The sequence below is a fragment of the Rhipicephalus microplus genome, chromosome 2 (genome assembly GCF_043290135.1).
Source record: "Rhipicephalus microplus isolate Deutch F79 chromosome 2, USDA_Rmic, whole genome shotgun sequence".
NCBI lineage: Eukaryota > Metazoa > Arthropoda > Arachnida > Ixodida > Ixodidae > Rhipicephalus > Rhipicephalus microplus.
The window spans coordinates 259,270,932-259,415,110 of NC_134701.1; the positions used below are offsets into that span (position 1 = coordinate 259,270,932).

Sequence of the window (144,179 nt, forward strand, 5' to 3'; positions counted from 1 at the left end):
AGTATATAGTTCAATTGTCTTTTTTTTTCTTAGCTCGATTTATATGTGGGGTTTAACGTCCCAAAACCACCGTATGATTATGAGAGACGCTGTAGTGGAGGGCTCCGGAAATTTCGACCACCTGGGGTTCTTTAACGTGCACCCAAATCTGAGCACAGGGGCCTACATTTCCACCTCCATCAGAAATGCAGCCGCAGCAGCTGGGATTCGAACCCGCGACCTGCGGGTCAGCAGCCGAGTACCTTAGCCACTAGACCACCGCGACAGGGCTTTTTTTTTTTTAAGCTAGACATGCAGGCTAATGTAGTAAAATGTGAAAATGAACAGGATCGCGTATATCTCATACCGATCATCTGCTGCTTATTTGACAACAGTTATATGGGACTGCACGCTTACTTCGAAAGTGTGGCGCTCAGCTTTTCTGGTTTGATTTGATTTCTTCCATAAATACTTCAGTATTTTAAATTGTAGCTCATTTCACAGCACATTTTGATTATTTGCTTGGGATGTAAAAACAGTGCAAAAAGTATAGACAAGGACAGAGGAAGAGACGACACTGCGCTGACAGGAAAAGACGACAGCGCGGTGTCGTCTTTTCCTCTGTCCTTGCCTATATTTTTTGCGCTGTTTTTACATCACAAGCATGAACCATCAACTAGCCCAACTTTCACTATTATTGTTTACCTGCCTTTGTTTTCTACATGAAATTTACATTGATTGTTGCCTGTTAAATATATTTTATAAGAAATATAATATTTACGAGATGTTTCAACAATTTTCTGACCGCCAAATAATGTACGGCAAATTTAATATCTGCTCCTAAGACAGCATTAGCTGCTCTAAACTAGCATTTTTCTGCTCCGAAAACACTTGTGGCTGCTCCGAAGCAGCGCTTTTAGGGCGGCAAAGTATGTTCCAAAAAGTAAAAAGGCCGTTCCATCACGGAATTCATGAAGTCTATTTGCGATTCAGGACTGAATATCTTTCCAAAGCTGTATGTAACGAGTCGACTCCACTTTGAACAAGTGTAGATTGTGCAAGAGAGAGTGGTGCTTCTGATGTTTGCAGATCGGTAGTTATACACTCAAACCTCATTATAGCAAAGTTGCATCTTGCTTGAAAATAAGTTATATTTTTCCAAAAACTTGCTACAAAAGTTTATTTCTAACTTTATATCTATTGCTAGACTATTTCTCATTAACTTTGTTATAACCGTTATTTCATTATATTCGGATTCTTTATATCGAGGTTTGAGTGTAGTACTGCTAGCACACGACGAGCCAAAAGCTACAAGCATGTGCTATAGGCTGCAGCTTCTTATTAACAGTAAGTTGGGCCTGTTCCTTTCTGTAAGAAGTTGAACTGATAAATGTCTAATGCATTCTGAAGACTTGTATAGCTCTGGTGTGTAAATTGCTGTAAAGTTCTATCTCTTGCTCCATGCTTTTTTTTGTGTGTGTGTGCCCAGTAAAATTTTAGTTGAAAGTGTGTTTGTGTGTTGTCATCCTTTAGCCTTTTGGCACTGTAGCATTTTTTTCAACAAATACATTCTCAATATATAAAACTTTTCTTCTGGAAGTTTTCCTTCTCTTCACAGTTTTTGGAATTTTATGTGCAACCAGGAATTATCTCAATTGCTCCAGAATTTCTCGACATACAATAAAATCTTGATATGATGAAGTCATAAAATTAACAATTTGCATTTCTATTACAAAATGTATGTATTGAAATGCATGCATTTTAATTTAACCTTTTATAGAATTTATATAATGAGGTGGGTACGTGTTTGCAGGAAAGGGCTGCAAGAAATGTCTGAGAAAATGTAAGGGGATAACGCGGGGAAGAGAACAAAAATACTGTTCACAAAGGTGGTGCAGCACATGGGGGGCTGTAAGTGCAGGTCCCATGCACTGTGGTAATTGGTATAAGCAAAGCTGCCCTGCCAGTTTCGCCATGTTAACTTGCCAGCAAGACGAAGGTGTTGCAAGAGCGACACTGTACTGAATGCTACGTTCACTAAGCTGAATTGTTGCTGTTCACATTTTTCTGGTGAATGTGCAGTGTCTAAAGATCACCACAAGATACTGAGCTTTTCTTTCAGATGGCATAAAAGTGAGGCAACAGCCTAGATGACCATATTCTCCAATTTAGTGACTTTGCACATGTGAACTATGTTCGGAAAAATGAGCAAGATGGGCTCTTGCACTGGAGTTTTCAATTGCCGCCTTGCATTTGCTCTCATCATCAGTCTCACTACACCCACTGCAGAGTAAAGGCCTTTCCCATGTTACGCGACTCAACGTGGTCCTGTGCTTGCTGTAGCCATGTTATCTCTGCAAACTACTAAACCCTTTGTATCACACAGCCAGTCCATTTGCGAATGTCAATTTTTTTCGTGTGTATATGATAATACATGTGAAAGTGGGAATGAACCGAAAACCACGACAATTTAGCTCCACATGTGTTTCCAGCATCCAAATGTCAATGCTGAGAACACCAGTTACACTAGGTCCATCATCATCGCTGCTTACCATGATCAATGCCTTCATCATTAGTTCAACATGTTCATCATTGATATAATGAGTATAAACGTTCATGCGACCGCTTAATATTGGCTCTGATGCAACATTTTCATCATCATAATTGTTCATTATTGCCATCATCGTGTTAATACATGTTAAACATTTTCATCATCACCATATCACCATTCAAGGCCCATTTGCTTGCCAAGGGATCTATTTCAAGTGTTCATCATCTTCATCATCATTGATTATCACTATCAAATTACCAATACATTCGTGGTTACGTTCAGCAGTAGCATCATCAGCAGTAGCATTGTTCAAGAGGCCTTTGCTTGTTGATCGCTCTGCTTAACGTAATTATTGGTGTCCCCAAATCAGAACATTTGCTTCTGCTAGTTAGCTTGAAAATTATGCCATGTATGTCTTCATCACTTAATCCATGTCTCAAATGAAGCAAATGAATTCAAGACATAGCTTCTAAAAGGGCTATCTAGCTGTATGTTTTGTGCCTAGTCGCACAGCAATGGAGAATGTCCTACTGCTATTCTTCTCGCACAAACTCTGTATGTTTTGTACCCACACACACACAAAAAAAAATTCACAGTTCAACAGAATTTGCACAAAAACAAGATAAACCTTTTCTTTTGTTAAATAATGTGGAATATTTTATAAACTACTCTTTATCTGATGATAAATGACAATAAATTATAAAAAAGTTAAGGCAGTTTCGCACTAGGGGTGCCAAGCCTGTAGTGCAGAGCTGGACAGCCTTTCTCTTTTTTTTTCTTTTCTCAATTTCTTCTTTTCTGGTATTTATTTCTTTCTCTTACTCTATTTCTTTCTTGCTGCTCCAATTTTTTTATTTTTTTTCTTCTTTCGATTTCTCACTTCCCTTTTTTCCTGTTTGTTGTGATTTTTCGCTTAGGTTCCTGTTTTTTTCCTGTTTCTGGCTAGTGCCAAGCGCGCTAGTTCTTTTTTGCTCATGATGATAAACAATCATAATCGAGGCACTTGAGAACAAGAGGAAGACTTCTCCTTGGCTTTAGCAAGTTTTGAATATTCTACGCATGGAGCGTTACGCCAAGCAATGACACTATACGACAGCTCTGACTGTTAAGGTGCTGCACACTTAGAAAATGTAATGATGCATGAGCAATCTACAGGTTACTTGAGAAAACCTTCATTGTTTTGTGTGCATGTGCTGCTGCTTGCAGAAGTGGACACGTATAGCTCTCCATATAGCTTTGTGTGGACAGATGTAATTGTTTTTATGAAATGCTGAAACTAAATGCCAACATTTCAAATAAATTTTTAAGGCAATGAGTTAACTAGAATGATCCCACTGCACTATGTTAGTCCACATGTGTGGATGCTGGGAGAGATAAGGCTAATCTCATCTGCCCACCTAACCTTACGCCTCTCGCTCTCACTCTTGCCTTTTCTTGTAATCCAGTTGGTTAGTTCTAAATGACCAGCAGTTACCGTGCCTTCGTGCTATGGGCCCCACCCATGTTCGTTTCTTCCTTATTTCAACTCCGATGTCCTTAACACCAGTTTGTTCCCTGACCCACTCTGCTCTCGTCTTGACCCATCATTTTTTTTTTTCCTCTGGCTTGCTGCGTTGTCCACATTGCAAGCTGAGCCCTCTTTGTAAACCTCCAGGTTTCTGCTCCGTAGGAAAGTAACAGTAAGATGCAACCTTTATGTGCCTTTGTCTTGAAAGATAGTTCTAAAATAACCATCTGTAACTATAAAATGCCTGCGAAATGCATATCACCCTATTTTTATTCCATTATAGGTATGTTAGTGTCATGGTTCGGCTCTGCACTCACCACCTGTCCTAACTAGACATATTCCTTTACTGCGTGAGGGGCCTTACTGCCCACCAGAAAGTGTTGTCCTCTGAAACTGTTGAACATTAGCTTCCCACATGTTCCTTTTCAGACCTACCGTGCCAATTTCCTTAACCAATCCAGTAATCATCATTTGCAATTTGTCCCCCCCCCCCTGTTAGATACCAGATAGTCGCTAGATACCAGATACCCACATCATGGTTTTATGGAGTTGTAGTGGTAGCATTGGTAGCCACATAAATTGATCAGCCTCATACACCCATATCCTGTTGCAGAAGCAGTGCCTCACTGAAAGTCTTCATGTAGAAGAGTGTTCATTAGTCTGGGAATTTACTGGCATTGCTTCAACGAGTCCAGGAGAGCTGCTTTCGATTTCAAAAACATGAATAGCTCGTCATGAATTAATAAACTTTAAGAGCTTTTTGATACCTTGAAATAATATTTCGGATGCCTTTTCTTTACTCATGTGAACAAATAAATGCACAATTTGAGACAATTCATTCAACAATAAGTTGCCTCTGCACCTTTATTGCATAATTCTATGGGCAGTTCAGTCATGAATTTACTTTTTATGGCACAAATTTGGCAACGGGTCAACTAGGTTACCTGCTGTAGCATTTGGAGTGGTATGTCCAACATTGGCAAACTGCCACTCGCACTGCGTCACCAGGCTTACGAGAGATTCTTGAAATTGCACTTGTAACGAAGCAAGCATGCCAGGTGGGGTTAGCTGGGATCGAGGAATCGGCACACTGATGTAATGTTCGTGCCTGCGTGGATGTCGGCGAATGGCCGGCGGCCGCAGTACTGGAAGTCGGCGGCTGGGGCTTCGTCGAACACGTTGAACTGGAACCACTGCTGCGTGACGACCTGCAAAGAGCACCAGGATTAGAAATTGGGGTTATATTGCGATGATCTGATATTTCTGTTCGCTCAGACTGGAGCATAAAGCACTGCGCTTGACTTTTTGTCGCCTAATCTACAGGTGTCATTCTGGCTCCTTCAGGGGCACCCATGCCTCCACCTCCTCCAGCCTCACTTTTTTTCTGCATGCTTGCTCCAGCATTCCACAAATGAAACACATTGTATTTGTTTGACCACAGGTGGCTTAAATTATCCTAGAGCCTCCTTTTTGTTATTAAATAAGCACAAAAAAAAAGTGCCATGCAATAAGGTAAACTGGTACTGCCCCTGTTTGACATCATCATCCTCGCTTACAACACTGTGATGGTTTATGCAACTCACACGAGTTCGAGAATACCAATACGCAACACCAATGTAAAGTAGGGAAAATGCTCTTAGACACATTGTAGAAAACCCGGCGCACATATTAAATGGACACTGTAGAGAAACCATCATGACTTGGTTTAGATTGACAAACTGCACTCTAACAACCCTCATGTCATGTGTTTTGCTGTCATAAGTTCATTATCAGCGGAGGAAATAAAGGTTGGAGTTTTATTTTTTTATTTTCGCACCAGAATCTCTACACGTGATGCCACAAATTTCAAAATGTATGTTTTGTAATTTTTCCGAAGTTTCGTATGCTAGGTATATGGCACTCCCAAATGACTATATACGTCATATTTATATATTAGAAGCTACGTAGAAACGCGTAGACTCTTCTCAAATCTCTGACATCGGCGTTTGGTGCAGGATTAACAAGGTAGAAACTCCATCCGCATTTCCTTTTTTCGCGCGTTGTCTCGCTTACTAAGCGTCGTGTCGTGACAAGATTAATGTTTCGGGATTGTTAAATTGTTCATTACTAATATGCATAAGCGTCCCTTTGAACAAGCACTCGTGTCTCTGAAATTCCCGCTGCATTATAATGTGACGTCATGTATTTTTGCTCCTGTTGTTAAATGCTATCACATAATGTAAGCTTCAGCTAAATTTTTTTAACCACAAAAAAGAAAAAAAATTTGGGCTTTTTTTATTTTTCTTTACTCTTCCATAAATACAGCAAAGTTTGTAGCGTCATTTCACTTTGTTTGGCACCGTGACTTCCGCGCCAAATTCGAAATGAGAGTTTTGAATAGTTTCCCTCGTTACAGTGGGTTTTCGCAAACTAAACGCAAATGTAAAATTGGGAGTAATATTATAGGCATGCACAAAAAGATATTCAGTTAAGTGGCGAATCAAAAAGGGTTTTTGTGTCAGTAGCCTTGCTCATAAGCGTACACAGGATTCTTTTTCAGGAGGGGGGGTGGGGGGTGAAAGGCAACGTTACGGTAAAGTCGAAGCCCCCCCCCCCTCCCTATTATGTTAATATATGGGACTGTTTTCACCCCCACCCCTCCCCGGGTGCACACTGGCCTTGGTAGCTCATTTCTTTTTGCACATGTAAAATGTGAATCCTTCGTTCGCGCTGTAATGCGAGTTTGCCGGTTCTTTAAAGGGTTAAAGGGACACTAAAGAGAAAAATTTCAAATTGATAAACTGCAATCAGAGAACTCTGTCATAAATTTCATTGTCAAAAGTTTATTATTAGCGGAGAAATCAAGGTTGAAGTTTAATTTTTAGATTTAGCGCCAAAATCTCCGAAGTGGCATAAGTAATTCCACAATGTATTTTTCGTATTTTCGTGACATTGGCCAGACGAAACTTTCTGAAACTTCGTATGCTAAGTCTATGGCACCCACTGAGGACAATGTAGTTCTCTTTTATCGATTAGAATTTATGTAGGACCCAATAGACGCCTTAAAAATTTATGAGGTCACAGTGTCTGGTGCGGGAATTTCAAGGTGGTGTCTGCGCTCGCTATTTTTTTTTTTTTTTATGGCGCGTGTCCTCGCTTACCAAGTAAAAGTGGTGTTTTCGGGATTGTGAATGTGTACTTATACGCAAAAAGCTTCTTGGTCTTTAATGTCCCTTTAAAAGGGGAGGATGGCGTATTAGGACAAGTTCTTTCAGCTGTTCTTTCGTATGTCTACCAAGTGCGTGCTCACATGTGTTCTACAGGCTCGGAACAAGCATACTGGAAAGGCAGATGCCTACCTTTTTGTGGTCATGCAGCAAGTAAGAGACAACACACACTGAACAGTCAGGTATGCCGTGTCTGCGTCCCTTCACCTCTCCCCTCTTGTATCTATTTTTTCTTGTGTTCCAATTAGCAGAATTAATTACGATATACGTGAGCACACAGTTGAAGTTGCCGAGTATAATTAACGAGTGACACGTGTGATATGCCGGCCCGTACGTCGCACGCACATCATGAAGGGGAAGGGGCAAGTACATCCGACACATCCCCCTTGAAACCGCGGACGCACTCACGTTGGTAACCAGGTGGGAGTTGATGCTGCAGACCCCATGGTAGCCTAGTGACTTAGCGTCGTGCAGCGTGTTCGCCATCAGCAGCAGCACGAGCGCGATGTTGTCGGCGTGTCGGTCGGTGCTGGTGCCCACCATGAACCAGAGCAGCAAGCGTCGACCCAGCGCTGCGACAGCCGCGCGCAGGGGTCGCTCCATCGACTCGTTGATCTCGGCGATGGCCAAGAACGAATCCGCCATGCCGTCAGGCGCCTGCGGACGGCCGCGCAGTGATTAAAATCCGTGTACTCCGTTACTCCGTGCGTATAACTCCGTGCGTATAACGCGAGTAAAGATATGCTCCAGAACGTCACGTGTCACGTGTGGTCCAGTCGGAGCTTTACCCCACCTCTTTCTTTGGTATGTGAAGGCTGGGGAAGGCTTAGCTGTCCTTTTCGTATGCGACAGCATGTCGTACACGTGTTGTATAGAATAAAGTTACGCATTATCTCTATGCACAAATACTGATATAGCAAACAAATAAATATTCCTGCATTCAGCATTATTGGCGTGTGGTGTGGAAGACAGTGCGGCAGCGCCTGCCCCTGTTTTCTGCATTAACCTTGTTGCTCCAAACAGACAGGGCGCATTTCGTTGACTCCGCGGTATGTGTGCGCTGGTAAAAAAAAAAAAAAAAAAAAAAGCTCCGTCTTTCATTCTCATGCATTCGCCCAAGGTGACTCGAAGGCGAAAGCATCGATCCACCCGCGCCCCTAAACTTTGTAAACTTGGTCTGATGTTGCGCAGCCTCCGGCATCGGCAGCATTGCAAAAATTCTACACTTCACGTGCCTCCGGGATTGGCCTACCCATGCTCTGATCACGGTGTATAGCCATGACCAAGTGACAACGTCATGGGATGACGCCACTCCTACGTCGTGATGCCGTCACCTTTTAGCCATCTGTGACGTCACACGGGAACGTCACCACGTAACAATTTTTGCATCGCTCGTGTTGACGCCACCGGCGATGTTTGATCAGTTACTTAAAACTTTCGCCATAAACTTGCTATCGCTCACCGTTTGCGGTCCGCTAAAGTCACAGCACACTGCTACGGCGAGCAGCTTTCCCGTCTCGGCGTCGTGCACGAGCCTCGTGGCACCATCGGCGATCAGCTGCGGCCAGAGGTGTCGCAGGCCCCGCCAGTGCTGCTCCTCGGTGTTGTGCACCGCCAGGTCCAGCCGGTTCTTGGACGTGAAGGAGCGCGCCAGCAGGTTGACCACCTCGTCTAACGACGTGCCCGCGTCCAGGAGCGAGACTCGTAGCCTCCGCGTTCCGGGCATCCCGGGCAGCGTCATGGTGCACGCAGCGCGCTCCACCAAAAGGCGCAGGGACGCCGTGCCGCTCAGCTCGGAAGCGCTCACCTGCGAGTTTTGTTTGGGCTCACAAGTTCATAGAGTGACACCGAGTCTCTGTAGTAATGGCGCGACCCTCTTTCACCCTCGAAATGTTTTATGCAAGCATGCGCGCACGAACGTACATAAAGGTCCCCCCCCCCTACACACACACTCTCCTCCCTGCCCGAAAAAAATTTTCTGGCTACGTTCATGTCTGCGGTATTTCCATGAACTTATGAAGTTTGAATGCTAGGTGATGAAGCTGTGCACACTAACGGGAAAAGTGTTTTTTTTTTCGTAATATCAATTACCATTTGGAGTTGCGCAGAACTCGCAAATTAAACTGGCAGGGGTGCAGGCATAAATGTTCTGGTGGTGGAAGGGGTCTACCACCCTTGTATGTGTGCGTGTATTGCACACATGAAAAATTGTAAAATTTGAGGTACACTTGAAAGCACCGTCTCCAGACCCCCTGGCTATGCCAATGATAAATTCGAGTTCTCCGTGCTTACCTGGTATCCGATGTGGTTCAGGAGAGCGGCAGCATCAGAGACGGAGCTGGCGCCCTTTCCTGTCCTCTGACTGGTGTAGCTCCTGTCTATGTCCAGGTGACCAACAGTCGTGTCGAGCGATCGGGCCAGGGCCACGAGTACGGTGGCGGCGCGCGTCACGTTCACCTCGCCGCAGCTCTGCAGCTTAACGATGGCGTCGGCGTATTCCCTGAGCAACTGGCGCTTGTTCGGCCGCTTGTCGACGGGCAGTGGACCGAGCGGAATGAGCAGCGGCATCCACTGCCAGCTGGGCAGCTTCGAACTGAGCGGCCGGAACAGCTCGCCCGACGTGTCGCCCGGCGTGGTGCTCCAGTAGAAGGCGACCAGCGAGACCTTGGGCGAGCTGAGCCGCTCCCAGCTCACCTCACCGTCGCTCACCACTGGTATGTCAGTAAGGCACTTGGTGATCAGGGCGATGTCGGCCTGCGTATACAATGTGATGAACACGCTTTGTCAAATAACTGCCAGACTGTAAGCTATCACTAAGTAACCTAAGTACCCCAAGTTTTTTTTTTTTTCACTCGGTTACAAGCGAAGAAAAAAAAATGTTGGCTTCGCCCACAGTCGTGGCTGTCACAGTGGGCAGAGCCTACAATTTTTTCTAGGTTGTAAACTTGTAGTTAAGTAAAGTAGGATTTATTAAGGTATGTTTGAAAGAATGACTTGAAAAGGAAATATCCTTGGGTTTATCTTATCGACGTCACTGACCGACGATGGCTGAAGTTGGTGTCATCGTATAAAAAGCCCCCCACCGTGAGCAATCACGCTGGCGAGAAGTTTGGCAGATAAGCAACGTCCAGGATAATTCAATGGTAATGTGTATATGGTTGTCCCGCGTACTTCATAAGCCATTTACATCAGACATATACGTACCTTGCAACCATCTATTATAGGAGCAGTCCGCTCGGTAAGATAGAAGTAGCCATCGGAATCCACGAAGCCTTTGTCTCCTGTTGGCAGCAAATAGTCGTCATTTGCACCACCGAAGCAGATCGTACCGACAGTTCCCTGCGTGCAGACAGTTTGCTATTTGCGGCATTGCATCAGTGCGTAAGATTATTGTTTAACACTTGTATAGTTACCGCGTTCAGAAGCAATAAATAGAAATTTGGTAGCATGGTACACTCTCTGCATCATTCCAATGCGGAACCCGGCTGTACATTTAGTAACGCGTTAAGTTAACTGAGAACAAGACATCTTGCAAAAGACATGACCCCCTGAAGCTTTCGTGGTGAGGCCCTTCCTTCGGGACCGGTCCGCCTATGAACAAGCGGCAACGTCCTGCGATGACGTCGTCATATATGGCGCGAAACTCACCATCGGAAGCCTATACAGCTGTGCTCTAAATGACGCTCCTAATTTACCGTCGCTGTTTACCCTGCTGTACTCAATTAATGCCTTCGATCGCCCCATACTTGGTTGAAAATTCTCATCACTATATATAGGCTTCCTCCATTGTGCGTACACGCTTTTAAGCTAGAGTCGACCCCCTCAAGTACAGTCCTTCATTTAATTAGTGCTCTATGTTCTCGGAGTTTATTTCTCTTGAAATTTCAAGTGTGTTTTCCGGAGTTTATTTTTTATATTTATACGTTCTCACTATGGGGTCTTCTTTATAGTTACTTCCAATCATATTGCTTTGAATCGTTGCTGGTAATTCACTTATCAAAACAAAATGGCCGCCACGAAAAGACGTCTCCCCCCAATGGGATTATCTCCTGGATTTACGTCATTGCACCCGAGTGACTTGACGCACCGGAAGGCACTCAGTTATGGCACCAGGCTCGCACACGGCGGCGCGACAGTTGCCGACGGGCCTGCCGATCGTCACGAAGTCTCCGTGGTCCGTGGCAAAGTGTCGCAGCTCGCCCTCTGGCGGGCACTCGTAGGCGATCGAGTGACCCGACCTCTCGTACACGCGCACCAGCCTCGCCCCGGGCAGGGTCCGCCGGAAGAGGCGCGCCAGCTGCGTGGTCACCAGACCCCGCGAGCACTTGACCAGCCGCAGTTCGGGCAGCACCGGTCCGGGGTCCAGCGCGGCGCGCCTCAGCAGCGCGAACAGAAGGTCCGGCGTCACTTCGACTCGCGTCGCTGACGAGTTGCGCAGGAACCAGAGAAGTGCGCTAGGGGAGCGCTTGTCCTCTGCAATGTCCAAGGAGGAATGTTCCCTTTTAAAGAGCACACTGACATATTTCCTGTTTTTTGTTCAACACCCCTCAAATAATAATAATAATAATAATAATAATAATAAATATTGTTCATTTCATTTATACTTTCAGCCCCTTATTAAAGGGCTATTGCAGGAGTAGAATGACGTGGTATTTAAACAGAAATGTGCATTATAAGAGAGAAAAAAAGAAAGGAATCTTTGCTACTAGTGCACATCATTTCACAGAACGTATCAAAATGCATATAAAAAGTCTATTTAATTGCAAGTTCGTTACTATTATTATTAAATAAAAAATCACAGCATATCCATGAGGTGAATAATTACGAGTGGAGCGAAGCTCTCCGCAGCCCGTCCTCGTGGTAATAAGAGTGCCTAAGACCAACGAGGAATTGGCAAACGTCCGTGCCTCGTCCACCAGCCTCTGGAAGCTCAACATCGTTCAGAATTACAAGGCCAGACCGCCCGAAACGGTCGCACGCACGGGCGGACGTACGGACGAACGCACGGACGGACTGATGGACACTTAGCCCCGCTCATCATCATGCACTCCGTAGATATGCTGTGACGTCGTTTTTATTGACGTGCAATGTAATGCAACTGGCTGCTACGACGACTACGATGACACAGGACGTACGACCACACGGCGTGAGGATCCTCGCCCCCTTAAAGCACAGGACTTCTAGTGGGTACGCAATGCGGCTGACAACACGGTAGACCAATCAAACTGCATCCGACGATTGTCGAACCTTGTTAGACCGCATCACACAGGATCGCGGTCGCTCCCGAACATTGCCGTTCCTGGCAGGGCTGGTCGCTACCAGAGTTGTAAGTTTCCGGGAGGCGGGCAGGCGAGTTTGTAAGCCGAAATAATTGCAGGTACAGAACGAAAGCGTAATAGACCTAAAATACGCAGAAAGCCGAGGGCACAGAAACACATAAAGTGTGGCCGCAATATTCGCATGGGTATGAATAACCAGCGAAGCTGCATTCGCGTTTCTGCTGTAGACATATATACTATAGCCGATATTGATATTATATCAGATATTATATTATATCAGATATTACTTATAGACTTATAAATTTTATATTACTGGCACTTGGTGTTGTGCAAACATTGTGCTGCTGGCTGTAGCGCTCATCAGTGCTCAACCACAGGAATCAAGAGTCGGGAACTACACATCCTCGATACCGTCTAACTCCGCCATGTTATAGAGCGCAATTCTGAGGCGTTATGGTGGCGCAAACGATAACAAGAATAGAACGAGAAAAAAATACCCATAGGATCAAAGGGGATTTTAACCACGGTGTCCTCTCCATGGCAGTCGAGTTTTCTAGCACAGTGCACGCTGGTGCTTGAAACTCATTTGCATATGGCGCGGCAGAAGACTAAAACAGCAACCAGTCATCACATAACGCTAATTACACAACGAGTATGCGGGTTAATGTTTGCCACCCACTGCGAAGTGCTCGGCCATAATTCGTCGTCAGCCACACGCAGCATAAACTAAGTGCACATAATGTCTTACAGATGTGTAGCGGGTACCTCGCTTATCCGCAGAAAGACTATAGTCATGGCGTAGCAGGTGCTGTCGCCAAAAAATTATGTCTTATGGTGTAATCGATACATTGCGGAAAGCCAAAACTTCAAGCACACTTGACCTTGCCCCAGCACGAAGCGGAATTCGCGTTGGGCAGTATCGTATAGTCGTCGGCGAATTCTTTCGTCCTCAGTGAATCAGTGATGGCGCCTACACCTTGCGAGCAGAATCGGAATTAACTAGGATTACGAATTGGACTTATCTGAACATGACACTTTTGTGCACGCTTGCGCCAAGAATAGCTCGACGCCTGGATGCGGGCTTACCTGCCGCTGTGTTCTCGTGGCGCCCGACTGCTGATACGAAGGTCGCGGGATCGAATGCCGGTCGCGACGGCCGCATATAGATGGAAACAGAATGCCAGAGACCCGCATGCTTATATTTAGGTACATGGTAAGAAAAAAAAAAAAAACCCGGGGTGGTTGAAATTTCCGGAGCCCTCGACCACGATGTCTATGACACAATCGCATCGGTAATTGTTTTAGGCTTTAAGACCCCAAAAGTTACGACTATATAAAGAATGTGGGCTCGCCTTCTGTGGCAAGAGCCACGGTGGCGCCTGCGCAGAGAGCACTGAGCGTGTCCTCCCAAAAACGTGCCGTGTCCACGCTGTCCAGCACGGCCACGGTCTCGCGGTCGGCCTGGGTATCGCTCCATTCCCACTGGATTCGGCCCAGGCAGCGTTCGGCGGCCAGAGCGCAGCGTCCGTCCGCATCTTCGCCCAGGATCTGTAGCAGAGGTCGCCGAGACGGCGAGCTTCTCGACGGCGACGGTGATCGCCTCAGCCACGGTCGATCCCAGCAGCCAGAACCGTCGTCCCGAGGCTACGCGCACACCGACGGTTAACAAAATAGGTGACACAGCGAAACCTATGTCCTGGTCAGGGAACACAGCAAATAGCCCTACGTGTGCTGTCGCGTAATAGTTCAAAGGTTAAATGTTTACGTGAATGCACAATGTGGGCTCGGAGATGCCCTTCTAGACTGGCCATGACCAAACACGGGAAACGTTACACTGAAGGCATCGCCAATGGACAGAATTTTTTTATAGTGCAGGAAAGGTGCCTTATAGTTTTTGCAACTCGTCTGTAGCAACTCGTCTATTTCACCGACATCAGCCTGCCTCACTTGCAAGATGGAAGGCCTCCCGAACGCTGCCTATTTCTTAATTACATCAATGATCGGCATACTCGTCTAATGAACTTCGCCACGCGCCAAGTGGAAGAGTAACAATGCGAGCTTAACGCTGGATAGAAGATGTCCGCACCGAAAATTTGCAATCTCAAGCAGAGCTCATTATACAAAAGCAATCAATTGATTCAAATGCACATGCGATTGCTCCACACTTCAACTCTACAGCCCTTGTTCCGCGCTGCTCGCAATTTGAATGAAAACAGTTTGCCCACGCTGGATACCGTAGGCATACACAGCGGTCTTGCATTTGCGGAGGGGGGGGGGGGGGGAGGCGAATGATCACTTATCCCACTCCCTGTCGGCCAAGTGCGGGATAAAAAAATAACCTCTACAATGAATGCAAAAATGAAAATGAAGTGATAACGTGCTTCTTACAGTGGCCAGTTTCTGGTCCACGACTTCCCCGACCAATCCCTTACCCGAGGCATGGGAAAGTTTATTTCGAAATGCCGAGCCTAGAAACTTTGTTCTGGGCCATACAACGAGCCGAAAAAGTGTCCACCGGGCACGGCTTAACCTCCATCACTCTGTGATATTACTCTTTTCATTTCAGTAGAAGTTGCTTCTCACTCTATCTCAAGAGTAAACTAGGGAGTAAACAGTTCTTAGGAAGCAACACCTCTGGTCCTCAGCCACTATTATCGTCAAAATCATGTCGGCCATGACCCGGGACATTAAGCAAAGACGGAACAGCTTCACCTGAGGAAAGGTTAAGTAAGGTTAAGGCACACCCCTCAGATGATTAGTTGGCACACCACCCGAGCTCGGAGGCCAGCGCGCACCTTAATACGTTTAATGCTATAGCACAGTGTAGTCGGCGTCTGGCTTTGAAGGCCTGACCTTCAGAGCATCGTTGATGTTGAGCGTTCTGTTGTCGCGCGCCTGCGCAAAGCGGCTGGCCGTGTCGTTGTCGACCACAGTGCAGGCGGGTGGCAGCTCCTCCATGATGGAGGCGAGCAGGGCGTTGGAGGCGGACGGCCGGATGGGCGTGCAGCAGGCCGAGAGGCGCAGGCAGGCGAGGAATGCGAGCAGCGTGTCGTCAGGCGCTGCCGTGCAGGCGGCCACGTCTGCGGGCTCGGCGAAGTCCGGAGGCGCGCGGAGCGCCTCGGCCATCCGCGCCGAGCACCGGTCAATGTCGGCGAACGTGCGCCGCCGGCCCCGGTACAGGGTGGCCGCCTGCTGCGGCCGCCGCAGCACCTGTTCTTCCAGGGAGGCCAACATGCCGCACGTGGTCGACCCGAACTCTGAAGGACAAAAAAACAACAACAAAAAAGTGAGACAAAACAAATTTGGGGTCCCGGGTTGTCTACATGCATGAGGGTGCCAGGGACTGCGGTGCATGTTGCGAATTGCATCATTTTGGTTCTTGATGTCTTGGAGGGTGAACATGTCGGCTATAGTTGGCCGACAAGTTGGAGGGTGGAAACGCGAAAGACGTGGACAGAAAAAGACACGCAATCAACTGGTCGCTTGCGTTCTTTTTTTCCGTCTCCGTATTTCACGCTGCTCGTCCTACTATAAGTTATAGATGCATTTGTTCGTCATGCACCTCATTTCCTGTTCGCAGAACGGCAACGGCGTGGCATTGAATATTGAAGTTTGAGATATATCTGAAGATTGCAACTGCAGATTGTGAAATCAGTAGACAATTGAATTATTAAAATGTGCATCGAGACAATGTTAATATTTCAATGGATAGCCAACAATAGCTACTTTATTACATAATTTTATCAACGCCAGGCATAATTTAGCCAATGTGGCTGCACTAGCCGTAATTAACCAATAATATTAATTATTCAGTCATGTTTAGTCAACAGTAGCAGTAATTAGCTAATGATAGTCTGTGCTCAACAGTGCTGCTAGTATACGAGCAAGAACGCCGCGGCTCACCATTCCTTCGTCACTACGGGAAATCGGGGAGAGGGAGGCTCGCCGGGACTGCTGTCGCATAAAAAAAAAATGCGGAGCCAAGATTATGAGCAGCAGTGACATGCATTTCATCTGAACAATCGATCAAATTTACTTCACAAAATAGGCAAATTGTGTCGCCAGTGAATGTTTTATGGTGTCGGGGAGGGTCAGCTAACACCTAGCCAGCATGCACATTCAATGCCGAATGAGTTGAGGGACGGCTGTTCATATGCAGCAAATTGTGCTCTTCGAAGCTGGCTTCACCGTGCTCACATCTGCATGCAAAAAAGCCACCTTTGTGACTGCTTTACAGCGAAGCCGTCTTTGCGGACCATGTGCCACTGTCGTCGGCGTTCGCTAAAACGGGTCACGGACCCAGGGTGAAAGGAGACTTAAGAGTAAAAAAAAAAAATGAGCTCAAGGGAGGCCTCGGGGTGGGCCGTAGAGAGGATGTGTAACATACGGGGGAGTGAAGAAAGGGTGGCCGCGTACTTGCGTGCTTCGCTGCAAATGTCGTCGAAAGAATAGTCTTCTGCCGGCCTTCTTTCGTGCACAGCGTTGCATTTTCAGTGCAGCCTAAGAAACACTGCAGTCTTCAAAACTAAGTATCTATGTATTTTCTAGTAAAGGAACACACCATCTAATACTTACGTATTGATTTTCTGCCTTAGTGTTTTGCTTTTTGATCGACAGTGTTCACAAGTATGAACGCAGCCACCAGTTCAAGATGGCTGGGCGTAGAGCAAGTGCTTAAACGTTGCCCGCATGGCTGAATACTGTGACTTGGCTGAATGCTGTGACAGACAGACAGACAGACAGACAGACAGACAGACACAGACAGACAGACACAGACAGACAGACAGACAGACAGACAGACAGACACATACAGACAGACAGACACAGACAGACACAGACAGACACAGACAGGCAGACAGAGACAGACACTGACAGACGAGACAGACAGACACAGACAGACAGACGCAGACAGACAAACAGACACATACAGACAGACACAGACAGACAGACAGACAGACAGACACAGACAGACAGACAGACAGACACAGACAGAAAGACAGACACAGACAGACAGACCAAAATTTCTGCATTAAAGTATCGTAAAAAAGTCTATCGTCTTTAATAAAACAAACGAAATTCCCTTGGTGAGGTGGGGTTTGTATCCTACTCTCACGGAACTGACATAACCACTGGCCGTCAGTATATTCGAAGCATATGAATGCGAGTGGAGAGTGACCTCGTGGTTCACTTGTAGAGGTGTCATCTATCTATCTATCTATCTATCTATCTATCTATCTATCTATCTATCTATCTATCTATCTATCTATCTATCTATCTATCTATCTATCTATCTATCTATCTATCTATCTATCTATCTATCTATCTATCCACGACTTCTAGCTCTCCTGTCCGTTTCAATAGTGGTATCGATACTAACTTGGAATGGCATAACATGACTGTATGAAGAACATATTGGACTAGTCATAACATGAAAATCATGATATGTATGTCTTGAATGTCATGATTTACATTTCATGGTCCTGCAGCTCTTGCGGTGGTTTAGTTCATATGGCATTTTGCAAAACTGATATGGAATGGCATGATTGCATGAGGAACACACCCTAACATAAAAATTATGTCATGCGTGTCATGTAACAACATGACTACATGCCATGCTCATGATGTGCTCGCGGCTGTTTCGCTAGCGTCATGTATACCAAATTTGGTATTACGGTACGTGAATGGATGACGAAGGTATGATACTGGTGCAAACATCATAAAATGATATGCGTGTCATGTAACAACATGACTACATGTCACACTCATGATGCGATCGCGGCCGTTTCGCTAGCTTCACATATGCCAAATTTGGTATTACGTGACGCCAATGGATGACGAAGGTATGCGACTGGTGCAAACATGATAATCATGAGATGCGTGTCATGTGAAAACATGACTACATGCCACAGTCAAGGCGCCAATACATGTCGACGTGACGCGGTGCTCGTGCTCGCCGGCGTTCATTTCGTCGCATCACACTGGCGTTGCCACGCCAGGCGCCGGTCCTGCCATGTACTCGCAAGCGCGCGCCGCGCTGCGTTGCTTTGACGCATGCGCGTTTTAGCGCATCCGGCGTCCCTCCGTCACGAAAAGAGGGAGACGCAGTGTTGTCTGGGTAACTCATCGGCGCGAAATGCAGCATGTCGCATTTTACCCAGATTGCCGCCGGGTCGCGCTGACGGACGCTGGTCGCGCCTGGCGTCAAACTATAGAGTGCTCGTGTTTTTAAGTGTGAATACACTTTATAAGCGACCCCAAACCATCCACCGCCGTCGGCGGCGTCCGCAGTCTTCTCTCTATCTTTAAAAGAAAGAGGACTTGGCGGGCCGCAGCGCGACGCTCTACCGAATAAGCCACGGACGCGACGCTGATATCGGTGTCAGTAACGCGCCTTATATCTTTAACGCCGCTGAGCGCGTCCCCCTCCCCCTTAGCTCGCTCCTTCGCTCTCCTCGCTCGCTGCAGCTGCGCGCGCACCCCTCTCTCTCGCGCGCCCGCCTTCTCTCTAAGGCCGCGTTCACACTGAGCATTCCGGCCGCCGAAAGTGCTCCGAATCCGGTTCGGCGGCGGCGAGATCCGCCGAAAGGGCCCTCTCCGCGCCGATCGCTCTCGGACCGATTTTTGCGGCGTCTGCCGCCGAATCGGTCACCGGGGACCAATAGGAGCGCTAGTCAAGGAATTTTGAAAAATGGCGGCCAAGCCCTACTCACTTGTTATGCTGCAGTGCACGTAACTGAATGTTGAAACCAACGGGAGTTTAACCTACTCTGTGCCTACTTCACCTCCGTATTTCGTGAAATAGGTGACCGAGCTTGCTGTTGGCGTGACCGAGCTTGTTGCGGTCTTGCAAAGCAAAACGAACCCACCGACGCCGCTGGCGTCGGTGGTTTTTCTGCTCTTCATGCATTACAAGACAGCCACTTGCCAGCAAAGTTACTGTCTTTTCTTGCTTCTTGCGTACGAGAATTGTCGAAGTATACACCACCGGATAGCGTAGTAGCGTTTGCGAGCCGCGAAAACAACCGGGTGACAGCGCATCCATCCCGCGTTCGCCCCGTAGTAGATGGCATATTCGGCGGCGCGGGGCGCGTCCAGTGCGAACGACGCTGTGTTTCGGCGGCAGGGGAATTTCGGTCGCTGTAGAAAGCGGATGTTTCAGTGTGCACTAAGCATCAGTCTCCGGTCGAGAGCGGGTCGTGCGATGGATGTCCCGGAGGCAACGCTACCATCAACAACGAATGCAGTACAACCGAATGCCAGCACTGCACCCGTCGTTGGAGGTGACGGTACCGCGGTGGTTTCGCCGACGTTGGAAGACAAGGCGGCGCTGCGAAGGGCTCGTGAGACCGAACGTAAGCGGGCGAAGCGTGCAGCGGATGCCGAACTGCGCGCTCGCGAGGCCGAGGACAAGCGGGCGAAGCGTGCAGAGGATGCCGAACTTCGCGCTCGCGAGGCCGAGGACAAGCGGGCGAAGCGTGCAGCGGATGGTGAACTGCGCGCTCGCGAGGCCGAGATGAGGCGTCAGCATCGAGCCGCGAACGCGGCCCAAGAAGCGGAACGACAACGCAAGCGTCAGGCGGAGAAGGGCGATGAAGGCCGGCGTCAAGACGCCGCTCGCAATCGTCAACGCGATTAATAAATATAATAGTGCGAATTAATAAATACCCCTCATAGCATCACCCCGTGCATTCGCACTTAACCATGTTCACCCTCGGGGAAATACTTGGGAGTTTTTCTAACATAGCCTCGCTGTGCCCAGCGTGCACGCGCGTCAACGCTATATTGGAGTATACTGGGCCCTTCATGATGCGCACGCGGCCGTTTTGCTAGCTCCACATATACCAAACTTGGTGTTACGTGACGTCAATGAATGACCAAATATGTGTCTGGTGCAAGCATGATTATCTTGACACGCGTGTCATGTAAGACATGACAACGTGTCATGACATGACAACATACCACGCTCACAGCATGCTCGCGGCCGTTTCGCTAGCTCCACATATACTAAATTTGGTATCACGTGACGTGAATAGATGACGAAGGTAAATGACACATCCAAACATGATAATCATGACACGGAAATCATGTACGGCATCATGTATACCTCCACCTCGTAACGTTGTGCTGATTTTAAAGTGACATATCAACATTTCTCATTCGTGCTTCGCATATGATCGATTCCCACTGTACGTGGGATCTGCCAATTTTTTTAAATTATTAGGCTTTATTCCACAAAAATAAAGGGCTTCTCTTGTTTTTCTGTGAGTTCTGTCGCGCTGCGGCGTCTACCTTTCTGGAAGCCAGGCATGCGGAGTCAACGCCGAGTGGTACAAGCCGCTTCGTTGCAGAGCGGCTTTGCACAAACCATTGTCTGTTTTTTAGGTCATGTTTACAATTTACTTGCTTTATTCGGGAGGTAAATCAAATGAAGAAGATATACATGCCATAATTTTGACTAGCGGAAGCGAATATTCCAATTTCGAGAGCACCGAGTATTAGCGCGTTGAAGCAGAGCCATCAACAAGCGAAGGCCTCATGAACAATGCTACTGCTGCTGATAAAATCATTCAGTTTGAACGTAACCACGAATGCATTAGCAGGGATGGTCAACGACGATAAAGATTAGGACCGTGTTGGAGTCGAGCTGTGGGCAAGCAAATGATCCTTGGTGGTAATGATGGGGATGATGAAATCGTTGAAAATGAGGAATAAGGAGTTGATGATGGCGATAATGAATATGATGAAAATGCTGAGTAAGCCGTTAGCAAGCGCCCACATGAACTATTATGAAGATGATAATGCTGATATTGATGAATGAGTTGAACTTATGATGATGGTGATTATGGTAAATAACGGTGATAAATTGAGGATGATATAAATGCGTTGAAAAGGATTTGACCGCAGGCGAAATTCCTGTTTAAAGTGAAGACGGATGTTGAACCTAGCGTAACATGTTCCCAGCGTCCACATACGTGGACACTTCGGTTTTTCTGTAACTAAAGATAAATCTTCTCGGTTTTCAGTTTATTCCAATTTTCTTAGGTAATATTATTACAAGTACGCCAAAAATATTTACTCACACAAGTGAATTGGCTGTGGAAAACAAAGGGTTAATAATTAGACGCCGATGAGATGTGAACTTGCACGCTACACTTAATTGAGCCAAAACTTACGCTATTGCAAGTATTCTATCCCCTTCCTCCTCCCAGACTTCTTCTGAAACATCTTGTGGATAAGCGACACTGCTTTAGACAATGCAGATATTAATATGGAATAAGTTGTCATATGTTGATATACAGAGGCCATATAAAAGAATCGCGTCAAATCACGGCCCTCGAATTCAACATTCGCTGGGGAACCGATACGACAGAGACATCAATGAGCCTCCAAATCCGATAATATCTGGAGGCTCATTAATGCATGGCTAAATTCGGACTCTCGCATATCATCCAGGCTATTGCTCTCATTCGGGCGCTCTACATGAGGTGATGCAAAAAGCGCCGGTCGCCATACTACCTGCAGTTATCGCGTTTCAATCGCTGGGAACTGGGCGTCAATTGTACTAGGGGGTTTCGCGATAGCACTTCCGACAGTAGCGAAGTGGGACAGACGCTCGCGTCGAACGAAACGTTTACGGTGTCCTTGCGTGACTTCGGCCGCGCCCCGTCACTTTTCCCGAACCGAGTGATAGAGAAGCGTGCTCACCCAGCCATGGAGCACGTCGTCGTGACCTTTCCACCTCGCTCGCTTCGGTTTCGCTAGACGCCGAGAGCTCCATCACGAAGTCAACGTTCCCCGTTGGGCAGGACGCGTTCCAAAGAGGAAGCGAGCGTGTCTCGATCAAGCTCGGCGGTGGCACGGGGGCTGTCACGAGGAAGGAGCCACGCACGAACGGCGCGCGCTCCTATCACGCTGGTAGCCGCGATGATGGTTGGTTGCTTCCACGGATTGTGGTCGGACGGGTAGGGGTATTGAGAGCCGTGAAAGACGCCACTAGCGAGCGGTGGTATTTATAAAGAGATGTTTTTCGTTTAATTTTTTTAAATCCTCCTTAGTCGGTTCATACAGGAATGGCTCAATCCACAACGGGTGATCGGCCATGAACAATGCAGCAATACCGCGAAGGAGCACAAAGTACCGTTGTCGTAGCATTTAGAAAACATGGCTTTTATACCCACAAAGGTGATTGGAAGGCTACAATAATTTATGCCGTTTTGCGTGGCGCGTGTATACAAGCTGTTACAAGCGTGTATACAAGCGTGTTGAAGATTACTTCTTGTCGTTCATGAAGCAGTTCGCAAAGTTTAAGACAATGGGAGTTACAGTGGGGTAATAGAGACGCCCGCATATGACACGATCGTTCAGGGCAACGATGTCGATGACAACGACCACCACAGCAACGACGTTTTATGGCAACCTTAATTCAAGATATAAAATATAAAACCCTGATAAAAAGAATATGTTATAGAAATCCAACGAACTTCACATAACTTTTGTTTGAAAGCCTCTGTTTTATAAGTATGCGGTAAAATTCATTCACCAGTTAATACGCACATACGCATATTCTGCACAAATTTAGAAGACTTCTATATTACCCCGCCGCGGTGGTCTAGTGGCTAAGGTACTCGGCTGCTGACCCGCAGGTCACGGGATCGAATCCCGGCTGCGGCGGCTGCATTTCCGATGGAGGCGGAAATGTTGTAGGCCCGTGTGCTCAGATTTGGGTGCACGTTAAAGAACCCCTGGTGGACAAAATTTGCGGAGCCCTCCACTACGGTGTCTCTCATAATCATACCGTGGTTTTGGGACGTTAAACACCACATCTTAACATCAAAGAAGACTTCTATTTGAACGTAATTGTTTTTGAATTAACGATCGTCCTTCTTTGTTAGTGAAGACACGATATCGAAGGTCATGTACAAGTTCCTTGAAGTCGCACAACGGCTGACGCATGTTTGCTTGGAGCGAGACAACAATGAACATGAGGACGTTCGCTGACAGGATAATAATGAAGTGACGTGTACTGTAAACGCGGCGTGTATACGTGTTGCATCTATGCACTCCTGCGGGCGCGCGCGCGCGCACACACACACACACACACGCACACACACACGCACGCACACACACACACACACACAGAGAGAGAGAGAGAGAGAAAGCGAGAGAGAGAAAGTTGTGCGGTGTGCAGCCACATTCGAACTGTTTCGAGCTATGTTTGCTCTTCAAATATGCAGGCCCAGAAAATGCATGCCCGCGTGCATAACGTCGTCGAAAACTGCAACAAAAGCGTTACAGCCATGTCATGGAGAAAGAAGAGACGCGAGTCAGCCCAGCCCAAATGCAAATTTGTTATGCGGTGAAACAGGACTGCGATGCGACGGTGGCGAGTCTATCACCTCGAGTACGCACAACGAGAGACTACTAGAGGCAACTTGAAAGGCAGCGGTGGCTGCGAGAAGACCTAAAAGCGATAGAAAACCTACGCCAACGACGACGTACCTGCCCGTGTCGTGTCTGTGCCTAACTGGGTACGGTTTCACTCGAACCTCTCTGCGCTCTAGCATCATACACGTAAAGCCTAGCAACGACCTAGAAGCAACCTGGAAACTACCTGAATCACCTAGACAAGGCGTGGAAACAACCTGATTAGTCTTCGATATCGTCAGGCTTCGTTGTGTTAAGCCTTGCGCGGCTAAGCGCACGCTTTGCCAATGTCGCTTGTTTGACACTTGCGATATGGCTTTTACCCATTTCAGGAGATTGGTAATGAAAGCGGTTAATATAGGCATATAGATCAGACTTGAGACGATGAAGAAAAACAAACTGAGGAACAAGAACTAATCGGCTGACTAGGGAATATTTTCCCCAAGCTCGAGATCCATCAAAAATTCCGCCATATCCACGAAGTGAATGATGATGAGTGGGCGAAGCTCCGGAGGTAAACCTGGTAAACCATGAATCCTCTGTACATTTTGCCCACTCGATTTTATTACATCGCTCCCCCTAGCGTACGTCGCCGCACTAAATCGAACGATTGCCTTCAACCAATGACACGCGCCATATGTGACATCATTCCTGTTTTATAAGATATCGCGTCTTTCATCAACTACAAGTACCGCTTTCTAGTTTATAACATCTTGCATCTTTTCATCATCAGCTACAAGTACCACCATCTAGTAAACACTACAAGAACTAAACGAGAGGTGGCTACATACAGGAGACGGTACCGCCATCTAGTGAACACTGCAAGAACTAAACTAGAGGTGGCTACATACAGGGGACGGTACCGCCATCTAGTGAACACTGCAAGAACTAAACTAGAGGTGGCTACATACAGGCTACAGGGGACGCACAGCCCACGCCCTAAGGAGCTTCGCCCCTAAAAGACCGTGATGGTGTCACGGACGGCTATTTTTGGCGACACCGCGTCACGGCAATTAACGGGCGCCGTACTCCCCGACTGACCGTGAGAAACGGCGGCGAATGAAACGGAGCCGAGAAGTGCAAAATGGGGTGCTCTCCTTAGAACGTCGCCGCCGACAGTTAATCCTTTTGTAACTGTGGCGACGTCTGCAAGGTCGTAGAAGGCCGCGGTATATCCTGACCAAGGATTAGACTACGAGACGCACCCGCTGAGAGCTAAGTGGTTGACCGTTCCCACGGGGAAAAGCGTGGGAAACGCTCTGGTGGCCAAGCCGTATGACAACAACCCGACAGGTTGTCACTCTCACTAGTTGTGGGCCCTCTCCCAATTAAAAAAGGGGTGGGGTCAAAATATTTTTGAGGCGGAGTTTCCCCTCAATTAAACGCGCATGATTGGACCCATGTAGAGGTCTCTTGTCCCCAAGGAAGAGAGCGAGGAGACACGAGGGGGATTTAAGCGCAGGATTTTGCCCTGCTAGGCAGACTAGTCGCTGACCAACATGGTGTAGAAACAGATCAACAAGCATCTCTTCTAGAAGTTTTTAGTGTGGCTCTGTATCGGCTGGCCACCTAAACTTAGCCGTTCGTCTAGTTGTGACGCGATATTAACGTCTGCAACGTAGACATCGGGACTTCGCCTCGAGTTAGCTCAACCTGCTCGACGTCACCTGCAAGCACTAGCCTCCCGGAGCCACCAGCGTTGCAACACCGCCGACATCGCAGTCGTGCCAGAACTCTCTTCGACTTCTCGCATCCGATCGTCGGGGACACAACGCTGCCGGTCATCACACGTATGCCTTCACCTGTTTATATCTTCGAACTTTCTCCTCCGTCGTTCTATTCTTGTTAGTTTGTGTAGTTTGTAATAGTTCTCTCTCGTAAGCTGATTTATTGTTTCTGTTATATATTTCTTTAGTTGTATCAAGTGTCGATGTATTTTGTTAGTTGTATTGAAGTGTTGTATTAGATCCCGTGTGCTGCAATATCCCTAGAGTAAAGTTGTTTTGTTTTCTCACGTCTCTGATCTCTTCACTGTCTCTGCTTGCGTACGGAACGAACCGACCTGCTGTCATTCCCGTCGCCGACTTCGCGCTGGCGACGCTAGAGTGGCAGCTTGTAACAGATGGCCACACCGCGAGCAATGAATAGTCAAATAACCGTGCTCTGCCAGTGTAATGTAGCTGATAGGCACAACTAGCAATTCAGGACGCGAAGTAGGCCAAAGCGTGGCGAGAAAAGAAATACGAGCTGCGTCAGCGACCCCTGCTGGTTGATGTCCGTGCGCTTGGCAACAGCTTGACGACTTTCTTTCAGGACGGCGCTGTGTCCTCGCTTGCTGCTCAGTTGTTTCCATCCGTCTTGTCTATTTTGTTTGTTGTTGCTGAGGCGTCTAACGTAGAGTCAGTTCAACAAACAAATAACGCGAGTATAACGAATGCGAAGGTACCAGCAGGTAAAGACCAGAGAACATAAAGTATAAACAAGCGAAAATAGCGCAGATTTTGTTCTCGCGCGTGCGTCTTTACTCGCTGAAACATTATTACTGGAATCGTACACCGAATGGTCTAACAGACTACGCTAACCAAAAGTGAGTGAGTGAGTGAGTTTACTTATTTAAAGGTAGGGACATTTACCGGCATAGAAGAATTCGCCTATATGCTGCGCAGCAAGGAAGGGAAAAAGGCGCAAGAGATACATAGAAAATACAGAATTGAAAAAAAAGATTGAAAAAGAAACAAACTTTTCTTTTTATTACGCGTTTGTCCTCCTTATCCGATTATATGAGTCGTCTTGGTTTTGATGCTGGGATTTTATGCGGTGTAAGAAGGGTTTTGAAAAGATGCCAACAGAAAAATAAACAAGGGTATACATATACGGTGGGGTAAAATTAGACACGGGGAAAAACGCGACATTTTGACTTGGCCGACTTCTGTAGCTAATACGGAAAGTACTTTTCTTTGTTTCTCTATTTCAGCGATAGGTGCTGGTAGTGGTCTGAATTTATACGTGTAAATATTTTTCATTGCTCTCAGCGTTAGAATTTCGCGGCTAGTGGCGCTGTGTTCGTGACCCGTCAAAAAAGGGCAAAATTCTGCTCGGTGAAATTTTCCGATCCACGCATGAAGCTACTCCAATGTCATTTCAACAACTTACGCATTTACATTGTTACTTTATACAACTATCTACATGCCACCAAAAGTTTGGTTCATTTAGTGCACGGTGCCAAAGCGATTTTTTTTTTGAATTCGGGCATGTGGGAGAGGCACAACGTGATACAAAGTCATCGAAACGCCTCAGAGCTTGTGTCTGATTAATGAAGCATTACTCATACTAATTATATATTATGTTTTTTTGTTAATGAGGGTTAAAATGTTCAAGAAAATGTTATATAGAGCTTCGCGGGTGGAAAACGACATGAAAAAACACTGACTGCCGTTGAGGACAGGACTCACTCCATTCGCACTACATCGAGGCTGTCCCGCGTTCCCAAGGATGCTTTCCCAAGGACGCGTTCCCAAGGAGCCTGTTCCGCGTTCCCAAGGATGCTCTCAAGAGGTGCATGAAAAAATTGAAAGAATCTTCAAGTCAAGTCGTTCACAAACACGTCTTGGAATCGAGTTTTAATAAGGTTTTTTTTTCATATCAAAATTTTAAAGATAACAAGCGATAGAAAATCCGAAATTCATCGCCTCACAAAGCCTGGCTGACAAAGATGAAAGCCACGAAATTCCCGGTCAGTTTTTCATCGAAACGGCAAATAGAGGCGAAGAAAATGCGTCAGAACATATCTATAGTCCCCAATCATTGAATTATCTAATGAAGTGAAAACGTTCAACAAAAGACACCCATAGCACAAAAAAAAAAAAAGACTGGAATGCTTGATCTGCTATAGGAGTTTTAGAGGGACACAGCGCCGGGTTCTGTCTGGATTTATTGCGTGGAGTGCAAGAAGTGGGCTCATGACGATTGCGTGGGGGCCCACGGAGTGAGCTTTAGGTGCTTCTGTACTGCAAAGTATGAAGGGATGAAAATTTTTCACGCTGTCTCGTTTTGCCCTGCATGGTGGGGCAAAATGAGACATCTGGTGTGTTTTCCCTTTCTCTTTATAGCACTCCTCTGAACTGTAGCAACATGGTAATATTTACGCAGCACACACCTTGTACCCAAAGGAAAATTTCTGCATTGATGTTTAATGATAAAGAGTGAAAAAAAAATTCACTGTTTTCGAATTTTTGTCGCATTTTACCCCACCCTGCCCTCAACACGAAACAATGCTTGAAAACGCGAGGGAATGCACTTGGTGACATGTGTCCTGTACGTGTTGAAAGGTGCACAGTCACTTATTTCGTCACTGTCCACAATGCGATGTACTACTGCTAGCGACGAGAAAGTCGCCACCAGATTTATTGACCCACTGAAATATCGCGTGGCATACGCCCGCATATTCAAGTCAAGGCCATAGATTGTTCACTTTTCTCACTTCACGTTTATTTATGAGAGCATAGAAGGTGATACCCACGAGGACTCACAGGCTTTCGAACACGCTGATTTACCCTGCACGGTACACTTCTTGTGTTGCACAGCCAATCATGCAGTAAACTTATTGCTGTTGTAGACATAGAAAGACAGGACGCCGACCAAGAGGGTGTCAAAAATGTAAAAAGAGACGTTTCAGCTTCCGCATGAAAGCCTTGTTCACTAAGCTGATAAGCCCAAGCTTCCAGCTTAAACCCACTAAAATAATCGCTCGAGGGAGGAGGAATAAATGAGGAAGGACGCATCTTGCATACGCTAGGGGTAGATTGCTGGCGTTGCAATTAAGCGTGTTGCTCGTTGTGTGAGTAGTTATAGATTCCAGATAGTGCCGTTTTGTGTAGTTCTTCTCTCGGGCGATAACGGAAGACGGTCCCAGTCGAAGCAGTGATGCATTTTTCCCGCGTGCTCTGAGAGAGCACTGGAAGAGACTTTTTTTTTTATTTTTCACGTCACTCATATGCTCTTTCAAACGTCGCTCGAAATCACCGCTTTCACCCACGTAGACATATTCGCAGTCAGCGCAAGGAATCTTATAAACGATCCCAGGGAACTTTTCTTTTTTTATTTTGTCCTTGACGCTGACGAGCGCGAGCCGTATGTGGCTCGGAATATGGGCGACTTGTACTTGGTATCCACGCAGGAGACGCGCCAATGCCTCGCTGATGCCTGGAACGTGCGTAATTGAAGCGCGACGCTGGCTGGGGGAGTCACGTGGCTCGATCAGTCGGGCGTAGGACGTGTTTCTCGGACGAAGCAAGAAAACTTCTGGGGAACTTGCTGGTGCCGAGTTCACGCCAGGTGCATGCTATAGGTCGGAGTCGAAGTCCTCTGGCTTACTGCAAATTATTTGGGCCCTTTTTATCAAAGAAAAGGCCACAGACCGTTTGTGGCTTACAGGGTTGACCGACTCGAAATGAAGGTACCGCTCACTATGTGTGTCCTTCTTAAAAACATTGAAAGACACTGAAACACTGAAAGACAGATGCTGTCGGTCCCGCTATACAATTACGTCAAGAAAAGGCAGACTTCCAGAGCTTTCCTCTTCAACGGTGATTTTTATAGCTTCCTCGTAGATGCTCTAGTGGTTGGTGAAGGCGGCCAGGGCGTTTTTCTTTATGATGCAAAAGCAATCATCAAGAGAGAGAGAGAGAGAGAGATAAAGATGCAAGGAAAGGCAGGGAGGTTAACCAGACGCACATCCGGTTTGCTACCCTGCACTGGGGATGGGATAAAGGGGAGAAAAGAGGTTGCAGAAAGATGAGAAGGTAGACACAATCACGAACACACTCAGTCTACAGGCGGTCGCTGAGGTTTGTGGACTTAAGGTAAAGTAGCAGTGCTTTAGTTGCTTTCTGCGCAACTGAGGCAGATGCCCAAGGTCCTAGTATCTTCTGCACACAAAATGTTCCGGGGTCAAGTCGATTCAAAACCATCCGGAGCTGGCATCGCTGTGTGTCGTAGCAAGCGCAGCTGCACAGGACGTGTTCGATGGTCTCTTCAGCTCCGCAGTAGTCGCATGTAGGAGTGTCTGCCATACCAATGCGAAAGGAGTACACATTTGTAAATGCAACACCCAACCAAAGGCGGCATAACAGTGTCGCATCGGAGCGGGAAAGTTGTGATGGTAGCTTTAGCTTGAGCGAAGGATCCAGTTCATAAAATTGACACCTTTGGAAGCTGGTAGACGACCAGAACGTGCGTGTGAGATCTCGAGCCAGCAGGTAAAGTTGTCTTGCTGCATCATTCCTTGATAGAGGAATCGGAACTACACTGGTTTCCTCATGGGCTGAGCTGGCTGCATCATCGGCTAATTGATTTCCGGTAATACCGATATGTCCAGGCAGCCATTGATATATAATATCATGCCCTCGTGCTAGAGCTTCATGATGGCAATGTCTTATTTCTTGTACCAGTTGGTCATGACTCCTCCTACGCATGGCAGACTGCAAACTCTGAAGCGCTGCCTTCGAATCACAGAATATGACCCATTTTCCTAGACGTTCTTGAACGAGATATTGTAAAGCAGCCCTTATAGCAGCAAGCTCTGATGCCGTAGATGTAGTCATATGCGACAACTTAAACTTGATTGTCATTTCTGCAGCCGGAATTACAGCGGCACCTGATGAGCTGCTGGATGAGACGGACCCATCAGTGTATATCTGCGTTCGGTCTAAGTACAACTCATGTAATAATAGCAGTGTTGCTTGCTTCAATGCTACTCTGGAGTGACTGCTTTTCTTTTTGATTCCCGGAATTTCTAGACGTACTTGCGGCTGGTCGAGGCACCACAAAGGACATGCCGTTCTCGCAGCTGGCGTATATCCTGATGGAACGCTGTTTAGGTGCTTGGATATGACGTCTGAAAACATAGCACGTGGTCTTCCGGAAGGTAGAAGGGCCAAGTGGTGGTCGGGGACACGGCTAGCATGTCGAATGTGCGCTCTGAGGCAATCCACAACTATATATGTCCTGACCGGATGGTCTTTGGCAAGCATGATTGTGGCATAAGTAGAAGCGCATCGGGGCAGTCCTAGGCAGATACGCAGTGCCTGACCCTGCAAACTCTCCAATGAATGAGTATTCGATTTGCAAGTGTTAGTCAGTACCGGCAAGCTGTAGCGCAATAGACCCAGAAATAGGGCCCTGTACAGCTGTAGCATGGAGGCCACAGAAGTTCCCCATGCTTTACCGCACAAGAATTTCATGATATGCACAATAGATAGCAGTCTCTTCTTCAAGTACGCACAATGTGGGCTCCACGAAAGACTTCTGTCGATTATTATGCCCAGGAAACGATGCGTCCGTGCATATTCGACACTCTGCCCATTGATGTAAACAGGGTATGGCGTCATTGGTTTGCGTGTAAACGCCATCAACGCGCACTTCACAGTTGATATATTTAGGCCTTGTTTCTGAAGGTAGGCTGTTGTGAGGGTTGCTGCCCGCTGTATTCGTGCACGCACCTGAGGGCGAGTAACTGCAGCACTCCAGAGGCAAATATCATCGGCGTATATGGATAGGCACACCGACTTTGGCAGAACCTTCACCAGACCAATGAGGGCCACATTGAACAATAAGGGGCTTAAAACACCTCCCTGAGGTACTCCGCAGTAGGTGTAATGTTGGGCAGTTGTACCCTCATATGTTTGTACAAAGAAACCCCTGCCAGTTATATAATCTTTTATCCATTGAAACATTCGTCCACCAATGCCCATTGCTGCGAGAGAAGTGAGGATGGCATCGTGAGCTACATTATCATATGCACCCTTCACGTCAAGAAAGAGTGCCACTGATATGCGCTTGCGACTTTTTTCTTGTTGAACAAATGTCGATAAGTCAAGGACACAGTCAATGGAGGAGCGGCCCCGACGAAAGCCTGCCATGCAAGAAGGGTATTTGGTGTATCGTTCCAAGTACCACTCGAGACGAAATAGAACCATTCTTTCCATCACTTTTCCGAGGCAGCTTGCGAGGTCAATAGGGCGATACGCTGTCAAGTCCAATGGTGATTTTCCCGATTTCAAAAGTGGTATTAATCGACTTATTTTCCATTCTCGGTTAACACTGCCGCTGAGCCAGGAGTTGTTGAAGCATGTTAAAAGTTTTTTTCTGGCTTTTTGTCCAAGGTGTCCCAACGCACTATAAGTAATACCATCAGGACCTGGTGATGACATGCGCTTAGAAGCGACTAACGCACCTTCCAGTTCTTCCATGGTGAACAGAATGTCCATTTCTGGTAATCGCGTCTCAGGAACGATCACGGCGTCGATGCTCTCGTTCATAATATTCCCGGCAACTCTCGTGCAAAATTCTTCAGCCACCTCGAGTTCTGTTTTTCCATGATGGAGTGCCAAAGTTTTAAAGGGGTGCCGTTGTTGTGGAGAGGAGCGAAGACCACGAACTGTTCTCCAGATATATGACAGCGGTTTATGAGGGTCTAGAGATTCGCAGAATGCTTTCCAGCGTTCGCTCTCCAGTTTGTAAATGCGTCGTTGAATCTTTTTCTGGAGCCGCCTTGCTTCCCTCAGATCGTAAATTGATCTTGTGCGTCTGTATCGTCGTTCAGCACGCCTTCGTATAGCTCATAATTTTTCCAGTTCGATGTCAAACTGTGTTACTTTAGACGAAAATGGTAGTTTACATTTGGACGCTTGCATAGCTTCCGCTATGGTATTTTCCAGGCTGCAGGCGAGGCCTTCTTGGCAAGCGTTCTCAACACGCGATGCAAACATCGACCAGTCAGTGCCAATTGCAACACCGGAAGAGAAATTTTTTATGATACCATCGATCGTCACGTAGGTGGGTATGTGATCACTCCCATGAGTCTCAATATCGCAAAACCACTTAACTTTGTGAGAGAAGCACCGTGACACCAATGTCAGGTCAAGGCAACTGCCATACGTGAGACCCCGCAGATATGTGGGGGTACCATCGTTCATGATGGAAAGGTCGTAATCGGAAGCGAATGTAACAATGTTCCGGCCCTTGGCATCCATCCTAGTGCTCCCCCAAAGCATGTGATGGGCGTTGAAGTCACCGGTGATGATCCAAGGCCCATCGGTTCTCATTAGGATGTCTTTTAATCTGTCGCAGTCAAATCGCGATGACGGAGATATATATCCACCAATAAGCGTGAACGAAACTGCATTCTTCTTCACACGAAGACACACGTACTGATTGTCGTCATTTGAACTTATTGGGTGCGAAAGATAAGTCAAGTCTGTGCGAATGTAAACAATTACTTTGCTTCGTTCTTCGCAAGCGGCTGAACAAAAAGCTTCATAACCGGACAATCTATAAGGCGTTGATACGTTTGGTTCACATATGACAAGTATAGGGAATTGATTGGCCCGAACAAATTGGCAAAAGTCCGAGATACGGGACTTCATGCCTCTGGCATTCCACTGGAAAATCGACGCACTTTTAACTTCAGTGCGGAAGATGAGATTTTGTTGAGCCATTGTGCTTATACGAAGTTAGCAAGAACTGGATTCAGTGCATCCAGTATTTGCAGTGCACTCTTAGCAGACGGAGATTGTATGCTGCTCAGTAGCGTGCGAATCGTGGCAATTAATGATTGCACGATTGCAGCCACTTGCCTGTCTTGGTTGGAAAGATCTCGAACCGGGACGATTGCAGTCACTTGCCTGTCTTGGTTGGAAAGATCTCGAACCGGGAGCGCGGACTGGCCGTCATGAAGCTCCTTCGGTTCGCTTGATGCTGCTTCCCTTTGAAGTGCAGGCCACTCTGTCGCAGTTAGGGTATGCTCACTGGCTTTGTCCTTTACAGCCTTTCCCACGGCATGTGGTCTGGGAGGCAAAGGAGGTGGTACTGATGAGGGATCACGCAAACTTGTCGAGGAGGTAGCGGGCGTCCTCGAAGACCGACGTCGACGTGAACGACGCCTTCTGACTTTAGCTGCGGCTTCTCGATGAGATGAGTGATCGCGCACCATCTCCTTCAAGATGGCAATTTCTTTCTGAATCCGCGGGCAGTCCTTCGATGTGGCTTCATGGGATCCATTGCAATTAGAGCATTTGTTGACAGTTGCGACGCACTTATCCGCTTCATGGTGCTCGGCGCAGCGGTGGCATACCACCGAATTCTCGCAGACGCTGCTCACATGTCCAAGTTTCATGCATTTACGGCACTGGAGAGGCTTTGGAATGAAAGGCCGCACAGCATGTCTGAAGTACCCCACCTTCACATGAGAGGGGAGTGATGTGCTCTTAAACGCAATCTTCACACAGCGAGACTTGCCTAGCCGGGTGACATCAACAATTGGAGTATCAGTTGTTGACTTGACAAGAAGTTGTAAGTCCTTATTGGAAATAGCGACATCAACGTCGTAGATCACGCCGGTTACTACATCACATCCCAAGGGAACATGAGAGCGCACCTGGTTGCCGTCCAAGTCAGTTACACTGCGCAGAACGCCCAACGCACTTGCGTGCAAAACGTCCACAGCCAGTATATTCTTTCTGGCGTTCACTCTTATGTCCGTGATCTCATTTGGCACGAGCGTTTCCAGAGACCTCGACACAGACTGTCTGTTAAGGCGTTTCATGCTGACGGTAGGAAGTGCAGGCAGGAACAGGATGGTATAAGTGTTCGATTTTGGCGCTTCACTTACAGTTTGAATAGTTGAGGATGAGGATGTCCTCATGTTCCTTCTCTTCGCCTTGCGGCTCAGCACAGGTTGGAAACCGTCATCTGAGAAGTCCTCACTGCTGAGATAGTAAGCATGAGTATCTTCACTGTCGCTGTCGCTCGCTTGTCCCATCCGCTTCCTGGAGGCGGCCGCCGCTGACACCGCTGGTGCCGGCAGGCGCCCGGGGTGGTCTACATCCATCCCCTCCAAGGAAGCAGCGAAAACTGATCAACAGACTTAAAGTACAACTGAAATACGCCGGAGTTAGCAGAAGTCCAATCATCAACGTATCCGAAAATACATTCGGAGCAGGGTCGCACGAAGCCAGAGCCCGGCTTTCCACTTACTGCATAGCCATGTTTGCCGCCGTTACCGAGATCGACGCACCCATGGGGGTGCCGTGCAGCATCTTGCAAAGGACTCCACGAAAAATAAAGTAGGCATTATTCAAACAGAAATCAAGTAGCCTCGCGAGATCCTGCACTTCAAAACATGGTGCGTTCCCCCGGTTTCTCAGCAGCCTGCAGGGCAGCTTCACAGGCGTTCACAGCAAGTGCCACAGGAACACAGGTAAAAAGAAAGACGACGCCAAATGACACCATTATTTTAAGGTATGGCCGTATGGCCAACCATTGGTTACCCAAATTTGCCATTTTATTTCGCCTACCGTGCGAGCGCCTTCGTTCAAAGCTCACCTGAGCTTCAACATGTCGTGCAAAGCCCAAGGCCTAGATTCCGAAATCTTCGCGCTCGCTGAGACCGGTGCACACTGCTTTCGGACAGCTGGTAGTATCGAAGGCAGTTACTTGAAGCCCGGATCATGGACTGCAGAGCAACTATCCGGGACTTCCAGGAGAGTGACGTGAAAAATAAAAAAAAAGTCTCTTCCAGTGCTCTCGCTGAGCTCCACAAAAAAATGAACCACTGCTTCGACTGGGACGGTGCTTCTGTTATCGCCCGAGAGAAGAACTACACAAAACGGCACTATCTGGAATCTTTAACTACTCAGACAACGAGCAACAACACGCTTAATTGCAACGCCGGCAATCTACCCCTAACATGTGCAAGATGCCTCAAGCGATTACACTAGCGGATTTAAGCTGGAAGCTTCGGCTTCTAAGCTTAATGAACAAGCCGAAACGTCTCTTTTTACGTTTTTTGACACCCTATTGGTCGGCGTCCTGTCTTCTTATGTCTACCAATGCCATTACTTCCCGACCAGGCGATATTTCGTCCAGTTCTCGACTTCAACTTATTGCTGTGTTCAACGGTTTTCAAGTCCCAAAACAACGCAATAGATGTAAAAAAATATTAAGAGAGATGTCTACAGGTTGTTTTCTATCATGCCAGTGTAAATCTTAGTGCTCGTGCGAAGTCATTTAATCAATAGAACCACATAAATGCTCTGCTATAACTATAAGTTAAATACACTACTTCCGCGTAGTCACTTTTCGTGTTGGGCAACTTCCTCGCTGTAGTCTTTCTCGTTGCGCGATGAATTGCACTCGCCATTAACAACAAGGCGGCTCAGACGCCAATAGGATCTCGAAGAAGCAAGCCCAACGCACGGAGCCGCTTCAGCATGCATTGTGCTATATACGGCCCTGAAACAACAAACGAAGGAGAGCTAGGTGAAAGAGCACAGACCGTGCCAGGCTCGTGAACAAAAAAAACGGATCCAAACGACCATGACTACATGCAGCGCGCATATGGTAAGCGTTTTGCTCGCTGCCGCACGCAAGCCATAAATCTTTACGAGCACCGGCTGAGCTGTTTTCTAATACTCCAAAGCCTCAAGAGTAGCCGAGCTGCGCGTCGTTGTAGGGCCCGAATTTGTTCTTGTTGAAACTTCGCCATGCTCAGCGTAAAACACACGTCACTTGATGATCAATCAATCAATGATTTTATTAGTGGAATACATTAATACTATTACAAAGAAGGAGGTGCCAAAGTAAAAACTCAGTGAACCGATTTGCGACATTGGAAGCATAAGAACCTTTAAGTCAAGAACAAGCTCTCGCTCATGCTACAGGCCATTTTGCGTGTGCGTGTGCCCATTCCTGGTACGTCCTTAAGTAGACCTGCTCGTCATTCTCACCACGGGCAGAGCTTTTCGTCAGCGACATATCGGCTTCTTTTTCAAAACTTGCTGGATCTTGAAAAAGACGCCGATATGTCTTGGTCGTGTAAGTGCCGTACTGTGTAACTGCAGGTCAGGCCTTTTCCCCATTTTCCCCTTTCTTTCTGTTTCTTTAGTGCATGAAAACTTCGCGTATCTGTGAGCGTTGTTAAAGAATAGGAGTCTCGGAGACGTGCACGGCAACTGCACACACAAATCTGTGTGGTTGCCGCTTTCGTCTCGTTATTCTCACTCAGTCAACCTATCATCTCACTCATCCATTTGTCCAGCACTCTTCGTGTGCTTGTTTTTGTGTACTGTTTTTGGTGTTTTATGGGATCCTTCATGTTTACTGGTTTACACTTAAGCACCATCATGCGATAAAAAAAATTGTCGCGCACCAACTAGACAAGGACACATAAGAGACAGACGAGCGCAAGATTTCAACTACCTATAGTCTTCGTCGCAGTCAATATACAAACAGATGAACTCACACGTGGTAACAAACGGTAATCTCATTGCAATGTATTGTTATCAACTTGACGGTCTGCTTGTATGTTGACATGACGGGAAACACAATGATAAAATTGTGCCGTCATTTTAAAATGACGGCCTGTCGTCATTTTGATGTAAATGTTATCAATTCGACGGTTTACTTGTATTTTGAATTGACGGGAAGCATCAAAGTTATACAAATTGTGCCGTTGTTCGAAAATGACGGCCTGTCCTCATTCTGACGGCCTTAAGCTTGGAAATAGAGCTGCCGGTATATTCACAGTCATATTGACAATTTTTCTTTGTATCAACTCGTGCAACAAGTTATCGTTATGTTTGTCAGTGAGGCTCGGATTCTATCAGGTGCCGTACCGCGGGCCAGCTGCGGCTCCTTGCTCGGTTTTCGCTTCTCTCGAACGACTGGCGTCACACGCTATTTCCATGCACTAAGGGTGTGTTATTGTTGCGTAGCCCCGGGAAACGTACGCGAAGCGATCAAGCGCGTCTTTCAAAGACCCCCGCGCGTCAGCCGGCAGTTGACCGGCCGTAAAAGCGTGCGGGAGAATTCTCGCGCGTGACCGGATCGTCTTCTTGATGATTTCCTTTCCGCCCTTCGCAAACAAAGCGTTTAGCGGCTAAAGCGTACACGCAATCGCGAAGAAGAGGGAGACAGACGCACCCACACCACGCAATCAACCATAAAGCGAGGAAAAACAAAACAAAAACAAACCCCGCTGTTGCGAGAGACGCAAAATGAAATAAAAAAACAAGAACTCTCTCTTGAACGAGAGAGGCGGTGGCATTTCGTTTCGCGCCAGATGAAAGAAGAAGAAGAACGCGGCTGAGCTCTTCTTCGACGGCTGCACACGCTTGAATGTCGTGAGGCGCGCGCTCTGCACACCGCGAAAAGACGACGCCAGCGAGAAAACGCGCGTGCCACTTGCGTGAGGCAAGCGAAAAAGCGCTCACCTTTGGACGTGCTCGCGGTGGCACACGCCTCTGTCGCGACCAAAATCCTCCGCCGCCGCCGCCGCCTGCCTGCCGTACTCCAGCGTTTAAAGCACGCGTGCCCCAGCAGCATGCCCAGCAGCCCTCGCCTCCCTCCTCCCTGCTTTCTCTTGCCTCACGTCCTCCTCTTTGCCATCCTTCCGTGTAGCCCGCTCGTTTCTCCCTTTCCATCCGGGGCCACCTATTTATTTTTCGCCGTCTTTTTCATCTTCGCTTCTTACTTCCTTTCATTTTTTTTTTCCTCTCCTTAAACGTAACGAGGCGCTTTCCCGGGGGCTGAGCCTTCCGGTCCGACAGACGGAGCTCTCCACTTGAGCGCGGCACGGCCGCCCCAACTGAAGCGAGCCGAGCGCGCAAAGGAAACATCGCTGCAGAAGCGGCGAAGCACAACGAAAAGGGATCGAAGAGGGAGAACCCCTCTTGGCAACGATGAACACCTTCTCGCTTTCAGTCGCCTCACCGCTGCTCCGCCACCGCGCCGGTACCTTAGCGCTACCGGTGAGAAAAGTTTTCGCCGCCGAGCGCTCGTAGAAAGAAGCTTCTGCCTGCGAGGCAATCGTTTCTCGGGACAGGCCTTCTCCTGCTTCTTCCCCTCACCCTCTATCATCCAGGAAGCGACATGTTACGATCGATCCACGCCTCTCTCCCGGTGCTTCCTCCGATACCGGCCGCCGCGTGTTCTTATTCGCGAAACTGTTTCCGATGGGGCTGACCGCGTAGCAGTAATGACGCTCCGTCGGCGACGAGGATTAGCCGGTATGATTGAGCCGCGGTCGAATGCGCCCTGCCTTGCTTCTTTATTACTCCCCCCCCCCCCCCCCCCCTCTATCGCCAGCCAGTCATTGCTAGCCTTCATTAACGTCATAGATTGCAGTGCAAGTCGAACATTACTCCGTGAGAGTTCGCAGCTTGAATTCTGGGTACTCGTGGTGAACGCTGTTATGCGTGCGAGCGTCTTGTCCTTTATTTCCTTCTTTCTTTCTAGACTTTTTTCCCTCCCATTTACCCTCCCTTCATGTAGGAAAGAAAACCGTAAGCAACCTGGTTAGCCTCCTTGTCTTCTCTATGCCTTTCTCTTTCTATCTACATCTCGCTTCTTTACTATCTTTATACGCCTCCGCCCGGCTCGGCTGCACTGGTGCTATACAGCGCGCATTTCTATTAATGAGGTCGTAACCCTTCCTGCTTATTGACGTATCCATGTGGGAGGTTCATGATTACTGAATTAGACAAGGATGGCAGAAAGGTATGTCTGAAAATTAATCTGCAGAAAATGAAAGGGATGTACAGCAACCTCAAAAGACAACAGCGCTTCGAGATAGGCAGTAGTGCACTTGCAGTTGTAAAAGAGCACGTTTGCTTAGGACAGGTAGTAACTGTGGAGCCGTACTGCGAAGTTGAAGCAACTAGAAGAATGAGAATGGGGTGGAGCACATTCGGCAAGCATTCTCAAATCATGACTGGCAGATTGCCGCTATCCTTCACGAGTAAGGTATACAACAGCTGCATCTTGCTGGTATACTTACCTACGGAGCAAAAACCTGGAGGCCTAAAAAGAGGGTTCAGCTTAAATTGAGTGCGACGCAGCGAACGACGGAAGGGAAAACGATGGGTACAACCTTAGGACACAAGAACTGAGCAGAGTGGGTCAGGGAACCAACCTGGGTTAGGGATATCATAGTTGAAATCAAGAAGAAGAAATGGACACGGGTCGGGCATGTAGCGCGTAGACAGGATAACCACTGATCATTAAGGGTAACTGACTGGATTTACAGAAAAGTCAAACACACGAGGGTACACAGAAAGTTAGATGGGCTGATAAGATTGAAAAGTTCACAGGTATAACATGGCAGTAGAAAGCATGAGACCGTGTTGGTTGGTTTTTCCTGCAGTGAGCGTAGTCAGAATGATGATGATGATAATAAACACTTCCTGCTCGACCTAGCAGGGCACGAACTGCGACATTCGTACGCGGAATAGCCGTCAAGTAAGCCTCTCATTTCGAGGGCGCACGAAATAAGCCCACAAAGCTCACCTGAACTCGCAGACTAACTTTCCAGAAAATAGAGCGCCGCCTGGTAGGCTTGGTAAAGGGAAGGATAAAGTTATATTGTAAGTTAGCGCACGAAGCACGGCGCCCCGGCGATGTCACAATATTCGCTATCCTTCCACTTCTTCAGATTGTGTTCAAGAATTATAGCCTCAGCTAGATGACCACCAACTGTCAACTTTCTCACGTTGTGCACAGCACGGTAATTTAAACGAGGTGTCGTCAAACGTGTCTCTAGTTTACATACTCTGTCATGCCAAAATTTAAAGATGAACTTTACAGTGATTTCGTGGGTTTGAGCAAATGCTTTTAGTGTCCCTTTGAGGCTTTATATAAAAGTCGGTCAAATTTTTTTACTGAATCGCACAACGTGATAACCATCACAAAGAACATTAAACTGCAACGTTTGATATCGATGCGGAGCAGTTATATTGGTACTTGCTTTCGATACAATATGTAACAACTCTCGCTGTGCAACAACCTCCGCAAATAGTTCAAACAACCTCGCAGGAAGATGGAGACTTGAGGTGATCAGTCAAGAAGTTTAGAAGGAAACACTGGCTACAGCCAGGACCGTCCTTCCATTGATCACTTTCAATCACTTCAGAAAACGATGCGCGACAGCCGATTCCGAACGACTTCTACAGACAGTAGCTCCACTATATAGCGTTGAACCGAACCACACAAGTAAGGGAAAATGCGTGAGAGTTATTGCTTTGGAATCTTTAGAAAATTTCGCAACATTTAATAATTATGTGCAGCAGCCCGGGCGTAGCCATAAATTATTTTCAGGGGTGAAGTGGGGAGAGTAGGTGGGTTTAACCAAGGTTTATGTATGTTCGTGCGTGCTTGTGAAAAAAATGACAATTTTCAGGGAGTGGGAGTTTACTCCCACCCCTTGTTACGCCAGGGTGCAACAGTTATCGTTATTCTACTTCCAGAAACAAACGACTGTGGCTGTAAACTCTGGCGTAACACAAGTACAGGTTATCGCACAGGAAAACTCGGATCGCATTGCTGTGCGCTCCGAGTTCTTCCGTATATGTGGAAAAGCCTGTAGGCGAAGCCGATAAGGACAGGGTACGACCACGAGTACTTTGAGTGATTCTTGAGAAGACGAATAAGGACCCTCATTTCTGTCTGCCTATTAGGCGCCCCGGTGCAGTGCCTTGTGGGGTAAGGAGAGATAAGATGAATAGAGGAAATATATAGTGAAAGAAATTCGACAAGGCAAGCGACACAAAAATAAGGAGATAGGAAAGATGGGAGACGGCCGAAGGAGTCAGAGGAAGGGGCACCACACGGCGAGAGCTGCACGGCGCCAGGAGATTGCGGAGGGCGAACCAGTCGGCGAGAACTACGCTAACGTCAGAGATCGCGGGTGGCACAACCGTTCAGCTTGGAGATCTCCCTTTTTTTCTTTGCTGAGCCGCTTCGCAAACAATGCTAAAAGTGCATGCAGCGTGGTCCCGAATGACCGTCACGACGTGATCGGGATTTAAGACACTATTTCACTTCTCGGACAACTGGAGAGCATTTTCAGCGAGTGTTCCGAGGAAAGATTTTCAACCAGTGCCACGGCGGACGGCAAATCTATAAGCGCGCGAGCGTACGGGATTGGCTAGCGAGGTCACGTGGTGTCGTGAATGCACCAATAGCTTTGAAATACGTGTGGTTGCACATTTTGAGCATCATCATCATCATTTAGCATAATTATCATCATCATCATGGTGCCCAGAGATACCTTTCGTTGGGTACAATACGCTATCTTTAGCGTGGGTACCCAAGGGAATACTGTTTGGCGCATGTGCAGTGGCAACGAACTCTAACGCAAAGCTTTGCGTATAGCCTATTCTGAAACCGTCTAATCACTCCTCCTCCTCCACGTGACCTGCACGACACTTACTAACTACTACTACTACTACTACTACTACTACTACTACTACTACTAAAGCTGCTGCTGCTACTAATACTACTACTTCGACGACGGCGAGGGATGCACAGGGTAGAATTTGATAGATTCTCTTTAGACGAAAGAAAACAGACAAGCCAGAATGAGCGTATCGTGTCAGATTGCATATGCGCGCGAGCGGGAGGAAAAGAGCTCCCGCAGGGGCAGATGGGCTTCGTCGTCGTCGTGCCCTCTAGCGTCGCGACAGTTGGGGTCGTCGAGCCAAGGACGTGTCGAGAGGGTCGCGCCCGCACGCAAGATGCGCGCTTCTGTCGAAATCGCGGCAATCGGCGCGGAACCAAACGCTCAAGGTTTACGGCCGCCGCAGGCACTCACACCCGGCGGCATCGCTATTCTTCGTGCATGAGTTCGCCGCAGTATTCCTCAAAGAAGCTCGATTATCGTGCCGTTTCTTGGTACGCATATATTGTGCACACAACTATAACCATATTCTGGTTGAAGGGCCACGGAGTTTACGACTCTTTTCGCCTGCGAAAATCTGCTCTTGAGGGCGAAGTGAGCAGCCAAAATTGAATCTGAACAGGAGGCTGGGTGAGTTGCGGTAGTTAAACACAATTTTGCCGAGTGCAGCGTGACCCGGATTATCGTACACGAACAAGCGCTGAATGAAAACTGGTTTTATGAAAACCAGATCGTTCGATGAGAATTCTCGCGTCTTCTCAGATTCTCCCGCGTCCGTGGTCTTTAAGGTATACATAAAGGGGAAACATAATGTAGTTTAGGCTGGTAATTTATACCCTGAAAACTCTAGTCTCGGTAATTTAACCCCAATAGGCTTATTAATAGAACAGAAAATCATTGTCAGAAGCCTTGCTTTTAACCCCCCCCCCTTTTTTTTTTCTCCACAACTTTCGATGGTGACATGACGGATTTCGCAGTTGTTTTCCGTGTTTAATGAACTTTTCTAAAACATATTGTGTTCAGTCTTTGGCTCTCTCAAAATGCATTGTAACATTGACTTCGCGATTTGAAAGAGCCTCAGGAGACGCCGTCAAATCCATGATGTGAGGGCGACTGGTGCGGGAACTTCGAGGTGGTGTCGCCAACAGAGAAAAGCTTTTTTTTTATCTCTTTAGGGCCCTTTTAAGACTTCATGATGACAAAATATATGCACCGAAAGAGGCGCTACTGGTGGGACACTTGCGGGCCCCCGACTTTCGGCCTACATCAGCAACTGCTCCAGTCCTACCAACACCAACACCACTTGCAAATTCTTGTGTTGGTTAGAATGATCTTAATCCTTATTATAATTTAGCACCCGGAAGTGTTACAACTAAAAAAAAATGAAACCACTTGGTGAAAACAAGCAGAATTCTCAACAGTACCGCACCACGTTTTAGTGTCAAGCCGTCGATAAAGTGTGACGTGGGAAACATTGCCGAACCAATGTGTTCCATATGCAAATACATGTGCTTACACGCCTTGAGCATCATCATCGTATAGTAACCATTTAGCGTAATCATCATCATCTTGTTGTATTTATTTATCATTAGGCAGCTTTAGAAGCTTGAAACGACCCTCGCACTCAATAAGATAGATGACGGCGACAAGTTCCTTTTACGTGTGTAGAACTTTCAAATTGCATCTCCATCTAGCCTTCCCGCTCCTTTCTCAACGATGATAATGTCCACTAAGTGTACCTCACACACACTCTGGGGGATTATCCTTTCTCTCATTTCTTGTCTTCACTGAGGTGCTTACGGCCTTGTCGTGCTCCTCCTCGCCTTGCCCATCCTTGCATGCACATGAAATTGACCAGAAGGCGTTCGCCGAAGTTGGCTCCTCCGCAACGCCAGGATTCGTGGGGAGAAGCACGATTAATTTGCTCCCCCCCCCTTCCCCACGGCTAATCTACGCTATTGCCTTAGGGCACCCTCCCTCGCAATTCCTCAACGGAGGGCTCGAGTGGGGGGTGGAGTTCCTTTGAACAGGAAATGAGAAAAATTCCTCCCCTTACTCGCTATGCAAATTACCCTATTGTGTCATGATCTGCGCTCTTCCGCGCACGTACAACTAGCATTTAATCGATGGCCAAGGCGTCAATTACAAAACTGCATAGAAGCCGTGCTGGCTGCTGCGTTCGTCGGCCGAGAACGAGATTGTGGGCACAGTTTAACGGGTGCTTCAACGGAGTCTGCCTGCGGTGAGATTCCGATGAGGTTGGAATGTAATACGCTTATGCACCGTGTCTTGCGGGGAGCACCGTCGAGCTGGAAATCGACCCCAAGGCTTCGCTAGAGGCTTCTCGAATAGCCCTCGTGTTGTTTCAAGACGTTAAAAGCCGTAACTTACATAAAAAAAAAAACTGCATAAATTGAGCTGCATGAAGCACAGCCATTGAAGTGTCAAGGTGCACGGGCTACTTTGCCTGGATTCGGTGTCGTGTTGTCGCGTAATCTGCTTGGTGCCCTTATCATGTTTTGCAAGTCACAATGTATCCCTTAGAAGCTAACCGTATATGCCATAATCAGTACTTTAGGGTAGTATTAGAGCAAATAGTGACGTCCACTCTGTCCGTCTTGTTATCTCCTTTGGCCTCAGGCGTAGTAATGCCTCGTGTTGCGACGTAATTACTCTGCGCAAGTCAGGTCTGCGATTAGCCAGTGAATGCCACATTGGTTGTCACAAAAAGTATATTTTATGTCGTATAAACAACATGAATAAAATACTTCTCTCCGCTATAAACATTCAACACCCATAGCTTTTCATCCTACAAGCAAATTACCTATACATGAGTGGAACACATATTACGAAAGGAAATAAAAAAAAACGCGTACGAAACCACATCAGTGATATCTGCTTTGAACCCTGAGGAGTTGGTGTACACTAGATTTAGTTTAGGTAATAATTGTTCATTATAGCAATTATATAGGCACTAGCTCTCAGATAATTTTCGCAGTCACATCCCGTATATATATATATATATATATATATATATATATATATATATATATATATATATATAGGATGAGTTGTAACTCATCCCCTGATGAAGGGAGGACCCCTCCCGAAACTGTTGGGAAATAAATATATTTATCCTTGTTGACAACGCTCCCGTTGTGCCATATCCCATACCTTCACGAAGACTAACTGGCCCATTGAATTATTACTCCCACTATATATATATATATATATATATATATATATATATATATATATATATATATATATATATATATATATATATATATATATATATATATATATATATATATATATATATATATATATATATATAACGCTCTAATGAAAATAAGTCAGAAGGAAAAATTCCAAGGCACCCACCGAGGACTCTAACCGGCGACCTCTTGCTCCTCAGTGCGCTGAATTAACCAACAAGATTTTCATTCTGACGCTACAGGAAAATTGCTCGCATCAAGTCCACACTATTCGGGAAGTCGCTTGTTCTGTCGTACCTGTGAATTCGGTTCCCATCGAAATGCGCACCGCCACTATCACTTTACACAAACTCAACTCGCTGCACCAGATGAGTTGCAGTGATGCTTGCGCCGTTAAAACACATAGCACGGCTTCGTCGTTACAACAGTGTACATTTCACCAGGAACCTTGTGCACTGACTTCATGAACGTCTTGCTGCAGAACTTCTGTGCAGCGTGCCTCCAGGACGTGCCGGTGAGTCACCGGAGACTTCAACGTTAATGTACTTCGACGTGAAAACCGGTGGCTTGCCACATTTCTCCATGCCGAACTTGGACTTCGCCTCTTGTCCGATAACACGCGGTCAACTATTCACAACACCTGTTTAGACACTGTGGTTACTGCATTACTGTCGATTCAAGCACAATCGACCATGTTCGCTACATTTCGTGTGGTTCTTAAATCTCCTAGCAATACTTCGTATAACACCCCGATGTGTTGCGAGTGCATTCATTGCTTCGACTTTGTGCCGAAACTGTGACTTTTATTACACTGCCATCGAATGAGCATAAAAAGGCACAAAAATTCATGAGGCAGGATTTTATGTCGCAAAAAAAAGCGCAAACCCGGAGTGACGGCGTTATGGGCTCAGTAAGCAAGCACCAGCTTCGTGTTCCACTTTTCCGCTGTAACACCTCTGGACTCGTCCAGTGTGCATACAACTCTATAGTCGTGTAGCAGGCCGCAGATTCCTTGTAGAGACACGAATATGGTGCCGCGGCTGATGTGATGACAAGGTGACCTGTTGCTATTATGCTTACTCGTCCCAATTCCTGGCTAAACTTTTGGCAGTCCAGAAGATGATTACACTGTAATTTGAATGGTGCAAGTCCTTGAGAAGTTGACAATTTTTCTGCATTATAACGCGTTGTCCACATCTTAAGAGCGCGGAAACAACTTCAACTTATTGAAGTGCACTATTTTCAACAAGGATATAGGGTTACTTATACCCCCAGACAGAATTTAGACGAATACCCGTAAAGAAAAAAAAAAGACATTTATGAACTGAGCTTCGCCCCATCCCCCTTGTATGATTGCTATATCAAAGCGTTCCGTGCGCAGTCGAATGACCCGTTTTCTGCGCACTTACGGAAACGCAGGATTTATAAGAAACCGGTATCGCTTATCGCTTTCAGACTCTCCAATAGGATCTTTGCACACGAACATTAATGGATTCCATGCCTAGGCAAACGTTTCTGTAGGAAGGGCCTAGACCTTACAAATCAGGAATGAACCATACACAAGAAATTTAGTGACACACATACACGGCTTACACACGCGACGAAGTATATAGACCGTAGCTGGGCACAGCCAACAAACCACAGGCGAAACTCATAACGAGCGATAAAACATTCGTGAGCTGTTGAGCACGATGCAAGTGTTGTCGACGCAGACGTCTCGCACCTCACGTGGCGCTTGCCCGCGAATGCAAAGTTCTGGCGCACGTGCCCGCACGCACTTCCACCTGTAATGCTATCATAGAGAAATAATGCTATGCGCACCGCGACACTTTCGAAGAGTGAACTCATGAAGACGAGGCACGCAGGAAGGCAATATTGATTTCCATCCTGAACGTTCTGCACTCCCCGGAAGAGATTAGCGTGTCTCTTGAAATAGTGTTATATATCTAAGTTATATAGGAGGCAAAAAAAAAAGTATTTTTCTCAATTTTCTTAGAGTGTACGGGAGGGAAATTTTATCACTGTCCAAAGTATCGCTTTTTTTCAGTCAGACCCCACTTCCCATACCGCTCTTTTCGCTGCACTAGCCAACTTATAGTCGTAGCCAGGATCAATGAACATCAACACACACACACACAGCGCCTTTGGTGTGCCTCATAATTCAGTCTAGTGCATATCATCGACCCATGAATTAGAAGCTGTCTATAGTATAATCCCTGCTATCTCACCAACGTGACCATCGAAAAACCGATGTCGCACGAGTGAAAGAAAAACATGGCGGCGATCGAATTCGTTACACGGCGTGCTTCATGCGTGCTGCTCGGCGGCGCTGACGGGCTGCAGGAACTTTGCGAAGCCAGCGACACCCTCGGCGAAACGCGTGTGGCGGGCGATGCCGAGCTTCTCTAGCCTGGTGTGCTCGAGCCGGCAGTCTCGGGGCCTCGGGGCCCCGCTGCTGGGCTCAGGATCCGGAGACACGTGATCGGTGTTGAGCCCGTGAGCCTGGCCGATGGCGCGCACCATGCCGTACTTGGTCAGGGGCTCTAGGCCGCACCACTGGTACACGCCGCTCACGCTACGCTCCTGCAAATGAGAGCACAAAACTGCAGATTGAGTGAAGCAGGAGGGGAGGGGGGGTCATGATAAATGAGCTACATCTCGATAACACGAACGCTGCAGTCAGTACGACCCCCACCCCCAAATAAAAAAAAAGGGAGGGGGGACAGAACAAGGAAAAAAGTGACATGGTTTCATATGCACTTGCCTAAGGCGACCTAAAGGAGCTTCTTGTTCTTCTAACTCAATTGTAGTAGTGATCCCGCCCCAAAAGCGTTCAGCACCTCACGGGGTTCTTGCAGTGCCCCCGTCATTGGCCCATCCTTGCATGTGATGACGTCAAGATAACGTCACAAATTTTGATGTGACGTCATTATGTCATGATTTCTTGCATCACTCGAGTTGACGCCGCCGACTGCCTTCTTGCACGTTCGAAGGGGCACCACAGTGTTGTAGAAAAATCAACCTCTATACGAATGACCTATGGCCACCTGCGTACGTATGCAGGTACAGCTTAATTTGTAATCACGTAGCCAATCTTCGGAAAGAGTGTACATGGTCGGCAAATTTTGGAAGGTGTCTACACGGCGAACACAATGAATGTTCTTGTCAACGAGAAAAACGGGCATACTGCCCGCATATACGATGTGTTTGTTTAGAGCACATTGATGATGTGCGTACACTGCGCATTGATTTACTTTCACGCATTCGAGTTCTTTAACGGGCACACGCATGCCTGCTTTCGGTGATGTTTCAAAAGCTATCTAGCGCGCACGTGTGGTTTCCAGTAAGGCGTCCGTCAAAGTTGGCTTCTCCGCAACAAGAAGGCTTATGAGGGGAAGCCCGCTTCCCTCTCTCTTTATTGACGACGAGCGTGGGCACTGAGAGTGGTTATTTTATCATGACAACGATACGCGCGGCCATACCAACACAACTCCTTAAAGCCACTGAACCAAGGCCATCGCGTTTTCGAGATAAGCGGGTCGACGCACGCATCAGAACGAGTCACGTGTGTGTGAGTGCGCATGCGTGCACCATGATTTTATGCACTTTTTGAACGATGTAATGAGATAATGAAAGCGCAAGTGGTGCGTTTCGCAACGGAAGCGTCTCCCAAATTCAGCGCACAACAACGTACCACAGACAAGATAAAACACCGCGCTATTTTGTCTCTTGACTTTGTGGCTCTTGACAGACGCAGCGTTTTCTGCGCGAAAGACAACGAATGACCCAAGGGTAGCGAGAAAATAAAGAAATGGACGGTGGCAGAAGCCAGCCGCTGAGCAAACTTTAAACGGTCGTAGAAGTTACGTGCGCATCAAGCTTGGGTAGGGTGCAAAGCCTCTAATAATATTTACGGATGTTCACAGTCATTGCCTTCAAGGTACAACGAAAGCGAATCTGCCCGGATCCCATTTTGTGTATCCGTGCATGCGGCATAATACCTGTAATCGACGCTCGGCGAGCTGGACAACGATGGACGCAATGTCCTCCGTGTGAGAAGGGTAGCGGATCTCGAAATCCGACGCCTTCACGTGCTTCGAGCGGTCGTTCAGCAGCTGGCACAAGACGGACACGGCACTCTCCGATGCGTACTCCTCCCCACCGTACAGCACGGGCACGCGCAGCACAATTGAGTCTGCACGTTGAATCGGAAAAGCGAATGCGCTCTTTAGTGGACAGCCAGTCTTATTCCGTATAATAACGCATCCATGGGTCAAGAACCGACCTGATTTCGCAGTGAGCACTACTTTCTCGGCCTCTGCTTTAGTCGTGCCGTACTTGTTCAAAGGGTTGGGCTTGGCGTCCTCGGAGTAGGGCGGGTTCCGTCCATCAAACACATAATCTGTGCTTATGAAGATGAACACGGCTCCCACGGAATCTGAAAGTCAAATGTGCCCGTAAACCGCCGTAATATCGACTTACCGCCTTGATTCTTTTTTTCTGTTCCCCTTTCTTGATACAAGACACGCGCGTGCCCGTGCACGGCAAACTTACCGGCTACAACTGCTAGATCTTTGGATGCAGTGACGTTAAGCGCGTAGCTGGCGTCGTAATCTTTCTCAACCTTGTCAGGAAACCGCTGAGCAGCTGAATGCACGATGACGTTTGGCTGGAAGTAAATGCAAGCACTCCCACTGATATTAGGTACGTACACAGGAAGTACAGCGCAAGAGAAAATGCGCACAATGGGGCAATGCTATAAGCTATTACCTTTCTTTCCTTCACGATTTTTTCTGTTTGCTGGCGGTCAGTAAGGTCCACGTTAAGCAACTCCCCCGAAGCCCTGCTGTGAGCGAGACCGGTGACGTTCCAAGAGGCACCCTGAAATGCTTTAACCAGGGACCTTCCTAGCAAACCAGAGGCTCCAGTGATGAGCACGGTCTTCATCCTGGAGAAAAATAGAACGCGAGTGTATGCAAACTTTCATTTCGAATCTGGGAAGGCAGCCGACGAGATAGCGACCTTTATCGAGAGCGAACGCTAAACCGGCAGCACGATCCGCAGTGTCAAGCTCGGCGGGACCCGGCCCCGTCATTTGCCTGAGCACTTAGGCGCCACAACAAAATCGCGGTCGGTCGGAAACACGAGCATCACATATACAACGTACCTGCTGCAGTCGCGATACAAATGACCACCTTGAACACCACCGCCGGCTCCCAGAAAGTGTAACAGGAAGTTGTTACGTTTACTTCGAGGAATTTCCGTTTTCTGAGAGAGTGCAAGGAGGCCAGAGACATTCTCCTCCGTCTCCTCCACCAGTCAGACGGGCTAAGCTGGCTGACCACAGGCAGCGTGATGGCTGCAACTGCGAGACAGTGTTCCTCGTAACAATCTGTCGAATATGTGCACAGTGCTTCTTACTACGCCCAACAACACCGTGTGTCAAAGTGTGAGCGCATCCGCTATGCAAGGCGTGGGATTTACATCGTCACCAGCGCACAAAACAGCTGTGAGTTGCGCCTTTGACATCACTTCGCTATTCAAGTGATCCTTCATTCTGAATTTCGCCCATGTATTTGTTTCGACCGAGTTGCTTCTTTTGTATCGATGTGCCGAAATTGTCTCTGCTGCGTTACGTGTGCACATTCTCGATGAACCAGCAAATGCACTAGGAACTGCGACTTACTTTATATAGAAATTAGGGTAATCGTATTTGTTTTGGTCTGTCGCACGCCGTGACATCACCGACGGTTTCGGTAACGTTTGGCTGGAAGGAGGGTTTGGGCGCACTGGAATTTACCTGCAGTGCCAGCAGATCGCGAAACTGTAGTATTCGCGACGTGTCGTATCGTATTTCCTGGCGCGTGGTCTTCTGTGTAGGATGGCTCGGTGGAACCGTTAACTTATGCACAACTGAGGAACGGAATGCTCTAGCGCGCGCTTTAACGCCGTGCGTGTTTCCGGTTATTCTGCTGGCTTTCTTTACTGTCTCGTGCGGCATCTGCCGCACCACGTAGCGGCTGTTCTGCCGGACATAGAAAGTCGAGCGAAAGTGAAACACAAAGCGCATTCCGCGACTTGGGCGAAATCGAGAAACGCCCATGAACTGCATTTCGTGCGGGCACGAGCTTCTTGCTCGAAACAAAGAGGGCGTATTTTATGCGAGCGCGAAATCTGCTTCGGAGGTCTTGCCGAAAAACCGGTCAATATTTCAATTCACAGATTAAACCCATAAATTCGAGGAATATGCAAATGAAGTCTGATTGCTAGCTATAATCTGAAACAGGAATTCCCAGATTTCTTCGTTATTGCGATTCCCGTTTGGATTATAAGCTGCGGTGTACCTGTGTGATTATATTGCAATTTTACATGCACTCGTTTAGTGACGTTTCTTGAACACATGGAAAATGTTTGGAAACTTGCCAATGTGTCATGTGTCCCCATCATCTACTCATGTAAATAAATATATTGCTTCCAGTTCTCAGGGTCTTTACACTTATGATGAAAATGGCGTCTATAAATGAGGAGGCGGTGCTTCAGGCACCTATGCTCAAGCGCTCCCAAAGCAATAGTAGACTCAAGTCTGTCAACTACAAGTCACGTTGGTTTGTGCTCACCAAGGCCTGCCTGCGGTATCATGACGGAAAGCCAGATGCAAGTAGTTTTCGTTTTTCTATGCCATGTCTTGTTGCGTCTACATGCATATGTCACATAATTATATATCTTATACTCATTATGACATATACATATAAGAAACTTAACAGTTGCCTGAACACTGTGTGTTTTCCTCAAAGATCTGATGGTCTTTAGTTTCACATATTGATATTTCTATTGAAAGTCATAGAAACAATGTTTCTACTTTACATCATGATTCTTCCTCTTTTATTGCTTTCTAATTTTTGTTTACGGCAGGGCAAAGAAAAAGGACGCTTGGATCTGCGCACAGTGCGACTTGTAGAGCGTGTTGATGATGGAGCGCTTGAGAGGGAAAAGGCATTTCAGGCATGTAATTTGTATCTGCCAATCGTTTGTCACACATGTTTACAGGGCAGCCTTTGACTGAACTAGCAACCCAATTTAATTTTTCCCTTTCATCTGCTGTTTAGATTGGCTACAAAGATCGCTTTATGTACATTGTGGCATCATCTGAAGCGCAACGAGAAGAATGGATAGGTGCTTTGAGGAAATGTGAGTAGTGTGTGCGGCTTTGTACTTGCATAAAAGAAGTATCTTGTTTTCGTTGTTTTGTTGTGTTTCTGCTTGTGAAGGCTCATAAACAAAAAAGGCCAGTACCGAACAGACTAAGGAAAATAGAAATATTACAACAAGCCAATTGTGTGATGACTTGCTTAATGCTTTTATATCCTCATGGAAGCATAACCATTCATGCTCTTCTTTTAACCAGTTTCAAGGGAAGGATAACTTGATAGTGCGATGGCCATGATTCATTGGGATATGTTAAAAGATTGTAAAGCACTTGTTAATGTTTGAACATTAAACGAGCATGTGAAAAATGTCAGTACTGTGTTGAATGCACATCCTGTACTGCTTGCTTTAATTTCATTGCTCCCCACTATGTTGCCCAGTGTAACCACCACTTTGTTAGTTTTGTACATCTGAAAAATAAACTCTTGTATGTCAGCAGAATTTCACGTGAGGCAATAAAAACTGGCTGTTAAACTATTATTTTGCAAAATTCTCTTCAAGGCTTGGCATTAGTCAAATGATTTTCGCAGGTGCCACTTTCTTCATTATATTGAAGGGGAAGAGGAAAGTGCAGTTCATGTGCATAGGCAGGAGTCCTATTTTCAAGCATGTGGTACTGTAATGGTTGCTATTTGCCGGTTTTCTTGTAAGCTGCATGTTTAACAGTATTCATGCTAAAATGCTTGCAATTTTTTCTTATTAGTGCTGCTGTCAAAGTGGGTTCAAACAGGTGCTCGTAAATATATAATAAAATAGGAAAAAATACCCTAAGGACAGTTGCTTTTCTGTTCATCACTTGATTTTAATAATGGACACATAATTTGTCTAGATCACTCTCATTAAAGCTCATGCTGAACGTAACTGACCATACTTGAATAGATGCATCACAAGCTCAGTGGTGTACCAATAAAATAAATTCTCCAACCACTTTTAGGTCACAGTTTCTAATATTAAAATGAAAAACTGACTTGACGTTTCGGGACTGATTCGTTCACTTCTTCAGGGGTGACTGTTAGGCCAGCTCCGAAGCTGGCGACTTTTCGTTAGGTTGTCCCCATCTTTATTTCAGTGTGTTTGGGAATAGACTCCATTGGTCCTCAAACTGATGGAATAGTAGTTCGGGTGGTTTGAAGAAGTTGCGTGGTGTCGAGTTTTTTACTTTGCTCTGCATTTTCAGTATGTGCAAACAACGAGCAGCTGGCTGATAAGTTCCACTCGGGTGTCTGGTCTGGTGGCCGTTGGGGCTGCTGTGGCCGTGGCTCTCGCAGTTCCCCTGGTTGTCGAAGCACGTGGGTCACCTCACCACATAGCGCAGAGTCCCTCAACTCTAGAGGTAAGCTGTTTGTCTGATCAGAGGATCTGTTGCCATTCTGTCACTTTGGTGATACTGTCACCCTATTGTGACGTAATCTTGAACTTTTTTCATCACAATCATCACATCATTGATGCGATCTTGTTTTCGTTAACGTCCTGCATCCTCTCTGCTCAGCCATGTAAAAAGTAATTCTGAAAAGAAGTATACACAGACACAAGTTGATATCTATTATGTCTGCTTCCACTGATCTGACTAATGTGCTTAGCATCCTTGAAAGAGATGTCCTTTCATGTGAAGTAAATAGATGGAAAATAGAGGGAAAAGGTATGGTTCTCGTATCATGCAATGTATGAGCACTGGTGCCATGTGCTGCAAACTATTTAGTAAACTTGCAGAGCATGGATTGATGAGTACTTACAATCTCTTCTCTCGCAGACTGGATGCTCTCATTACCACCAGAAGCCCGAACTTGTGTAGATTAGCTTCTAGAAATGACATTGCAAACTAATGTACGTTGTCACAGAGCCTGTCAACAATTTGCGATTGATCCCTAGGGTATACGGGCCCAAACAACATTATTTGTCATTTTTTCAAACTCCCTTTTTTATGTTTGTGCAGGTAGCATCACATGCAGTGATTCAGCACCTACAAGGAGCAAGGACATACTGCCTATTAAGGTTTGAGTGCTGTGTTGTTTGGACATGTTGTAGTAGACTTTGTAAAGCATTCCATTACCTCCTTATAGTCACTGACTTGCCTCTGCTTTTATACGCTCACTTAAGGCTGGTCTTTCTCTTTTATTGTTAGAGTGCTGTGTCTACAAAGGTGGTGACAGCACTGTATTCATTCCAAGCCATTGAAAAAGGAGATCTCTCATTAGAAGCTGTAAGTGACCACTTACATCCTTTCAAGTGTCATGTGCACGCATTATTTACTTTCTAATTAAAGAAAAGAAGGGTTCAACATGTCTGCTTATGTTCTTAAAAGCCTTGTTTACACCCTTTTGACAGTTAAGGGGTCCTGCGACACTTTTCATAGTAGCAATGGAATGCATTCAGTAAATGAGCTTATCGCCTCACCAATTCACAGTTGCAAAAAGTTCTATAATCCGTCCGGTACGAGCGAAGTTGAGATTTGTCGCACGCTGCAATTGCATTTTCAGTTTTCTCGTCCCAACGAAAAAGCTGGAAGCTAAAAAGCGAGGGATGGCATGAGGGAAGGAAATGCATCCCACATGCCTCGTCACCTTAAGTGCTCTTTCTCTTTTTTTCTTTGAATGCGCGGTTTTTCAGTGTTTTCACGCGTGCACGTTTGGACAAGTCGTGGCCTCCTGCGGCGGCCCTAGTAATGACCTAGGGCGCCAGGCTCAAATCAGTCATAGGCTGATATAATGGCTGGGGCACAGTGATTCTTGAGTCTGTATCGCTATTTGTTAGAAGAATAGAAAGCTAGATTGAGCTGACTTTGAGAATGTGCTACAGATGCGAGGCCGCATGCTGCGCTATAACATTTGAATTGCGTGTTCCAAGGAGCCTCGACTACTGATTGGGAGTGTTTTTTTGACGATGCTGAAAAAAAAGTGTTGCAGGGCCCCTTTAATGTACACTTATACAGTGTAATTTCATTGACAATGCTTTGTGTGTTTGCCTGAGCTGATACAAACTGTTTTCTAGGGCAAAGAGTACATTGTACTGGATGACACTGCAGAGCATTGGTGGCAGGTTAAAGACAAGAATGGGTAAGATGGCTTCTCTTTCTTTGTTCTCTGCTTTCCACTGGAAACCATAGAATATTTGTTTTTTGTGCCCACCATGTGCCCACCGTCTTTCTGATTTTTTTCCTTTGCTGCATGCAGAGAAGGATGCGTAAGTGTGAAGCTGATTATTATTATTATTATTATTATTATTATTATTATTATTATTATTATTACTACTGCTACTACTACTAAGCTTCCTCACAGATAATTGGGAAGTACAAGCAAAAGAAAATTATGAAAGTAGGTAGGCTGGCTGCTTATATGATATTGCAGCTGAATTTCTTTTGTATAGATAATAACAGCATGACTTACAAATAACAAAAATTAAAACTATTTACTACGAAAAAATGCAAATTCCCATGTTTTATTTTTTGATAATCAATTATTGCCCCTGACAAAAACCCTTATTAAATTACTTATATATAGATATTGAGAGGAGAAAATTTTTTTTAAAGCTGTGCACTTCATTTCTGTTAATTACGTGTATCCACACTTTCAAATCATTAGTGTGCTCCTGTGTGTTTGTTTTTTAAGTATAAAGCATTTTTTTGTAGCCCAGTAGTTTTCTTTGAGTGGTATGACACATAAAATGAGATTTCACATATTTAGAAACACTTTGATTTGCTTAGTTTTTGTCTTAAAAGGCACCATGAAGTATATAATTTTTTGTCGTGTTTTTTTTTAACACTGCAAAGCTCTTTAGAGCAGTTATAACTCTGATTGCTTTGATTTCACACACATGGTACAAAATAGGTTGATTTGTTAAGCATAGATGTGTTATGTTTTAGAAATTGCAAGCTTGAATTAATGATTGTATTGCATACATGTACTTTGAAAAGTGTTTGTAGAAACTTTTGTAACATCACCACAATCAAGAATTGGCAGAGATGTGTAAGCAGCCCATAACATTATGAAAATCCTACAAAATTAGAAAAGTATACTACTATTGAATTTTAGATGCTTGTGTGTGGATGGCATGACAATCACACCTCTGCGACATTCTGCATGGTTTTTAGATGTATGAGTGTTCAGTCATATATATATGTGACTGAACACTCATACTACATGTGCGGTTATATATATATATATATATATAAAGGGAAAGAAGCGTATACCTAAGGGCTCGTTTTTCCGTGTTTTAACACAATATTAATGAGATCTAACAGAAAGTAATGCCAAGGAATGTACAGGTGAAGTTATTAGAACCAATGGAATGTAAATAAGAAGAAAGAAAAGTGGATGAAAAAATAATCGGCCGTGAGCAGGAATCGAACCTACGACCTTCGAATAACGCGTTCGATGCTCTAACCACTGAGCTACCACAGCGGCCTTCCCCCCATCCACTTTTTTTGGGTTTATATGTGAATTTAGAAGTAGGAGTGACAGTCAGCGCCATCTATAAGCCGAGCGACGAGTGTGAAAACACTCTTATGCGCATGTTTGGCGTCACGTAGCACGTGAACTTATTATGAGCGGGCAGCTGTTAGATCTCATATATATATATATATATATATATATATATATATATATATATATATATATATATATATATATATATTCGATGGTCGCAGGATCCGAACCTGCGACCTTCGAATAACGCGTTCGATGCTCTACCACTGAGCTACCATGACCGCTATCCCCCCAGCCACTTTATTGGGTATCTATGTAAATTTAAACGTGGGAGTGTCAGTCAGCGCCACTAGCAGCCATGGCGGCGAGTGACACTGAGCCTGTTTGGCATCAGGTAGCACGTGAACCTATTACTAACTGGATCCTGCCCACGGCGAGTTATCTTTTCACCCACTTTTTTTATATCTTATCTTTTCTTTTATATGTATGTATATATATATATATATATATATATATATATATATATATATATATATATATATATATATATATATATATATATATATATATATATATATATATATATATATATATATATATATATATATTAGAGCTACTTCGTTTTATCATTACTTTTCTCAGTGCAACTTATGTCAGTAATATTGGGCTGAACTTCTTTCTCATAAAGCTGATAGTGTTTCATAGTCTTCAAGTCAATAGTCAAGAAAGAAAATGAAAAATAAAAAGGAAAGATTTATTGACAGATGAAAGAACACCAAACTTGGGGGAGTTCCTGGTACCACTTTGGAAAGCTTGCCTGCATTAGCATCTTTGTGTTGCGATGCATTTTCCCCTTTTTTCATTACTTGCCTTCATCTCAGAGCACTTGCAATGCATTCAATAGAGTTGGAACCTTTCTGAAGTTTTTTTTTTCCTTTCTGGGCAATCTCAAAATATGTACATTCATTGTTAGCAACTGTATCTTTTTTGATATGTAAGGATTCTTTCTGCTCTCTTAGCTAAACTTAATGCTATTTTGCTTGTCTTGTCACTTTTAACAAACAGGGCTGTGGGCTTCATCCCGAGCAACTATGTGGAGGAGAAGGCGGGCCTCTGGCAGCATGAGTGAGTGGCGCACTGCAGTTTGTTCTTTGCACAAAGCAAGTGTCGTACTCAGTAAGAATGCAAGTCTAGTTATTTACTGCATAACTTTTTTGGAAGATTTAACATTGTCTCATGTCTAAGACTACCTGAACGCAGTCACGTGTCTCGCAGGTGGTATGCGGGCGACATGTCCAGACAGCGGGCCGAACAAATACTTCGCCAGGAAACGAAGGAGGGAGCCTTCGTGATTCGAAACTCATCCACCCAAGGCCTCTTCACACTGTCCCTCCTGGCAAACAGGTGAGCCGAACTACATAAACGTAGTTTGTCACGGTGAGGTAGCAGTTAAGATGCTCGGCTGCGAACCAAAAAGTCGCGGGTATGATCCCGGCCATGGCGGTCGCATTTCAACGGACACAAAATGCTAAAAGCTCTAGCACTGTGCAACTTCATTGCCTGTTAAAGAACATTAAATTATTGGGATTTTTGGAGCCCTCATCTATGATGTGCCGGACTGTCATATCTTGGTTTATTATGGTTTGTCCACTGTGCAGTATGTATGGGCTTGCTAAATTGAAATGTTTGGTTGAGTTAGTACTATACTCAATATGTTTGCAAGATAGGGCATATTTTCCAACCCATTCATTTTATAAATGTGTTCGTTTATGAAAATGAAATTGAGATAAATAAAAAAATAAACAAAACTGCCTACTTGGACCTTGTGTTTGACTAGAATAGTGCCATCAGAAAGCTAAAGCTCTGTCATTTTTCCTACTTGTGCAAGTCAGCAACGAGTGTATGTTCGCCACAGTTCATGTGCATGTACAATTTTGTTTGTGCTTGTAGTTTCATCTGGAAAGTTGGGAACGTTCATATCGCCTTCTTGTAGAGACAAGAAGAATGAAACACTCATTAGTGCATATTGAGTATCCAGCTATTTATTGGGAAAACTTGTGCTCAGAAAGACAAGCAATGTTCAAACCATAAATGACTGAAGCACTTGGTCGTTGTATCTAAGATTTACAGGTCAAGTTTGTCTGCTATACATGTCCTGTCTTATACACGCATAAATAGTGTGCTAAAGCTTTGCATCTTGTGCTGAGCAAGATGCACCTCATGTTTGGTTAGACGATAATCACGTGAAAAGCATTCACTAACATAAAAGTGAAACTTGGTGTTTTGATACAATATAATGCGGGGTGGTATCCTAAATTTGACTTGGGATACGTTGGAAAGAATAGTAATTTGTATAACCCTGTGACACCTGACTGAGCTCTGGATAAATCAAGCTTTTAAGTGGACAATACAGAGGAAAATAATTTTGCTCATATTAGTAAATTATCCTTTAAATGTACCAAAATCACCAAGGGTGCTGTGAGAAGACATTTGGTAAGCAAGAAGACTCGCAGAAACAGAAAGCGGGTGGCGACACACATTGAAGTTCACACATCTATCTCCATAGTGTCATACATTTTGACGGTATCTTCTAGGCCCTATGTAGTTGATAATTGATAAAAGTGGAGTAGATTATTTTCTAACTGGACCAGAAATTTGGCATTCCATGCTTCAGGAAATTTTGTTGAGCTAGAGTCGCTAAAATACAAAAAATAGACATAAATTCGTCATGTCATGCGCAGAGGTTTTGGTGCAAAATAAATAAGAGATACTTTGACCATGATTTTCGGTCTATCAATTAACTTGGGAAGGTGAAAGTCACGACATCTTAAAACATGCTTTACCAATCTAAACTGACTCATCGCTTCACTTGGCGTCCCATGAAATCTCTCGAATAGAGACGACAGTCTTGCCACACTTTTTGTCCATGCAGTCCCAACGGCGTGTTTCAAGTAAAGCACTACCACATCAAGAGCCGGGCCGGTGGCCAGCTGTACCTCTCTGAGCGCCGCACTTTTCCCTCCCTCGAGGATCTGGTGCGATACCATCGCCATGACAGCGGAGGGCTTGCCACGAGGTTGCGCCACTGGCCCGCACAGCTGCGCCGCACTGCTCCCACTGCTGGCCTTGGCCATGGTTGGTCGTACATTTCATTATTTGCCAGCTATCGGGGTGGGATATTTTGACAGTCGCATTGCTCTGGATAACTTAATATGTTGATGCGATGTCCGTACACTTGATCAAAGATTATGTACTTTTTAATATAGCGGTTGGTTCAAACTCTTCAGTACAGGCGATTTAGATAGTGGGTTGTTTATCGAAGAAGAAACTAGTGGGGAGAGGGAGAACAAGTGAAGAAGATGGTAATTTTTGCTTTTTTTCTTTTTTTCATGCTGATTGGCCATAGTTTATATAGTCTTTAGAAAGTCAATCTCTCACACGTGTGTACACGCACAGACACGTGTGCACACACATACACGCATGCACTTTGTATGGGATGTTGTTTGCAGATGACACATTTAAATGCTCTGATTCCAATGCTGAATCAACACATCTACATTGGAATGGTGAACAGTGTTAAAAAATTTGTTTACAATAAATATTTTGGATTGCTTGTTTGTATGTATGTGGAGTATATTGTTTGTAGAAAATCGAACCGCTGCATTCTACTGCACACCAACAAATTACAAAACCGCAACATTCTGTCCTCTTGCTTACGAAAACCCTTTTAAAAACCGCAAGTGCGCCGCCCTGCGCTGCATATTTGCCCGACTAATGGCGGCACTTGTCGTCCTTCGTGTGGAAATCCTAGTTGCACGTGTCAGGGCTTGCTTGTTGCGCATGTTTATGTCAAGTGAGCTGAGTCTAGATTTTTCGCATCGTAGTGCAATCAGACTGAATACCCTGTTTCCAGTAAGTCACTAGTCACCATTAGGTGGGCTAGTTGCATTGCAGGGAAGCTAGATTTACGATGAGAAAAAGGGTTGGTTGGTCACATTTTTTATTTTTTTCAATTCGTGGACCTTTTTTATGTTGTCTGCCTTCTCATGTCAAGAATGTGTGTGTTATTTGATTTTGTGGCTGTCTGTAATGTTCCGGTTGTAACCTTCGAGTATAAATGAACTCTTATTGGGGCTATTTGTGGAACTTGTGTAGAAACCTTGTGCATCTGTTAATCTGCAGACAAATGGGAAATTGATCCGTCCGAGCTGACCCTTCTGGAAGAACTTGGAAGTGGGCAGTTTGGTGTAAGTAGCCACTGTGTACACTTTTTTTATTAAATGTTGTAAGCCTTTGGAAAATCAGCTTATACAGCTACTGTTATTACTGAAAACCCAGAAGCACCATTTTATCGAGGCTTTTCTACTTGGGCATATAAAAAAACTTGTAGTGTGAGACTGCTTTTCCTTTTAGTTTTCCTACAATAATGCACATTTAATAGTTACAATGTTGATTTACCAATTACTGAATGTGCACAGTAACCTTGGAAGAAAAAAATATTGTAATTATGTATGCAGACTGTTTTGAGCCACGCTTGCTAGGTACACCTATTTCTTCTACAGTTATGGGCTATTCCTCTTTGTCTTGTCTTCACATAATGCAAATAATCACTTAAATGTGTTTTAGTTCTGTGGAGACTGGTATCTTGATCCTGCTGAAGGCTAAAACTAAGAATACATGCGTTTTTTTTTTTTAAATTATGCAAAGCAACATTCAAGAGAACTAGCCATGGGTACATCGGACATCTAACCATGTTTTACCATATGTGTGTAAACTTATGTTTCTGTGTAAATAGGTGGTGCGCCGAGGAAAATGGAGAGGATGTCGAGATGTGGCCGTGAAAATGATGAAGGAAGGCACCATGTCTGAGGATGATTTTATCGAAGAAGCAAAACTAATGACGTGAGTACCCATTGGCATGTCGTTAAGTTGGGCTGGTGTTGGTCTCTGTTGTGATTAATATGTAAGCGTGTGTACGTGGCTGGGAAGAAACATATTTCAGCTTTTTTTGCTGGAGCCTCCCTGATAAGCTGGGACATTTTAGCTGACATGTGCAAGCAGTCTTAAATGGCACACCTGTCACGCATATACTGATAGTTTTTATGCGAAGCTGTGTACTCCTGCCCCACTATAGTATCATCTGCATGAGCAAAACACGTCTACCCTACACCATCAATAGACGCTCACACTTGCGTGCTCCTCTACTAGCACACGGGAGCACTCCTTGCTTTTTCACTTTGAACGCTGAGGAAGGGCATTTGGCGAGGTAGACAGACAAGCCGATGAACGTGTTCACTGTAGGTAAAAGTTGTGCGCTTCACACCAAGACACATTGTGGTAGTTTTTTTATTACTTAACACAACTGCATTAGCAAGCACGAAAAAAACAAAAGTAAATTTTAGCAATCTGACAACTGCTATTACATATTTCTGTGGTTGCTCGGGGCTTGGTTGATGTTCAAGCAATCTGTTTTCATCGCGCTGCTGTTTTTTTGTCATTTCAGGAAGCTACAACACCCCAACTTGGTTCAGCTCTATGGTGTCTGCAGCAAGCACCGTCCTATATTTATTGTAGCAGAGTACATGAAGCATGGTATGGCCATTTGTATCAAACTTGAATTTCGATATAGAATTTCGCTTCCTTGAATTTTAAAGAATAAGAAGCTTGAAAGCTATCTATAGACTCTTACTCGAGAGATAGTAATATCTCGGTTATGGCAAAACAACTGTAATGGTGTTGTTCTCAGAATGATGTTGTGATTTTTTTTAAGGTAGTATGCAAAAGTGCTCACATTTGGTTCTGCACGACATTTTTAATTGGGATTGAGAGCGATTATTTAGCATGTTACCTTGGCTTTGTCTGAAGAAAACAGGTTTTTGAGGAGCATTGTGTGAAGAAACATGAACTTGTGATGCTCATAAGGAGCGCGGAAAAACTCCCTGAGGTCTATGCTACTGCCAAGATAGAATTAACAGCAAAATTAACCGTTTGCAAGGACAGGAGAATCATTTTGTTTAAGAGATATCGCTCACATGGATTCGTGATGTGAGGAGCCATATCTCACTACTCAGATTCTTCATTCGACCTTTTGCATAATTCGATGAAATCTCATGATACCACAAAAGTTGCATAAATGGGACTCAACAGTACATCATTTTTCTCAGCTTGATATTTTTTCACGTTTAGCTTTGATCTTGATAAGAAATTGATTTTAGTCTAGCAATGTAGATAGCTTAAGCTGAAATTCGTGGACCGCACTTGAATGCTTTCAGAGACCTCCAATGTATTTTCTACATCGCACTCATGTTTTCTTGGATGCTTGGCACTGATTTGTGAACTCTGGATGCGTGGTACGATTGATACAGTATTGGCACCCTGCATTCAACTAAGAGTATTCTTAAATGGACCATGAAACACTTTTTCAAGTAACCATGGCATGGATTGACTAAAAGAGCTTACTGCCGCATGAAATAGCATTGCAAAAATTTTAGGAATCCGCCCAGCACGAGCAGATTTACAAATATTTGTTACAGGCTGCAATTGTGTTCTCTTTTCTCTCATCCTGACAAAAGCGTTGGAAGCTAAGCAGGGAGGGATGCCAGGGGCAAAGAAAATATGTCGCGTGTGCCTTGTCACCTCGAGCACTTTCTTCTTTTTTTCTTTTAATATGTACGCGGCTTTGTCGGTGTGATCGCATGTGTGAACAAGTTGCGGCCTCCCACAGTGATATACCTGTAACGACCGAGCACGGCACGTTAAAATCAGCCAATTGCTGGTAGAAAGCCTTATACGAGTGATTTTTGAGCGTCTTTCGTCATTTGTCAGGAGAAGAGAAAGTAATTTTTAGCTGACTTTGATAATTTATTGTAAATTCTAGGCCGTGTGCTGCACTATAATATTTGGCTCGCTTGTTCTAGGGGGCCTCTACTACCGATCGGTAGCGTTTTTTGACCATGCTCAAAAAGTGTTGCAGGGCCCCTTTAAGATTCTGCAATCAAGTGTTTTGCTTCTTGGCTGGTTCATCTGTTTCTCTACTTGTTCACTCTTTGCTGTGACTGCTGTCTTAGGCTCCTTGCTGCAGTTCCTGCGTCGTCACGAGCGTGCCCTGTGTGAGAAAGGCCCTGTGCTGCTTCTTGACATATGCCTGCAAGTGGCCAGTGGCATGGCCTACCTCGAGCTGCATAACTACATTCATCGTGATCTGGCCGCACGCAACTGCCTCGTTGGCGAGAACTATGTGGTCAAGGTTGCTGATTTTGGCCTGGCAAGGTGATCCTTGATTATACATGATTCTCCACACTGTAAACAATCAAGGAATAACTAAAGCTATACATAGAAATGTGCCATATTCATGGAAGACATCAAAGCTGATGACAGGACGAAAGTGGATACACGTGATGGACGAAACTGCCACTTCATCCTGAAAGCTGAAGCCTGTATTCACCAACCAAACCAACCTTACATTATTTCTCGTTTTCCCTATAAAATTTGTGTCCTAAACGTGCTTCATAAATAAACATGATGCCAGTGTTCACAAACCAACTTCTGAACAGTGAAATCTCGATACAACTAATCTCAAAGGACCGCTGAAAGTAATTTGTTATTTTGAAAAGTCGTCGTAATAGAAGTACCGTAATTACTCGAATGTAATGCGTACCTTTTTTCCGGTTAAGCGAGTTCATAAATCGCATGCGCGTTAGAATCGAGTACGAAAAAAAAAAAAAATGAATACGGCCATTCTATTGCCATCGGCATTTCCAAAATGGCCGCCCCCTACGTGTGTCGGCATAACGCGTCGGCCATTTCTGCCTATGTGTTTCCTATGTGCGGCACTTCGTACGTGTGCTGAGGAGTTCGTCATCTTGTAGTGCATTAGCATCGACGACATGGAAGGGTCGACTCCAAAAACTCTAGTGCACCACGATGCCGCTTTTAAAAGAAAAGTCATCGTGTGTGCAGAAACGGACGGAAATCGGGCTGCATCGCCATCGTTCGAAGTTCACGAAGCGTGCATGCGGGACTGCCGGAAACAAAAGCAGAAGATTGTCAACAGCAAAGCTTCACGCAAAGGCTTCAGTGGACCACAGCAGGGTCGGTTTCCGCAAATTGAAGAGCTGCTCGGCGAGTATGTGCTTGGACAGCGAGCAGCCCATGAGGACATGACTGCTCCAAGGGCGGGCTATGCAGTTAGCATTAGAAAAAGGTCTAATGCGGCGCCAGTTCAAAGCGAGCAGGTGTTGGCTAACTAACTTTATGAAGAGGAAAGGCTTTTCCCTCCGAAGGCGAGCGGGCATATGCGAAAAGTTTCCGAAGGAGTACGATGGAAAGCCTCACAGTTTTCAGAGGTTTGTCCTAAACTTGCAGCACAACAGCGGCTACCTGCTTGGGCAAATCGGGAATGCCGATGAGACGCCTCTGTACTTCGACATGCCTGGCACCACAACCGTCGAGAAGAAGGGGGTGAAGCAAGTTCGCGTGTTGACATAGGTCCACGGTGACGGCAATGCTCTGTTACACGTCAGATGGGCACAAGCTTCCCCCGTACCTCATATTTAAATGGAAGACGCTCCCGAAAGGAGTCGTTTTTTCGAGTGGTGTGATCGTGTGGGCCAACGAGAAAAATGGGTACGCCTCGCAATCGATGTCTTACTTTTTTTTTTCGTCGTGAAACCCGGATGCGCATTACAATCGAGGGCACGGTACAATCGAGTAAGTACGGTAATAAAAATTTGTGCAAAAATTTTTAACGCAACCACATGAGTCACCTGCCTATACATTCTCGATCGCGTTATGCTCTAATGAGCATGAAAAAACAAACACTAAATATTACGGAACCAGTGCATTTTTATTTGAGAAAGAACATGATTTATTCTGATGTGGCCAGCTCAACTGCTGAAAGTCTCTCTGCGAGGCATTCATCTTGCGCACTGTGAAGCATCGGCGTTCAATTCCGATTTTCACGTTGGTTCACACACGCCGTTTGAACGTTGTCTTTGCTCTCTTCGCCCTTTTCTTTCCACGACAAATTATATGGATCTTATTGGTCATCAGCTAAGCTGACGTGCATGCTTTGTCATTCCACTGTGCGTAGTGTTCAAGCATGAGTGAAGCATGCACGGGCAGCTGTCACCAACTTTGTGTGAAACTCTGGCGCTATTGTGTGAAATATTTACAGTTACCTACAAAGATCAAACTGGCTTTGATGTGGTTCTATGGGGAGTGCAGAACTTGCGGGTAAAGGCTGTGTTTGAGGAAATCTTGTGTTCAATAGTACTTACAGCCTGCAGTCTTTCCAACATTGTAAAACACCTTGTTGCATTTTGTTTGTTTCCTTGGGACGTTGCAGATACGTCATTGATGATGAGTACACCAGTTCTGGAGGAGCAAAGTTCCCCATCAAGTGGGCTCCCCCTGAAGTACTAGGCTACACTCGCTTCAGTAGCAAGTCTGACGTATGGGCATATGGTGGGTATTGTTTACAACTGAACCTTTGCTGGGGTGTTCGGATAGTTGTGGTGCTTTTTTTGCTAGCATATTTGTGTTGTAGCGCATTGTACATATAGACAGCATATTTGTGATAGGGTTTAGTACATATTCTGATATCCATAACCTATTCTTGGTGTCTGTACTGTCGATTCCGGATTTATCAAACTCAGATATATTGAATTATTGGCTATATCGAACAGGTGAAAAATCCCCTTGAACTTCCGATGCAAAAGTATGAGACCGGTGCACCCATATATCGAACTCACACACAACGGGACATCCGCTATATCGAACGCTGTGCCGCGCCGAAGCCCAGAAAGTGCATTTTTCCCAGCAAATATTGATCAGTTTCAGGCTGTGTTTTATCAAGTTTTGATCCTTTTTCACGCGCAGGCAACAACAACAAAAAAAACAGGTTTATTCCATCACGCTGATCTGGTTCGTAGCGTGGCATTTGCTACATTTGTACGTTTGATGCGCGATCTGCAGGTATTAGCGTGCGGGCGTAATGTTTTCCAAAACACCGATTGCCGAGGACACCGAAATGAGAATGGCAACTGACTCAGCGATCTCAGTGCAATGTTCGCATGTGGTTCGCATTCCCTACCTTGTTGCTAGCGCACAATGGCATGCAAGCCTGAAAAGCATGGCCTTCGAGATGTGCTACCTTGTCACGTATTTTTAGTCTGGTCGGTTTCAAAACACGTGTCTCGGAGGATACATTTTTTAATCTTTTTGCATCAAAGCTGCTGAAAGCAGCGGCTGGCAGCTGCAAAGCCATAGTCACATCGATATCGCCAACATTTCGACGGTGAGAACTGGGACGAACTCTGCGTTGCGTATTTTTGGCCTTGTGGTTTGTGCACTTCTCGCCTCGTTCCTGACAAATCCCCATTTGGGAGTTTAACTGAACGTTGACCCGCGCGTAGCGAAAAAGATTATGACTAGCACTTAAAGCGACGTCGGAAAAAACACTGTGTTGTAAACCTTCCTTGCGGGCCAGGGGATGACTTCGGGTGCGTCATGACCGCTAGCAACGGCGTACGGTGCCTCAGTAAATTCTGCGACTTATCAGTATTTCCGGGCAGCATCTCGGACAGAAGCGACGTCATCGGTAGAGATGACGATGTTGTTTCTGACTGCATCGATGTTGAGATTTTGGCTGCCGGTGCCGCGGAAGTGTACTCATGCGTGTATGATGAATATGCAAATGCTTGCATTTCCACTGCTAACCAAGCTTTTGCTGCACTACAAAGGTTGCATCGGCGTTCTGTGTCAACCAAGGTTGTGGCCGAAGGAGCTAAGTTCGCTTATTTGAAAAGCTTCAATGATATTAAGGATTACTGGAACTTGACAGCGCGCAATAAGCAAGACAAGTTTACGGAATAAATAAAGTGCAGTAACCTGCAGTTCGCACGTTGTTTCTGAGCGAATTGTTATTTTAGCTCTTATTTTAGCTCTCGTTGCCCTATTTCAGAAGCCTGAAATTCTTCAATTTAGGCCTTAAATATGCATATTTTGTATTTCAAATTCTCGATATATCGAACTATTTTGCGATCCCCTTCGAGTTCGATATATCCGGGATCAACTGTATTGGTGCGTTTTCTCTTCGTGTGTTTAGATTGTAATTGTCATTTGTGTTTTTTTTACCACCTCAACGTCCTTTCTACAGAAACGCCTTAGGGTGATTGTAGCATCATAATAAACTATAAATAAACCCAAAAATTCGTGCTGGAAATAAATCGCCCTATAAGTCTCATCTCCTAATGCAAGTATAAAAGGGTAGCGCGGGCAAATGGGACAAGACAAACAAAAAGAATTTTGTGCTGCAAACAACATTAGCATTTTTTGTGGGAACAGATATATACACTGCTTTGGGAAGAGAAATACTATCAAAAAAAAGGTGGGGTTAAGGGCAGGCCCTACACATGCATCTCAACTAGGGAAAATGCTAAGTTAAATTGTGAAAGTGATTAATCTCCATTTCATTTATTAGGCTGGACGGTAGGCTCACACGCATTAGCCCATTGGAATGAATTGTGAACACTCCATAGATTTTATGGGCATGGCAATCGCAATATCTGTGCAAAATGAGCATCTGTTTGAAATTGGCAGTGCAGTCACACTTGGCACATTACAGCACAAATTCCTGCATGTCTTTCTTGTCCCATTTGCCCCATTGTCTTCTGTGATGATTATCTAAGTCACATGTGATGCAAGAACACCTTCATTAAATTTTATATCCTTTATAAGCATGCGTACAGATATTGACATAAAGAAAAGGAAAAATGGTAAGTGCCTACTAAGGAGCAGCAATTTCTTCTGCTGAGTGTGAATGCTTTCATAAACTTTGCATGCTTATTTGTAGTGTGAGGATATGTTGGTGAAATAAAAAAAGTTTCACAGCATTGTTCGCACGCAACTGTGCGGTCTCTGTGTCTGTCTAATCACACAGGATTGGCACGTTGGCTTGCTGGCTATGGGCCAGCGAAGCTAAGTGACTGGCCGAGCCACGTGTTTACATTGGCATGCCTAGAATATGCTGCTTAATTTGTGCATTTTTGCTACTGGGAAAAATGTTGTGGCTGTGAGTGAACAAATGCTTGCTTTTTGGAAGTTGCCCCATCGTGGTGGTCTAGTGGCTTAAGTACTCGTCTGCAGACTCGCTGGTCGGGGGATCGAATCCTGGCTGCGGCGGCTGCATTTTCAGTGGAGGTGAAAATGCTGTTGGCCTGTGTGCTCAGACAACTCCAGGTGGTCGAAATTTGCGGAGCCTTCCACTACGGCGTCTCTCATAATCATAAGGTGGTCTTGGGACGTTAAACTTCACCTATCAATCATATTAATCTTTTTGGAAGTCACTATTATTTCAAATCCTGCATTTCATGTTTCATATATGGCAGCAGAACACTCACTGTAATAAAGCATAGTCAATGATATTTGTTATGCCCGGTCATCTGTGTTTTTTATATGTATGGATGGGAGTCAATACATAAAGGTGTGTTTGCATGGCTTCACTATGATACGCGAGAGCTGTATGTGTTGCAATTTAATGTCTGCAGGTGTGCTAATGTGGGAAGTGTTCACATGCGGCAAGATTCCCTATGGCCGGGCAGCCAACGCCGAGGTGGTTGAGCAGGTGCAACATGGCCAGAGGTTAGCCCGGCCTCCGGCATGCCCTTCTGATGTGTACCAGGTCATGCGCTCCTGCTGGGAAAAGGTGCGAGCAGAGCTGTTATTTTGCCAGATTTCAACTTTGCTGTGGCCTTCACACATCAAGTTGTGCTTTTCCGAATTCATTACCATTTCCCATATTAATTGCCATAATCAAAATTTTAAATTGGTTCAATAAAGCTACTAATGCAAAGCATTTTATTAGAAGTAAGCTAGTGTTTCAGATGAACTTTTTGGTTCAACATGAGTGAAAGCTATTCTTCTATTTAAAATTTGTCATGAAGTGCCTAACGGCATAAGGTAGGAAATGAAGTCATATAAAATGATGACCAGGACGAAATAAAAAAAAAAGATAATTTTTATTGAGTAATGTGTATATTTAGCAGAAAGCCTGCGACATTTACTCGCACAATTCCATCACCGATTTGGTACGAAGAACTGCAGTTCCTTGGCCACGCTGTCACTCGCGCAGGCGTTCGTCTTGATCCTGAAAAAAATCGCAGCTGTTGCACAGTTCCCTGTGACGACTGAGCATTTTGGCTAACCATGCCCCGCCGCGGTGGTCTAGTGGCTAAGGTACTCGGCTGCTGAGCCGCAGGTCGCGGGATCGAATCCCAGCTGCGGCGGCTGCATTTCTGATGAAGGCGGAAATGTTGTAGGCTCGTGTGCTCAGATTTGGGTGCACGTTAAAGAACCTAGGTGGTCGAAATTTCCCGAGCCCTCCTCTACGGCGTTTCTCGTAAGCGTATGGTGGTTTTGGGATGTTAAACCCCACATATCAATCAATCAACTAGTCGAGAGTTCGACGGAATGCCGTCTGGTCAGGTAAAGGCATTGTTGAAAAAACAGGTCACTGACCAATGTCAAACAAAACAATGACGTTTCGGGACCCGTACGGGTCCCTTGTTCACAATGGAATGACGGCTGAGCAACAGGTTCTTATGTAACGTTGAGCGCATGACGCAAAGTCCGGGAGTACACGTGGTTTAGTGTGCCAGATGATCTATTGATTGTGTTACTTGTCGTCTGAATGATTAGTGATTCGAGGTTCAGTCTGGTTGTAAAATTCTTCTCCGTGGCTACGATGCGTACGTTGTCCCAGCTTATCTCGTGGCCCGTCTTCTCGGCATGCTCTGCGAGTGCATTTGTCACTGTGTGGCCCTTGGCGACGTCATTCTTGTGTTGCATAAGACGTTTGCAGTAATTTCCACTCGTGCCAATGTACACCGATTCGCAATCGGCGCATGGTATCTTGTAGACCACACCAGGAAAGTGTTGCCGAGGGAGAGGATCCTTCACATTTAGCAACTCAGCCTTAAGCTTGCTTGCTGGAACATGCGCGATCTGTACACCACGTTTTCTGAATAGACGGGCTAGGGCTTCGCTTATATTTCGAATATAAGGAATCGATGCACGCTTTTTTGTAGACGATGTGTTATGCATGGCCTGACTAGTTGACTGCAGTTTATGCATGACGGATTTAGTTGTTTTCCTAATAAAAATCTTGGGGTATCCATTCTTGATCAGGTCATCTTCAATGGTCCGGAGCTCCTCCTGCAGGCTTTCTTCATCGAAACAAATGCGAATCGCTCCTTGAACTAAAGACCGAATCACTGAGCGTTTGTTGGCTACCGGGTGGACTTACTCGTAGTCGAGGTATCTACCGGAGTGCGTTGGCTTTCGGTACACAGCGAAGGCGAGGCCTGTGGGAGTACGTTTTACAACTGCATCCAAGAAAGGGAGGCAACCGTCTTTTTCTTCTTCCACAGTGAACTTGATGGAAGTCTCGACGCCATTTAGGCAGTCAAGGAAAGCTTGGACGTCTTTCTTCTTTATCACGCAGAAGCAGTCGTCGACGTATCTCAGAAAAACCTTGGGTCTCGGCTGAAATGTTCTCAATGCTTTCTGCTCAATTGCTTCCATTGTGATATTCCCAGTTGTGACCGAAAGCGAAGCTCCCATTGCGGTACCGAAAACTTGCCTGTAGAATTCACCCTTGTACGAGAAGTAAGTGTTGGATAGGCAAAACCGTAACAAGGTGCACAGCTCGGTGACGTCGAACGGTGTGCGATCGGCCAATGTCGTGTCCTTGTGAAGCAATTGTCTGGAAGTGTCTACAGCAAGGTCGACGGGAACACTTGTGAAGAGGGAGCAGACATCAAATGAAACCAGTACTTCGTCGACATCCACAGTGATACTTTTCATTTTGCGAAGCCAACGCACTCCGGTAGATACCTCGACTACGAGTAAGTCCACCCGGTAGCCCACAAACGCTCAGTGATTCGGTCTTTAGTTCAAGGAGCGATTCGCATTTGTTTCGATGAAGAAAGCCTGCAGGAGGAGCTCCGGACCATTGAAGATGACCTGATCAAGAATGGATACCCCAAGATTTTTATTAGGAAAACAACTAAATCCGTCATGCATAAACTGCAGTCAACTAGTCAGGCCATGCATAACACATCGTCTACAAAAAAGCGTGCATCGATTCCTTATATTCGAAATATAAGCGAAGCCCTAGCCCGTCTATTCAGAAAACGTGGTGTACAGATCGCGCATGTTCCAGCAAGCAAGCTTAAGGCTGAGTTGCTAAATGTGAAGGATCCTCTCCCTCGGCAACACTTTCCTGGTGTGGTCTACAAGATACCATGCGCCGATTGCGAATCGGTGTACATTGGCACGAGTGGAAATTACTGCAAACGTCTTATGCAACACAAGAATGACGTCGCCAAGGGCCACACAGTGACAAATGCACTCGCAGAGCATGCCGAGAAGACGGGCCACGAGATAAGCTGGGACAACGTACGCATCGTAGCCACGGAGAAGAATTTTACAACCAGACTGAACCTCGAATCACTAATCATTCAGACGACAAGTAACACAATCAATAGATCATCTGGCACACTAAACCACGTGTACTCCCGGACTTTGCGTCATGCGCTCAACGTTACATAAGAACCTGTTGCTCAGCCGTCATTCCATTGTGAACAAGGGACCCGTACGGGTCCCGAAACGTCAATGTTTTGTTTGACATTGGTCAGTGACCTGTTTTTTCAACATCAATCAATCAAATTTTGGCTAACCATTGTCTGTGTTGGCTGTACACTCTCGTAATGTTCTACTAGAAGAATAATGCATGTGCGTCACTCCATCATATCCTTCGTCAACTACAACAATGCCTTTAAGTGAAATTTGGCCTAAGTTTTTTGTCATAAACAGCTGCAGTAGTACTCGTAACAAGAAGTTTAACAAATATTGTACAATTCCAATTCTAATTGCATTGAAAGTTGCAGTATCAAGCACCCAAACTTTTTAAGCTAAGTTGCCATGTTATGGTTCACTTTAAGTGCCATGACCACAACGATAACACCAAGACCAGGACTTCCACATTGTGCTGGTTTGCAATCTGCCTCAAAGATTTAGAGAGTACTTATTGGTGGTAAAGCAAACAGAACAGGATAGAAAGATGACAACAATGCTGTTGTGTGCGAGTCATCTCTAGTAATATAGATTTGTATGTTTTCATCGTGGTATTGCAACTTGTATTTGAAATCTATGCCTCGAGTTTTAATGTAGCCCCTCTTTTTCTTTTTTTTTTTTTTCAGAAGCCAGACGCAAGACCATCTTTCCGGTCTATCAAAAGTCAGCTGGAAAAAATAATGGACAAAGATCACTGACGATAGAAATTTCTTGTATGGCTTGAGCACGAAATTTACTGCTCTTTGGCGTCATGTGAAACTGAATGCAGAGTCATTTATGACTGTAAACGTAAAGCCTGGTGGCCTGCTGTCGGTCCACATCAAACTCAAGCCAGGACTGTTTCCGTGCTACACCAGTTTATTTTGTTCCTAAAAAAACCTTTTTTTTAGTGCTAGTAAATTTTTTGTTACTAGTTTTAAGTTAAACAGTGTTTGCCTGCTCTGTTTATTAAGTCTTGGTTGTTACTTAGTACTTATGTATAGGCAGTCTTGAAATATTGTTTGGAATCTCTTTTTTTTGTTTCTCACCTGTGTGTTTGGTGTTTGCGCATACGACAAAAATCACTACAGCTGTCAACTGGATGTAACCAGTTTTGTTGTTATCCATGTCTTTACTGATGGTTTTATTGTAGACAGTCATTTGTTTGTGCCAGTAGCTGTTGATGATAGCTGCGATGAGCTCATTCTGTGTGCAATATTGGTTGCGAATACAGAAGTGTGTGCGAAGTCAAGTTTTTGTTGCACCTAACTCGTTAAAGATCCACCCGAGTGCAGCAGGTGTTGTTTCTAAGCTGAATGAGCAGTTTTTTTTTCTGCCCAATGGTATTGGGGAATTAATGCTTGATTGTAGAATGGCACAGTTAGAGGCATTTATTTTGTTTGTTTCTCATACCCGTGTGTGTGTGTATGTATGCATGTTTGTGTGTTTAGCATGTTAGCCCTGATGCTTGTACTCAAGTTATTGTTTTAAAATATTGACCACGGAACTCCCTCAAATCTTTTTACTCACCAGGGAGGGTTGTGTTGACAATGTCTATGCTCTCTTTCAAAGGACCTTTTTTTTTTCTCTGTGCCATATATCATTTTCCCTTGACGAACGCACTTGTGTTCGTGATGTTGGATTTGTCTGTTGACTTGTTTTTTTTACAGCTGTTGTTGCCTTCAGGGTCTGCTGTGTTTTTAGAAACATATGGCATCATTTTGTTAAATAAATTGCTGCATGATAAGGAGTTGTTGAAGTGAAAGGAACAAGTCAGTCTAGGATTTTTTTTAGTGCGATGATGATGTGGGTGCAAGAACATACTTTTTGTAGAAACAAATAAACCACGTGTGCGAATACTCGGTGACTCTGAATCTGCTGTTTCTGAAATTTTACTACTTCACTGCTTCCCCAGTTCATAACTTTTGCAAGCGAATTGTTCTTGTGCTGTTTTGGGTTTGTGCCTTTCATCCTTTACTTTTGCTGGCCAAAGTTCCTGCCGTGGAAGACATGTGTTTGGTAGACATGTAGTGAGGCTTTGTGTATGACAAAAGCAATAATGTATTTTTGCAGCGAATAGCGTGAGAATATGCACAATACAAAACCAAATTTAAAATTGAGGGCATACTTGGCTTTTACACTTCGAAGGCAAAAGAGGAATAAGAATAGTGATCAAGTCATGCTGTTTTCCTGAGTAGCAAGACTTAATAGCTGTTCGCATGCATGATCAATGCCTGCCAGGGTGGGTAGGGTGGCGTACCCCTGTTGCTCCGACATCCTGCCGCTGTGGGACCAGGGGCTCATTTATTGAGAGGATGGTCTTGGTCAGTAATTACTGCTCACGAAAATGCCTGAAACCAAGGCGTGCCTCATGGCTGGCTTTATTATTTCGAAGGTAAACAAACAACCCGCAAGAAGTAAGCATGTGTGGTGCGATACCAGCCTATTGTTAGCTGGTATTGTCGATGCTTATTCTTTGTAACTGTGGCGCATGCCTCGTTTGGAAGGAATTTTGGGTTTAAATATAATAAAGCGAAACAGGTGTCGCGAGTGCACTAAACTGACCAAGTTTCGGTTTTTATTGCATCGTCATCATCATCATCAAACAGTGATTGGTGGTAAGTTTTTTCCGTTTACTTTTTTTTACCAAATAATAAACTTTATGTTTACTTCAAATAACGTTTCATATTTTTTAACATTGTTATTTGTTATTATTGTTGTCGAACAAAGCAAAAAAAACTTTTTTTACAACCGCAAAGTAATTTACTTCGTTTTCTTAAAAAACAACTAAAAATGCTTATACCAAAGTAATTTAAAAGCGTGCAAAAAGTTTGAATGAACGTTTTTTTATATTTATTTGTTTGGCAGCGTTAGCATAAGTCAGCCAATTTAGCTTTGTACTCCTGGCAACAGCACCAAAGATGGCATCTCTGTGAGTGTTGTTGTTGAATGGTGGCATGAAATCAATGTGGGATGTGTTCGTCTGTGAACGGCAAAATGATGACAACGGAGATCAGCCCGATTTCCTTGACATTTAGGAGAAGCTACAGGCTGCTCTAGCATCGCTAAGTCGTCATCGTTTCCGATCGTCAAAGCAGTACTGAAGGCTGAAACCCCGAGTATGATCATACCGTGGGCCTTCATCTGTGCTCCCCGGGGCCCTTGCTGCTTCAAAGGGACAAGACACATGTCCAGGCTTTCAAGAGAAATAAGATTTCTTCAAATACGGCGAAGCTACGCTGGGAGCGGTACGCGTTCAAACTAGTTATGTACACCTGCTGTGATACCTGCGATGGTTTGCGGTAGTAGATCAGCTGATCTGTTGCGGAGTAACCTAAAGCGACGAAAAGTAAACGAGAGCTTCATGACAGGGCGGCACCGAATGGCGACAACAAACTGAGCATAAGTTTAGGGTATTTGAAGCCGGAAGATTTTGTCTGGATCTTCTGGATGAGCTCACCTGCACGACAGCACACTACAACCGCAAGGTTGACATAACGCGCCCTAGCAATTGCAACGAGAAAAAACGAGAAAGAATGTACTTGTTGAGCGTAAATGCCGCGTCTGAAATTGAATTATCCGTTCTTCTTCATAGGGCTAAGCCTTTCTGCAGAAAAATGTTACATCAAGTGCCATAAGCTTGCTGTCGACTGCTGGTGGCAGAATTAGTATATAAATTTAGTGAAGTGTTTTTAGTACAAGTTATTTAAGCTCACTGGAACGTTTGAAACACCACAAACGCGGACATTTAGCCGAATACCCTACGCTTTACATGTAGCAAGTGTGATGGATACCCCATCACGGGTTGAAATGTACTCTGAGAAATCGAACCCCCAGCATCGTTAATTTTTATATTGCTTGATAGACAACTGTTTGATGCATTATTCTATTTTTTTCTGCTTTATGTAAATTGCTGTCCTTGACAGTAAGGAATGCTTGATCCCTAGCCTAAACATTATCACTACTTTCACAAAAAGAATTCTACAATGATACAAGAATAAATTCAATAATTATACATCTTTTAAAAAGCGTGATCTGCATTGTCAAGGCTGCGTGTTGCAGTGTGGTCACCTTTATCCCTTCAATTAATTCAAGACACTTTGATCATGGCCAACATAGGAAACATATTTCCTGTACATTCTTCATGCTAAAATTAACCTTGCAGCTGAGTGCTCCACTTTCCGATTTGCATGGACTAAGTACCATACACTTCACTGAAGTTGCTGTTGCTAATTTCACATTAAATCATGTTTGCATTTTCCTTTGAATGTTGTCTAAAGCGTAATAAAAGGCTACCATGCTACCTATTCCTTATGTATGTATATTAATAATTCTCATCATATCTATTCATGCTGTGTGATTTTTTACTAGTTACCAAAGGCATGACTTTTTCAAATGTGTCATTGAGACCTGGCTGCTTATTTCAGTTATATTTCTCTTTTGAAGCAGAATAACTTTAGGAAAACAATTCCTGTGGGGTGCTGATAACATAATTTGTTGGAAAGCTGGATTATTTAACTATCTAAGTGCCTTGAGGATAAAATAAAACTATCTGTGGCGACCAATTTAGTCTAAAGGCAATTGTGATGACTCTGAAACTTGCAGCAGAAGATCTCTTCCTGTGGAATGAGCTCGCTGCCATACTGTGCTTTTTTTAATTTTAGAGCTGTTGGCTAAGCCCTAAAAGTTATGTTAATGGTTGTTTTTTTTTTTTTTCAACTGCACCATACGCACATAGTTGTTCCATCCGCTTTCTTTTAATTTGCTTCATGGTATCGATCGCAGGTGTTCTGTTTTTTTTGGATGGGCGAAAGCCACGCACCAGCAGAAGAATATGTGATCTTCATATCGGGCGCGTGCTGTTTGTTGAGCAGATACGCAACGTCACAGGCTGCAGTGACAATGGAAAAGAACCACCTGTTATGTCTGAAGTTCAGGCGACCATAGTAAAAGGTATGGCAGTTCATTTGTGTACAAATTATATTTGAAGCATTTCTGAATAGAAGAGATGCACAATTACGTTTAACTAAAACAGCTCTCTAGAGCTAAGTCACTACATTATTTTGCATAAGTTGCGATAAAAGATACCTAATGCAACACTTAGCTTGTGGTACATGGTTAGGATAGCTTTGTATCAACAGTGCTGTGTTCAACACATATGGAAAAATTGCCCTTCACATTGGTTCAGTAACTGCAGTCCTATATTTTAGAATATACATGTTGGTTCAATACCAGCCACAGATCTTGCATTTTGATGGTTCCAGAATATAAAAACATAGATTAATTTTTGTGTGTCTCAACACCTGGCATTAAATTTTATCCAGAGTCTTCTGCTACAGTATGCCTCATAATTATATCGCCCTTTTGGCTTATATAACCATAACATTTTTAAAATTGGGCAAATGAAATACTGTACATCTAGACTCTCAGTGGCTGGAAATGTATTAAATAGAATTGCTGCTTAATTGGAACAACTACCTCTGATATGATTGGCCTCGTACTTGATTTGGGTCCGCTATTCACCTTTCAGTAAATGACATTTAACAAAACATATTTTCCCGCTTCCTTCAGGTTCTGTTTAATGAGAATATACTGTGTATAGCTTCTTTATAAGTAGGGGCACAGTTGTGGGCTCAGTTGTAGTTGCTGTGTGCTGTGCTGCAGTTCTTTATAAGGCTTTTATTGCAATAGCAATTATATGGACACTCTCGGCTGGATTTCGTCGCCGGCGTCAGTGTCATGCACCGTATATGTATACGTATCTATATATATATATGAAAATGCAAGAAAGAAAAAAAATTCCAGAAAAAAGACTCCAGTGCGCAGAACCAAACGTGAGACCTTCATGTCGTGAATGCGAGGCGTTAACCACTGAGCCACCGAGAGGTACCTCCTTCAACATTCAAACGGCAAGCTATTCATAACTACCACTCACCGCTGTTGGCTGTGGTCTCGGGTGGGGGGGGGGGAACTATCATGCTTTCAGCATTATCAGCAAGATGGTGCAGTGAGTGCGTGGCATCTCTCATCGTACTTTGGCCCGCGTAGAGAATAAGGGGGTGTACGCTCAATCGCGCGCCCTTATCTTGCAGTGGGGAGAATTGTACGTCTTGGCTAGCCTTTGAGTTTTGTTAGAACGATTCTGTTGTAGTTACTGGGCACATAAAGGTCACTGCAATCGTTGCACAGCCTCCGTTTGTGAAAAGGGCCCGCTTTTCAGACACAGCAAAGTAACAACTGAGACGCTTATTCGCGTTAATCTGTACCTGTGAATATGTTTCGTGCATCCTTTGTGTATGAGAAATGCGGGCATGTTTCGTGCATCCTTTGTGCGTGAGAAACGCGGGCACGTTTCGATCTGCTTGCCATTCTGCGCGTGACCTTCCAATTTGTTGCTAGTTCATTGCTGCGTCATTGCGGCAAAGATTGACTTTTTTTGAAGTGGTGTTACGCACTGCCATATTTTGTTGTAAATCCTGAATATTCTGTTTCATCACCATAATCACCCCCCCCTCCCCACACGCACGCACGTGCACGCACACACACACACACACACACACACACACACACACACACACACACACACACACACACACACACACACACACACACACACACACACACACACACACACACACACACACACACACACATTTAATTCCTTGCAGGATATCAGTTTTCAGAAGAATTGGACTGGCTGATGTATTTTTTTAAAGAAAGACAAAGATACTTACAAGCTGAGCATATGAGAATGATTGAACAACTGACAAACTTCAAAAATATATGTGGCTCACCAATTCAAGGGCTACCGATAAACACTCGTTCTAAGTGAAGAGATTCGCCGACAAGTAGACACTGATAATGATGTCTACAGCAACAACAAATTTCTTCTAGCGTGTGTGAACCTGCCGTGGTGGTCTAGTGGTTATTGTGCCCGACTGCTGAGCCGAAGGTTGCGGGATTGAATCCAGGCCATGGTAGCCGCCTTTTGATGAAGCCAAAACGCTAGAGGCCAGGGTGCACATTAAAGAACTCTCAGATGAGCGAAATTTCTGGAGCCTTCCACTATCCCAGCTAGCATAATTATTTCGAGATTCTGGGGCATAAAATTCCAAAAATTTTTATCTTATCTAGTGGGCATAAGTGAGCTATTGTGCTTTGCATCCTACTGAATTTTGTAGATATGCTAGATCACTTACCATAATTATGAAGTTGTTTCTTGATAAGAAAAAATGGACAGGCAGTTAGTTTTTTTCTGTAGTATAGGTACCATCAGGAGAGTACAAACATTTACTTGATATATTATAGTGATCAGAATGTGCACTTAAAGAACCCCTTTTAATGATTCCTGTTAAATTTTTCTGTGCAGCTGTCAGTGGCCATCGTCGGAAACTGGATGTGACCAAGGACTACACGGAACGAAACTTTGTGACACCAGTCCGAGCAATGAGTGACTATCTGTTGAAGCCAGGGTAATGCAGTGAAGTGGTGCCATTTTTTAAAACTGAACGCATTGGCCAAATAAAAATTTCGCTGTTATGCTCAGACTTGACTTTGCTTGATGTGCAGTGACCTGGAGGGATTGCGGAAGGTTCAACGAAGAAGTCCTTACGAAGATGCACCACCAATAACTGTGTACTTGCGCCGAGACGTGGAAGCCAGGCAAGGAACACTTTCTGCATAGTGTGTTTGCTCGTGCGAGGCCTGCCTTCATGTAATCCCCGTGCCTCCACTTCTGAGTGTAAAGATTTGTTTGAGTGCTTGAGAGCATGATGCACATACTGCGGGAGGTTTAATTTCCGCGGGCTGCTTTGTGGCAAGCTTTGCAAACTGTTGATTAAACAAGCATATCGAAGGAAAACTGCGTAAAAGGTTAAGGCGACGAAGTAAAGATATTCAGGCAGAACCCATCTCCAATGACTGCTGATGTCTTGCAATAGCATTTTCTGCTCAATATGGGACAATATATTGTAGAAGTGTGATGAACCGTGAGCATGCCGCATGGTTCACCGCACCTCTACAGCCTACCATCTTCAGAGCAATGGTCTGAGCGCCTCACCCGAACACTGGGAGACATGCTCGCAGTTTGTGTCAATTCTGGCCAGTCAAACTGGGATGTGGTGCTCCATTTGTAACTCATGCTTACAATGCCACGACAGAGTCAACACCAAGCTTTTGGCCTTTCTTCCTTTTATATGGTCGACCACCATGCGCCACTCTTGACACCATTTTGCCTTATTTTCCAGACGCTTAAGAATCAAGCCCTGTTTCTGAAATTGTACAGCATGCTGAACAGTGTTGTCAGTTGGCGTGTTTGTTCACCGTGGACAAACAAGCCCACGAAAAAGAATGCCATGACCTTGACAAGCAAATTCATACTTTCACTGTAGACTTGCTCGCCTGGCTTTTTGCCCAAGTTTGCCTCAAAGTATCATGGACTTTATTGCTTTGTGAAACATATGTGATTGAGCCCCTCAAGCCATCTATAAACAAGTGTCATCTTGGTCAGGAGACAGTCCACATTGGTCGCCTCAATTCATATCACAACCCCTTCTTTTTGTTGTCACCATGACTCGCCTGGATGGCACCCCTTTGTTGCTGGGGTATTTAAGGAAGAAGAACATTAAGCCATAGTGGACCACCACCTCATCCACAAGCACTGAGTGCGAGCTGTTGTCACTCGAGCTGTCATTCTGGTGCCGGTTGTCGCCGCCCGCTTTCAGCGTTCATAGGCCTCCTGCTCAACTACTGGTTGCACCAATAAACCTCGTTTCAGAAACTCTAGAATGAAGAAACTCACTACAATGCACGTATAAGACATCTCAACGAACAAGAACAATTACTATATTATGAGAAGTCTTAAAATGCTCGTGCTTATTATGTACTAAAGAAAGGGAAAATAGATGCCCACTCATTTGTAGCCCGAAGTCATAAAAAAATGCATCTGGATTTCTCAGATAGAAAAGCTTCATAGTCGCCAAAAGTTTTCGCCCTGGTCTGGGGTTCGAAACCAGTACCAATGCCTTCCCGGGGCGGTTACTCTATCAATTGAGCTAACCAGGAAGCTAGAAATCGGCAGGGTGAGGGCGAATTCATTGAGGACTCAGAACAAATAGACACAAGCAATGCAAATGAGGTCTGCAGAATCTCGCAAGGTGACAGAAGGGTTTAAAAGGGAAAAATAGACACCTGCCTAATTGTTGCACAAAGCCACTGGGAAATCCGTGTGGATTTCTCAGAAAGAAAAGCTTCTTAGCTGCCAAAAAACTGCAGACCAAGAAACATTTTTTGGCAATTAGGAAGATTTTCTTACTAAGAAATGCACTTTTTTCAGCGTTTATCTGGATGTGCCCTTATTTTACACTATGACCACACAGCTATATTATGTCAGATAATTCTCTACATGCCATCAGTGGTTGCAGAATGGTAAACAGTGTCTGAGCTGAGCATAGTTACCATTTGGCTATGTGTTTATTCATGGTTATGTGTGGATATCACCAATGTAGTACTTATATTTGAATATTTAGTCACATGGGACACATCAATGTTCAGCAAGAATGATGAGCTGCCATTCATGAGGCTTTAAATGATTGTTAAACCACTTTTCTGCAGCTATGTCTGCACAGAACATTCCCTTCCATGAAGTGTTGCCAGGTTGGGTTATAAAGGTGTGCTCTTGCTGTCTTCTTCAGGGCTTTGGAAGTGTGGGGTTCATACGACGCATTGCAAAAGGAGCACGAGAGGAGACGTCTGGAAGAGCAAAAGTACCGTGAGAGTAAGTACGGATATCTTCAATTGGGGCATCTGTTGGACAGCAAGGATGACACTTAGGCACTGAAGTGTTATGTTTATGAAATTGTTTCAGGCGTATCTAATGTCAAGAGCATTTTGAAAGAGTACCAACGTGCTGAAAGAGCCAGCCAAGAGGCTAAGGTAAGTGCACTGTTTTGCCATCTAATGAGATCCTCCTTGTCTTGTACAAAAGTGCCTTATGTAGATATTCTTTCGTGTACTAGTATTAGCTGAATTGGAAGCTGAATTAAAAGATAGGCAAGCTGCCAAGCAATTGTTAAACCATCAGTTGATCCTGTCTAGCGCTGGTTGTACAGATTTGGTAAAAGTTTGGGGTCATTTATGTCAGGCAGACTGCACAAGCAATGCCCAAGATCACATTTTATTGCTGTCAAACTACTGCTGTATGAAAGTGGTGCAATCAGGAAGGTGGAACGACTAGACTGACTTATATTTGCTAATGCTAATCTCAGGTTAGCATTACCTGGCATGTCATTGCAATTCTTGTCTGAGCAGTAGGTTATTTTCTTTGTCAGCGCATGCAGCTGTGCTGTTACACTGAATCTGTGAATACTATTTCTGTATGCAGAGGAGGGAACAAATTCTTCAAGGTTCGGGACGTGTCGTGCACACGGCATTGGCAATGTACGTAAGCCTTTCAACGCATTCCCTATGGCTGAATTAGCATGGCCACTAATTTCTGTTCCAGAAATTGCCTGAATTTTGCCTTTAAAGGAGTGGCATGGCTTTACACAGGATCGCACAGCATGTTCGCTGAAGCCATCCACTCACTGTCGGACACTTGCAACCAGGTAATTGATGTACTCGTTTACATTATTGCTAATTAGTGTTGCATTGTATCGTGGCTCCTTCCTGGCTTAAATGTTTTTCTAAATGCCGTGTATCACTACCTCTAGCTTTAGAGTTCCATATTCGCTGCAAAAATCACTGAAATCAAAGAAATGTAATATGTAAAGGTTTAAATTATGTGCTTTCATTTGGACAATTTAGTTGACTTTCTTCATAAGCTTCCAAATGAGAAAATAGATTTGTATGGTGTACATTCCATTGTTTCAGGCATCAAGAAGAGTGCAAGAAAAGAGCACAGATAACATAGGTTTCCCTTCTTGGAGCCTTTTCTTCATGACATATTTCATTTATAACAATGGATGTATAACACTTGGTCCAAACAAATTTTTTATTTCTTGGGGGTCTTATAATCTTTCAAGCACCCCTAAAGGACCCAGAGGTCAAAAGTTAGTTGTAGTGTAGCAGTTGTGCATCTGTCTACAACAAACACGTAGCTGTGAGAAGTTTTGAAAGTGGCGCCATAATAGTGGAGTTACACGTTTTTGACGATACGAAAGTGGCCCTCGCTTGTTTCACTCTCTCCTTTGCTGTGTTCCACACGTCAACTCATCTCTCCTCCTGGCCGAATGCTTCTCATCACTGGGTGAGGAGAAAGGTCACTTAGCTGCGAGCAGAAACATAGGTTCTTTTCGTTGCCGACATCGCCAAACAGCAGTGGTGAGATCATGGCCATTGCAGGGCACAGAAAGGACAAGGGATTGTTTTAGATGTGAAGCAGCTTATGATCGCGGCTTGTGCCTTGTCTGTCATCATAGCCATGCTAGTACTATGTGTGCCCACTAGATGGCTCTGCGGCAGAGCGTTCGCTCCACTCCGGTGCGTGCTCTGGTATGAGTGAAGACTGCTAGTGGCGCTGCAGTGCTCTGTGTAAAAAAAAGCGCTTAGTCCTCTCTCTTTCACACACAGATCATAGTAGTATGAATGAAAACAGCGCGGCTGAGGCAACGGCTCGCAAAGCATCTCTGTGCACAACCATGAATGTCTACAGTGATGAATAAAGAATACCTCTTTACAAAACTTTAATTGGACCCATGGCTGCTTCGCCTACTATTCAGGGTTTTCTTTACTCGGAGATGTGTGAGATTTTTTTTTTTTAAGTTTGGGGCGTGCCTGTGGCGTGTACTGCTGCTGTTTTGTGAACTCAATGAGCGGATTTACTGGAAATGTAAAGAAAAAAAATTATTGGAGGTACTTTAAGAACCCTTTAAAGAAAATAAATTAATTTTAAATACTAATGCTTATGTTCCTAGTTAGTGCAATTGTGTCATTCGAGTGTGGGCGACCGTTACAGCAAAGTTGCCTGTAATATTTCTCACCATTTGTATTGGGGTGGTATCTAGTTATTTTGGATCTCACAGTATGCCTGCTACTTCTCTCTTTCAGGTTTTGCTGGCTTTTGGAATTCACAAGTCTATACAGCAAGCTAACCCAGATCACCCGTAAGTGTGATATTTTGTTATACTAATTACTGCTCTTAGATCAGTAAAAATTAAGCTTGTGCGAATATCGAATTTTAGGTTCTAAGCGACTCGAAGTGAATAGTGATTTTGTTTAAATAATTTCGAATCGAATATGGATAGTGTATACATCACATACTATAAAAAGAAATTGGCATATTTGGCATGAGCCAACTCACCTTGTGGGGTCTCGACAAGGCAAGCACCACGCCATGCTCTTGGAGTGAACGGACACAGCAGACGCGTTCGGTACAAACCATGCAATATACATACATTTATTTAACTAATTTACAACGACGATATCGTCAGCCGAATCGATACATCAGTAATGAACATGCTAGGACATCGTTACACAATAACACGACAAACACAATAACACACCGAAGGCTGCGTGGGCCCCCGGCGCGCAGGCCCGCGGTGCCCCACGCCGAGGACCCACGCTAGAGACAACCGTTCGCGGCAACCGCCACGCGCAGAAGAGCCTCGCTCAACTCTCGCCCGCCACCAAGGCCTGCCTTCTGCCAGGGGTCACCCGCCGGCACTACCACTCTACCAACAGTGGTACTCAACGCGAACACAGCGCCATCGATCGTCCGGCGGTTGTCACCCGAAATGCGGCCTTGGGGCGAGACACGTGCGCCACGCGGCGCAAACAACTTTACAGGGAGTGTCAGCACCCCCGACAACCTGCATAATACAAGGCCCGTGCAAATGCCATTATTCTTGGTTCAAAGGAAATGGGAACAATTTTGAATAGTAGCATTACTTGACCTTCTGTAGAATGCAAGTGATAACCTTTCAGTTATGTTACATTTAAATTTTATTCTACTTAGAGCATGTAAGCTAAACTCAAATATCGATGAATCGATGTGAGAGCAATAGTAAGTTCATTTCACCTTGAAGTTGGGCTTTGCAGCAATGCGTTTTTTTTTTTACTAAGGCGTTTTCATGGCACAGCACTCTTTTATTGCAGTGGAAGCATCTTTACAAAAGGTTATATTTTGAATTTATTTAAATAGTGCTCTCATGGCTTCGAACCGGTCTATGCAGTGACACCACTTTTAGGGAGGGCTTATATGTGGAATAATGTACACCTATTCATTCATTTCGAATGTTTCTAAATTTTCAACAATTTAATATTGAACTTACACGAATTCAAATTGAATACTATTCGTTCAAATATTCGATGCATTCAGATATTCATGCAAGCCTAGTAAAGATGCATTTGAATTTTTTGTGTGTTTTACTCTTGCGGTGCATCAATCTATTACATTGGCAGAGGCTTGCAATAAATTATGCAAGAGCACTTATACCAAAACATTTTGATGGTTTTTGTATGAATAAGTCAATGGTGATTTTTATGTTATTTGCTTAAAGTGAAACTGGCTGTATGGAATGCATTGTTATGTCTCTCTGTTTCTGGTTAAGTTGAGTCTGCTCTAGTGAGACTGTCAGATGAGGTCTTTTTTTTTGGGGGGGGGGGTCTGCTACACCACAAATTGGTAACGGAAGTAGGCGAGCACATTGTTGAGGGTCGGTGCTTTGCAGGTGGCTTGAAATCGTAGAATTTGCAGTGAAGGCATAGTTTACGTTTTTAAGGCCACGTCAGCTTGATTGTTGTGCCTAAAAATTATTGAATGTTATTCTTAATCCTGTAGAATTTTGTTTTGTCCAGCAAAGGCACTGTGGATAGCATCTATGTGGGAGTCGTTTTTATTATTGTACTATCTTAATTTGTATGGAATGGAAGAATGTTCCTGAATTACTAATGATGGCTCCTACAGTCTTGTTCAAGGGCTCCCAAACATTATATGGCCTTAGTCCCTAAAAATTGTTTCTTTAAACTTTAATAGTTCTTTTATGAACACTTTTGGAAAAATAAGATCAGTGATAAAGGTTACCTGCTTGCAAATAAAACATGAAAACGAGGACGTTTAAGTGGCCTTATGTGTTCGTGACAGTCTTGTATTTTTAATAATACTATTCTTTTTTTTCTACAAAGCTCTATATGGGCTGCTCACATTGTGAACTAAAACTGTTGCATGAAGCTTATGTTCTAAGTAATATTGCATGCTTTACAACTACAAAAAGCTGTCACATTGATATAGATTTTGGTCAGATGTACTGCATATTGTCACGTGGTTGGGACATTGACGAAGGCAGCAGTCAGTTTGTTCAAGGCAAAACTTTATTTGAGTGAACCTAGGCCCGAGAAACGAAAACTCAAACTAGAGCCATGTACACTGTTCACCGATAGCAGTAAACAGATCGTCAGTTTTTGAAAAACTGGCAAGCGGTAAAGTGCTCCAGCTTTTATACATGTGTATCAAAGATTCGAATGTTATCGTTGTTGGCTGTGTAAGCTTTAGACTAGAGCTGTAAAAATGGCAAAACTTTGGGTGCAAAGTCAATTTAAGGGAACACTGAAATCAACAATTTACGTCAGAGTGAAAGCTCAACGTATGACAACATCTGAAACGACAATATTGTTATGAGTAACTTCTTTAATAATCTATTTACAACGCACAGAACTCGACGAGCAGGATGGCGCCAGTTTAGCATCAAACGAAAACTCACTTCGTCCTCCTCTTTCATGCAGCCGTGTTTAGTGGCTGTTATGTATCAATATTATCAACAACAGTGTGCTACTTACAGAGAAATTAAGGTAAATGCACAAGAACACATGCGCTGCGGTAAGACATTCTCAAAATGATCCCGATGACATCAAACGAACTGCCTACAATTAATCACTACTAATTGATCTAGCTGCACTAAATAAAAAACCTTCCATGCATCAAGAGACGCAATAAAAGGCTGCATTTCGTATCTATTTCATTCATGAAAAAAAAAGAAACGCTGGATGTTACTATGCGGAATGGTGTGCGTGGTTCAAAAATTCAATTTTCGCGTGGTTATGCGGGACAAGTAGCGCCATCTATCGGGACGCAGTTGAAACAGATAACGTCTGCAATCTTGAAGCCAATGGCGAGAAATTGATCAATGGCTGTTGTTGCTGCTGTGGCTCTCGCTGCTTTCGGTCTGCTGCTACTATCGAGTAAAGCCGGACAACGTTGTGTACGGCAACAGGGACGTGAATCGGTTTGGTCAGTCCGCTTCTTGAGGCGGGCAATTTGAAGTGCGCTAACCCGATGCGGACCACTGAAATGTGATTTTATTTCAAAATAGACCTTTTCTTGGCACAAAAGTAATGTTACGATGTTTTCGTACCACTATTTCAACAATCAACGTCGACTTAATTGTGTCCTTTAGTGTCCCTTTAAATATCGAACTGGGAGTGTGAATCGAATCAAATATTTTTCTAATATTTCTCAAATATTTATGGAATATTTTTCGAATGCTTTGAAGTGAAATAGCTGAAAGAAAAAAAAGTTGGGGAGGATCGTTAGGCCTATTCTTATGAGATAGTTATTGGCAGGTTGTTGTTTCATAGATATCTTATCAAGAAAGGAAATGCAGAGGCCTAATTGTATTTATATACATGACTTGGTGCAACTAAAATGTTGCCGACAGCACTTTACACATGAATGGCAAAGATGCTATTTTTTAAGCCTCTTCTCTTCTTTCAACTTTTGTGGAAACTCGAATGATTTGGCAGACGAGGATGCGTTCTCTTTGAGTCTGGATTTGCAGATCTGCCTCGTAGACGTCAACATATAAGTACATCTAAAATTTTGGATGTGCAAAGTACCGTATTTAAACACGTAATGAACCCACTCGCATAATGAACCCAACCCCCACCGTCAACTTTGAAGAAAGAAAAAAAAGTTCATCAGTGTATCTGTTCATTTTATTTCGGTACGATAGCCAGTGCTGTTAACGATTGAAACAATGTTAAATCAAGTCATTATATCACAAAATAACAACACAATGAATCCAAACATAATTTTGCAACCATGCTAAACAGTTGCGAGCAGCAGGGATGATGTCACTCAAAATTTGAAAGTCGCGCCTTATCTGTCCAATGCAGGAGAAACCTCTTTGCTGATAGCGCCACGCAAGCACAGCGACACGAAAACAAAGCTCGTGGCATCGAACATGGCCTTTGAGATTGTGGACGTGCGGTCCCATGCCGCGCGCTTGCAATCTCGGAGGCCATGTGTCTAAAATGGCGTTCGTGCAGGGTTATAAAGCGCACTACGAAGAAGCACGCATCGCGCTCACCATTTTGGAACACTGTGTCTCAGATCTATGCAAAACGCGACTGCACCCATCGCCCCAATGGCGCGTTGTGCACCCATGTCTACCGCAACGTTTGTGCGCCACAATCCGACGCTGCATTTCTGTTGTTGCGTTTCTCGTTGTGAACTTAGTCGAGACAGCTGCTGCGCAAGGCGCGTTCGGCCGGTACGCTAGCTACACGACTGCATGCGCTGAAGCATTGGAACCGAGCGGATGGACAACACTTCAGCATCGATCCATTCACTTTTGTTACTGTAGGAAACAGAAAGAGTTTCAGGCTACAAAACAGACTTGTCGCGCATTTCACAGGTCGAAACGAGCAAAGTCATCACCCAAAATTTTCGCTGTTATAACTCCCGTGACTTTTTTCTCCCGTGTAATGAACCCCCCTGTATTGGCGTCAACTTTACTGAAAAAAAGGTGGGTTCATTACGCGAGTAAATACGGTACTCCGGACTATTTGCATCCTATGCGCAGTCTTAACCGACTGACCTTAAACAATCGCGAAGCTTCCGAAACATAGTGGCATGGTCTTTGCCAATCATTGCAAGCAGTCTTAGTGGGTGAAATCTGAATGCATCAAAATAACATGCGTGGCAGCACATATTTAGCATATGTTATCCACTTTTCCTAACGCAGTTACGACTACCACAATTCGCATTATGTCTCATCACTCACCAGTGGAGTGGGTGTTTTGTTCTTTGGGGGTAGTGATTAATACACTAATAGAAATTTTTGTCAGTACAGTGGCACATGTATTTAGTGTATGCCATCCACTTTTTCTAATGCAGTTATGGCTACCACAACATGCGTTATGTCTCATCGCTTATCAGTGGAGTGGGCGTGTTCTTCTTTGGGGCTGGTCTTGCCTGGTATCATGGCATCAAGGGACTGCTGCACCCAGAAGCACTCGAGTCGCTCTACTGGGTGCGTTGTGCCATGCTGATATTGGAAACGCTTTGCTCTTTATCTTTGGTGTACAAGCCTAGACAGTGTTTCGGCTTTCGACGAGCAAATGATCATGTGCATAGCACGTAACTATGGCTTTTTTCTTCTGACCGTGCTGCACGTGAATAGTAGTTATGCACGGCATGTTGCTTTTCTTCAGCTTACTGTGTCGACAAGACTGAATTCGTGTATTCTTAATTAGCTTGCATTGTAATATTTTTCTCCTGCAGGCCTTCTTCATACTTGGTGGCTCACTCATCTCAGAAGGAGGTATTTGTTTTTTGCATCACCTTTTAATAAAAAAAGAAAATAATTTGTGGTAACAAAAGGCTGTAGCAGTTGTAGAAACGGTTTGACATTGTAATAAAAAAGAGTAGTTTGACCTATGCAATTTTGTAAAAATGCATTTGCTTTTGTTGGTGAGAACTTCGGGTTAGCCATTGGGCAGTTGAATTGCTGAGCTTGCACAGCTAGAAATAGGTGAAAGAGAAAGATAAGGAAAGGCAGAGAGAAGTATTCACTCTGAAATTGAGTACCTTGCCCATCTTCATCTCTGGTTGTTGTGTCTCAATGAACTACTTATCTTCTCATTTGTAAAGAAATAATTTCACACTGAATGGAGACCTCCTGGTGTATTTCCACGCAAACTGTCGCTTGGAAAAGTTACAGAAAGGAATGAAAAGAAAGAAAAAAGTGAGACAGGGTTTAAGCGAGGGTGTGCAAACGCAGTAGAACAATATTTTGACCGAGTGTTGGGCCGAGACTGCAATTTTGGTGCACAGTGTAGCTCTGTTGCTTTTGACATATAAAAAGGTGGCTTATGCAAGCACAACAAATCGCACACATGATATGACAGGAAACCTAGATTAAAAAAACAAAACAAAAAACGAATGTGCACTGTTCTTCAGTTGTGTATACAATAGAATTTTGTTGTTTTTGCATTTCCTGAGACACAACAGAAAAAAAAAAATGTGTGCTGTGGGACGAGCATAGCATCCCATAACGAAACTTTCACGCAGGGTAGTGTTTTTATTACGACCAGGCAAAGGGTGACATAACAGAGTGCACATTATAACAATTTGACTTATTGGTCAGATGGCAAAAATCGAAGTACACAACAAAAAGCGGCTTGGCTTGCTCTTTTAGGAAGCCGGTGTGTGCCTGCGTAAATGCGGGTTCCCAGTTGGCAGTTTGGCACTTGGCGAGGCATGTCAGGTAATTTTTCGGTTCCTTGTAAAGATGACTATGTGGCAGGAGCTGTAATCATTTTCAGCAGTGATGCGTAGCTCAGTCAGCATTCATGCTGTCACGACTTTTGGAGTGTACAGCCAGGAATGGGAATGTAACAAACCCTAGATGTCACTGATAATGCCTTTCAAGTTGCATTATACCTTTTCTGGTGTGCTGTGTTTTATAGTTACTCACTGCTGTATGTCACAACACTGAATAAACCATCTGGTGATGTAGCGTGTGTTTAATCTTTTGGTCTTGACCTCACATCTGTGCTGTTCGCTGTTCTGTCCACAAACCAACTAGCGCAATCTTGTACTTCTGTGACAATAATATAATTGTGTCATGCATATTTTTTCTTTTTCTCAGGTACTTTCTTGGTTGCTTTCAATGAGGTGAAAAGGGGTGCCCGCCGAGAGAAGATGACTATGCTGGAATACGGTGGGTGTTGCTGAACTGCTGAACCATGACATTCAAAGTACAGAAGAGGCGCTCGTGCCAGTACAAATGCAGCCACAACAGCAGTAATCTGTGGGGGAATTTAATGACAAGTATTTGCAGCTTTTAGTTGTAGTTAGGAGCTGTTGGAGCAGAGAAATGTTCGTTTGCTTCATAAAAGTTGCATTACGCCAGCAGCTTTCACCACTCCCAGAATTTTATTTCTGCTTTGGAACATATTTTAAAGATAGTAAATATTTTGTTCATATATGTGTGATTTCTTTTAGATGTAAAGGGTATAATTAGTCAAAGGGAATGCATAGCTGCCTTGTGTGGTCTAAATAAATAATGAGAACTACATTGCATTTCTGTTGTAAATGTGATGAGTATTTTAAATCACAAGCCTTCCATTGTTGACTGACCTAGTGTATACCAACTGAAGTTGCTGTTTATATTTCTTGATGCAATGTGACTTAGCCAGCCTACCCTAAAGTAGGATGTTGTTCTTTATGACTAATGAGTATTTCCATTATCTTGTAGCAAGAAAATGCAGCACTCTGTCTTCTTCGTAACTAGCTTGATGTAGCGATTCCATCAAGCTACGTCCAGAGTGGGCAGCTGCAATTTTGCTGCCTCTAGTCTAGTTCGGCATACATGTAGGGTCTGCTGTACTTTAATTAACAGAAAAAATTTGCCCTTTAAGGGGAAGGCATTCTGTGCTGTTCAGTATCTATAATTACTTTTCATATGAAGTTTTGTACAGGCTATTTACACTTGTATATTCTTTTTTTTATATTAACATAGAATTTCCTTGCGGTACTTCCCCGCTTACTAACAATGTTTTGTGTACTATGTTTGATTACGTAGCATTTATGAGTACTGCTAAGCCATGTCTTTATTCCCCCATTCACTGCATTACCTGATCTTTGATGTTTACCTCACAAGGACATTTTTGAAGTACCACACGATTTTACATTTCAGAAGTCTTAAATACACAGGCACGAATGTTTGAATATTCAAGCCATGCTTAGTCACTGTTCAATACATAGTTGTCCAGTCACTGGTCAGCATCCTGTTGCAGTGTTTTGGGGACATGATGCATCTTTGTGCTTCATGGGCTCTCTGTACTTTTCACCCGTTGCTCTCACCCATGCTTATTATGCGCTATTTTCCTAGTGAAACGCAGTCGCGACCCGAGCGTCAACGTGGTGCTTCTTGAAGACATGGCCGCTGTGTTGGGAGTAACTGTGGCGGCAGCCTGCATCGGTCTGTCCACATACCTGGCTGATCCCATGTACGATGCCGTTGGGTCGCTCATCATAGGCACCCTTCTGGGATCCGTGGCTGCCTTCATCGTTTACTCTAACTCGGTTGCGCTGGTCGGTCGCTCCATTCCTTTTGATGCCATGCAGCAGATCAACAAAGAGCTCGAGAACGACGTCATGATCAGGTGAAGATGCAGTTTTTATCCGTGCTACTGCCTGTCTACTAGAGCATTACTCCCGGAGTTGTTTTTCACACCAAAGACTACATAAGATAGGAGTTCCGGAATTAGCCACTACGGTATTGTGGGAATTGAACAGGCACTTCATCATCTGTACAAGATGATCATCACATGAGGTTCTTCATATGGCATATGGCGGCTCATAAGGGACTGTTCTGTACCTGGAATATGATTGGTTTGCCACGTCTTCACGTTGTATTGAAGGTGCATTAACTGCTACGTAACAAGCATTAGAGGTGCTGTAGTTTGGATTACCATTGTATTGCTGCAATGTTTTGAGCAGTCGCCCCCACTAATTTTCCCACGAAATACCAATTTTTGTAATTAAACCGAAAGGTCACACACTACACCAGAACTTGTGTGAAATGTACAATGTGTAAGCTTATCCTCTACACTTCCCAGTAGCTTGTAGCTGCTGTAAGTAATATTTCATGACTTGTTTGCTTATGACGAATTCTCACAGCAGATTTAGAGTGGCCTACAAACTGTGCCGGAGCACTTATCTTCGGCAGTGGGGTATTGAAAGAAATCCGCTCATGCAACACAGGTGCCTCATCCAAAGCAAATGACAAGGGGCGCTAGCATGCATCCACTTTCGCATGTGCCCAGCATTTCTCGCCCATGCGCGAGTTGTGGTGATCCACCTCCGAGCCGATATTTGCCCTCACGGGCATGCGTGGAGAAAACGGGTGCGCTTAAGCAGTGTGTCACATTGGTCACGTGGTATGCCATGATTTTCACATAAATGGGGTGCTTGTGATTTCTGGTTGAATCCGCCACTTTACATGAAGTAGAGAGAGCTGCTTCGTGGAGTGGATCTGGTGGTGGAGCTGCTCCAGATCTTCCAGCGAATTCTGCAGGGAGCACTCTCCATCTGACAATGAAATAGACATGTACTGCTTGGAGAAGAAAAACTGCTACAGGATATGCTCCAAATCTGCCACTAGACTTCACCATTATATTTTGCAAAAGCACACATTTTTAACTTCACAAAGCAAGCATGTACCACTCTAAACATTTGCAAAGAGTGTAAGTTTCCGTAAGTTATTGATCATTCGTAGACGTCATCTGACTCTCTTTCCTCCTCTTAATAACGACATGTTCTGGGGGTAAAAGGACTCAGGATGTTGTAGCAATCAAGCGCATCGGTCCTACACAACAAATGTTAGTAAAAAGCTGGGATGTACAACATTGTTATAGCTTGTGTACTGCCAAAGTATTGCTGACCTCTCTAATCTACTATGGACTGAACTCCTTTTGTGTGGCAAATTTTTATTCACTTGATGTTTGCCACACTTTAAACTTTACCTAGTTTATTGCATACTTTGTGTCAATGTTCTTTTGTTTTCATGCCAGGGCAATTCACGATGTGAAAGCAACTGATATGGGCAACTACGTTGTTCGTTACAAAGCTGAAATTGACATAGATGGACGTGAACTCACGAGGTCCTACCTGGACACGCAAGATATGGAACTCCTCTTGGAGGTGAGTTTTGTACAGACATCTTTGTGGGTTTCAGTAGAACACTTTTAAGTATAACTGATGATGTGCACATGTCACCATTGTCATTGCAGGAAGTTATGAACATAGAGACCATAGAGCAGTTGGATGCATTCATGCTAAAGCATGGAGAAAACATTGTGGACCTCTTGGGTGCACAGGTCGACAGAATCGAAAGTAATTTGAAGGTGAGTCATGACGGCAACTTTATTATTTAACATCCCTATAGCCTTATTGTAGTGTTGCTGCCTAAGTATTAAACTGGTGTGCTATATGCTGTGAGATGTTATTAGTGTTTTAATGTGACAGCATTACTACATACTGTGAGGCCGTGGTTCGTGATTCTCATGGAACAAAAATAAAGCAGCAGCAAACTTTCATGGAAAGTGCAGCCCTGTCAGAGCAAGAACAGGAAAAGTGGCATTTCTAGAACCCATTGTAAACTCTTTCGGGACTAAAATACAAGTACCCTTGCAAGGTGCGCCGTAAATCTTGCATTTTGTCGAGTTTGGAAGCACCCACTACGCTATTATTTATCATTCTGTCGAGAAGGGGAATACCCGCTACGCATTTGCGTGGCATCATGTGCACTTTGTTGAAGCTGTGGTTCATGACAAAGAAGAATTTTGTCAGAGCCCATTAATTTTATGTTGGAAGCATTCAATGACCCTTTCGTTATGCTATTCGTATTGTGTGACGCCTGGTCACAGAATTCCCATTGTGTGATGCTTAGTTGTTAGTTTACTCTTCTACCATCCTATATTACATATGTTAACATAATACCTCTGTAGGGTCTTTTTGCGAAGGAGTTTCGAGCACTGGCATGGCTCTGTGGTAGAATACTGGGCTGCCAAGGAGGCAATCCAGGTTTGAACTCCGTTTCACCCTGGATATATATATATATATATATATATACGTAATCTTATTTTTAGCAGTAGTGGTTACGGATACCGGCAGTTGGCAACTACAGCACTAGAAACGGTCATTGTTGTGATCTCATAACAGCCAGCTTTCACTGTAACATTAAGCACACTGATTCCAGATGCTGAATAATGCACATTGTGTTGTGAATTGCCTTGAAGCTTTATGAAAAAGCTGTCGCATTCCAATAAGGAAAGCATTAGGACGACGTGTCATATAACTTTATCGCATACTTACGTTTAGGTGTGGCATGAAGATGTGCCTTTCAACATAGTGAGCCTTTTACTTTTTGAGAAAAACTAGCGGTATCTATTTTTTATTGAATATGAAACTTGTGGAACGGTTTCTTCAAGATGAAGTAATGTGTTTGTATTTCTGAAGGAAGTCCTGAAAATATGTTTGTCTTTGGTTGCAGAAGCGGCACCCAGAAGTTCGCCACGTGGATCTGGAAGTACTGTGAATAGGTCGGCTTACTAAGTATAAGTACTTGGTTGAACGCAATGTGCTGCGCAGTGTTTTTGTACATAGTATCTGCTTAAGCGTAGTTGACAAATGAATGAACATTAAAATCACGTGCATTAGAGACTGTTGTCATCAGTTCTGCTGTAAAGAGATACCTAGATAGAAGGGGAACGGCGATATAAGAGAAACGTGGTGAGACTAATCAAGACATATGATTCTGTTTTGCTGCTCTGCAGTTTCACTTCTCTGCACTGGAAAAGTGGGCGAGAACAACAAAGAACAGTTGTGAAAAAACTAAGTTCACACTTGCAAAACAACAAAAAAGAAAGAAGCATTGCATGCTTACGGAAAAGTATTATATGATTAAAAAAGTGCGAAAGAAGGGAAATTGTCTGAGGAGCTCGTTTTATATAACATGCTTATTTAGTGGAACTGATGAAATTTTGTGGCCTAATTGTTTGTCATTCTGATTAGCTATGCTTAAAAAATATTGCATGCTTATGTCTGATATCTTGGACTTCTTGTGGACCTCAAAATCATCCAAAAAGTTAGTCAACCAATGTGCTCACTTAGCTAGTAGGAGGCCGCACTGCTAAGCTCCAGAACGCAGGTTATTTCTCCAGCCATAATAGCCACACTTAAATTGAGGTTAATGAACAAACATACAAACAAACAAGCCATCGGCTTCGCAGTTAAATTCAGGTGCGCATTAAAGAGCTCTTAGAGACAAAATTTGTCCAAAGCCTTCACTATGGCATGACCCGTTATCATATCATGTTTAAAAGTATGTTAGGTAAACACAGACACAGTACAGAACGAATAAAATACGGGTTGTGCATCCTGTGTTTTATTTGTTACTGCATCTGTGTTGACCTTTAAAGATAAATGAACACCAACTAGCCCATATTATAACTCTTCTCAATATTGTTATGGAAGAGTAGAAACGCTGTATCGACGAGGCTGTGGAATAGATGCATTTGAAACCAGCGGTAATGGCGTGACCAGTTGACCACCGATCTAGCAGAGAGAATACTTCGTCTTCCTCGTCAGGTACACATGCACGTCGCCCCCTAGAATATTAATATGCATGCAAGTAGCATAATCCCCGGCGGCAGAAGCGCCATCTCGGCACATCTAAATGTCAACGTCACTAAGAGAATGGTAGGGCTTCAAGCGCGCAACATGTACAATATCGGTAGCTTGTTGGGCACATGAAGGTGACGTGGCGACAGGACCAATTTCATATGTCACAGGAGTAACCACACGAAGGACTCGGTATGGACCTGTGTAGCGAGTAAGCAATTTTTCTGACAAGCCAACTTGAGGGGTCGGAGACCATAGCAAGACCAAAGAACCGCGCGGAAAGTGTACGTTGTGGTGTCGTTGCTCATACAAACGCCGTTGCTTCTCTTGAGAGGTGAGAAGCACCTTCACCAAACATGTTACCGAAAAGAAGAGACGCCGTATCGACGAGGCTGTAGATTAGATGTATTTAAAACTATCGGTAATGGCGTGACCAGTTGACCAGCAATCGAGTGGAGACAACCCTTCATCTTCCTCATCAGGCACACACGCGCGTCGCCCCCCAGAATATCAATATGCATGCATGTAGCAATATTATATCGTGGTTTGGCTCGTAAATAAAATTAAGAAAACTGAAAAAAATGTGATTGCAAGTTTTGAAAAGTTTGGTATACTTATTTGGCACCTATGTACCTGTATTAAGGGAACGTTACTAGTGACCATATCTGCATGAGGCAAATACATTGCACATACATGACCGCATAACATAACATAACATTTCCGCAATGCGGTGAAGCTGACTTTTGGAAAACATTTTGCTTGCAAACAGATTTGCGTTCAAAAGCGATGATTTGGAGGTACGAAATAATCGATGTCGTGGTGGCGATAGTTTTCGTTTATTACCATTGAGGATCTGTAACAATGACCAAAATCTGAAAGTCAGATGGTGAAGAATCCTAGAAGTTGGCTCTATAGAAAATTAAGGAACACCGATTTTCATGGGTAATTAGTTCTGTGCGTGTCAAGAAGGCATGAAAATTGTTAGACGTGTCTGAAAAATTGCTCGTTGCACTCATTGAAGGATCTCGTTGTACGCACTCTTTAAGAAAAGCCTATTAGTATTGTATTTGCAGTTGCATGTGGTGTCACGTGTCTTTTCATTGACATACTAGCTTGCGCTGATGTCATTCATTGATTCATTTTATTTCTTTCCTCGTCTCTCTTCATATTCTTTAATTTTTTTTTTGGTTTACAATCTTAGTGCTGCATGGTTTTTTTCTATGCATTTGACCCTGAAAGGAATATTGCGTTGGAGTAAAATGAAACAGCAGTCATCAGAAGAAGTAGCGAATCTCAAAAAGCCCTAGCTTCCAGTGAATGTGTGTTTTGGGCCAGCCATCGGTATTACTGTGTCTACCTAGTTCGCTGTCTAATGAACTGTTCGCTAGCTGATGAACAAAGAAGGTTTTCTTTTTAATCACCAATTGATTATGAAAAGCATTGCTTTTGCTATACTTGGTGCAAACGAGTGCATTCGCATTAACGATTGGAATGAACCAGCCGTGGTGGTGCGGCGGCGTACTATCCTAGCCTGTCCAGAAAAAGTACTTTAGGGAGTTGCATCTGCAAGCACCATTGGCTGCATTTCTGCACAGCAGATGTTGGCGTTGATGGTGTTGGCATAGCCAGGGACAGCTGTGTACCCTTCCCCTTAGTTGAAGTGCCTCCCTCCCCTGCCCCTCTACACACCATTCACACACATATGCACGCTCACAAATGGTGCTGCTGGAGGGGAGGGCAATATAAAACTGTACTCTTCCTCTTCAAAGTAAAATTATTGAGTAAGAACAGCTGCTATAGAGGGCAGGCAGTTGGTCATACATCGCCCTTGATTAATCGCACATGGGACGTAAAATGACTGAATTATGCACCTGAACGCACACAACACAGAGTGATCTCTGTTGGCATCACGTCGGCATGCGTCAGCACATCCGCTTTGCCATGTCAACTGGACTACACTCGTTGCTTTAAATATTCATTAATTTAATACAAATACCTTCTGCACCAGATTTAGTCATTATCGTAGAGGGTCAACACCAAACAAAGTGGTAATGAAATGTTGCGAAATATCATTTTTTGTATTGGCCGGACTCAACATCTTCTCAGTCCTTGTGTGAGGAAGAAACTTGGAGCGTGAAAGAGGGAACCTTTCATTGTTCCTAGCAGGCAGAACAAAAAGAAAAAAAGAGGTAAAAAGATTCACCAATGCTTACTATACTTCCTTATGAAAATTCTGAGCCCAGCTTAGGGGTGAGGCCAACAGTGCACACGAAGATTTATCTTTACGCAATGTATCGACTACACCATAAATCATAATTTTCTGCCGAGTAGGACAGCACCCACTAAGCCATAATTTGTCTTTCTGCGGATAAGCAAGGTACCTACTACACATCTCTAAGGTATTATATGCACTTTGTTAATGCTGCATGTGGCTAATGATGATGAATCATGGCTGAGCACTATGTAGTGGGTGGGAATCATTGAACCGCATGCTCATTGCACAATTATCATTATGCAATGACTGCTTATTTTATTCTTTTGCCACTTTATATTAGATATGTTGACACGATTCCTTGCCCTACATGATGCCTGTTTAGAGTCCTTTTGCAAACGAGTTTCAAGCACCTGCATAGCTCCATAGTCATTTGTACAAAGTGGGATCACGAAGATGCCATTGGTTCTGCACGCCTGTCTAACATGTGAGTTTTTCATAAACTATACATACCCATTAACAAAAGCACGTCAACTGGCATATCATTGTATTTGGGCGATACAAGATATCGTATGCTATGAGAATTTAAATCCAGTTGTTTTTAAAAGCCCTTTGGAGGACGTCCCAAAAAAGGATAGCGTCCTCACAACTAATAAAAACTTTTATGAGCAACTGCAGTTTCAGCCGGACTGGTATCCAGAGTTCATGAAGTGCGCTGCTCAGATACCCTTTTAGAACACAGTGCTGTACGGAATTGGTTTTGTAATACCCATTGTATGTTTGTCGAAGTGGCCTCAGGTATTTTGTATGCTATGTATACGTAAACTGCATTTATAATATATCATGTAAGAGAAAAAAGAAAAACTTGCATAGCTCTATGGTAGAATATGCGACTGCCACGCAGCGGTTCCAGGTTCAAATTCCATCTGATCCTGAGTATTTTTAACAGGAAAGCAGGGTCCACCGTGACTCCGCTTACGTGTTTCCGTCACGGATATGACGTCACAAAATAATGTTAACAGATGGCAAAGAAAAAAAATGAACTGCGAGAAAAAGTTGTCACCAGGAGTCAGACCTCCGACCTCTCGCTCCACAGCGCGCTGCGTCAAACGACTCAGCAACCAACCGTTTTTTTTTCTTTATTGTTGAAATTAACATGTAACAACCAAACAAAGAGTAAGCTCTATTTACAATACTAACATTCGTTGCCCAAAATAAACAAGAGATCAAGAGAAAAATGTAAGAGCCAAACTGGGACCAACGAGGACAGTCGACTAGAACTTCCTAATTTGTTAAAAAGGCTCTACACGATCCAACCTACAAGAACATCTTCAAGAAGTTTTTGTTCTCCAACAAAACACATTCAATAACATTACACAACATTACAGACTACACAGACGCAAATACCCACCACCACACAACAAATTAGACAAAAGACAGGCCGTAACTCTGAGGTTATTACAGACAAATACGTACTCCAGCCCGGTGATCCTACGCCAGTGTTATCCTCACCTACCCAACGCATGCATGTAAAGCGTGCGGGGAAAGGGCCACAGTGCGGCACATGCTTTGGGAGTGTGCTGAAAAAGTTAACGTCGCTGCCGCCGCTCCCTTCGCGACGCATGTTAGACAGGGACGAACTCCACCACCGCGCGAGGGCAGGGGCTGGCCTCTGCCGCGGCAGCGGTCAGTGTTGCCGATCGGCGGCGTCAGCTGCGCTGCCGCTGGGAGGTGGCACTCGCCAGCGACGAGCTGGCCGACCAGCTTTGGGCCATCCAGCAAGCTGAAGATGCCGCCTGGTTTCAAGGACTTCGAGCGGTCACCTGAGGCACCGCCGTCATAATCGACGGGGAGTGGGAACGGACAGGGGTTAATTCCTTCTTCCCCCACCTCGACCAGTAAAACTGCCGGACTTTAAATAAAGTTCATTCATTCATTCATTCATTCATTCATTCATTCATTCATTCATTCATTCATTCATTCATTCAACAAAACAGGCTATACTTTCTTACAAATAGTGACACGTGGAACGCACGTCCTCGTCGGCGTGCCAAATGACCATTCAGCACTTCTGTATGCTGTGGAGTGTAATCAACATTATTAGACCATCGGTGGACTGGTTGGTCATCGTTTTCAACACGAAGATACCGAATGCCAAGAGGGTCTAAGGGGAAATATTTTTTGATGGTATGGTGCAGTACGTCCAATAAAAACACGGCGTCCAAGCAGTCAAGAAACATAAGGTCCATTGTTTCAACTTTTATTCATATTAAGCAGTCAGTTCCCCATGGCACAAACAGGCCCATTTCCTCCAGCCAGAGTTGGACTGGGAGTGTTTGTACACTTAGCTGAAAGAAGAAAGTTTTGATAACTGCAGGTAACATCATGCTCTTCACATTTTTAGTATATTTATTCTTTGACTCGCAGGATATATGGTTTTATACAGTGCTAAAGGCTCTACAACGTCACAATTGAGGGCCTTTGTACATTTTTTTCATGACACAAAGGAAAGATAATCGAGCGCAAAGCGGGCAGACAAAAATTACTAGCTAATATTACTACTTTAGAAAGCATGCACGCTTACAAGCAAATATTTTGAAGATACAACATTGTTAGGTAACGGTTTACACAGGCGAAGCTGGCACACACTGCGTAGAAAAGGGACCTGTACATTACGCAGGAACAGGATGCGATTGATAGTCTGGCAAAAAAAAAAAAAAAGGTGTGTCAATTCGAGCCTCCAATTTCGAACCAGCAAAAACAATTTGTATGACTTGTTTTTTCCATGTTGACCTCTACACGAACACTGCAAGAACATGGTGAAATTTCTGGATTTTACCAACAGAACACAGAAAAACCCGGAGAACATACCAAATCTTATTGACCGAAAATAGATTACAGACAGTTGCTTTAGCAAAATATTGACCATTTCTAACCATTTCATTTCCTCGTCCTACCATGTAACTCGGCAGCCTGTTCAGGCCAGTGTGGGTCACTGTGCTAGTACACTAAAAACTCCATACAATGAACCTGGATATAACAAAATATTGGCTATAACGAAACAAACGAAGAATAGTCTTAAAATAGTTTTAGAAGAAACTTTTTAATAAATTTTCGGATTTTTGTGTACGATACAGCTTTCTTATAATAAGCTTTGAATGTAGTTATGCAAGGGCGCTTCAAGATATTTCACGGGTTTGTCAACGAAGTGGATATTAGCGAAATTTTCAGGGTACCCGGACCATTAACCGTGCCAGAAATCTATGCATTTTCCCCAATTCACCGTGCTTCCAGCTACAGGGCAGTACTGTTTACCCTTTTCCACCGCATGTGTAATACTTCTATAGTCAGTGGAAAAAAAAAAAAAATGATGTCGTCTGCGTTGGTGAGAAGCCGCACTTCGACCTCATGCATAGGGTTGCCACCTTTCAGACAGCAGGCCGGTTTCCGGTCCGCACCAGCCGTCATTGGCCGTTTTTTTTTTTTTCAGTGCAGTAAACGAAGCATCATTCTAATCACAGGTATTTTTATGCCAGCATTTGGACAAGTAGATTAGAAGTCTGTCATTTTTGTCTCTACATAAGGTTTATTTGGCTCAAGCGAAGCAATGTTACATTAAATTACACTGTGTGCCTAAGACCTGACATAGCGTCTATTGTTTAACACTAATTCAATCTCCTGGTAGCTCGTCCCCCTCCCCGTCGAAGGGCCGGTTTTTTGTTCGAGAAAAGGTGGCAACCCTACTCACGCAGTTTATATTAGCGTATCCATTCACTCTTTTTAACGCTGACTCAAAATGATTCAATGTACAAACAAAACAACAGTGAAGATAAGGGACAGCCTTAACTGCGCACCACGATTTCTGTACAGATGGGCGCACCGGCAACCTTATTGACAATGAGTTGTATTGAGAATTCCCGGTACGTCATGGCCGCGCCGTCTCTTATGATGTTTCCTGCATTAATATAATCTAAACGAGAGTAAAGTATTTAATGGGGGACTTTGTCGATGGCGCTTGATTTATGATTGGTATGTGGGGTTTAACGTCCCAAAACCACCATATGATTATGAGAGACGCCGTAGTGGAGGGCTCCGGAAATTTCGACCACCTGGGGTTCTTTAACGTGCACCCAATTCTGAGCACACGGGCTTACAACATTTCCGCCTCCATGGGAAGTGGTCGAGGGCGCTTTCTAAGTCAGTTTGAAACACTGCCACTACGGTTCCCATTGCGCCGCAATACACTATACGCTGCCTACTGTATGTACACTCGCGAAAATCGTTCGCCGTCTATTGCCACATGTTTGAAGCAGCCCTAACAATTCTGTAATGCCAGTTTGTAGATGTTTTGCAAGTACTCTCATAAAAGTTTTCTAATCACAGTTCGTTGAACATGGGGTGGTTTGCCGACACTCCGTGGATGATCGTCGGGTCTTTTGATTTTTTGGAATTAACATAGTGTGCGATTTTGAAAATGACGTTGGCGAGCAAAAATAAGTCAAAAGCTTCGTCGTATACTTCTGCTATAACTGGAAAAATAGCATGTCTAGATGTTTTGCAAAACTCTACCGTTAGGTCATCTGGCACAGGCGATTTACCAGCGTTAATTTTTTTTCAATTGAGGATTTAACTTATTCTACGGAGATTCAACGTTCTAATAATGCTCTAATTTCACTGTATTGTTTCAAAGGGTTCGAACGTTTGACCGCCGCAAAACGAAGGACACGAGAAAAGAATCACTGCTAAAGGCTAACTTTCAAAAGACGCTATTCGAAGAGAATGATATTCGAAGAGAATGAAAGACCATGCCGACTACGTTCGTGCAGTGAAACAAGAGCTGGAACATAAGGGGATATTGTGATGCACTTGTGCGGGCAAGAGTGGACCGCGCAATGTGTGATGTAACGCCTATAGAGAGCACTGGGTGTCGCATTCAGATTACAGCAGTCGAAGTTCAACGTGATGTGACTGAAGATCTCCATCAAGTTCGGAATACGTTCTATGAACTCTATAAGTGACTGTTCGCAAGTTCGGCAACAAACTACGTTCTTAGTACTAACCGCGAGCTATTTATATGCGCAATTTATCGTCGTCGGTACTGAGAGCTCGGCAACTTCAGCGTATTTCTGTCATGACTAGCGAGATGGCGCAACTGGCGCGCTTTAGGTAAAACTTTAACGGTCGTTGCTCCGCGTGTCGCGATGTGCGCGCGTTCATCTCGTGATGAGGGTGTTGTGTACTATCTGCGTGAAGTGAAACCCCAAACAGCGGCAAGCCTTCGAGATGGTATAGTGCGATGGATGGATGGATGGATGGATGGATGGATATGGCTGTACCCTTTAGATCGGGCGATGGCTAGCGCCACCAAGCCGTAACACCTAATGAACCAAAAACTATATTTATTTTTTTCCCTTAAAAAGTGAGTTTGAGGATTCGTACTTTGCAGTGAAGAGTTTAATTTTCACTCGTGTCTTGACTTTAGCCACCAATCAGATAACCTCCTTCTGGTTAAGTCTACCCGCTTAAAGTTTATTTTGCCCTCCCGGTCCCTAAACCCCAATGCTTTGAAAAACTCTGCGCAATCATCCTGAACTATAGGGTGAAGCCCTTTACAGAACATTATCAAGTGTTCGGCAGTTTCTTCTTCCTCTCCACACGCACTGCATACTGTGTCTACCCCTTCGTATTTGGCCCGATATGTCTTGGTTCGCAGTACTCCCGTCCTGGCCTCAAACAGTAGAGAACTACCCCGAGTATTATCATAGATCCTTTCCTTGGCAATTTCCTGCTTAAAAGTTCGATAGATCTCTAGTGTGGACTTCTTAATCATGCCCATTCCCCACATGTCAGTCTCCGTTTCCTTCACTTTCTTCTTAACCGATAGTTCTTTTTGGTTTGGCCACCTGCTGTTTTCTAAGTATTTACCAGTCAATTTCCTGGTTCGCTTCCTCCATTTTGTATCGACATTCTTCATGTACAAGTAGCTGAAAACCTTCCTAGCCCAACGCTCTTCCCCCATTTCTCTCAATCGCTTCTCAAATTTTATCCTGCTGCTAGCTTCCCTGCCCTCAAATGATGTCCATCCCATATCACCTTGTACTCCCTGATTTGGTGTATTCCCGTGAGCTCCTAAAGCAAGCCTACCTATTCCACGTTGCTTAATTTCTAATCTTGCTTGAACTTCTGATCTCATGCACAAGACCGCATTGCCGAACGTCAGCCCAGGAACCATGACCCCTTTCCATATTCCTCTCACAACATCATACCTATTGTAATTCCACAGTGCCGTATTTTTCATGACTGCTGCATTCCTGTTACCTTTAGTCGTCACGTATATTTCGTGTTCCCTCAGATACTCGGTCCCATTGCTTATCCATACGCCCAGATATTTGTATTTATCTGTTATCTCTAGCGTGACCTCCTGTATTCTAAGCTCACTACCTTCGTTGTCATTGAAAATCATGACTGCTGATTTTTCCTTACTGAATCTAAAATCTAACCTATCTCCCTCATTACCGCAGATGTCCATCAATCTCTGCAAATCTTCCTTGTTGTTGGCCATTAGCACTATATCATCTGCGTACATTAATGCTGGTAGTGCCTGATCAATAAGTTTTCCTTGTTTGACTAAAGAGAGGTTGAAGCCCAGTCCACTTCCCTCTAATTTTGCCTCTAATCCTTGTAGGTACATCATGAATAATAAGGGTGACAGGGGGCACCCCTGCCTAAGCCCCCGTTTGACCTCTGCAGGCTTGGATACCTGTTTTTCCCACTTTATAACTACCTTGTTACCTTTACAGATACCCTTTGAAAGATTAGTGACTACATGTTCCACGCCTAGTGTGTCCAGTATTCCCCACAATTCCTCTTGAACCACGCTATCGTACGCTCCCTTGATATCCAAAAATGCTAGCCACAGGGGCCTGTGTTCCTTTTCTGCTATTTCGATGCACTGCATCAGTGAGAACAGATTGTCTTCCAACCTCCTGTGTTTCCGAAACCCATTCTGCAGTTCCCCCAGCACCCCCTCATCCTCTATCCACGCCTGCAGTCTTTCCTTTATAATCTGCATCGCCAGCCTGTAGACTACTGATGTCACTGTTATAGGACGGTAGTTGTTTATGCCAGCTTTGTCCCCCTTTCCTTTATAGATCATGCTCATCCTGCTAAGTTTCCATCCATCGGGAACTTCACCATCGATTATTATTGTGCTCACTGCCTCTCTCAAAGCCTGCTTAGACTTCGGACCTAATGTCTTTATCAGCCTAATTGGAATGCCATCTGGGCCTGTTGATGTACTACTAGGAACCCTTTTCTCAGTCCTTTCCCACTCTTGTTGTGAAAATGGAGCCATTGCACCACTTGATTCGTCCTTGTCTATTGTGGTGCATAAAGTACTTCATTGTTGAAATTTTTCTGTCACTTTTGTTCTTATATATTCAATAGCTTCGTCCCCTTCTAGCCTAGCACTTTGGGCTGTAGTTATAAATCTCTGCTCTAGGCTCGTCATTTGCGCGCCGTCCACTTGCGCGCCGTCTACCGGATCACGAAGGCCTCATCGCTCGCTGCAGCGGCCGCGTTTGCGAAATAAGCGCGCTGCTCAGACACAAAAAAGTAACTACGGCAGTTGTTAATTGGCGCTCGCCTGTGTACTTTAGGCGCACAGTGAGGTGCATTGTTAGCTTTAGGTGCATAGTTGAATCAACCCATATGGTCGATATTTCCGGAGTCCAACACTACAGCATCTTTCAAAACGATATCGTCGTTTTGGGACGTTAAACGACAGATATTGTGAGTTCGCGCTCGTCCGGTGTGTACCTGTGTGCCCGTTTTGTGCGTCCCGCTTTGTGTTTGAGCAGCACGCTTTAACTGCCGAGCTGTGACAGTTAGTTCGTGCTCGTTCTATGTGTGTTCTTTTCGTGCGACCTTGCTGCTCGAGGAGTGAGCTGCACGTTTCGAGCTGCTTGCCGTTTTTCGCGGGATATGACACTTGGTTGCTTTAGCATTAATTCACTTTCCCCTGTGGTCAAACAACGCACAATAAACGCTCCAATACGTGTGAAGAAAAGTTTCACTTTCGTGCATTACCGATTCCTAACAGGGGGAATCAGCCGTGCTTTTTTTTTTCTTATTTTTTAAAATGTCTATCGGTTACAGCCTCTCAGCACAGGAACGCGTGCATAAAAGCCGTGCTCTAAATATCGAGCGCACGCGCGTGTACGAGATAATCTTAGCACGACTTGATCACAACGCTTGTAAAGGTAGGGTACTACGTAAGTGTCCGCGGGATGTGATTTCCCGGCGATTAGATGTTCCTCGTTGCAACTCGCGGTGGCGCCAAAATGGGCCGCGCATGCAAATGTGGCCAGCGCCGGCCGGCGCTCGGCAATCGGCCGAAGATGCCTCCGTGGTCGACCGCGGTCCCTAACGCGATTTGGCGTTCCCCAGGCGGCCTGGCCGAAAAGGAGGTTAGCGCGCGGGACGCTTTCATTTTCCCATTAGGCACGCCCCATTGATTGGAAGAGTGTCCCAGATTGGCGGATTAGCGAGGGGCCTCCGGAGATTCATAGCCGCCGGTTGCAAGGATTGCTCGCACTGGCACGAATGGCTCTGTCGTCGATGCAGCGGAGTTCTTTCTGCGGAAGTAGGCCTCGCCTCTAGGCCGTCCAGTTGATTTCCGCAGAGATTGTGCCTTCGTGGTTTTTTTTTTTCTTTTTCGTTTTTATCTTCCCTTCGCCGCCACCGCATGGGCTCACTCTGGTTGCCTGTAGCTATATATAGCTATCGGAAAATGTTGGTTTATGGTAATATTGATTTTAGTTTTAAGCGACACATTTGTTGGCATATTTCTACAACTTTTTTGACTTTTTAAAACAGGTTTATGTCTGGCCATTTGGTAGACCTTGTCAATGACCTTGACAGATTTGTAACATTCGCTGTACATATAGAACCCGGTTCTTAGGTTTTTCCAGCGCACACACACACACACACACACACACACACACACACACACACACACACACACACACACACACACACACACACACTATATATATATATATATATATATATATATATATATATATATATATATATATATATATATATATATATATATATATATATATATATATATATATATATATATATATATATATATATATATATATATATATATATATATATATATATATATATATATATATATATATATATATATATATATATAAGAAGAAAGAAAAGTGCATGAAAAAATAACCAGCCACGGCTGGTTTTTTTTCATCCACTTTTCTTTCTTCCTATTTACATTCCATTGGTTCTAATAAATTCCCCTGTACATTCCTTGGCATTACTGTCTGTTAGGTCTCATATATATATATATATATATATATATATATATATATATATATATATATATATACACACACTTGCCGATTTAGGCATATGGGCTTGCAATGTAATGGACGTATAAGAAACATGCAGAGTGTTTCAGCTGAAAAGCTGAAACCGAAGAATAAATAATTATACATGAACGCTACGAGTCTTAATCAGCACAGTAAGTATTGTTCTGAGTCATATAGAGCACGTCAGAGTATTTTTTGTGACTCGCCACGCTTGGCAATTAACAAAAAATACCTAATGAACATTTTATATACTGACTTTAGAGAAAAATCTTGAATGCAGAACTTGCAGGGCTGAACCAAAGATAATAAAATTTTTAATCTGTGGAAAGATAACGGTGTTGCTTAAATTTTTTCCTGCATTTGTTTAAAATGCGCGAAATTAAAAAAAGATACCTCCTGACTTCCACTTAACGCGTGGTGTTTTTAGTGCCTCACATGTAAGCTCCACTAATTATCAAAGACTGCTCACACACGAAGGTCGCTTCAGCAGGCCATCGGTGAATACAATGAACGTTAAGCGATGAAGGAATAGTACCGATAAAAAAAAAAAAACTTCGACGAAAGAGCGGTCACCACGTGCGAATGTAATACGAGACTACAGGCAGCATTCGACGCAGTGCCGACATTTTTTTCCTTTTCTTTTCGGGCTAACGATAAACAAGATAGAGTGGTGGGAGGGGGAGGCAGTCACGTGACTAGTTCTATTCGACGAAACCACAGAGGTGTCACATGCACACGGCCGGAGCGCGACTTACATAATTCACGTGCATACTGTAGATTGCCACGCTTACGCTACGCTGCTCCTGCTAAAGCACCGGGAAAATAGTGTATTCCAAGATGAAACGCTGTTCGAAACGACGTTTGTGCGTGAGGCATCTATATCCGTGGTGTGAGTGGAGGAGGCCGGACGGGGCGAGGGTGGGCAGTTCTCATAACGTGTGCGTCATGTGATAAGCCGTCCGCTATATACGAAAATCCCTCCTCCATCCGCTCGTGTGAATCCTGCTGACTTTCTTCCTCTGTCACGGGCGCTGATAGGTCGGAGCTCGTGTGCGTGCAGCAGTGGCAGGTGAACGTTGGCTGGCTTCGCTTTTGAAAGAATGTTTTGTAGCGCGAGGTGAAATATGGAAACGGGAAGAGGTAGACGGATATGATAGAGCGCTCTATCCTATCTGTCTACCTCTTCCCGTTTCCGTATTTCACCTCGTGCTACAAAACGTTCTTTCGAATGCATCACCAACATGTCCACATTGCAACGCTCGTCGGCCTCGCTTGTCGTAGCGGGGCCGTCGGTGTTTCCCTTGGTTCGCGACGCATGCAATGCATAGAGTGGTGCATGATCCGAAGCCTATGTGCAGCGGCTGTTGAGGGACGCGCTCACGGGCTGCCTTCCCTCCCGGTTAGCGAGGCAGTCGCGCTACGCTCCATCTGCGATGGTTGATGTGAAATGGGGTGCATGAAATTGTACACGTCAGTCGCGCTACTCACGGCGTGGTGTGCAAGTGTACTTAGATACACGTATTTCAAATTGTTTGTCTCAACTTATCTTAAAGTCAAAACTTCTAGACAACTGCGCTCAGAATCATAGCAGTAAACAGTATAGTGATCGTCGGTTAAATTTTTCTTCACCTTAATTGTGTGTGTGTGTGTGTGTGTGTGTGTGCGTGCGTGCGTGCGTGTGTGCGTGTTGCAGTCCTCGTAGATACCTCAATGCCACCCGGCGCTTTTTCTCAATCTACACTTAGCCTCCGCCCTTCTTTTCCTTCTGTTATCTGACTGCTGGACAGTGTCCGCTCAAGTTCGATACTGTTAATGTCAAGTTCATTTCAACTGTCAAGTTTGATAGGGTTAATGTGCTCATGTTTTTTTATCTACCACTCGAAAGTAAAAACGAACAAAAATGTATTGATTGGGCCGTAAGTAGTTGTTTTCACCTCATAATGATTATTGATGCAGGTGTGCACGCTTCACAGGGGCAAAAGTAATGTTACAGACGGAAGTTGCGGCACGTGGTATTGAAATGCATGTACTTGTCGCAACCTCGAGAACCCGTGTTCCACGCCCATTAGAAAGAGAGAGAGACAAAGGGAAGGCAGGGAGGATAACGAGATTTTTTCTCGATTTGCTACCATGCGCTGGGGAGTTGGAAAGGCCGAAAAGGATTAAAAAAAAGGAGGGATACCCGCGAACACACAACGCTTACCCCGCATGCCCAGAGTGTCACAAGGTGCAAATTATTTCGCAGTCTGGTTCGTCTGTGAGTGTCTCACGACCGTATTCACAAACGCTCCTCGACTCGACTTTCATTCTTCACTTGACAGAGCTGTGCACTGCGCCGCCGCTCGGATGAAAATGACGCTGCACTACTCAAGAATAGCAGTAAATTATGCTGATATGCAGTGACTTTTCCTGCCTAGAGATGGCACTTTCATCGGCTTTGTCAAGTGAAGGTGGAGCGTTGAGTGAAGGGGCGTTCTAGAATACGAACCTCAGTCAAAGTAGACACCTATCCGCGAGGTGAATGAAGGCCTGTAAGGACAGGTTCCATGGTACCCATAACTTTTAGTGCTTATCTAGCATATAGGTTGCCATCACGATGAGGAATGTTCGTATCGCCCTTATCTATGACTTCAACAACACAGCGAGAACTTTTAAGTTCGTCGTGGAAATCATGAGTGGAAGGTGTATTATCGTGAGATGAATCTCGCGCCGGCTCTCTATCAGTGCGCAGTGGCGGTCACATTTTAAAATGGCGATTTCAAGTGGCGGTTTGTCAGACTTCAAAATTACCTGCAACCAACGTGCGCGTGCGTGCATACAAGGACGGAAGTTGTGGCAAGGCGCTTGCGTTCGCTCAAATGCGTAAGAATATGCGCGCAGGATACTTATGTAGACACGGTGCTGACTATACTAATAGTGACTACATTTGACGAGTTGGCGTAAGTAGGTGCCCATGCTAACAATAATTGTTTGCTTTGGTTATCTTGATTTGTAGAGTTGGCGTAAGTAGGTGCCGATGCTAACGATAATTATTTGTTTTTTTTTGTTATCTTGATTTGACGAGTTGGCGTAAGTAGGTGCCCATGCTAAGGATAATTGTTTGCTTTCTCTTCTGGTTATCTAGATTTAACGAGTTGGCGTAAGTAGGTGCCCATGCTAACGATAATTGCTTGCTTTCTCTTTTGGTTATCCTGATTTGACGAGTTTGTTTAAGTAGGTGCCCATGCTAACGATAATTGTTTACTTTCTCTTTTGGTTATCTTGATCTGACGAGTTGGCGTAAGTAGGTGCCTATGATAACGATAATTGCTTGCTTTCTCTTTTCGTTATCTTGATCTGACGAGTTGGCGTAAGTAGGTGCCCATGCTAACGATAATTGTTTGCTTTCTGTTTTGATTATTTTGTTATATTTCCCTTTGTAGCAAACATAAAATCGTCTAAACTGATTAGAGCCGTAACCTACCTGAGGCAATCTAGCGGGTACTAGCGTAAGGCTTGCAATATTAATTTGTGGGGATTTACACGCCAAAGCCATGATATCGTCATGAGGCGTGCCGTAGCAGATTTATCTGCAAGTTTCGATCATCTGGTGTTTCTCCTCGTGCTCTGTAGGGGTGTGCGAATAGTAAAATTTAGGACCGAACTGATTGCGAATTGAATAATCATCATACCAAATCGAATACGAATACGAATTGAATATTATTCGAATAGGTTTAGAAAGCAAGGCAACTATGTTCAAGGCAAATCTATAATTGTACAACTATTTTATGTCAACCAAATATCCACAGACACACAGTAACATTGCTGTAGCATTTAGCCGATAAAAGATACCACAATTATGTAAACTTAGTTAAAATCGTATTCTGTCGAGGCTAGGGCGTTCGAGGTATTTTTTAACTGCAGGATGAACACAGAATTTCTTAGGTATTCGAGGTGCTACATTGCCACGAGCTCTTAAGCAGTACTGAGTCCTAAATGTTAAATTATGTTTTATTAATTAACACGATAAACATCATGATAATGACGATGGATTGATGACACATTCATTAAAGCAAGAATTTCTTGATCCGGCGATGAGCAAAGCTTGAATAGACCCGCAAAGTCTTGAACTGCATACGTCTTGGCCACAATAATTAATAAAATAAAAAATATCTTCCTTTCGATTAATTGTTCCGTCGGTGTTTTTCGGTTGGTGCTTGTATTCTAGGAGTATTAGAAAAAAATATTTGGCAATTCGAATATTCGCACACTGCTAGTGCTCTGCCATCGTGCATTACACGGGCCTCAAGCATTTTATATCCGTCGAAATGCGGCCACCGCAGCCGTGATTCAACGCGCGACTTTAAAGTGAGTAACTGAGCGCCGTAACCGCTGTACCACCGCGATGGTCGGTGAGCAAGTGCAGCCAATGAATTGCGTGTCAGCGAAAACAATATCTGCAAAATTTTTCATCATGTAATTTCACACTGAAATATAAAGTTCCGTACGCGAAGCGCTGCAGTGTTGGTAACGTAGCAAAAAAAAAACAAGATTGTAAACACACAAATAAAATAAAGGCACTCTTTAGAGTACAAAATTTCAACTAATGTAGTTATTTTACGAACAATAAAAACTGACTATGAAGAAAACCTAAAGCTAGCATAATGACTTCAGCAAACCGACATCATCATTTTTTTTTATAGAACATCTGAATGTGCTTATGGAAACTTTCCGCATTTTAACACCGTCGGAAGTGCATTTAGTGTATTTCGAAATCCTTAAGAAATGATTCAAGCTTTTGTAGTGAAATATCACGACCGTCAGTATAGCCATTACGTCATTTATTTGGTCGGACAGATAGACTAAACAGTATGCCTTATTTCACACCACGGATTATTTTATTTATAATTCGATACATTCCAACCGGTGTTCCATCGTTGTATCCTCGTAGTTTTCGAGATTCTCGTGTCAGCCCTGACCATTAGGTTGCTCTTTTGTAACTTTTCTTACGTGAGCGATTTTGTTACGGACACTTTTTTTGGAATTTAATGCGCACTAATAAGATTCGTAAACACCAACAGCAATAGCGTTCTTTATTGACCCAATTAATCATCATTGCCGGCGTCACTTGCATCATCACTTGCTCAACCCTATGACGGAGTTAGTCCAGGGGCATGACGAAACCCCGCTGGTTTGAGACAATAGATGATAAATGAAGACAAACATTGACCGCCGATATCTCACTGCGTACAGTTATGGCACACAAGCCGATATGCTAACGTTACTCTATCTTTCGTGATCGGCAATTCCCTTTCTCATTTTAATTTGTCACGTTTGCTCACGACGTGCTGGCTTTGTGCCCATGTCGTTGCACGAGCACACGGGCGTGGGTTCGATTCCCAGCCTCGGCGGCTGCGCCGTACAACAAGAAAGCAAAAAATAAAAGAAAAGGAAAAAAGTGAAGGAAGTGCAGTTAGAATTAAGTGCACGCTAAAGAACACCATGTGGTCGAAATCAATCCGATGTTCCACACTACGCCGGGCCTTATAACCATACCATAATTCTGATAGATGAAAGGTTAATGTCATCTGTATTAACGAGGCTCATTGCATGGCGTGTGTTTTTGTGGCTGAGTTTCTGCGTCCATAAATTTCGAATCAGCAGGCTTGAGGCCAATGACAGTGTTTAGTTAAGTTTGGTTTGCGATGACGGCGCTTATGTTACAGTTAGACAAAGCTATGACGCGAATTATGACGCTACATTGGTCACGCAACCACTATCGTCAGAGCGGTTAAAGGCGAGGCGAAGGAAGAAGGAACAGATGGTGAGAGTCGGAGGCTAGCCATTTTTTACACAGACTGAACACCCCGTGTAGGCGAAGGGTGTAAAGGCAATAGACCATTTTCCGCAGTGAGTTTGTCAACGCTAAACTAGATGGCGCTACCACCCCGAAGCACCACGGCCTTCTCCTCGGCGGCGCGGCCGTGATGTGGCGTGTGGCGGGTGTTGCGCTGCAGCCTACGGCGAGAAACGGCGGTTGGAGTGATTCTTGAAGAACGAAAAATGCACCTAATTTCTGTCCTCCATAAAGCGACACGGCGCAGTGCTTAAGAGGGAAAAAAAGAAAAACATAGAAACGGGCAGCGCGGTCTAAGCGCTGCGCCTGCTTTGCTGGCCTTCAACCAGGGAGCGCCAGGCCCGAATCGGCCGGTCATCGGCGATGGTGAAGAAGTGGAAAGGATAGAAGGCCACTAGATCACGTGTTCAAACGTGGCAGCACCCGTTCGCCACTGCGGAAAACCATCTCTGAAATATTTGAGGACGCCTCGGCTTCAATAGCGGAATGCGATAGCGTGATCGGGCCTCGTGCTCATGCCTCAAACGTGCCACAGAAAAACGAATGACTGTACACGTAACACAGGCAGTTTCAAACAAGACTAAAATACCTGCTGCAAGTGCAGTTGCCAAGTGTCCTCTACTTCATAATTCTTCCTTTTACAAATCAGCCGAGGGCTCACCACGTGCCCTTAAGGCAATACGCGAACCTACTCAACTGCTTCCTTTCTTCATGCTTTTGCGGCTTAAATATGTCAGAGCGCGTTGTAAGGAAAGGGTGGGGGGGGGGGACAACATTTGAAACCCTCACTCGCTGCAATTCGCATGTTTTCACGCCAGGTGCGATTGTAAGCTTCTGCCATGCATTAACGCATTACATGCGTTAAGGACACTCCGTCTACCGCATGACATTCATATAGTGTTTGTTCTCCTGGGTACAACTTCAAGCAATGACGTTGCTCAGAGAAAGAAACCGGCTTGCCGCGCTGCGATCGTCATTCGAACCGAATATTTTTGTTTGTTTTATTCGCATCTTTCTCGATTTTAGGGTCATGAACAAGGTGATGATTTTTTTTTTTGCTCACAACCAACGACGCCAAAGCCGACGCCGATGCTGGAATATCTGCGAAACGAGCTCTTTAGCGCGATAGGGTTAAACTATACTAGAAAATATATTTTAGAAGGCGCACTGTGATGGTTGCTCGTTCTGCGCTGCATCGATATTGCCCCAACAGAAGTATGCCGCGTCGGGAGAATCTTTTCGTGGCGCGGCCCATGTCCCCGCAGCCGCCTATACAGGCTATTCAAATATTCACACCGCGCGCGTTGTCGAATTGTCAAAGTTGCATAACAAATGGAGGAGGAGCAGGAGAATAACGCGAACCTCTCAACGAAACAGGCCGTTTTGAGCTGGGTCAGGTGATATGGGGGCACATTTCGTAAAAGGAAGATATGTGTGTTCGCTCTCTTTTTCTCTCTCTTTTGTTTTTCTTTTCAGTAAATATTTTTCTCGCGCTATTTTAGTATACGAATATATAAACAACGGGAGCTCACGCGAGAGGGTCTGTGTGTGTTCCAGCTATAGGCTCACACCAGGGCATATATAGTGAATAAAATACATTTACTATTATTTTACTATCTCGTCTACATCAAAGACAGAGCACTGAGAACACCCGGCAAAAGGAAAAGAAAGAAAAAGAAGCAACCGAGTTGCTTTCAATTCAGGTTAAAAAGAAAACCCGTTTTAATTCAGAGTTATCGAGTTGTCTTTAAAAAAAAAAAAACGCCAAGCGTGCGCGGAAGGCGCAGCACAGTCACAGCGAAAGGTAGTAGAGCGGCCTTTCAGAGCCTTTTCAAAACACTCATTGGGTAACTTCTGCAAGCACACTTGCTTGATACTCACTAGGGCAGTAATAATAAACTTTTGGATTGTAGGCCGGCATTCGCTGTACTATTTTTCGTCATTCTTCTGAGAAGCGTGGTATCTGCTAAACAATTGCAAAGAATTTCGTGCCAATTGCTCATGCAGTAGCTGACGACGATAAGGAATTATGACTGAAGTGGGTATGCGCCACAGATAATTGGGGAACAAGAACAACTATTTGTAATAGGTGTAATGGAAGCATTGGACGGCCCACTCGTTACGCTATTCGCATTGTGCGACGACTGGTTGTTATTTCGCTGTTTTAAAATGCTTTATAAGTCGTATTAACGCGATTGCTTTCCCGACTTCAAGCCTGCCTAAGGCAAGTTTGACAACATGTCACAAGCTCCAGCGTAGCTCAGTCGTAGAATACTGGGCTGGCGCCCAGCAGACCCGTGTTTCGAGCCCCCGTGTGTCTTTGGTGCTATAGGGCTTTTTTGTAATTTCGCGCGATGTGGTTACGGACACCGGTGGCTGCGACGGACAACTGCGCGTGACCCGAGTTGTGATCTCATAACAGCTTTCGCTGTGAAACTATATTAATTTGCTTTGCGATAATGGGAGAATTAGTAGAAACTACGATGAATTTAAGAGCGTTTGTTATTATTTCTTTACTCCGAAATACCAGCTCTGATGCGTCAGTTTCACTACTAACGTCGACTCATTTTTCGTTTCTTTGAGCCGTGTTGACTGACCAGGAACATTCTGGAACTTGCCATATTACAGCAGTCTGCTATTGTCGAGGTCTGTTGTTTTTTGTATAGAGTAAATTATCCTCCTCATAAACCTGCACGTGGTCAATCACCGCCAATCACTGCTTACAGATGGTTAACCAGATAATCTGCAAGGTGCGGCCGTTAATCGGTGTTTGCCGCCCGTGTGTTCCCTTGTTCATCTTTAATGGACTCGTGATGGATCAGGGGGAATTTGGCCGGATTCTGTGGTACATACGCACTGTGTGAGTTGCGGCAAAGCCGTTAGGATTGAGATTTGCGTGTGCCGTAGATAGGAACACACAAAAAGAAAGAGAAAGGTAGATAAAAAATAAAGAGAAGAAAAATTAAAAAAGAGTAAAAGGTGAGAAGCGACTACACAGAGAGAGTAGGTCGAAATAAAAAAAAAGAGAAAATAATAGAGAGGAGGCAAGGGAAAAAGATAGGAAAAGATAAAAAGAGAGCAGGCGTAGCCATATATTGCATATTAAAGCAAGCGGGGTAAAGGCACAGGTGAGAGGGTAACATCCTAGTCTAATCAGAGCCACCTATATATCCATCATCTCCTCTGTGACCCAGCCTTGCGCGATTTAAAGCAATGCTTTATAGTCTAAGCCTCTTTTAGAAGGCACTGTTCTCAATATTCACCAATAATCAAATGACTATGAGATAGCGGGCACTTTCAATGTACTATTTGACCTCATGGATATCTGCAGCGTGAACTTCGAGACGGCATCGCTACCTGTCTTGTAATACTTACTGTTCTCGCGCCTTTTCCGCTTTACCAAGGCTCCTCGCACGGCAAGAGTGGCTGTTTTAATTCTTTTAGCGGGTAATCTAGTAACACATGTGGAATGGCTTATCGCTCTAGTCTACTTTTAACTATGTTTTGTTACTCGAACAAGTATCGCGAACACGCATGCATTACGCGCGAGCGAGAATCACGTATACGGTCTGCAGGGCGAATGCGTTCAAACAGGCGACTCATCTCGGCCAGGAAAGGCTTCGTCAACACTATACACCTGTCGCGCATCCAGCGATATCTCCTCATTACGCGCGATTTGGATGTCGTAGACAGAGTAGCAAGCGCATGTTAACCCGACCTAACAGGCTAATCGGTTTGCGCGAGAGGTGTCGAGACAGTTGACGCCGCCTGCGACACCAGACAAGGCGGCAGAGGAGAGACACATTCTCGCAACGACGAGGGGCGTTCTTCATTCTTTCGAGTGCAGATGGTGGCTCCTCGGCACCGCGCTGGCCGTGTAGGCTACGGGCCGCCGACGCAATCACGGCTGCGTCCCCGATGACAGCGGGCTTTATGAGCGCTTGCTTTATCGCCGTCTAGAGGGTCGTTGCGCGGTGGCTGAGCCAGACTATCGGGCTGCCGTCGCAGGCCGGTGTAATGAGCTTTGCGCCTTTCCCGCGGATGTTCGTTCCCTTACGCTGCTGTGGCTGCTGCTTCTCCTCGTCCTCCGTTTGTCGCGAGGATGGATAGAGCTTGTTTTAAACTTCCCGTTCCGTCGTCTGTTTGGGTTCGTTTTTTTCTCGAGGTTCCGTCTCGGCCGCGCGGGACAATGAGGATGTCGGCTACGTACGGCTGCTCCCGTTTGTTTCTTTCTTTTTTTTTCACCACTGCGCCATTGCATGAGCGAGTGTGAATGAAAACAGCGCAAGCAGACGATGCACACCTGTTCTTTTGCCGCTAGCACTGATACGATCTGTACTTACCTCTGCGCCACGGAGGGCACTCGCTCCGCTATAGTAGGTGACAAGTGGGGTAGAGTTTGTGCTAGATGGATCTTGTGGATCAGGCCTGGTGGCGAACCAGTCTTGCTGCGCATGATCACCCGGGGATGATTGTCTTCTTGCACTTCTCCCTTTACTTGATAAGTAGACTGTTACCCAGGGAGCAATAGCAATATATACTTGGATGGATAGATGATGATAGATCAACTTTATCAGGTCCTTCGGAACGCGCTTTAGCACGTTGCGGGCCGCTCTGACGTCGGAACAGAAATTAGGTAAGATCTCTATTTTATTTTACATAGTAGAATAAAATAAATTGCTCCTTTCAAAGTTATAACCGAGGTGTTGCGAGTTAATGATGATAATGAGTGACAATTACCATTGTATGTGGTGGGTACGCTGCTACTGTTGTGAAAATAACATAATAAATAGTGAAAATAAACGAATGTATCACTGCTTGCAAGAAAGGCTTTCTGACTAGGAGAGTACTAAGGAGGAGGAACAAACTTATTGACCGAGAAGGCACAGTCCTTAAGAGCACTAAAAAGGTTTGTCATCGTATTTAAATATCAAGATAGAACCGAACGCGAAAATTGTCCTGGCTGGCCTCATGAAACCGAAGAGGAAGGATTTTTTAAAAGATATTTTATATTCCCAGCTGCTGCACCCAACTGAATGCGCCTGTAAATTTCATGACCTCAATTTCAAGCGGTCCTTGCCCACGCTTGATGGTGTTTCTATGTTATCTCAGCGCTCATGTTTATCGCTCTAATGAAGGCTTACCTTGTTATATGTTCTGCGCGCATTTTACATTCACATTCAGCTCAATTTATTCACATTTAGTGTTTAGCATATCAGCTGTTTGCGTGGGATCCATTATTAGTCTAGGAATCGATATCTGCCTCTTAATGTTCTTCGTGTCCACGTGACACGAGCGTTCCATGTGGCATGGGCAGTGCGTCTTGCCCCGCCGTGGTGGTCTAGTGGCTAAAGTATACTCGGCTACCGACCCGCAGGTCGCAGGATCGAATCCGGCTGCGGCTGCTGTATTTTATATGCGGGGGAAAATGCTGTATAGGTCCACGAGCTCAGATTTGGGTGCACGTTAAAGAACCCAAGGTGGCCGAAATTACCGGAGCCGTCCACTACGGCGTCTCTCATAATCATATGGTGGTTTTGGGACGTTAAACCCAACATATCAATCAATCAATCAATCAATCAATCAATCAATCAATCAATCAATCAATCAATCAATCAATCAATCAATCAATAGATCGATCAATAAATCAGTGCGTCTTGTCGTTTGCCCTGCACGTTTTAAAAGATCGGCTCTGTGCCCGCAGAATACCGCCTTCAAGCACACAAATTCTTGCTCCGAAACGAGAACGAATTCTCTAGAGTTTGTCGATATGGTATTTGTTTTCCTCTTTCATAAACAGTTTCGGAACGTTTGAACCAACACGAATGCTACTGAAGCCCGAGTAAGGATTATGCGAGATGTGATGCACGCAAAGCACGTTGCATGTACCACTACCCCACTTTTAAGTCCTTGAAGTGGACTGCACGTGCACCAACAGAATGCGTCCTGTACTTAATGTCCTGCCTAAGTAAAAAGGAAACTGGCTCACACGGCAATCGCTCGCTGGCCCGGCAAGTGACTGATGTCTATGACGCGGGTTAAACATCCGAGCTTGCCTTTAGCTTAGCTGCGAAGGAAACGTGTCATGACACTGCGTCTTTATTAACACATCTTACGTGTTTCCCTTCTTATTCACAGTGTCAGCAAAAGCTTTCTTTCTCCGATAGTCATTGTCCATAGATCAATCGATTGGCCTATTTCGGAGTACGTCGTGAGCGGTTATCTGACGCCCATCTCGAGCAGACAATTGAGATGCCTTTTTTAATCGTCCCTGTTTTAATTTCCGTTGTTTCGCTTCAGAAATGTTACATTTACGGCTGGAAGTTTCTGTACGACGCATTACCACTACTCGCAGCCTCACTGGAAAGTTTAAAAAGATCAATCGCTTGACGCAATAATATGCGCAGCTGTGTCTATAAACCTTAATGGTCGATCCTCGTCGTGGGCATAATTGATTGATATGTGGGGTTTAACGTCCCAAAACAACCATATGATTATGAGAGATGCCGTAGTGGAGGGCTCCGGAAATTTCGACCACCTGGGGTTCTTTAACGTGCACCCAAATCTGAGCACACGGGCCTACAACATTTCCGCCTCCATCGGAAATTCAGCCGCCGCAGCCGGGACTCGAACCCGTGACCTGCGGGTCAGTAGCCGAGTACCTTAGCCACTAGACCACCGCGGCGGGGCGTCGTGGGCATAACGCCGCGACTTATGGCTGCTGCATGCGACTGGTTCATCGCTGTGTGCTCTTACGGCGCCGATTCTCGCGGAGTAATTAAATGCAAAGTGATCGGAAGCACTCCGCGTTAGTTATCGGGGAAGCAGGGTGGCTAAATACAAAAAGAACTGTGCTAGACGATGCACAAGGGCGACGATACTGTGGTGGTAAATTGTGCATGGCTGCTAAGGGGACCCGAGACCCTGGAACGTCTAGTTCCGCACTAGCGCACATTCATTGTCCGAACTGCATACGCCTTCGCGCGCCTTACGAAGTTCCGGCGTTAAGGCGTGAATCATTTAGCGTTGGAATGCCTCGAGAGTGCTAGAGGTCGCGATAAATTGTGCGATATACTGTTTCTTTGTCCTTCAGGCCTGCTTTCTTTCACTCTTTATTCATTTGCGTTCAGCTGGATGGAGTTACTAACGACCGAGTATTTCGCTAAACGCCTTCCTTTACGAAGAGCCACGTTTTTTTCTGCTAACGTCATCGCGCTATCGTTCGTTTAAGTTGGAACAACTACAAGGAAAGCAGAGTTGGCGAAGACATGGCTTTGTTTTGGAACACGGTCAAGCTCTAGGTGGCTAAACGAGCTAGCGGGAAGCAGTAGGCGGATGTTCAAGGGAGTATGTGTGAAAAATGTCTCGTTCCGCATAGATAGAGCACCAGCCTGCGCTTCTCATCTCCCTTGTGTGTCTATCGGAAGATGTTTTGCGAGCAGCACATAAATGGGAACCGTTTACGAGAGTAAAACTAAAGTAAGAAAAAGAAACAACTAGGTAGTGAGGGTGCCTGTCTGTAGTAAATACGCTGCCACTAGGGAAAACGGAGGCTCGGGAGGCAAACGCTCCCGAGGTGGACTTTTCGGCGCTCCTTCGAACGACATCCATCAAAGGCGCCCAATTTGCATTGCAGGGAAGGCAGCAGCGGCAGAAGCGGACGCAAAGAAGCCAGCGCGCTCTTCGGCAAGCGACGTTTTCTTATAGGTAGTGTCTATATTGCCGGCAGCCGGTAAAGTATATCGACCGACCGGGTGCCGGCATTTCTTTCCTATAGGAGGGTTTCAAGTGACGTTCCTTGGGGAGTGTGCCGAGGCTGGTCTGGTGCTGCCAAAACGGCGAGGAGCTGCCCAGGCTAGAGGAATACCGCGACCTAGGCGTGATATTGTGCACCTCAGAGATGCCCGTCTCACGACATGAAGCACGCTTGAAACAAGCGGCACTGCGAGCTAGCCGCATACTGCCTGGACAATACCTGTGGGGCGCGTTAGGTTAGGTTATGTTAGGTTAGGTTAAGCTGGACAATACCTGTGGGGTGCGTTAGGTTAGGTTACATGAGGTTAGGTTAAATTAGAGAATCTCAGGTCCTTGACTATCCTTGACCATAGTGATCAGTGTTGCGAAATGTCGGACAGCAAAAATAGCTTAACGACGACTGAAAGCTAAATACGCTGCAAGCCGGCAAGACAGGCTCCCCAGAAATGTGCCGGCAGATAAGTCACATGGTCATGGGCAGCCAATAAGGGAAAACTGCTGACAACTTGTTTTCCCGGGATAATATGCCAACTGCCGGCACTACAGGCGCGGCCTTTCTTATACGGTGTGCCTATAGCGGCGCGGGACGCACGTGCGGAGATGCGTACTCATCGTGGGCCACTCGGAATGCCGTGCAGCCACGGTGTTACGACGACGGCGGTGGCGGGCGTCGCAATGGCGTTCGACACGCACGACGCCGAGCTCCGCCGCGCAGCAAGAAAGATGCGTGCGTGCCCTGGGCGAGCAGCGATTGTGCGCCCCTCCCGTGCTCGGTTTCTTGCCCGCTGCTGTACACAACCGCGTGCGTGTTTGGCGTGGCGTGAGCGTGGCAGCCTCTTGTATTCGGAGCCGACCGCCACTCATTAGGCGCCGATCTTCGATGCACGTGTGCGTGAGCGGGTCTGAGAAAGTCGTAAATGGTCTGCTCGGCTGACAGTTCGCATGAATAATGACGTCATCGAGCAGCTGAGTTCTTGTGAGAATCGCCGAGGAAAAAAAAAGGGATAGCTCGATGCGAGGAAAAGGGGAATGAGGGTTTGGCATTCACGATCTAGTGTCGGTAGTCACGCGGTTGTCTCTCTTTCTTCTAGAGCATGGCCCCCGCGGTTTCTGCTTCGGAAAACTTTCTTCCCGCCAAGGACGCTGCTTTCACCGTACACGGGCGCCACGACATTTTCGGTCATTCGGGCTTCTCATCATCGTATTTTTGTTTGTTTGGTTCCTTCCTATCGCTAGAGAAAGAAACAACTTCATGCATGGCACAACGACGTCGTTGAAAGTAGCCGTCCGGTGGTTTGCAGGGTGGTGGCCGCTAGCTTGCCACGACCATCCCGGCTCAACTAACGACTTCTGCATGCATAAAGTAGTCAGTTGCCGACTAGAGCGACTTCAATGCCTCGTGGAAAAAAGCTTGCCGTGTTGCCATTCGGGGGCGGGGGGGGGGGGGGGGGCTATCTCCGATTTCCCAGAAGAATGTGCTTCTGGGAAGCCCCGATACAGTCAATGTTCCTCAGCACCCCAACTATCTCAAACTCACGTAACGTGTCTTCCGGAATCTATCTAAATAAGTAAAAGATTCCCTCATTCAGAGATGAATCAGAATATTGAAGCAGGTGCTTAGTAACTACTCTCCTGGCTGAGATGCTGCCAGTGTTATTTGGAGAAGACGTGCTCATCGAAAACATCCAAGATTTCATTGTGTGAAAGCCACGTCCTCCATGACCTAGAGTCACGGTGCAAAGGAGAGTGAGGCCAATGAGAAGGATACTGCTGATTCTTGGCCTAAAATTTTCAGTGCTCCGTCGATCCTCTGATTTGAAAGCTATGGTGATAGTGCCCATAAGCTGACGAGATAATGCCAGGACGAAACCGGTAGGTTGTCATCATGCTGCATTCACTGAAAGATGCTGTTTTCACGCTTTTTACTAAGTAGCAAATACCACATGCTCAGGGCGCTTTACAACCACTGGATGCCCTGCATAAACGAATTCTAGGCCTTTGGTAGTCGCGGCTTTTCGTGAATGAAGATCCCCTAACAATGGCAAGTTGACAAGTTTCTGCGGTCATGTATGACACTATGCATATTCACGTCTGTGTGAAACCAGTGCTCCCTATTTGTCTTCTTGCCCCTTTATAGCTTCCTCACATTCCAAGACAGGGTAACAAACCGGACGTGAGACCCCGTTTTCCTCTTTTCTCGTTTTCTCCATTTTCTTACGTTGTGCAATGACAACATATGGCAAAATTACTGAAGGTTCGAGTGAATGCGCGAGAAATACAAGTGTCTCTCCAGCCATGGTGGAAATGAAAATCTAAGCTTCAATAAATCCCTTTAGAGATGTATGTAATATCAAATACAGGTACACTGTGTACGATGGTTTTTACACTTTATAGCATGGTTCGCACCTGGTCTAGTTGGTGATCTCGCACGTCGAGTGGTTTCACGTAAATTTAAACGTACGCAGTTTTTACACCTTTCAGAAATTCATAAAGACTATCAGTACTCCAGTGTAGGAAAAAAATTACAGCGTCTTTTATGTATTTGCATGAGACGACTTTAAGATAAAAGCCATCTTCCAGCAGCTAAGCTATTTAAGTCATCACTAACTAGTACTCAGTCGTGCAAAGCTGCATATGTTAGTATGGACCAAAGAAATTGGCCAGGGCCCACTATGGAGTACAATTGGGGCGAGCGCTAAACGCAATATCTGCTCGACAAAGTGGAGCACATCAAACATATGAAAGAGAAAGAAAGTAGGAGATAAAGAAAGCGACGGAAAGAAAAAGAAAGAGAAAAGTAAGAAGAATGGTGTCATAAAAATATAAATAATATAAATACACAGAGAAAGACACACTGAGAAAGAAACAGTCACAGAAAAGATACAGAAAAAAGAAACAGAGAACAAGACACAAAGGGAAGAAAAAAAAACATACGGGAAAAAACAAAAGAAAAGAAGCAAACACGCAGAAGAAAGAATTAAATAGAAAGAAACACAAAAATACATAGAAAATAGAGAGTAAAACAAAAAGGAATAAAGACAGACAGATAAAAAAGCAGAAAGAAAAAGGAAACGGTGAATAGGGAGAGAAAAAGAAAAAAAAGGACGAAAGAGAGATGCAGATAGAAAATGCGAAAAGCAATAAGAAATAGATAGAAAGATAAATAAAGAAACAAATACAAGAGAGACAGGCGAAACAGAAAGAAAGAGGATAAATAATGTAGAAAAAATTAAGAAAAACAAGGAGGGCCAGCCAGCTGCGCTGTTCCGTCAGACTTGGCACCGTTAGTGCGAAGCAGGCATAACTTTTTTTTTCCTAATTGTCATGGCAGCGGCCCTGTTTGCGAAAGGAGTAAGCTACTAGCTAAAATAGTTAAAGTAATTGTGCAATAGCCGACACTTGCAGCGCGCTGCTCAAGAAGTAACAACTGTGAGACTTGCTAGTTCAATAGTGTAGCTTGCCGGCCAAGTTGGTACATGGTTATGTGCAAAGAAAGGCACTAAAACGTCGAAATATGAAACAAAAAATAATCACAGGCAGGAGCAGAGGCAGTAATACAGGTGTGGCTGCACCTCTGTGTTACTGTTTTTGTTACTGCCTCTCAGTTATTTTTTTTTATTTCGACGGGTTAGTGACTTTCTTTGAGTGTACTTGCTAGTTTACGCTCGTCCTGCCTGTGCTCTTTGCGTGTGTTGCTTGGGCTTGAGCGGTGCACTGCAAGTTTACAGCTGCTTGCCATCCTTCGCGTCACACTCGCGCTATCGCATTCATCGCTTCGGCCTTGCGGCAAAAGTGTGACTTTTTGTCTTAGTCGATTATATTGATCCCCATTCCCGAAAAATTTCTAAACCTAGCGGGTTCTGCATTGCTTCCGACATTGGAGACACTGCAAGCCGTTTGCCCCCCACGTGCTTTTGGAATCAGTCCAACGATGACCAGTTGACAATGTCATGTGATGATATCACTATCTGACACAGATTTGTGCCATTTTGGCGATCTGTGTGCCCTTACAAGCTCATGGCGTGACGTCATCCCACGTTGACTTTTCGCATCACATTTTTTGTCACCGACGGCCACTTTTCACTTTTGATGAGGCATCTCAGGCTTTCGCATTAAAAAAATTTGGCTCGTGTTCAAATAGTGCGACTCGTTTTTCGGAGAGTTGAGTTCTTGCTTGAGCGTGTTTAACATCTGGGATTACGTAAGAATGACGCATGAAGGTAAGTTATTACTACTGAGTGAATCTCCATCTCATCACGTCGCTCCCCGGTTCTCAGTTCACTGCAGCTTACTCCTTCACCAACTTCTCAATCACTCACAGGCCTCCCGAGTCTGCTCCACCGCAGGATCGTTTCGCTAACAGCACACGCGTTGATAGCTGTACGGGATGGCTGCGGAGAACAAATGTTGAGGAGAAGCCCCGGTGTTGTGGAATCCTACAGCGCCACAAAAGACAAACAAACAAAAAAGAGGCATTTAGATAATGCATCGTGCGACGTGCGCCGGTGAAACGCAGCGGTATAACGCACGATTTTTATTTTTTTCTTTTAGTTTATACATCTTCGTCGACGAGGCCACCACCCCTGCGTCGTTTCACCGTACCACTTCAGTCACGTTGCTCGCGCCCAGAAGGCATTGCGTGCTGTTCGCCGACAGACAGAAACTTCTGAGCGTGCAGGTAGGAACGATGAGGTTGGGAAAAAAATGAAAGAAAGCTAGGAAGAAGTGAAGATAACCTTAGCGTCGCAATCCAGATTCGACGATATTCCTCCCGAAACGGCAATTAACTTGCGCTTTTCTGTGCTTTCCAGCTTACGGTTGAAATGGATACCACTGAGAGGGAGAGACAGAGAGAGAGAGCAGTATCCGCGTAAGCAGGCCAGGCCGGGGCAGGGCAGGGCGGACAACGGTGTTAGCGCTGCGGCACTCGCCTCCCCTCCCACTCCATGGTAAATGCTCACTAGACGGCGGCAGTGGCCTCTGGTGCCTGCCGCTGACACCACGGAGTGCGTGCGGGAGCAAATGGAATGTGCGGCGGGTGCGCGAGGGCGTGATTGCGATTGTGGCAGCCGGGGCGGCGTCTTGATCCGAATGTCCCGCCGGTGGCGACGACGACTGTGCTATGCGAGCGTGCCAAAGCGTGCGTGCTTTTCCCCCGGCAGTGTTCGATTACCGCCTCGAAGAAGGACCCATCCATCCCACTCCTTTTCGCCGCGTGGTCGGGAGAAGTGGAACGGGGCAAAAGAAACTTGCTTTCCGATTGGGGAGTCAGGGCTCCCTTTTCTGGGAAGGAGTCGACGCCTTCGCTTTTGCACGACGTCCAACAGATGTCGTTGATGCACCAGGAGAAAAGAAAGGAATGCGAAAAGAGTTAACCAAACCTGCTGAACAGAGTGGTTATAAGCAGTACAAGATGTGACTGTCTATTGGGCCAAGAGGCTTTCTTGGCCCTGTCACTAATACTGCCTGCGCGTATCAGACAAAGCATTCATGGTCGACCTTTCTTCGAGACGCCGGCCTAGCGAAAATATTTCTCAGTTAGGTCATTGATGTATGTCAATGTTATGTATATGTAACGCACAATTCTTCATCTTATCCAACTGAAGCAGTATGCCAAGTGTGTGGTCAGGCAAATATGCACCGTACTTAATGAGTAATATCCCTCTCTGGATAGACTGTGTGTACACATGAATGAATGAATGAATGAATGAATGAATGAATGAATGAATAAATGAATGAATGAATGAATGAATAAACTTTATTTTGAAAATCCGGCAGTTTCCTGCGGACGAAGCGACGGGAAGAGGGGATTAACCTCGGCCCCTTCCCTACATAGATAGGCTATTTCAAACAGAGGTAGTATAGTTGACGCCCCCCCCCCCCTTTTTTTTTACAACATCAAAGCTTATCACAAAACAAGTGGAAAAGGTTTTGTGACTAATGTCGCGTTTAACTTGTTACAGTAGCTGACAAGGCTGTTAGCTACGATCACATGATGGAAGAAGCCCATATGCAGTGAAGCATATTCTTCGCTTCACAAAGGACATCAACATGTTTGTTAGTCGATGGAAGCTGTTTTAGAAGAAATTGTACAGCAAAACAAAAAAGTAGGGGACTTTTAACCTTCGGTTTTATGAGCTGAAGGCGACAGCGGTATCCCGTGCGCACTTCAAAAACATTTAGTGCATGAAACATTTTCGAACTTGCTATGCACCCACTACGTGGCCTTGGGGAAGGTGCAGTAGCCTTTTGTACTGAGTTACCGGCTTTAAACAGTGAAGTCATTATGAGAATGAAGGGCTATGAAGGGGATATGATAGGAATATAGGTTAATTGGGTTGACTGCGTGATTGGCTAGCCGGCTCCGGGTAATCTATGCCGGCGAGATCCCATCGATAGTCAAGTAAAAGGTGTTGTCCTGGTTAGCCGATACTAATAACGGCTCACGACAGTTTTCATCGTGAGGGTTTTAATGCTTTTTGTAACCTTCGAGAGATCCCGGAGACAGCGAGACATCAAAGTGTCTGCGTGCCTCGTATATTTAGCTAACAGAACTAAGCCTTATTTCGTTAGCAGACGAGATGAGTTGCTAAGGACAGCCTACGTGAACCTTGATGCATGCAGTTATGGAGGATGAGGACGTCGATAACACATTTTAAGTAATATACGCCTCAGATTTTAATTATTCTTATGCCGATGGAATGAAATGGAAAAAAAAAACTCTATTTCAGTCCTACAGGACGCGCTTAGCGCGTAGCGGGCGTCTCCCACGTAGGGGCCGACAGGTAGTACCTGGCGGCCGCTTCGTGGGCCTGCTGGTCGGCGAGAAGTGAGCTCCTGAGGGACCTCTCCCACTTGCTTGAGGTAGAGTCGGGAGGAGTTGTTCTACACTCCCAGAGCATGTGTGCGAGTGTCGCTGTGTGTCCACATGATGGGCATGTGTCGCTGGGGTATGCATCGGGATAATAAACGTGAAGCGTGGAAAGGTTTGGGTACGTGTGTGTCTGTAATAGGCGTAGGGTTAATGCCCGTGGCCTGTTAAGTTTCGGATGTGGGGGTGGGAAAAGGTGGCGTTCAAGGCAAAAGTGCTTTGTTATCTCATTGTACGTAATCGGTGTGCCGATGGTCTTTCATTACTGCCAATGTGTGGTCATGTTTCAGCGTTGGAATGAACTTAGATCTTATGCATGTCTTATGAGAGCTTATATAACTTATGAAAGCTCATATAATAGAAAAAGCACTTACGCTGGCGACGAGCGTGACAATCACATGATCGTAGGTACTTCATAATCTGCTTCATCTAAATCGGCTCGAGTGATCATGGGAGCAATATGCCGCGCTTTGCACGAATGCGTGAGGTAAATAATTTCACTGGAAATTCACTAGAGGTTGTAGGGAGGGAGGGAGAGAAAATGTTTTGTTGGGAAATATTAGTATTTATTTAAAGGATCATAAAGTCACCGGCCCGAAAAAGTGTTGGTATTGTTGTTTCTCACATGAAGAAATATCAGAGATTCAGGAAATGAACCACTGACATTATTTCATGTGAGAAGCTTCGCTTTTAATAAACATGGTCAGGTCTTTGTTGCTCCTTCGTGATACTGTTCGATGGATCTCTCCATCACCTTCTTTTCAACCTCACGGATGTTTTCATCGCAAATATAGTACGTACAATGACCATGTGCTTGCAGTTCTTCGATAATTCGACATTGACCACAATTTCCTCTCCTTCTGACCTGCTCATATAGAAAAACGCGACCACCGTGAAGCGGCTTACGTCCGAGCATCGAACAATTTTTTTTTCTTCTGGTGAAGCAAAGTAGACGTTTAGACGCGTTGTTTTCTGTGCTACCTTCAAAACATGAGTAATTTTTCTCTTTACTGTCAAACTGTACGATCGAGAAATGTGTAGGTTCTTTTCTGGTTTAGCGTTTCTCTCGGATGGGCGCCATCTTTTCGCCGGCATGAAATTTTCTTCGCCACGTGGATATCCACGGAACTGGCTTGCCGTGCTCGATAAAGCTGATCCAAAAAATGCTTCCCTTTAAATGACCCCCGAACGACCTCCAAGAATACAAAAAAAAGGGGGGGGGGGCGTTATTCTCTCTTGGTGTTTTTCGTCTTTTCGGCACAATTCGTGATGCCGGCAGCCTGTTCACATGGCGTCACAAGGAAATAAGGTATGGATTGACCCGTATTCGAGGGATATCGGCTGTGAATTGTGTCAGGTTCTAATTTTCAATGCAGTTACACTACCGTTCTCGGCGTTCCACCTTCTCTCGCGTGGCAGTTCTCCGCGATCGAGTTTACTTGAATTTTTCCGTTTTAAACTGCGCAAGCAGAGGTAACAACGAGTATCTTAATGGCGGCGAAGTGCTGGTGGACTCAGCTCTCAGTGCTGACCCTGTCCGAGCGTTTCACGAGGAAATGAGTGGTGAGGAGGAGACAGCGAATGTAGGAAAGCCAGTAAAGGCGAGAAAAAAACAAACACTCTCTCCTCTTTCATCTCGGAGCGTTTTACCCCCGTATTCGGAAGCGCTCATTGACTTGAACTTGACTTCAAACCGCCTTCAATGCAGCGCGTTTGAAACGCGTCTGTGCGTTTGTGCTGCCTTCGCACCACCTAAATACAGCGACTTCGAAACGCGTTTGTGCTACATTGATGTCGGTGGCGAGTGAAGTTCATGTTAAGCAGTGTTCATGAATACGGGGGTTAGGGTTTCTATAAGAGAACGAAGAAGACCAGTAGCCTCGCCGTCGTAGGTGTGAAAGTCTGCGTACGGTCGCTCCGTTGGCCGACGCGCAGATGGCTCATTCGGCGGAGAGGGGAAGGTCTAATCTGAGGAATGGAACCACGTTGGGCAGAATGTGTCGCGCACGAACACAAGCGGGGCGCGCGTGCCCCGCTGACACTGCAGCGATTCTTGAAGTGTCATCGGGGCAGTGTTGAAAGGGTTGCACCCCAATACGGGGCATGCAATGACGTCATTCTTGTCACTGCGTGTGTTGTGCAGCTAGTTCGATGAAAAGCGTGGCCGGGACGTGTTAGGCTCGCATTTAAAATGATTCTGCCACTGAGCGGTCTTTTCAACCACTGTGTGATTACGGACAATGGTGTGGTTGTTCGGACGTTTGCCTAGACTTCGCTGACAGAAAAATATCGAGATTTCTGTGTTGTTGAAATTGAGGATACACGTTCACAACGCATTTTAGTTAGTAACTGCTGTAATTTAGTATATGCAGCCTTTGCAAACAGCAGATGAGAGCCGTATTTACGGCTGGCTGGTATCTGCTTCTACGAACACTTTTTATTCTCGCTAAATCTTCCAGTAGCGCTAATGAACGCAGTTGTTTAACGCGTTAGTTTTAGAAACATTTTTTAAAGAAAGAATTGTTAAGCGTCTAGCCTTCATAACTGACTCGTTTAAGCTTTACGTGGGTCACGAAATTTACACAATCCGATAGAAACACTTTTATAGGTGTACCAGTTCTGACTGTTCATGCTGTTATTTTATCCTTCTTCTATTAGAAAACAAAAAAGCTGAACTGAGAGGGCTCCAGTGAGGTAAACGACGTTTCTAACAAAATATGATAAACAAATTGGTATTTGATCAGCTAACATATTATGTCACAGATGGACATCTCAGTTTCTTTCTTTCTTTCTTTCTTTCTTTATTTATTTATTTATTTATTTATTTCTTTCTTTCTTTCTTTCTTTCTTTTTATGGTCTGTAGTGGTCGGTGAAAGCGTTATTGTTATGAATGGGGGCAGACAACCGGTGCCAGCCTCGTAAACATTTAAATTTTGTGGAGTTGGTGACGTGCAGACTTCAAATGTATGGCCCAGCAATTTCGTTGTGCGAATACCAAATCGATTGCAGAAGCAGATGTGCTGTGGCAAGCCAGCATGGGACCTGTCCATTATCCACGTCTTCAGAGGCTATTTGGGCACAATAAACAGAAAAAAAAAGAGAGAAGGTATGTGGAAGGCAGGGAAGTGACAGAAGATACGGGTTGAAGGTAAATCGAGTTCTAGTGCACACATGACACATGGACAGAAAAAGGTATACATATCGATATACTCATTATATTTCAAAGGTGCCAGCGGAAAAAAGGCAAGCATAGAAAGGGCCACACGCTCAACACGCAACTTGAAACGTCACCGTGTTGAACTTAATAAAGATACATTCACGTGTCCTTTCTAACGCATGCGTATACTGTCCGCATTACGTATCGAATGTTTCAAGAGGCAATGCCGAGAAGCCCTTATGGCAGGTCACTCTCGTTCCGCCTGTAACTTTGGAAAATGTTTCTGGAAAAATCGTGAATGCATTCCTGGGAAGGTGAGTGTTCTTTTCCGCGACTCTAATGGTACAACGTCTCAGCGTCATTGGGCGAGTCGTGCTCGCGTATTGAGGAGCAGTGCGGACCGCTCCCTTTCGAAGGGCGTCCCGCTACGTTCTTTCGTTCTCGCATTAAAGGGCAGTGTGACGCACGTGCTGCGCGCTATGCGTGACCGTGGCGTCTCGCGCTGGCACGGTGCCGCCGCAGCGGCGTCGACAGTGTATATACGGGGCATTACGGGGCTGCTGGCCGTTCCTCACGGCAGCAGCCCATTGATTACCGGCCTGCGACGAGCCAAACAACGGCTTCTTTGTGCCAAGCCCGAGCAGGAACAAAGGCCGGCTTTGTTTGGCGCAGGGGCAGAAGCCACAAAGGTCCTCTGCCGCACCAGCCACGCTGCGTCGCGCCAGCGCAGTCCACAAAAGAAGCGCGCGGCGGCACAAAGCTCGCGGCCGCAAGTGGCGCGATCGCGTACACCGCCCGCACGCTTTTCCCGCCGTCCCCGGGCTCGGGGAGAGTGGAAAAAGAAAAAAAGTGGAAATCAATGACCGATATCGGGAGAGGCGAGAGCGTGTCGCTGCCGCCGCTGACTGAGACGCCAAGGGGGACCCTAATTAGTCGTTATCTCGGCGCTGATGACGCCGCCGCCGCTGAAGGGCGCTCGCCGCGTTTTCGGGGTCTTATACGGTCTGCCGTTGGCCACTGTTTCGCGGACCGTTTAGAGTGCGTATACAGCCATTGCTCACTGTTCCCACGCTCCGAAAGACCTTAAGTCGGGGCTTGGCTTGCCCCGTCATGATCGTCGCATGATTCAATGTCGCTGAACGGAAAATAAACCTTTGTCCTTATAATGAAGAGCAGGGCTGAAGATGAAGCGTCCATAAGCGAAAGAAAGAGCCACTCTTGGAGGGTTTAGTGACCATGCCGTTATCGTGACGAACGCGAGGCCACTGATTCTGTTCGTGAACCCGCGTTCCAAGGAAGATGGAATTGAAAACAGGCCCTGGTTGCGAAGGAAACTACTGGCCCGTGTTTATAGTTGTACAACGCTGCCACTTTTCTGCATTCTCAACAGGAGCAAACTTCTAAATCTTCACATATAGCTTCTGTAACACCTAGAATCAATCAATCAATCAATCAATCAATCAATCAATCAATCAATCAATCAATCAATCAATCAATCAATCAATCAATCGTTTTCAAATCCAATCCATTCTTAAATCTAGCAAGACATGATTTAAGCTGCAAACAGACGTAGCAATAACAACTGGGGAAGATGATAAGCAATTTGAGGAGTAAACAATTCAGAATGAGAGAGTAGTGAGATGGGAGGTTCATAATACGCTATACTAACGGCGGGTAAGTGGACTGCGTGGTTAAGGCGGATCAGTCAGCGTACATTTGCAATGACGACTTTATATGTGACTACGGGCGCGCAGAAAAAAAAAAGGGGGGGGGGTGCTGGGGAACGGGGGAGGTCGCTGGGGCGAATAAGAGCACGTTCTTCCCTCGTCTTGTCCTATCGAGAATCAGTAAGTTCAAACTTCCTCGAAAATAAAATATCGATGGAGCTTTTAAAGCGCAGAGCGAAATACATCTAATCACCAAGTGTTCTTTCTTGTTTTTTCTTAAACAAAAGGCCGTTGGTTTACCACAAATGTTCTCCTATTCTAATTTATTTCTTTTGAGCGCTACTTTTGTTTTTACATCCAGCATGACACGCAAGAAAGGGAGAAAATAGGAGGGGGGTTGAGGGCAGTAAAGTGGAGGTAGGTATTTGGTGAGGCGAGAGATGGAAGGGACGGGCGATTGCGTTCAGATGTTGCGGGCATCTTTCATAACGGAGTCGAGCGCTTCTCTTTCATTTTTTTTTGCAACGCAGCAACTTTGTCTGGTCGCATGTCGCTGTACTTTGTTGCTAATGACGGCTCTCTTTGTTCTTCAGCGTCGACCTGCGCTGCGCATTCGCGTCGACGACAACGGGCCGGCTTGTTGGACTCCCGCGTTGCGTCGGCGCTCAGGTCATCAATTACGGAAACGTATAAACGGAGAGCACGCCGGCAGGAAGCGGGGAGGTGGGGTGAGTTGTACGGCATAGTTTTTGGATCGAGCGACGAGGACGGCCACGATGCTCGGTCGAGTTTCGATCGACAATCCGCTTCTTTGCGAGGAGGTATACAAAAATAAAAATAGCGCTGAGCGCAAGAGACCGAGGACCTTGCCTCTCCTTCACTGGGCCCCTCTTCTCATAGCTTTCGCTTCTATACACCGTCACTCTTTCTCAATTCTCGAAGTACGGCGGCGACGGCCAAGTTATTCAGTTATCAGCGAGCGTTTAGAACGACATTTCTCGGCCGGAGGGGTAAAAAATGGATGGCACTGGCCCGGACAGCGGCGGGCGTGTCTGGCGGAATCACCTGGACGCCCCGTAGTCGCTCCGGAGAACATCTGCCGTCGATCGATGAGCTTGGCCGGCCTGCCAATGTTTATGGCCCCTCGACGGCGCGCGCTGTCTCCCGCTGGGTCCCGCAGCGGCCCATCTTCCGTGCAACCCCCCCCCCCCCCCCCCCCATGCTGTACATCTTGTGGCATGGCTTCCAAGAACAACTCTGTCTGCCGAGCCCGTCAGCTGTACTTGAAGAAGTTACACGATGTGTCTCCCCTGTTCAGGCAACGAGTGTGAGTGTAGTTGGCCAGTACGTAAAACGGAAACATTGCCGTGGAAATTGTTTTTTTGGCGAGTAACGGCGCTAGTTCTTCGCCGAATATAAGACGTTGACGCTTACGCGATACATCTTTCCGACCTCTATTTTCTCTCTCCCGAGCAGGTATTTCCGCACTCTTTTGCAAGCTCGACTCCCATGCATTGCCTTTTAACCTCGCAATTACGTAAGATGCAAAACGGCCTCACAATCATTTGATGAGGAGGTACTTTCTTGTAAAAATAATTTATTTATATTGAGCGATAGTATGTGGAGCTAATTCACACTTATCTTCTCACTTGTGGAACGCCTTCTTGATGATCCTGGATTTTCAGATTTTTACTGAGGTTCCCTAAGTTTGCGGTGACCACGCGTTCAAGTCATCGAACGATTGCGTGGAGCTAAGTTAGAATTGATGCGACATTCTTATCGTGATATGCAGCTCGGCAAACGCTGCCTAGAGATGAAGCGAGTGAGAGGGCTTATTTAATTTTTATTAGTATTTTCAGATGGCTAGCTGACTAAAATAACGACCGCGAGGGCTCGCGAACTTTTATGACGTCACTCGGGAAATCAATGATCTCTATTATGTAATGGCTGCCGTACAAGAGACTCACCAAGTGAGCTACGAACTGAAGACGGTAAGCTTAGCATGAAGGTCCATAGCAAGCCTTACTGTATAGTAATACTGTAGTGCTGACAACCGGTAGATTAGTTGAAACTACAGATACGGAGCATGATCGCTCTAAAATGATTTGCTTTTACGAACATTACGTTATGACGTTATCACTGTTATCATCTATATTTTCGTGTTTATCTGTGACGTGCTTTTGCGAAAAAGACCAGTTGAAAGTTTGAGAACCTTCTATTTTGTCCTGTTGTTTCGTTAGTCGTTCGTGCATTTTGCTCAGCGCAACTACATTACAGTCCAGTATGACGTTGCCAGCTGCATCATTGTTCTCTGTCGGTTCCTATAAATGACATCGGGACACACTGACAGCGCTGTTCTTGTACATCTTGCAATAGAACGGGTACTACTCTATTGCATTTGAATAGACTAAAAGGATAACGCAAAGGCCAACAGACATGTAGCATAAGTAAACAAATTTTAGTATCGGGACTACGCATACGTTCTATCGAGACTGTCGTAGTGTTGCACGGTCGACAGTATGTGAAGAAAGTCGAGCGTTATTGCAATCAGCCTGTCTCTAACAGTACTGTGAAGGCTAAGAACAGCACGGCACTAAGGCGTACGAAATTTCATGTTTTTTTAAATTTACGCTGAAAACTTCGGTAATCACAAACACAAGGATAGAATTAAGGGCAACAAAAGTTACGTGGCCAATTTTTTTTTCGAGGAGGGGTACATGCTTGACCGGAAATGTAGAGAAGTTAAGGTATGCGGATGTTACTGCGAATCGTTGTATATTATGTATAGTATAACAGGTAGTCATGATTCTCACCCAAGAGCAGCAATGCATCAGTCTAGAATGATTTTTTTTCCCTTCAGAACGCCGTGCATAGAAGTACGTTTATTGTGGTTTAGGGGAGGGAAGAAAGAAGCCACGCTAAATGTGCTCTGAGGCAGCGTAGAGAATAGACCACCATTTTTGGCAAATCTCTGAGGTGTACTTATGCATTGTTTATTCCAGTAGTTTACCAACTGTCTAGAACAAAATGCAGCTAATAATTCGGGTTGCTCAGGTATTAGGCCCTGAAAAAAAAATGGGAGGGGAACGGGGAGTGTTGCTGTCAATATTGCACCTCGATGGACAAGAAGGAAAGGGTGGGGGGGGGGGGGGGGGGCTCAGCGTATTTTGGTGCTTTTATATCGGGTGCCTCTGAGCATAACACAGCGCTTGCCTTTTTTTATGTTCTTATTCACGTGTGCACAGGACTACTCTCTCTTTCTTCTTATTTTTTGATTTTGTTAACTTGTTACCATATGTCACCTTTCGAAAACAAGGAGCAGCTAATCAAAGGCTTGTCTTGCTAACATTCCTACCTTTCTTCCTTGGCTTTCTTTCTATGGAACGTCGTTCGGCTTTTCAGAAGCACTGCTGCCCTATCCTACATCGCACCAAAAAGTTGACGTATTTCAACAGATTGCATTCATGCTCTTATTTTACGGCATACACAAACGTTTCCTGTAATGTGGGCTTAATTTTTTTAGCACTTAAGGTTCGACAGCCACTGGTCGCGGATGCTTTACTTACCAGGATATTTCAGCCAAGGAGCTTCAGTATCATTCTCACTATCTCAGTTATCAGTATTCAACCAAGCAGTTTTACGAAAAGTTCAACAAGTTCTTCACGTTCACAATGTCTGTTCTTAGTTGAGTATTTGTATTTCTCGCTGTTTTTTATCTAGAACCCAAACAACTTAAAAAAAGGAAAATTGATCGCTTTTTTTTTCTTTTTGTAAACTCTGCTTCTTCACACTATAAGTCATTTTGCGGCAAAGCATGAGTTACAGGAGCACAAACACAACGTGATCGCCTAATGGGATATCCACCAAAAACGCTGGAAGATAGACGAAGTTAAGCGCTAAGATCGCCGCTGTGGTCTAGTGGCTAAGGTACTCGGCTTCTGACCTGCAGGTCGCGGGATCGAATCGCGGCTGCGGCGGCAGCATTTTTGATGGAGTCGAAAATGCTGTCGGCCCGATTGCTCAGATTTGGGTGCACGTTAGAGAACCCCCGGTGGTTGATTTTTTCGGAGCCCTCTATGACGGCGTCTCTCATAATAATTTGGTGGTTTTCGCACGTTAAACCCCACATATCAATCAATCAAGTGCTAAGTAACGAAACGAGAACGTCACGCTCCCGGCTCCCACAAAAGATTTGTTGTCCGCAATAGTTATGACGACTTTCGAAGAGCGAGCGTGGACGCAACAGCTGTGACGTGCTCGCTGGCAGAATCGCAACAGTGTAGCGAAGAGCTTTCGAGTTTCGGGAGATGTTCGACGGGAGAGAGCGCTCAACGAAGCGTATCCATAACGGCGAACTTCGCATAACTCCGACGCGAAGCTCTTTGTATTACCCGCGCGAGACGTATGGCCTGGAACGGAGATACATTCCGCGGCAGAACATCGTGCTCCGCATAATTTCCGCGCAAGTCGCCACGGGGGGGTCAGAAGCCGTGAGAGCGGAAAATGGCCGGCTAAAAGGGGCCATTTCCGGCTATCCGGGCGCCGGCTAGGGCAACGCGTGTCCCATTCCGGTCACGGCCGGGCTGGGGGTGTTGGGTTAGAGGGAGGGGGGGCAAAAGAGGAGTCCGGCGGAGTCGCTGTCAAATCAGGCCTCGCTCGACCAGGTGGCGGGGGCCGTCGCGATTTATGGCGCGAACGGGGACACAAACACAACTCCGTGACCGCGCATGAGGTCCCTAATTAATTCAGCGCGGCTGCGAGCTGACAAATGGCCAGTGCGAGAAGGCGTCGACGACGAGAGCCACCGCCGCGGCGCTATGCCCATCACGGAGCAACGCAAGGAGCAGAGGCAGCAAGCTAGCCGCGGCCGTGGTTCGTACAAATCGAGTTAGGATGACGCTGGCGCCCTCTAACCTCCTTAGAGCCCGAGCACCTGCGCGCGGAAACCGCGCTGGACGGCAGCGAGGAGGAAGGAACCTGCCGCTCATTCAATTTGGGAGCGGTGCAAAACGCCCGCAAAACGGCCGCTTCCTTCTTCCCTTTCTTATTCGGGGGAGAGGTCACAAGATCCGAGGCACCGAGGCACCGAGTCTTGAGGGCCGTACGGCTCGCATCAAAGCCAACTTTTTCTGACTCGGTTAGGACACATTTCGGCTCTCTCCGGCGTGCGTGCGTGTTTCGACCCGCCGACGTTCAGCCTCTCGCGATGTTCAGCGCCGACAGTCAGGCGCGAAACGTTCTTCGCGAAATCTCAAAGGCGTGAACGCGTATCGGCCTAGAAAGGTCTCGTATTTTTTTCTCTCCGGCTCTTTCTTCTTCGCCTACACCTTGGGTTTGACGTTCGCGTTGCTTATGTACAAGAAGCTGGAGGGTAGGAAAAAAAAAGCCAAATTGCGGGGGCAGCCTTTTGAAGTCGCTGATGCGCTTCATGCGGTTGCTTAGCTGTAGGAACGGTACTGAATTTGTAACACTCTCGTAAAAGGGGTACCACCAAAGGAGCGGTGTAATGGAGCGAAAATTTCGTTACGGTGTGTAGGGTCGAATGTTAATGTTACATTTGCGGGAGACACGTGCGTAAGGTTGCTCTGCTCTCACGTGCGGCTAGAAGCTAGTCAGCGGATATTTCGAGCTTCTCTTGGAAAATGTAAAAAGAAATACGTGCTGTTATAGAAGGTGCCTTGTCGCGATATTTCTTTATATCAGACAGTACAGGCATAGTGCATTTCCGACGTTATATCCATGGTTTAGGTACTGTGCACGAAAGTGACTTATTTCTAGGACAAGGCGTTGTCTAGGATTTACGCTCGCCTGTATAGGCTGTGTTCGAAGTGGCTGGCATATCAAAAATAAAAGTTGGTTATCGAAAGTGAAAGACGAGGTAATTCAGCAGGCTTATACAAGAGAATAAAGAAATCGCTTTTGTAGTTACGTTAGGTTATAAATTAATCATCTAGATAAGGCCGTACTAACTTTGTATTTGCTGATTGAACAGTGCGGAATTAAATGATGCATACCTATGGAAGTGCCTCCAAATATGAAGTGTTATATATACATATATATTGTTAAAGTAAAGCTTGTTTCGACAGATCTGTGAAGATAGAGATGATGGTGTATAAAAAAGTTATTAGTGGCTTAGCTAGGCTGTGCTAAGATATGCGTAGGGTGAGCTACGGATGGACAGATCAGGGAAGAACGAATGAACCACTGAATGGATGGACAGACGAATCATGGATGGACTGATGTACGAAGAACGGATGCTTGGACAGACCGTAGATTGAACGAACCATGGATGGACGGGCGAATGAACCACGAATGTACGAACTAATGAATGGACTAGCTATAGTTAGTGACGCCACGCCTGTCAAACGCCCTTCCAGTAGTGACGCGCCACTACAGGAGTTTCTAGGCCTTCTCCAGCACATTATAGCTGTGCGCCAGTTGACATCACTGCTGCTTGTGCTCGCTCAGAACCTCTCACCGTAGACCCCGCAAAATTGCTCATCCTCGGCTGCAGTGTAGCATACTCTATAAAAAAATCTCTTTCAGAAACACCTGGCAGGCACAAAAGCAATAATAAGTAATACAAAGTAAGATTTTTTACGGGGCTGTAGTTTGAACCTGCGTCGTCCCTAAGGTAGTGCCTTGACCACTAGGCCATGCCCCACCCCGTTATTCGCCATGCCTGCCCAAAGTGAACTGAATTGAAGTATTTGAACGCGTTCTACAGACGATGCAAACAAGCAATCGTGAAGCATTATACTTGCTAAGGTGGGGGCTCTTCATTGAAATGTTTCTTATTAGCGGTCCACAAGCGACCTGCCCGAAGACGCGTAACGTTGATATGAAAGATTTGCAAATTCAGAATACTTCCTATAGTTAGTGTGAATTGAATGTTCTGACTTGAAAGGAAATTGAAGTTCTATTCTGTGTTTGCACAAGTGCGTGATGGTCCTCTCGTTGGGCCGTTCTACAGGCTGACGAACACTGCAAAGCCGAGTCATGCCGAATCAGCCCGAAAACACTGTTCCAGCCATGAGCGCCACCTGTGCTAAAACAAAGCTTTCATGTTAGGAGGGAGCATTCCGCACTGTGAAAGAAAGAAAAAAAAGATAGAAAGAAAGAGAGAGAGAATAAAAGGAAACAGGAATAAAGAGGAGGGAGAAAGGATGGAAAGGAGAAAGCAAGGTAGAAATAAAAGAAGGGAGGACAAAAAAAAAATGAAGGGAAGACTAAAGGAAGGATGGACGGTAGAAAGAAATAAAAAAAGAATAAATAAGCAAAAAAAGAAAAGAAACAGAAAAGAAGAAAATAAAGAAAGAAAGGAATGAAGTGAGCCAATAGGTCAAACAGCGTGCCGACGCTAAGTATCACTTGTCCCCGTTTGCCTGATCGAAGAAAGGCTCCTTAGCTTTTATTTTTTTTTACGTTTATAGCACTATACCACTTTCACTGCCTGCACCAAATCAAACAATTCAGGAGGCGAGGAGCTGAAAAAATTTTAATGTTTTTGTTAGGGAAGCAGCAAGACCTTGCGGCCTAGCTAGGAGCTTTCGTTCACGCGCTGTCTCGTATGCTTTCTTTCTTTTTTCTTTAAGATGTTGGCAGGACAGCTGCTTATTTCTTTTTAATGTATAAATATGGCGCGACAAGAACGTTAAGCGAAGGGATGGAGAATTATTTCTAATACAAGGCGCTGTCGCTGTCAAGAGTGTCTAATAAGTTTCCCCCACGTATACAAGCAGGCGCACGATAATGCTGAGAGAACACGCACCGTATACATACACATTCGCGTTCAAAATCACCGCCACTACTGTTCCGTCAGAGCGTATTATTCAGCGGAAATGTCTTACTATACTTCTTAATAACAAATAATTTAAAATGCGCTCCGCCCCCGTTTCGTCAGGACGCCCCATTGAAGAAAGTTTCTTGTTCGCGCATTGCGAGGCTCGCCTTTGTAGTGAGGAACGCCTTGAGGTGAACGTGCGTAGTACGGCTGTGATTTAGCCACGAGAACAAAGCCTCTTCACACACAGAAGCGCAGTGCCGTTGTATTATCCTGTTCGTAAACACGATGAAGTAGGCCTTGAAGCGATGTATGCTTTGCTCTCCTGCTATGAACATGTTTCCATCTTCGTTTATCGTACTCACTGTCTTTTTGTTGCAGTCAGGCTACGTGGCTGTGGTAGTGCGCCTTGCCATACTGAGCAAACACGGCGTGGAGAGCGTTCAGTTCTCCTAGAACCGTGTGACTCACTCGAACCGGCGACTGTCGTGCAGCCACTCTGGTGCAATGCACCGAGCGCACACTCGAGCTGTACTTTCTGATCAAAGCGCGCGCCTCTCTGGAGACCTCCTCCGCTCGTGCTTCTGAGTGAGCCACTCTCGCTCGGCGTGGGTAAACAAGGCGTGGGAAGAACGCGAAGCTTCGAAGCATGGCCGGCGCAGACACATGTTGCTGCTGTCGAGCTCGTCGGCTAGATGTTCGACGGACGGGTGTCCCTTTCTTGGTACCCTGAAATAACCACGAAGAAATAAGACGACGAAGTGCCTGATTGAAGTAGCTGCGTTAGGTTTTTTTGAAGATATTGCCTTTCCTTTAATTTCTTCATTCCTTGCTCTCCCGTGTAGGGTAGCAAATTGAATGGGCATCTGTTGACCAACCTGTCTTTCTCTTCTTTCCCCACCTCTCCTTTATCATTTCTTTTTGTAATTTATGGAGTACCGAGGAGCTCGGGAGCCCAGGGTGGCGGAATCGTTCTTGTAAACGCACGTAAAAATCACAATTCGTAAAAATTATGCACATGTTACTGCGCAAAAAAATCAATCAAAATGCCTTTCGTTTTAGAAAGTACAGTTTGCTTGGTCCAAGTACAATTTGATCAGTGACCGAACGTCGAACTAATCCCAGCATTTATCGCGATAAGCTGCGCTGTTGTGCAAAAGCGGAAAAATGTGCGAGCTTTTAAGGGTTATTGTGATAAAATAAATATATTGCATTTGGTAATGATGTAGCATAATGACGTTGCATTGCATTTTGGCATATGAAACTTCAGTGGCAATATTATAAGAAGAAAATTGTTCTCACCCTCATACAGGCCTTGCTGAATGCGACACACCGGCACGACGTGCAGCGCCGTCGGTAATCACTCCAGCGTGACTCCACAATGTTCGGCACTTCGGACTCATGTATCATATAAAATAAACCATGTAAGAACCTTACAAAGGCAGGGGAACGCTTACTCCTCCACCGTTACACCAAAACACTGCTGTGCCCGGCAGTTTTAAAATATCTCGATCCTGCCTGTACAGGAAAATTCCCACATTGTGCGGAGAAGACTTTGGACATCTTCCACATGGTGTGGACATGTCAGTCAGCTCCGCGCCTCACCCCAAAACAGAACCATACTCGGGAAGACTGGAAGGCAGCCCTGCTCGGCTGCTCAGACCTGGAGAGCCAGAAGGCTCTGGTCATCCTAGCCCGAGTTGAGTTAGCTGTCAATGAACTTCTGTAACTAGAAGCCCACCAAGTGTCTGTGCACGAGGGGGGGGGGGGGGAGGGGTTGGGATGAGCAATCGCTCTCCTACTCTTTGAATATATATAAACAATAAAGTTTTTTCTCTCTCTCTTTTCGCGTCACGAGCTAGCACCTTGCTATGGTCACCAGCGCACCACAATAGGTACCCGGCACCGAAAGTTGCGGGTACCCACAAAGATGGTCTAGTGGTTGTGGTTCTCGACGGCTGACCTTCAGGTCGTGGCATCGAATCCCAACTGCGGCGGCCAAATTTTCATCATGGCAAAATGCTCGACCCCAGTATTCGTAGATGTAGAGGTACACGTTGAAGAACATCATATGGTCAAAATTTCCAGAACCCTCCACTACGGGGTCTTTCACAATCAAATCGTACTTTTGGAGCGTAAAACCGCAAGAACTATTATTGATGTTGCGGGGCACGTGTGATGACGTCTTGCGCGTGAGTCACGATGCCTCGATTCCCTGATGCATGTGACCTAAAGCTATGATCGATGTTTCGGAAATGTTCTGGACCTGCTTGAGGTCGTCGCCATTCGCCGCAACGCTTGATGCTGACACGTGTGTGTAGAGAGAGCGAGATATACGGTTTTTCAGTCTGAGCTGAGGATACCTTCACAAATAGCTTCACGATCTCGTTCCATAAGTGTCCAAGTTTTCGCATGGGCAAAGTGAAGATGTCCCAGGTTCGAAATAGCG

General features: G+C 45.0%; 4 protein-coding genes across 7 annotated transcripts; 2 read left to right on the forward strand and 2 right to left on the reverse strand.

Moving 5' to 3' along the window:
• Positions 1 to 4,875: 4,875 nt before the first annotated feature.
• Positions 4,876 to 38,375, reverse strand: LOC119170060 (uncharacterized). 2 transcript variants are annotated; one of them, XM_037421088.2, is made up of 9 exons: positions 38,217 to 38,375; positions 15,376 to 15,779; positions 13,875 to 14,166; positions 11,331 to 11,716; positions 10,448 to 10,582; positions 9,536 to 9,997; positions 8,706 to 9,050; positions 7,652 to 7,900; positions 4,876 to 5,245 (listed from the first exon to the last, which is right to left on the reverse strand). In XM_037421088.2, exons 1-9 carry the CDS (start codon positions 38,326 to 38,328, stop codon positions 5,102 to 5,104), a joined length of 2,529 nt encoding a protein of 842 aa, XP_037276985.2. In that variant the 5' UTR covers positions 38,329 to 38,375; the 3' UTR covers positions 4,876 to 5,101. The 2 variants fall into 2 exon arrangements, with proteins under 2 accessions (XP_037276985.2, XP_037276986.2); XM_037421089.2 differs by lacking the exon at positions 38,217 to 38,375 and adding an exon at positions 22,228 to 22,380.
• Positions 38,376 to 47,536: 9,161 nt separating this feature from the next.
• LOC119170062 (methionine adenosyltransferase 2 subunit beta) lies at positions 47,537 to 51,335 on the reverse strand. 3 transcript variants are annotated; one of them, XM_037421092.2, is made up of 6 exons: positions 51,197 to 51,335; positions 50,167 to 50,344; positions 49,951 to 50,065; positions 49,682 to 49,834; positions 49,398 to 49,591; positions 47,537 to 47,979 (listed from the first exon to the last, which is right to left on the reverse strand). In XM_037421092.2, exons 2-6 carry the CDS (start codon positions 50,341 to 50,343, stop codon positions 47,704 to 47,706), a joined length of 915 nt encoding a protein of 304 aa, XP_037276989.2. In that variant the 5' UTR covers position 50,344; positions 51,197 to 51,335; the 3' UTR covers positions 47,537 to 47,703. The 3 variants fall into 3 exon arrangements, with proteins under 3 accessions (XP_037276989.2, XP_037276988.2, XP_037276990.2); XM_037421091.2 differs by lacking the exon at positions 51,197 to 51,335 and adding an exon at positions 50,564 to 50,736; XM_037421093.2 differs by lacking the exon at positions 51,197 to 51,335 and adding an exon at positions 50,419 to 50,557.
• On the forward strand, positions 50,735 to 73,701 carry Btk (tyrosine-protein kinase Btk29A). Its single transcript, XM_037421090.2, has 18 exons — positions 50,735 to 50,905; positions 51,875 to 52,050; positions 52,309 to 52,398; positions 52,503 to 52,584; positions 53,780 to 53,935; positions 54,536 to 54,594; positions 54,725 to 54,802; positions 55,591 to 55,655; positions 58,089 to 58,148; positions 58,299 to 58,427; positions 59,956 to 60,158; positions 61,206 to 61,270; positions 61,819 to 61,925; positions 62,527 to 62,615; positions 64,091 to 64,292; positions 66,370 to 66,488; positions 69,572 to 69,729; positions 73,286 to 73,701. The coding sequence occupies exons 2-18, from the start codon at positions 51,895 to 51,897 to the stop codon at positions 73,355 to 73,357; spliced, it is 1,890 nt and encodes a 629-aa protein (XP_037276987.2). The 5' UTR covers positions 50,735 to 50,905; positions 51,875 to 51,894; the 3' UTR covers positions 73,358 to 73,701.
• A 1,923-nt stretch (positions 73,702 to 75,624) lies between these two features.
• On the forward strand, positions 75,625 to 96,082 carry ZnT49B (solute carrier family 30 member 9). Its single transcript, XM_037421094.2, has 16 exons — positions 75,625 to 75,886; positions 77,424 to 77,591; positions 80,008 to 80,110; positions 80,208 to 80,300; positions 82,331 to 82,413; positions 82,504 to 82,571; positions 83,020 to 83,075; positions 83,140 to 83,242; positions 84,684 to 84,739; positions 89,749 to 89,884; positions 90,136 to 90,175; positions 91,505 to 91,576; positions 92,750 to 93,023; positions 94,434 to 94,563; positions 94,653 to 94,766; positions 95,915 to 96,082. Exons 1-16 carry the CDS (start codon positions 75,760 to 75,762, stop codon positions 95,957 to 95,959), a joined length of 1,668 nt encoding a protein of 555 aa, XP_037276991.2. The 5' UTR covers positions 75,625 to 75,759; the 3' UTR covers positions 95,960 to 96,082.
• Positions 96,083 to 144,179: the final 48,097 nt, after the last annotated feature.

Excerpts from the sequence above, each read along its gene's own strand:
- LOC119170060 (XM_037421088.2), bottom strand. The coding sequence starts at position 38,328 with ATGCTGCTGGGGCACGCGTGCTTTAAACGCTGGAGTACGGCAGGCAGG. Across the intron at positions 14,167-15,375 it reads ACATCAACGATGCTCTGAAG|CCTCGGGACGACGGTTCTGG; the intron begins GTCAGGCCTTCA and ends GTGTGCGCGTAG. Across the intron at positions 9,051-9,535 it reads TGAACCACATCGGATACCAG|GTGAGCGCTTCCGAGCTGAG; the intron begins GTAAGCACGGAG and ends CAAAACTCGCAG.
- LOC119170062 (XM_037421092.2), bottom strand. The coding sequence starts at position 50,343 with ATGAAGACCGTGCTCATCACTGGAGCCTCTGGTTTGCTAGGAAGGTCC. Across the intron at positions 50,066-50,166 it reads AAATCGTGAAGGAAAGAAAG|CCAAACGTCATCGTGCATTC; the intron begins GTAATAGCTTAT and ends ATTTACTTCCAG. Across the intron at positions 49,835-49,950 it reads AGATCTAGCAGTTGTAGCCG|ATTCCGTGGGAGCCGTGTTC; the intron begins GTAAGTTTGCCG and ends TTTGACTTTCAG.
- Btk (XM_037421090.2), top strand. The coding sequence starts at position 51,895 with ATGATGAAAATGGCGTCTATAAATGAGGAGGCGGTGCTTCAGGCACCT. Across the intron at positions 52,399-52,502 it reads AGAGGGAAAAGGCATTTCAG|ATTGGCTACAAAGATCGCTT; the intron begins GCATGTAATTTG and ends TCTGCTGTTTAG. Across the intron at positions 62,616-64,090 it reads AGCAGAGTACATGAAGCATG|GCTCCTTGCTGCAGTTCCTG; the intron begins GTATGGCCATTT and ends CTGCTGTCTTAG.
- ZnT49B (XM_037421094.2), top strand. The coding sequence starts at position 75,760 with ATGATCATACCGTGGGCCTTCATCTGTGCTCCCCGGGGCCCTTGCTGC. Across the intron at positions 75,887-77,423 it reads GCGAAGCTACGCTGGGAGCG|GTGTTCTGTTTTTTTTGGAT; the intron begins GTACGCGTTCAA and ends TATCGATCGCAG. Across the intron at positions 83,243-84,683 it reads TGTCGGACACTTGCAACCAG|GTTTTGCTGGCTTTTGGAAT; the intron begins GTAATTGATGTA and ends TCTCTCTTTCAG.